Raw genomic sequence first — 140,505 nt, 5'->3', positions numbered from 1 at the left:
AGCCGCTGGCAGAAAGGGGTTTATGGCTCAAACTCTGTGTATGTGCACGCATGGGAGTGTGTGTGTGTGAGAGAGAATGTGTGTGAGTGTGTGTGTGTGTGTGTGTGTGTGTGCCTGTGTGTGTAAAACAGCCCTGTCTAGGTCTGAGGAATTAAAGACCAATAATTAATGGGAGAAGGGAAGTTTAGCACCTGTTTCTGCCTATTGTTAATGGAAATCTCACTGGAGATCCACTGTGCAGGGCCAGTGGGTGAGTTTAAGATAAACAAGAGGTCTGGATGTTAAGCTCTGTCATTTTTTGTTTATAACTGTGCTCCGACGTTTTATTTATAACCCCCGAAACATGCCAGAAAAAAAAAAAAAAAAAAAAAAAGTTGAGTTGAATCAATTCAACTGTCCAAAAATACGAATAAATCAAATTTAAATTCAGTAGGAAATAAACAAAAAGTGGGAAATATATCCTAAGTGTATGCATAAAAAAGGTCATCATAAAAAGATATATTGCCAAGCACCCAGTCTTTTTTTTTTTTTTTCCAAAAGATGAAAAACTACATTTTACTTTATTGTCACATGGCTAGTAATATTTAAAAAACATAGAACCAACATATTGCAGACAACTGGCCTTCAGTTAATTTATTAAACTTCATCTTCATTCAAGTGTCACACACACACACACAAAACTCCTCTCATACAGCCAAGTCAAACTGTTATGTCAGTGTGCTGTATTCACTTTAATCAGTCCAGTTCAAATATTTTCCATATTTCGAAATTTATGCAGATTCATACAACTTCACACTTATTTAAATGCTACACAGAAATGTCTTGTGAATACTGCAAAAGCACAAAACCAGATGCTGTGATGGTGCATTCAGCTTTTTTAATTCCTAATTGCTAGTATCAAAACAGTGAACCTAAAATGCTGTGTGTCTGTACTGTCCATGACAACAGGCGACCCACTGCTCCATCCGGACTCCGGACAAAAGTCACAGGGGGCGTTTTCAAACTATTTCATGTTCACGACCCCAAAACTGACTTTGATTAGACCTCAAACCCTAAATTAAATTGATTTGCCTAAAGAATCCTGATCTGAAAAATATTTTGGTTTGTGTGTTGCGTAGCCGAGCTTTCCTCAAATCCGCAGAACTTTATTTTAAATTCTAGTGGAGATCCCTCGATACCGAATGCATTCTGTGGAATTACTGGGAAATATAAGCATGATGTAGCTTCTGTAAAGCATTTATTTTTTTTCTAACTGTGGACATGCTTAAAAGGAGGAGGTTAAATTGTTTAGATAAAGTTCAACACTGAAATAGATTCACCATTAAAACATAAAACAAGCACTCACTTTTTTAAAATGACAATTTCTAGTGAATTAAATTCTAGTAAGCACAGTAAGTATAGTTTAAACTATTCCTCAATTTGCTGAAGACCCCCTGGAAGCCCCTCAAGGACCCCTGGGGTTCCCTGGACCCCACTTTGAAAACCTTGTTGCTGAGCCCACATTCACTCTGTGAAGCCATGGTGTGCTCCAAGACAGAAAACAGCAAAATGCAACAATTTAATGAGGCAAATTAGGCAGCATATGCAGTGGAAATCTGTGAACACACTGCAGAGCCGATCTATTCATGTCAATCTGTGTCTGTACATAAAGACATTCCTCTCTCTCTCTCTCTCTCTCTCTCTCTCTCTCTCTCTCTCTCTCTCTCTCTTTCTTTCTCTGCCTCTCTGTTGCTTTCCCCCTCACTTTCTCTCCCCTTTCTTTCACTTGTATGTGTGTATGTGAGCATGTGTTGTACTGTATCTGTGTGCATGTGCATGTGCATGTGTGTGTGTGTGTGTGTGTGTGTGCACATGAGGAGAGGGCCCCAGAGGTTTGATTATGAGCCGGTGACCATAGTGCCTAGAAGTGTCGGTGGAAGAGGAAACACACAGAGGCGCTGGTCCATTGACACAGTAACACAGCCCCTGGGACTCAAGCTTATACAGGCTGTGTGATGTGGCTGGCTGAGGCTGGAGAGGGACACACACCGGATAATGACAAGGTCTCACTGCAGCCGGCACACACTGCTCTCTCACCGGGAACACACACAACTTGGAAGTGGTTGACAGTACTGAGGACTTCACCACTTCAGGGGCTGTGAAGTATTTTCCTCCCCTCGAATGAAAAAAGAAAATATGTAGATTGTATCCACTGAGGCAACTTATCTATGTGTGTGTGTGTGTGTGTGTGTGTTTCTGTATCTGCGTGTGTGTGTGTGTTTGTGTATAGTATTTCCTCAGTGTAGTGGCTCTTTAAGGAGATGCACCATTGTACTCTCCATTAGCTGCTGACAGCTTCTGTAATATCCTCCTTTCAGAGGCGGTTGCCTACTGTCTTGAACCAAACAACACACACACACACACACATACACATATGCACACAGAGACTAAAAAAACACAAAAACCTCTTTACTATAGTTTACAATACTAGGTGGGAGGAGAGCAGTAAGCGAGAAAATCAGAAAAAAGAAAGAGGGGGAAAAAATACAGCGTCAGAAAATAGAACAGTGGGAAAGTGACAGTGAGACAGAGTAGCCTATGCTGCCTCTCCTTATTAGTAACATGTTTCTTGGCTGTGTCATTTAATCTGGCTAATTGAATGCTCCAATAATTCTAAGGAGATTATACTCCGGCAAAGTGTCATTTTAGGTCCAGGGTTAAAGCAGGGCAATGATCTATTTGTCAAATATATAAAGCTCTTATCTAATTTCCTTTGATTGAAATTGATCATTTTGTAAAAGCACCGTCCAGATGGCTGATAAGATTTATTGTCTTTGTGTTGGGGGAGGTTGTGCTAATATTATCCAAAGGAAGTGCGGATAATTCTGGATTAACTGAAGATCCACATGAAGAAAGCTGGTTTTAAGGCTGTATCTGCCACAAGCTGGCGATTCCAAGTAAACCTATCATAGTCTTATTCAAGCCTGCCTCTCACTGCTAAATTACTTACAGGGTGTAAGCTCTATCTTACTTTGGTATAATGTAATTAGGGATTTCTTGTTTTGTTTTGTTTTCTGACGCATTGGTCGCCTAAGTTAATCAAATCCGCTCTTTAATGGTACAATATTTAGCTTTTTTTTTGGAAATGGGGAACACTCCATGTGTTGGCTGACAGATTTGGGATTTGAGACGTTTAGTGTTCGTTTGTCCATACATGAAGCGTTCAGCATGCCGGGCGATTTAGTCACACACACTCAAAGCCACACGTAAACACACAGGGCGAGCAAGTGTGCAGGAAAGTGACACAGGGAGACAGTGAGAGAGAGACACAGAGAGACACAGAGAGAGAGATGACATTTTGAACTGCAGAAATTTCAAGATTGACCTGTCATTTCAGACAGTTGCGTAGCGCGCTCCCTCTATAGTGCAACTATGAACTGCTGAAGTGCATTTCTCTTTTGACATTCCACAATATGATGAGGAGCATCCAGATCATTCCAAAGTCATTCCAAGTTTACCAAAGCAGGTTGTTTCCCCCCTAAAAAGTCACAGTCTATGTTTCTCAACATGATCCCAACTCAGCATTTTGGAGAGTTTTCTGTCAGCCTTGCAAAATAAACAGCTCTCTCTAATGCCCCCCTCTTCTTCCGCTCCCTCCCCTCCTCTCTTTCTGTCTCCCTCTGTCTCTCTCTCCCTGTCACAGTTGCTCATTCGCAGGTTGATAGGAGGCATCAGAAGGGATGAGTAAGAGGCATTTGAGACAAGCGTGTGAGACACAGCGAGATATCGGTGGAGAGGGACGTGTCTCTCAGAGCCTGTCTCTGGTCATATCCGCAACCGGGAGACAACAGATGATGCAGAAGAAAGGATAACCCGGGCAAACACCCAGGGGCAGGATGTTAGGGCGGCATGAGCGAGGGAGTGTGGGGGGCAGCGGGGTCAGAAGGCCGAGCGTGAGCTGGTCTTCCAGCTCACATCCCATCATGCCTAATTTGAACTGTGTTTTTTGTCTGCATGATGCACCCCCTCCCCTCCTCCCCCTCCCTCCCATTCTCTTCCTCTTCAGTCATTCTCTACATGTAGAGCCTCGTCATCTAGATGTGTACTGACAGGCCCTAGCTGCGTGCGGACCCTCTGACTGACTGCTCTTTTTGACTTTGTGTATCGTGCTATGTGTTTGTGTGTGCATGTGTGTATCTGTCTGTGTGTGTACGTGTGCACACAGAGGCGGGGGAGTAAGTCTCTTTTCCTGGCGTCTGAAGGGTCTGATTTTTGTGGCAGGGCTGTCAGATCTCCGTTCCCTCCATGCCAGATCAATGCCAGTGCCAACCAAGTGGCAGCGCCTGATGAGGGCCACCCGCCCCCCCTGACGGGTGCCCGCTACGACAGGGAATATGTTCTTCCAAATAGCAAGCTGGTAGCAACTGAGTGACGCACACACAGAGTGGCACTACAGAGGGAAATCAGCCCCTTCGCTGCACAGGAACACATTTCTCTTTTTTCTTCCTTTTTTTTTTCTTATTAAACTAAAGCCGGCAGGTACACAGGCCTTGAGGTCTATATATCTCAACGTCAACACACAAATTCTTATATTATTAATTTGTTGATTATTAATTTAGTGTGTGCACAGTATGGTTGGAGGATGCTACTGATCACTGACTACTTTAATTAAAACTGTAACCAAAAACTGTGATAAAATTATGATTTTCAGTACTTTTTGATTTGCATGATCTCTTCTGTTGTGTGCGAACCAATACAATTCAGTCCCGTTTATTTAAAATCTAAAACTGTGTCTGAATGATTGTCCTCCTTAACTGTTTCTCTGTAAGGTAACAAGGAATCCCATGTTTTGATTGGTTTATTTTTTTTAATCTCATTTTTATGGATCACCGTTAGATTTTTTATTTTTTTTATTTTTTTATTTACTGCTGAACTCCATTTGCAATTAATCTGTTGCTCTCCAACACTTCCAGTACACAATGTCAGTATAACATATGCTGTTAGTGATTTAGTAATGTATAATTTAGTGCTATCAGACTTGTTCTTCAATATGTTAGAATTAGCATATTCAGTTCTAATTTCCAGCTTCAATAATAAATGTTTTTCCACATCTTATGCATTGCACCGTGTCTGGTGGGCCTAATCTTTCCACTGTCAGGGCTGCGGTTCCTGTAATACACTCCAAGCCTAAAAGTCTGTTGATGGATTGGTCTAATGCATGGCATGCCGCTGCTGTTGTCGTCCTCATGGAGAGGCAAAAGGTGACCCAACACTTAAGCCTCATAAAGAGGATTAAAGACCCTCAGACACAATGAACATGCATACAGTGTTTACTGCATTCACACATATTGCACACTTATGTCCCCTTCTCTCCTGTTATAACGTCTAATTTTGACCAAAAACTGAGCTACATTTCCTAAGGTTTCATGAAATAAAAAAATGATTATTATGTTGATTACTAGTCATTATTATGTAGTTAAAACATGATAAATGATTATACCGCTGAACATTTTCCAGATTCTAGTGTGAATAGTGTATATATTTTGTTCCTTAAAAATAGTTCACTCCATTAGAATGAAATCAGCACAATAAATTTTACGTTAAAAAAAATTAAAAAAGGAGAAAGAGACAGTGAATGAGTGAGGCATTTTAATGCACGGCACCAAAGCTATAACACTAAGTAGGCACTACCCACTTAAATCTTTACATTCTTCATTCACTTTAGCTCACCAAACACGACAGTCCCCATAGGCGGGTAATGAATAATCATTAGCAAAAGGTCCACAAATTATTGATGTAAAATAAGCAATGATTTTTTTTTTGTTTCGCAATTTATTGCCATTAACAAGTAACTTGCAATCCAATAAATGTCAGCATGGCTTTCAGTTAATTAAAGGGAAAGATATTATACAGTAATGCAGGGTGGCGTTTATATCTCGATTTCCACAGACTGCAATTTACTGCCGAGCCTTTATTTGAAGGGACCCACAAATAATGGCTATTAAGCCGTCAGGGATGGACAGGAGATCACATTAATGAAATTAGATAAGGTGGAATGGTGATATACACAGGCCTGACTGTGGAGACACAGTCGTAGACACACACAGACACACAAACCCGCACAGACATGCATGCATGCAACACGGAGGCATAACGCATTAGGACTCTTCAGTTTCCCCTCCTTTTTCTCCCTCTTTTTGTTTCCCTGACCTGCTTGGCTTGTGTTTTCAATTCTCCTCTCTTGCCTGCACCTTCACTACACTTTATCCCTGCCTCTACTGGAGCCCAGTTAGGTGTTCAACATGAGGGCCTGTCAGCTCATCAGGGAAACTTTCCCTGTCTGTCCTGAGCACTGTAGGCAGTCAGTCAGTCCATCAACCCCACCATCAACACTCCCAACACACACTCACTCGCACACACACATACACACACACACGTGTCCACATCTCCCCCACTAACAGGGAGGTGTCACTCGGGGAGGCAGCTGCAGTCGCTGGTGTGACGGCTCTCCTCAAATCAGAGACCCTCGTCCCTGTCAACAGCAACCTGGCCCCGAGGCTACCACTGTCACACTGCGTACACCCCCCAACACACACACATACACACACAAAACGACTGGGGGGGAGCAAGAGGAGGAGGAGGAGGTGGTGGAGGAGGTGGTTGTATTCTATCTGGAGAACGGATTCCTACTGTATTAGGGGAGCAGGGTGATGGAGGAGAGAAAAGAGAGAGAGAGAGATAGAGAAAGAGAGAGGGGAAAGGGGCAAGAGAAGGATAAAGGGAGGGGTGAGGGATGTGTGTTTTAGTTAGAACAGCGAGCCTGATTTCCTTCCTGACAGAGAGGCCCAATTATTAGCTGTGACAGTTTAGGGAAATTGGGCGTGAGTGTGATGGGACAGATAGGAGCTGAACGGATAGGGGGAACTGATAATTGTTCGACAGACGCACAAGTCAGGTAGAAATCCAGCTGTAGTCCTCGCCTCCCTCTGTTTCACATACGCAAATGAAAAGAGAAATTACCTATAAGACATCAGACAATAATTTTTATCGGCTAACTAACTGTTTGGCGCCTTTACATTTCCTTTTGTCTACCTTTGTTCACATCCTCTGCACTCTCTCTCTCTCTCTATGTCTCTCTCTGTCTTTGTGTGTGTGTGTGTGTGTGTGTGTGTGTGTATGAATGACTTAGCCTGTATTTGCACTGGCAGCAAACATAAGAGGCCCTCTGTGCAATTGGACAAGGTGCCGATATCTCAGTCATGTGACAGTGACTTCCTGTCTGTGTGTCAGACAGCAACTGAAGGCTTGTCAATACAAGCTTGTGCTCACATCCTTTCCCATCTTCTCAAACACACACTCACACAGCCGATACAGAGCTGATAAAACCACTTTCTTCTCTTGTTCACCGTATGTCAGTCTTGTGCAGGCGCCCACAAAAGGAACGCTGTATTCCCAGGGGGAGAAACTTCAGATTATGACAATTACTATTTTTGCACATTGGTGCTGTGATCACTCATTTGATAGCAATATGATTGGAGGACCAAAGGCTGAAACTGAATTTTGATATAGAATGATTTTTTTTTTTTTTTTTTTTTTTTTTGCATCAGACTAGTTGCATTTAATGTGACAGATTATCTCATCCCAAAATAGTATGACTGATTTTAGGAGAAAAAAATACATTTATTCTGTGGATGTTTTACAGCAAATGGCTGCGATACAATTTCCAATTCCTCACAGAGCGCATTCGTGTCCCCTGTGCCGCGGTCCAGGAGCTGTACCACGCTCTGCCTTTTGGCTCCGTGGTCTGCCAAATTCAGAGTGAGCACAGAGGCTATTTCACAGGACAACACTGCCCTCCTATGGATAACAGATGCTACAATTAAAATGAGGTAGCTATGTGAGGTACATGAGTTATAGACACGGAGAATCCCAACCAGCAGTTTTAGTCAGAGCTGAAAGTGTTGGGCAAATTATTTACAGCAGGCACAGATCCTTACACTAACCTTAACCTGAGCAAACCCATTTCTACACTTAACCATCTCCAGCCATTTTCAAACAGTTACAGCCATGGTTGGTCCAGAAATATTGGCCTAAAAGTGTGGGGGCGGATGTTTCCATGCTTGGAGATTCATGATATTGAGCTTTTCTGGCTGATTTACTTAAAAGTGACCGTGTTACATGACATGGCTTAATTGAAATCAGTCAAATATGGCGAGAAATGCACCTCAGGGTAAATGTCAGACCCCAAAGTTTGCCCTGTAACTGTCTCTGTTTATCAATACACAACTTGTAAGAAAAGTTATATAACTCTAAATGATCATCTGACCAATGAAAGCATCCCCACCTCGCTTACACACAGGTACAGGTTGATCTGTAATCCATTCCGTGCCAGATCATGAGAGATTATGCTTGTTTGGACTGACAGGTGCCCGTTGCTTTGACTACAGCCAATCCAGGCTCTGCTTAACATTTGCCATTGATCGCTGCCAAAGCCCCCACTGGCAGGTCTAATTCATTTACGAACTTGTCATTCCACATCATTGATTAAGTTGTCCTTCATCCCAGCTTTAATTATATGCAAAAATAAAAGATTTTCTCATTATTGTGTTTAATCTAATGAAAGGCCTTGTGCTATAACAGGGGCCAGTTCAGAGGTTCAGACTATTGGCCTTGGAGGTCACAACTAGTGGATGAATGTTTTTAATTAGACCGAGCAAGAGGCATTGGGAGGGAGGGTATTAGCCGCGCGTTAGACAGGAGGGGGGACAGGTTGGCATGGAGCAGTTTAATAGATCCCAGCAGGTCACCATTGCTCACCTCTATTGACTACAGCTCAAGGCTTATCACTGTTTAGCACACTGAAAAAATATCTATCTTAACAAGTCATTTAATTGAGCAATCAGTCTTGTCATTTTCCTTATGCTAGAACAGTGATCCGCCTCATTCTGCTTTGTTTTAAGATATTTATAGACACTTATTTTTGGAAAATTCCTCATGTGAAGATATGTGCAATTATTTCATCCCACTCATAGGATCTTTCACTTGCTTAAAGAAAAGTACGATTTTAAGACTGGATATGAGACTAAATGGCATGTTGCAATGAACACACCAGCATCTAAAACTGCATTGGCCCTAAGAGAAAAAATGAATTGAGAGACTAGTTTTTGTTGTTGTTAAATAATTGAGTGTTTTGGAGATCTTGTTGATCTGACTGACAGACGAGAAGAGGATGCACATCTTGAAGTTTCTGCAGTCACTAAAATGAAACGGCTCCTTGATCCACAGAGTCGCTTCACCTCGATGTTGCCCCGGCGCTTCTGAATGTTTGAATGTGTGGGTGTTTGCACATCGTTTTGCTTTCAGACAGACGAGCAGCTGCACAATACCATGTATATTCTGTTAGCTGAAGTGCCTTTTTAACCACCAGATAATGCATACTTTTATCTTTGCATTCAATCTACACCAAGGTGTTTTACGTTTTCCATTGCAGATGCTTAATCCTGCCATGAGCAACATGGTGTTGTTGATGCTGACAGTCAGAAGACTATTGAAAGCATTAAAAAACACACACACCTTACAGCACAGTTCATTCGTAATTAAAACTTGCTGCAGACCTGAGGATGAATGGTTCTTTCTGTGGGTCTTTAACCTCAGGCAAGACAAAGCTCATATAGAGGTTTATAACTTCACCTAACCCTGCTAAACTCTGAATGAATGTCGGATTTTACCCATGGATCAGCAGGCCGCTATTTGTGATCAGGCAACTCCAGTGACGCCTCAGGTGATTTGAGCTGTGAAATACATATTTTCTCTCCTGCAGAGGTACAAGTGAAACATTTTTCACTCTAAGCACTGCATTCCAGTGATTAATACAAAGCGACCGGTACAACTGCTTTTTCGGCTTGTGGTATCGCACAGGGCGACACCCTCACTTACACAAGAAGTAGGACAATTTATGACCATGCAAAATAAAAGATGGCATAAAATCACTCTGCTGTACAGACCATGTCAGTGGTGCCCTCTTTGAAATGCCCAATGATCTAAACGCTCACAAGCTTGATTTGATTGGTTAATTAACCCGCTGACCTTTTAGAAAAAGCTTTTGTTTTCATTTGCCATTCCCATTTCATTTTTATCATCCAAGCGGAGAATTCTCCAGTTGAACTGTTAGTCGTCCAACTAAATTTGATGAGAAGGAGGTTGGTGCACAGGGACCAGCAGGACATGGTTGTGTGAGACCGAGGCCTCACATCTTCATGGCAGCTGAAGAAGAGAAAAGGGTAGTGTTGTTGTAGCGGTTGTAGAACTACCAATAGCAGCAGCAGGGATAATATATAATAGCAGTACATGTATTATAAAGCTTAATTATGAGGAAACTGGAACCAAACAAATGGTTTCACAAGTAAAAATTATGTTAACATGAAGCTGTATTATTGAATCCTCATATTAAATAACTGAAAAATACAAAGCTGACTTTCCTTAAACGATGGACCCCCATTTGAAGTGATTTTGCCCTAGGTTCTCTGATATGAGAATAATATTTTGGCTTGTATTAAGTATTAAATTGTGATGTCACATTCTAATAGTAACAAAAAGATTCAAAGTGTTGAGGTTAAAACATATATTATTGAAATATTCACTCATACTTAAAAAAAAAAAAAAAACAATTTCTAGTGAATTATAGGGAAATTAAACTGTTCCTCATTTTCTTGAGGACCCTCTGCAAGTCCATCAGGGATGCAAGAGGGATTTTACTCCACCAGAGGGCAGCACTGCTCCACACACACTAAAGTGACAACTATTACGGAAAGTGTCAATTTGAGAGTTTAAAATTATAAGGTCCTGTCATGGTGGAGTGCATTTCTGAGATATTTAGCGACAAAGTTTTGACAACCAACCCGCTAAAACTGTCATGTGAAATCTATATTCATCACCCAGCCCAGCCTGTACCCCCACTGTGCTGTAGATGCATCATATCAAAATCCAAGGAATGTTAGAGTTTGATTTTTGATAAAACACGATGAATCTTTATTGTCAGTCTGTGGACTTATTTTAAGAAACCTTGGTTTTAATGGGAAACTCGAGGAATATAGTTTCAAATGGTAAAATGTAATTGTCAAGGCAGATTCGGAATAATATATATATATATTTTTAAGTATTTTTCAGAACCCAGTAAAGTACTGTCACATAAAACTGCATTCCTATTCATTTAAATGCCTTTTATCTTTTATTAACCAAATATACATGTTTCATATAGAGTTCATTCTATATCGCCTCAGTTAGATCGAAGAGGCACAGTCTTTCTTGGCACTTCAACAGGAGTGGGGCACCAAAGTTATTTTATGCAGGTTTTTTTTCTCTCGTTACACCCTCTTTCCTTTGCTCTGCTTCACTAGAAGTAATAATTAACCAATTTTAGATCATCTGGAGCAGAGAAGAAAACAACTGAGGAGAGGTGATGTAAGATTAGATACCTGCAAAATCTATTGTGTAATAATGCCCATCATGTAGTTGGAACCACATTAATATAACAAATAAGATCTTTGAAACATGCCCAGAATATTACTTTACCAGACAGAGCATACACTGGTCATCACATAGAGCACAAACCACCACCAAACTGTTGAAGGTATAATCAAGACCACAAAACATAAAGACAAATACTTGATAATGGCACTTTACAGTTGCTCCTTCATCTGAGGTGTCCCAGTTAACACAAATTAACTAAGAAAAGAATGTCAGTACAGATAATTCAGACTCAACCTAATGTAACCTTAAAAAAAAAAGAAAAAGAAAAAAGAAACAACATAAATGCAAACACTTTGGTCCTTGTGGTAAACCATACACACGGGCAGTAAGGAGTTTTGCACATTTCCCAGTTCAGGTTTATGTCACAGCACAGTCTATTTTCCTCTGGCAGCATTAAACTCATGAGTCCAGTCCAGCAAACTTTAGAAAGAAAGCCATTTTCTTCCTCATTCATCAACAATCCCAAAATAAAATGAGCACAGGACGATGATGAAAAACGATGAAGGATCGTAGACATTACTTTTCTTTAATTCCAACTCCTTTTTAAAAAAAAAAAAAAATCTGGCTACTATTAAAGCCAGATCCCTCTGTGATCCATGCCTTTCCACACTCACTCACACCTGCATTTTCAGACACAATTTGTTATATTAACCATTTATTTGATGTTTTTTTGTATGATCTGAGACTTGGTCATTATTAGACATGTTTTCCTACCCTCATATAAGTTGTACATATATGTATTGTTTTGTTGTTGTTGTTGTTGTTGTTGTTTTGACAGTAGCAGTAGAGAGAAACAGGAAAGGCAGGGGAAAGGGGGGGTGACATGCAGCAAAGGGATCAGGCTGGACTCGTACCCAGGGCCCATATGTGGTACGTGCTCTACCGTGTGAACCAGTATAGGTGGTGCCCCTATCCTTATATTTTAAAAGAGAATCACATTTAAAAATAAGTTTTGAAAACTTTATGCGTTATCCTTGATGATTTTAATGAATATACGGCTATTGCCTGTGCATTATTTTTGATTATTGAATAGACAAACTATTTTCTAACTGCAATATCTGTTGTGTAACTGTTTCATATTAACTGGGGGAATGTAGCGTACGAGACGGCAAAAAGCTCTTCATTTTTCCCTCTCCATCGATGAAGACCATTTTGTGGGAACCATCCTAGTATTTTCACTGTTTGCCAGCCAAACTTACTCTCAGATTTACATCCATTTTCCACATCTGTTTACAAGTAAAACACAGTTTTATTCAGCGTATACTAAGTAGCAGTCCATTCCAGCATCTGATTCATGACTCATGGCACTGTAAACACAAACAACCCGTTGCCTCTGTCCATCATCACGATTCATCAAACCACCAGGTGGCGATATGCATTCAGCAGGTCGTCTGCTTCGTCTGTTTCACTCATACATGGACTGAGCCAGACCTGTCTGCTTGAAAGTCTCAGCCACCTGTCGGGAGTGCTGGATCTTCGCTGACAGCGCCTCCAGAACGTCGTTCTGGTCCACAGCAGTGGCTGTCCTGTAGATGAATGTCCCAAGGGATTCCAGACCCCGCATGCCCAGATTTACCCCACAACCTGGAGGAGAGGAGAGGAAAGGAGAGGAGGGTGACCAATCATAAATCACAGACATTAAAAATCAAACAAACTCTATCTCAGTGATGTACAAAACATATTTATGATAAAGGGATGCGGCAGACCCTTCTTGCAGACAAACACTGAACTGTAGCCTTGAAGTCAGAGTAATACCCTCACTTTAAAAAACATAGCAAGGTACATAAATAAACATTGGCCCGCATGGAGACAAACCCAGATAAGCACTGGCTGAAAGGCCATTGAGTGTAATAATGAGTCACACACCCATACACACGCACACACACACACATACACACACATAAACACACACACATACACAAAATAATTTATCCTCTCCTTGCATCTCTCGCTTTTCGTTACTCTCCGTCTCATTCTACCTCATCCTCTGAAGTGGCTCGCTGTCCTATAAATAGGGACCTTTGATGTCCACGAAAAAATCTTTTGCCTCACCTTCAGCGTCACTGGGTAGTGACAGAAACGTCATTGTTCTGTATGTTCTCCAGGGAAAAAGACAACTCATCTCAGCATTGACATGTATATCTGTTGTTCAGCAATATCACTTCAGAAATTACCTACTTTATTAGTCATCTCTTATTAAGTAACACCATTGTCTCAGCTAGAAATTACTTGATATTCAAAACATATAAAACACAACTACATCAGTTGGTGAATGGGTAATATGAAGGAAATAGGAATAGCAAGAAGGTGAAGAGGAAATGATGCTTGAAAAAATAGTCTTTAAATTACAAGGATACTTCATGATGAAGCTGATTGGTTGCCTGGTTTTGTTTGTTTTGTGTCATTATTGTGTGTAATGTATATACTTGTGTAACTCTGTATACCTGTGTCAAAGTTGAGGACGCGCGCCGCCTCCCCCTCCACAGTGACTGCCACGTTGTCCCCCTCTATGTACGCAGCGCTGATGCGTCTGTGTGACAGCTGGATCTCAAAGAGCCGCCGGCTGCACTGCATGTGGTGGAGCGTCAGGTCGTTCAGACGGGGCTCGATGTCCGTCTTATAGGCGTTGAAGGACTGGTGGAAGATGTTCTTCATGATCTGAGCGGAAGCAGGAATATAAGAATATAAGTTGTAAGATCATTTCACAGTGTCGCCGTCAAACACTGCGTGTGGATCGCAAAAAAAGGATGTCAAAAAAGGCTTTAATGTGGTGACGACGTACTGTTTGCTGTTTTCATTCATCATCTATGTATGCATGTATATAGTTATTTATTTATATATTTATTTATTTTCTTCTTTATAATACTTTACTCGTTTTAGTACTACTTCTATTTTTCTATTTTGAGTTTTCTCTGTTTCTTATTGGTCTTGGGCAGGATTTTTACTTTGTTGTTTGATTGTGTAAAGCACTTATTATATGTATGAGCATGAAAAGGGCTACATAAATAAATTCTGATTGATTGATAGATTGATTGCCTGATGAGTGCAGTCACCTTACAGCATATCAATGTGATGGATGTCTCTTGTTTTAGAGAAAGCACATTTACAGCTGATGATGTGGCAAAACTTCACAGTGCATGGATTAGACAGGAACAAAAGGATTCCAGTCACACTTGTAGAAAAAAGAGGACGGAGAAATGTATTTATTAAAGCGAGTGCATGTCAATATGTGGCCTTCATTATGATTATCAAAACAACCCTGATGAAGGATGCATGTTAATAAATAAATGTCCTCCTCCTTATTATGATTCATTGTTAAACAGTCCTCATGTCTCGGTCAAGACACACACCAACAAATGCTTTGCTTTTATCTTTTTGTAAACCTCTACCAACGACGGAAAACCAGTGACCACATGAGGCGACTCTAGACAGAACATTTTGTGCTTGTTTGCCACTAAAAACCTGAAAAGCAGACACACCAGGGCTCAAAATCTCTCTGTGATGACTTCATCTCATCGATTCTGCGGCAATTGTAGGTATTGAGTGACGAGCCTTTTCTCCCGCTCTTGCTCTCTTGCTCTTCCGCTCCGCTTCAACTCTGCTCTCCTCCGACCCATACTAGCACAGTCATCTGTTACCAAGTAACAGTGCGTATGAATGGCCACCCACATAGCAACAGGCGCTCCAAGAATGGCCTTGCTGTGTACCTGCGTGTGTATCTACAGGAGGGCTGAAGGCTATATGTGATCAGCGCAGCACTTGACATGAAAACCTGGAGAGCTTAAAAGAAATACCAACTGCTCGGTGGTTGTATTGGCGTCTACTGGGCGTTGTTGGGCACAGGAGTCAGGCAACAGTGGATGAGGTGATTCTGTTCTCCATTTATTCACTGATGTGTAACAGCAGGGTACAGATGGCCTCTACACACACACACACACACACACACACACACATACACTCATGCTCACATGCACACTGATGATGTCTACTTAGTCCCTCCTTCCCTTTCTCCATTTCATCCACACATGCATACAGGCATAGAGACACTAATGGATGCACTCACACAATAGCACAGTCAAAGGCCATTTGCTGAACAAGAGGTGAGGAATAAGTGGGTAGGGAAGGCAACGCTGCTCTGTGGCTGTAGTTATTATTAACCATGTTTTCGCTATATTAAGATGGAAACGCTGCATAATAGCCTGGCCAAGCAGTCAGCAAGGGCTCATATCTGCATAAAAAAAGCAGAAAATGCCCTGATCTCCATGTTAATTTTTATTAAATTCTATTCATATTCAGCCGCTGCTTTCTCCCTGTGCACTGGGTGGGCAGACACTGGCAGGCAGGCGACAAAACTCACAAATGATTTCAGCAAAAGGGCCCTTACTGAGGAGTTGGCAGTGTGCCTGAGGAAGCGAACCATCTTCGTGTCAGTGGCAGGGCAGACGAGGGCCATGTAGCGATTTCTGAAGGTGCCATAGATCTTCAGGTGGAAGCCAGGCTTCGCTGTGGGGTTACGATGCTCTCTGAGAGCCTCCACTCCGTAAGCAGACAGGTCAAAGTAGAGGCTGTGGGCGCGGATCTCTGGAGTGGGCACCTGAGGAGTTGAGAGAGAACAAGAGAGGGAGAAGGAGAGAGGAGGGCGAGTCAACAGATGCTATTCACACTAGATTGAATCAGTTCAGATATAATAGAATTTCAAGGGCCCAGAGATGAGATTAATGTCATGCATACTATCATCTTTGAAATAATAAGATATCTGCTTAGTAAGCTCTGACACAAAGTCTTTGAAGATCAAGCAGCAAATTCACACTATGCTTGCTTGGTTCTCATTTTTCTTTTAATCAACCACTGTGAAACATTAGTCAAACTTCTGTGTAGGACATGAAGACAGATAATATTTTTTATACCTCTAATTCTCAACATGTGCCCTCATATGGGGTGACACACCACAATACCTACAGCTTACACCATCCCTGCCCATGGGGCTATTCACTCTCTTTTCACAGGAATTCTCAATTTTTATTCAGCGGTACAACTGCCCAGAAGAAACGCCAGCGACAGCTTTGAATCATACTCCCTATTTTTCCTCAAGCCAGAATCGATCCGTTTTCCCATCAGTGACATATAGCAGGCCAGTGGGATCAAACAGCGGTTAGTGCTGTCAAGGGAGCTAGCAAGGGAAGAGAGCAGTGGATAGGACGGGATGGAAGGGATGGTAAGGCTAACCGGGTCACATGCTGGGAGGTAAATTCAATCACAACAGGAAACAGCAAGGGAGGAAGCGGGCCAGTAAAAGCTAGCCACATGGCCCCAGAAGACAGTGTGATACGAATGACACACAAGGAGGCTATGGCGGCAACAGCAGACCATGTGTGTGTCTGCTATTGCCTGGAAACTGTTCTCGACCTGTCAATCTATTTCTGCAACCTCGTAGTCTCTGTGGCGTGTCACTGTACATACCCAAATGTCTAAATCTCTCTTCACTTTTTCTCTCATTGCACAGACAACAACAAAGAGCCTCCTGTCTAGGGTGAGAGCAACTACTGCTGAAAATATCACCTGTCAGCAGGGATGCGATGTTTATTTGACCATCTGTCTGTATGTCTGTTTGACTAAAAGCCAGAGAAACTGGTCATTGTGTGAGTGTGTATCACCTCACTGCACATGTTACAGCATTTTCTCCTTGTCTTTTCTTTGTCTGTATTTCTATATTTGCATAGTGCACAAAAAAATCTCCATTTTAAATGTAATTTAGCCTTATATCCCATGTTGAAATCTTGTTTTTCTTTAGACAAGTGTAAAATCTGCCAGTGGGATGATCCCAGTTGTTTCCACTGTTAATCACCTATTTACAGACTTTTTCTAGAAGACTCATTTACTTTAAGAGAAACAAGATTTTAAATCTTTTTAATCTTGAAAACAAGATTAAATTTTTTTTTTCAGTGCAGGTCATATTCAAAATGCAGCCAATGTAATATATTTTGAGTGTTTTGGGGCATTTTCTATGATAACTGTGAATCTGTTGCATATCCATCCATTACGTATTCAGCCTCTCTGGGTTTCTTGGTAACATCACTGAGTCATCATTTAAGGAACCATCTGCTTATATAATGACAAGTGACCTTTAGCGCAGAATGTGAAAAACATTACAGCTGATGTTTTTATATCTGCATTCATATTCACCCAACAGGGAACAGATTAGGTGCTCGGCCAGGGGGCATGATGAAACGGTTGCTTTATCATCGCTATCGCCTCCATCAGCACAACAGCTGTTCCTATCAAGTTCAACATGTAAATCAAAATAAGGCCAATGTTGATGCTGACAGTCTGCTGAAATCTATCTGTTTATATTAGAGGTAGATATTGTGCTCAGCTGCTGTTGGCAGGTTCACATCTCTGTTTGCTCAGATCAGCTCGATGAGGCCAAGCAAAGTTGTCCTCTCCCACACTGCAATATCCTGTTTGTACTATCTTCACTGTTTATACACCAACCAGTTGGTTATTACCTCAGTGTGTGTGTGGATGAGTGAATGCATCCATTTGTGTGTGTGTGTCTGTGTGTGTGTGTGTGTCCAGACCTGTCTCTGGTCCAGTCTCTCTATAGTTGCATTAGCTCCGTAGGCATGGCAGGACTCCACAGTGTAGTCGGAGCTGATGCCCAGCACAGAGCAGGAGTCGCCACATGACCCATCAGCCACCACGATCACACGAGGCCAATCATTGTGCGGGATCCTGCGCAGGTAGTCCTCTGTGAACTAAAACAACAGGAGAAAAACAAAGAATGAAAACGTGATTACTGCATGAATATCATAGTTTAGTTTATAGTTTATTGTTTCTTCAATATATCCATACGAGCCACTAAAAACGTTCTCCCAAGGCCGTGGTTGTGTCGGCTATATATTTAGTGCCAACAGCGCAGCTCTAAAAGAGATTTATTATTATGCCTGTGTATGCATCATTGCCCCTCAGTAAAACACCAGCTCCTTGCCTGTGCAGGGGACGAGAAAGGCAAGACAAAGCGAGTTAGGGAGCGACTGACAGGCTGAGTGGGAGAATAAAGGGGCCCTATGGGGGCTGTAATGGCTCAGAGCCTAAGAGATCTATGTTTAATCCGTTTAGACTGCACAGCACAGGTGCTTTTAAAAAAAAAACCTCCTGCATTCACAGACCTTTGAAACACTGACAAGCTAGATGGGGGAAAAATCAGTCATCCAGCACAATGACCGGTCCAATCAAAGGGAAATGGGAAACTTGGCAGTGACTCTAAATGAGGCGGAAGTTTGTCGTGATCAAAGGCACCCTTGACCTTGTCTTCCATCTTCCAAAGGAGGAACGGTGAGTCACTGGAGAGCGAGAAGGACAACAGCAACAAACAGGAATAACACTGGGGCTGCAGGAGAAAGGAAAGCTACGAGCCAAGCAGCAGAGGAAGAGCAAAACAGACAGATGCAGCATAAGATAACACATACCTACCACACAGTGGCAGATAATGATTGCTGCTGGTTGTAAAAATATTGAGTAGCAGAATGAAGAATGAAACATTTATCACTGTGATTTTTGTAATTTACAAAGGGTTCAGCTAACAATGTGCGCACAGCAGCAGAAAGCTATATTGCAAGCACAATAAATACAATAGCCTAAAAGTTTTCAGTTAAGGAGCATGATCATTATCTTGCTGTAAAATGTCATAAATGTGATAATCTAAGTGCTCAGTTCACTGCCATCCAAGGGTGGCACCTAGTTAATATAGGTAAGGCAGGGTGAATTATGGTTATAGGCAGAAAATCAGGCAGGAAACAAGTTTATTTCAAATGACTGTAAATGATGGGTAAATTACACATCTGTCATCTGTCTTTCATTTGTTTTCCTAATAAACTTTTCATGGGGGGGTTTAATTGTTCTTATTTCATTTCTCAGGTGTTTTATTTATTGGTCTGATAATGTGAGGGTGCTGTGAAGACCTTTAAGACTGCAATAGTGGAAAAACCTTGACTGGGCTAAAGGGTTCGATATAATGAGGACTTTCATCAGACTACTGGAAAAAAACAAAATTAATTGGCTCTTAACTTGTGAAAATGCCAGGAATCACTGCATCTTTCTATTTGATGTACCTTTGGCTGAGCTTGAGGATACCCTCAAAAAGTCTTCATAGAAATCAATACTAAAATCATTTGAAAATCCAGTTGGGATTAAATTTGCAGTCAATCTTCTCTGGATTTGGGCATGTCAGAAAATGTTTGGATTGATATTGTTTACTATGTGTTTTTTACTTTTCACTGGCATAAAAACTGCAGCTAGGATTCTCTTCAGGTTTGAGGTCAGCTTACATAACAGGTTATCCCGACTGAAGAGCCGGCTTTCAGTCTGACATTACACAATGTTGTGTGAGGAGAGGCTTTGGACATTTGTAGAATAATAAGTCTTAATCTACGGCGAGCCTTGTGTAAGTGGTTAAATGGGTCTATGAGTCAAAAGTAAAGCTGATTTCTCCCACTACACAATTTTACAGCTGACCATAAACAAAATCCTGCGTGATGATTAAGAGTCATTCCCACTGTTTTAGGTTGCTCTAAAGCACAAAATGGTCCATGTTGAGTGACAGACTGTGATATCATGAGGCTCTTAAAATGATAGTTTATACTTTAACACATATAGTGGTATTTGTTGGTCTGTGCAGAACTATTTTATGGCAGAAAATAGTCAAGCCATTTTGGAAACTGGCTGAAACTGGCTGAAAGAGAAACCAAAACAAACATGTGTTATTGTGCATCCTTCAAAACAATTTTTAACCTCTGTGCCACCTCTCAAAATTGTGTTGTCTTCCGGTCTCTTTATTCATTTTGAAGCAGTACACTTCCAGTGAAGCTCTCATTCTCATGACAGGGAAGGAGTTAATGAACCACACTTGGTGGATGTATTTCCCTCGCATAGACCAACAAATGTCACCATATGTGCGAAAATCTGAACTATCACTTTAAAATGTCAGAGTGCGCTCTTGGGCTGCTGGCCTCTCTGGTTGGATTGTCTCAGCAGGATCCAGGCAGCAGCAGACATTTCTGTCACCATCACTGCTGATGACTATCAGACCCCTGCCTGAGTTGAAGCACACAGAAGCCTCCAAGCTTTGACTGCTGCCACTTGGGGAGGATCAGGTTTTAACAGACTCTGAAACACCAACTGCCCCTGTCACTGAAAGGTGAGGTAACTGAGACTTTGAGTCTCTCTGTGTCCTTCTCTCTCTCTCTCTCTCTCTCTCTCTCTCTCTCTCTCTCTCTCTCTCTCTCTCACACACACACACACACACACACACACACACACACATCATCCTATGTTATAAGTCACAGAAGAGGTGGTCTATGTAATGTTACGTTTGGGCAAGAGGATTATCAATTTTGAGGGAGAATATAAACTGTATGGCATAAGATTAGCCTGTTAGTAATTATGGCTCCTTAATTATGGCCTCTGCAGTATGTTGGTATTTAAAGGGACTGAAAAGCTGTAGGCTAAAAAGACTTAAGGGAGCAGACAGGGATGCTGTATGTTACCTTGGTGCCCAGCCGCACCTTGACCTCCACCTTCTGTTTCTTCTGCTCCAGGATGCTCAGCAGGTACTCCTGAAACACCCCTATCTTGGTGAAGAAGTGCTCGTTGTGCCAGCAGCCCTCCATGTTATCAAAGTCTACCCCGAGTCCCAGCAGAAACTCCACGCTGCGGGGATCCAGGGCGATCTGCTGGGGCCGGCAGAGCAGGGCTGTCCGGTACCTCTCATCCAGCACGGTCAGCTTCAGCACCTTACCGGAGCGGACAGCGACCAGCGCGGCCGTCAGCCCCACGGGTCCCGAGCCCACGATCAGCACAGATATCCTGGCCCGCCACTGCCTTATCCCGTCCAGGCTCACTTTCACCACCACATACACGGCCACTGCCAACAAAGTGCTGAACGCTGTGTCGTACGCTAAAGCGCGATACTTTTCCTCCGCGTTTTCGCCGATGCCGCCAACTCCTGCGTTTTCTGACTCCAATCCGTTCATGCTGCCGGCATAAAAAACGAGTGAGTGGCTATTATGTGCCAAGCGTGGTTTTGGCAGGAGCGACCCTATCCCATCAATTAACGTCGGCTCATCATCTGTGCATCCTCTAACGGAGAGGGAGGCAGGAAATCCAGGCACCGGGCAGGCTCTCTAGACCAGTGCGGCCGAACACATGCGTCCTCTCCGCTGCAAGTTGAGTTGTGGCCGCTCGCTAGATGTGAATCCTCCTCTGGTCCTGCTCTGTCTCCAGCCTAGCAGAGGCTACGCTGCATGATCAGAGAGAGTCAGACAAAAAGACACAGCCAAATAGTTCTCAGTAGCGTAAATGCTGAAATCAGTCAGTTGTGAATTTGCCAGGACTTCAAAACTTGGCGAAATTACCCCCTGGGCCTGTGTGCAGTGATTCTCACATCCTGTCTATTACAATAAATGTAACTGCAGGGGGTGAACGATGAGCTTTAGTTTTACTCTGAGAAACTATTGATTGGTCATGCTCTCTCTCTCTCTCTCTCTCTCTCTCTCTCTCTCTCTCTCTCTCTCTCTCTCTCTGGTCAGCACCGCATCAAAATCAAGCCTACTGTCTCCCCAGGGGACTAATTACTGACGAAGGAGACATGCACTGTTATTTCCCAACATAATCATGTGTTTTGGCGTTTTCCTTCATGGGAGTTAATTTAATTGTCAAAGGGGAAGCTGCCATATCCAATTGGATGATCAGAGTCAGTACAGGCTGTCTATATATTTGCTGGTGTAGGACTGGAAGACAGCATGAGATTGCTCTGCCCCAGATGTTTGCCCACAGGAAAGTAAACAAAGAAACCCAGTGACTATTCATGCAAAATAGGAAGCGGGCCCCTTTCCTTATCTGTCCTGTGCCCCCTGTTGCCACACATTTCAGTTTCAGTTTTGTGTTATGTTACAGCGTCCATGCTGATCACTGTTTTGATCTAATGTTATGTGTGCTGCTGACATGGCAGTTAATTTTCACCTCAACTTACCTTTCCATATCTTCCTTATTTCTTCTCCTTTGTTCTCCTCTTTTCTCCCTGAGCTCATATAAAAGGAAGCTGTGTCCATGTACACTATTCACCATGGTGATGGCTCCTTCAAGGGCAAAGACAATTTGTATGGAAAGGCTTTATGCATTGCTGCAGTGTTGCTGCTGAAACTGTAATGAAATGGTGAAGTGAAAGCAGAACAGAGATGATTACACAGAGTTGCACTCCTCTTTCCTTTTCATTTCATACAACTGATTTCTGCCCTCTGATGGCCTGGCAACCTGTCCAGACGTCCTGTACAGGATGTTTTATGCTGCAGCCATCTGTGGCCCCAAGGAGAAATAAGCTATTAAAAAATGAATGGAAAATAGTTTTCTAATTTACACATTATTACAGTGCCTACAAACAGTATTTAGTGCCAGATCCTTTCACTGAAATTTGCTATAATTTTTCCCTTCTCTCTTGCATTGCTGCTGCAGGGATGACCCACCCCTAAATGGCCCTAATACATCACACCTGTCACATGGTTTAGCATTTTAACTAATGCTCTGACCTTTAAGCCCCATTTGAGTCAAGCCAATAAAATTAGAATTTTGAGAGCGGTGGTGACATCAATTTGCCTCTGCAGCTGCTGATATTAGCCTTCACAGGAGAGTGACAGGAGGGTTTATATGCTGCCTAAATACTCTGAGCTACAGAGTCATCTAATACTTTTCCAGAGGTGCCACTGCATATTACAGAAAACACGTGAAGTGATCCAGAGAGAGCAAGAGAGACAAACACCCAGAGAGAGAGAGAGTGAGAGAGAGAGAGAGAGAGAGAGAGTGAGGGAGAGAGAACAAGACAGACAAGAGAGACAAGCTATGCCTCAACAGGTAATTACTTTCCACCTCTGCTCAGGCGCCTGGCAACGATCATAATGGCCAGCCAGTTCAGAACCCACATCAAAAGAGAACTGAAGCTCTAATTAAAGATAGGCAAGCTGGCGGATGACCGCAGACAAGGCATTTCCAGGAAAAATGAATGAAGACTGGTTACCTGGAAACGAAAAGATGGTCTGAAATGTCTCACAATGGTGCACTGATGACCACCTTATAGAAACTAACAATTGTTGTGTTGCTATTCATGCTCGAGGCAGAGTCAGCTGACACAACAGCATATGGTTTCCCAGAAAAGAAACGCTTCAGTTTAAACGCGATGTTAAATAATTAAATGCTTGTTAAATGGATGTGTACACATGCACATGCATATTATATTTAATGATTACATAATGTTTCCATGCATTTGTGGCTACTTTTTCATGGAAAGTGGGATGATTTGAATATGCCACCTAACCCTAACCCAATTATTCCCCCACATAATAAACCATGAAACAATACTCAAGATAACAATCAAGCATCTAAACAACACTTTTGCTTTGATTTCCACATTGGCATGCAAATATATGCAATTACACAGGGCTATGTAGCTAATCCTTCCATGAGGCCTGGGGATTTGAATGTGTTAATGACATTGAGTAGATCCTTCACACGTCCTACTCTCACACAATGCTACCCAGAAACAAAGGGGCACAGAGAGAAGTCTTTTATCAGTTTGGCTAGATCTTATGGCCAGTAATGGGGCTCTGCATAGATCTCAGGTCATTAGAGAAAAATAGGTTGGGCCCTCACAGAAAGAATACAAACACTCATTGTTGTCAGGGAATTCAGACGGTATTAGATCAGCATATCCCAGATACATGGTCACTGCCCAGAGAATGGGATGAGGCCATGTGTTGGTGTGCAGTCCTTACAAAATTACAAAAACAAGCGCACCAAACTTGAGTGAAAGGAGCAGGACCATAGAGAGGAACAGCCAGAGATAACCAGGGCGAGACCCGGGCTTGACATGAATCAGACAGCACACAGTGTGTTAGACTCAAAACACACAGAGGTACTCAGCCTTGTCAGAACAGGTAGAACGCACCAGTGACACAGAACAGCTTGTACTCTGGTGCAGAATTTTTAACTGGTAGAGGCAATGAAAGTGAAAAATGCTTTATTCTCAAAAACTGGATCTTATAGGAGGAGCTGTTGAGAATTTTACAGTTTACTGAGTTCCCTTTGATGTTTAACTTCAGTATTCTCTAGTGTCCAAGTGCACTTTTTCTTGAGTTGCGGGTTAGCATTACAATTAACTCAGTACCCCTTCTGTGCTCATATTGATCACAAAATGGCCTTGAAATAAACTAAGAAAACAGCAAATATGAAAAAAATGGTAAATGAGAACGTAAACCTTCAGTCATCATGCAAGCCCAATCCCTGCACTGTCAATAATATTCAAAGTGCAGTGCTTTAATTTTCTTCTCTTCTCTTCACCTATTCATTTGTTCACCCTTGTTTCATCCTTTTCTCATCCAACACCTCCATTTCCTGCATCTTTTCTTTCCCACTCAGATTGGCTCACGACCCTGCTGTGTCATGCTTAATGCTCACTGCATCAGCATGTGAGGCATGGGGACAATGTGCCAGGCCTAATATATGGGTCATATGGCACACATGGGTCAATACTGTTCACAGATTAATTAAATTAACATAAAAAGTGACCTTTTGGTCTAATCTGAGTCTGAAGTCTGCTTTAATGTGCACAATGTATTTCTCATTCAGTGTTAGACCACACATCTTGTCTTGTGTCCCATTTCTCAAAATGAATGAGTTCTGTTGTGCACTGGTGTTATTGTAATAACCTGGAAGTATTTCTTGTGGATTTGGTATAGTTAGAAAATGAAGCGTTTCAGTCCACGTAGGTTATTTCTAACTCTGGCCTGTTCACCTGGAATAAACTCTCTCCTTTCAGTTTAGGCACAGCTCTGGCCTTGGGAGATAACAGAACTAGCACAGACCTCCAGATAGCACACAAGGAAGACCATTGTTAATTTGAAATGAACTGCAAATACTTTCCATGGGACCATCATTCCAAGGCCTTGGATAAGTAAGAGTCACAGTGGACAGTAGGACAAATTATTAAACTGAACAAATGCCAAAATGGTTAGCTTTCTTTATCTCAAGGATAGGCAGATTAATGCTGCGACTGTGTGCGCAGTTGCTGGTATTTTTTTTTAACAGGCATTTCATGCTCTTGACTTATACTTATAATATACTTCTGTTGTCTCTGTGCTGTAATTACTGCAGTAAAATTATGTTACATCTGATGCCTACAATTAGACTTTAAGCTGGTATGTATTCAGAGGCACAGCTGCAGATGATAGAGTTATGTGTGTGGGTGCTGATAATTGCATATTTCAGAGAAAAATCCATCAGTACTTTGTGAAGGACTTGTATTTGCAGTGCCACCTGTCAGCCTGTGCTCTCCAGCTGAGCCTCTAGTGGTGACGTGCGTTCACAACTGACAGGCACAAACTGTGGTGACGTGGGCTGAGGCAGCTGAGAACACACTAATAACAACAAGGAACAGATCAAGTCACCATGGTTACTCAGCGTAATAAGGTCACAGTTTTCTGTCTCTGTTATCAAACTATTGGAAGAGGTTTCCATCAGCGACCAGGATTTACAGGTTGGATTTATCTATAAATGTATCTCACACAGGCGTCACCTTCTAAGAGGACTCTATTGCCACTCATCTAGTTGCATCAGTGCACTGAAAATGTGCATGTGAAGCGTTGCCATCTCTTTTTCCCAAGAATGAAACTACTGGCCATTAAAAAAGTAGCTAGAAGGCACAAAATGCATAGATTTGAATAATTATGACATCACACTTTCATTTGCATATCTGGAGGGTGATGTTCTGAAAAGAAAGCCATATCAAAAGTGAAGTCTGTTCATATAGACAAATCACAAGCAAAATATTTACATATGTACATGGTTCTATCTTGTAAATATTTATTTATGTATAAGATAGAATCATACTATGTACACATTTATAACAGTCTATCAGACAAATTCACACAGGCATCGCCCTCTAATGGGCTCTATTGTCTCTCATCTCATTGTGTCGGAGCACTGAAAATGTGCATGTGAAGTATGCATCTAATATGCAAGCTATATATGTATATGTGTACACACACACATGCACATACACAGTCCAGGGGGACCTGGACCGAATGGGGGGGGCCTGCAGACATGGACAATATGAGGACACCATTAGGGAGATATTCTCATGGCAAATAAGGCAGGGCATGCCACAAACCACGAAATCTGCAGAGTCTCTGCTCTCTCAAAACACAGCATATTCCAGGCCTGGAGGTCACAGGGGTCAAGATGTGGGACCATGGTGGATGAGAAGAGATTGCAACCAAAGATTGTGTGATCTGGATCCTATTTGTGACACCAGAAATGGACCTTTTTGCCATGAGGGAAAACATCAGTTTACAGTAAAATCCACCCTTTGGAGTTTATATGCTTTAGTGAGTGTCCCAGCCATCAAAGCTTGAGCAGTAATGGGGTATATTAGATGTATTCTTTCAAGACGACAGACTTCCTCTCTTTTCCTGAGTTTATTTAGACTTTTAGCAACTTTTATCAAAGATGTAAAGAGGAAAACACTTTAGGCAAGTTTTGTAACAAGAGCCTGAACTGACGCATCCGTCTAGTCTGTTTACCAGTCAACACTAAAATGTTTAGATTTACATTCAGATGATAACTGACACTGACGTATTTGCAAATTAATTTATAAGAGGACACATTGAAAGTGTCTAAAACTGAATGAATAATAAACATCTAACGGCATATAATCTTTTTCAAGCACTTAAAGATATCATGAGGTACAGCTAATCAGTTCAAAACAGAAAAGATACAGGTTAACTCAAGCAGAGCTAAATGAGTGCATCTAAAGCATATCTCAGCAAATAGTCTGATCATTCTCACAGTTTATTCTATTTCAAGCTGTCAAAGTCCTGTAAAGGGAGTAATTTCTGTTGGGATTTCCATAAATGCCCCATAAATGCTCAACAAGTAGCAGTCTTTGGAATTTGTAACATCACTTTTCTGAAAAACAGATGGTGGCTAAAAATAGGCCTGCTCTGCAGTGCAGCTGCAGCTGCAAAACAAGAGAACAAATTAATCTTGGGAAAGGGAATCTCACTTTCATACTGCATGAAAACTAAAAACAACCATGACACTTGGTATTTTAAAACAGTACTTTTTATTCCAATAATATGCACTGATATAAGTCAGCTGTACTTTTTATTGGTTTTAGCTGCTGTCACCTGAAAAAATATGCATTTCGAATCAAACCCCTGTATGAATTTGAACATGTTCATTTAAATAAAAATGTCTTAGATGTAATACAACTTACACCGTTTGACCTTCCTAGGCAACATCTTGCTTTAGACATAATGAAAAGTGAACTTTCAAAGGGTTATTTACAATGCTTGTCACTATCACAGAGAAGTGCTCCTTTTACAGCCTAGAAAAAGAGCAGTAAATAAGAATTCAGTCCTAATCAGCACCCACAAATGCACATATGACCAAAGTGGATAACTGGATTCACTCAAATTAATGGGTGTAGGAAGGCATCCATCCACTTTGTGCATACACACATCTGTCAGTTTCCCATGTGTTTGTCAAAGGTGGGTCCAGGTGTCTTTGAGGAAGCTCTCTAGCCAATATAAAAATGTTATTACCATTAAACTCAGGAGTTTGGTACTCTGACTATACAATAGATTTCACTCCCCCACAATTCTATTTCCAACCAAATTAGGCATTTACTCAGCAGGGAAAGTCCAGCCTTGGTCCTTGGTCGAAAATGTTTTGAGAAATACATGCCACAGCCACACTTGCCCTTTAGCATCTGATCTTGCCAGAACAAAATAACTGGACTGGTGGGAACATTCCCAAATTGGACTTATCCTGTATTGTGACACAATGGGTTTAACCACTATAGGACAGGAGTTGCACTGAAAAGACAAGAATAACTATGGCAAATGATTTATACATGTGTACTGACATTACTTCAACTTATAGAGCATTGTACTCCACACACTTTGAGGGATCAGTTGAGAAGTGTTTCTGGCAGATGGTCATTAGCCTCTTCAGCCCCTATGGAAAGAAACACAAAACAAAGGTAAGACAATGAGGATGAGGTAACTGAAAATGCAATGCGGGGTCTATTACATAGCACTGTTGTTTGTGTGAAAACCTTGTAAAGTTTGGTATTTTCATGTTTTAGCTGCTACTTAAGGATTTTAGGGGTTGAGAAAATTGTATGACCCTTTGGGCTTTCAGAACTCATTAGATTAACTCAAAAAACGTGTGTCAATCTGAAAATAAGGTTGTTTTTCTTAGTTCCTAAAAAGTTGGGATTCAAGGTTTTCGCCTGACAGTGATGATAGGTTACTGAATTCCATTCTTAATCCCTATTTGGAGGGATTTGTTTTACGGGCGGGGGTGGGGGGTAAAGTAATCATTACTGGAGCAGTTGGTAATTTTAGTTCTATCTCCATGTCATGTCTAATATTTACTGAGTCTGCTCAGGCAAGTAATAACTGAAGCCTCTTTAACCTCCTGAAAAATTCTCAGTAATAAACAAACAAACAAACTCCAAGAAATCTAGTTCCAGCTGAACTGAGATGACATTTTTGTCAATCCCATTCTAGCGACAGCTAGAATAGGGATTTTTTAGGACTCTGGCATTTCTCTAAAACAATTAATAAAGATGTTGATAGCCATGGTAGATTTTTGTTGCGATGACAACATGTACTGCAAATGAAGTAGACAGTCCAATCCACTGTTGCCAAGTGATAAATTTAGCATTTCTTCAGACCCCCCAGCGACTTCACTTCTCTAAAGCACCTCGCAAACAAATCTAGCTGCTTTTTCAAACCATGGGGACAATGTCAAAATGTTGATTCCTTAAGGATTTGACAATGCATACATCTATGCCACTTGCTTGCAAAATCAAAGGCAATGTGATGATCACAACATTTCCCCTACAGAGTGTAGCCTCTCTCTTGGCTGAAAGGGGGCTTTTTTAGTGAATACTGACATTAAAATCTGCGTATGAAAAGAGTTTATCAACTTTTTGAACAGTCAGTAGTTGCTTTTCTTGGAAGACAGTTGTCAAAACTGCTTTCATCTCTGTTGAAACTGATTACTGCGACTAAGATCTCTTAGTGCATGCAAATTGTTCATTGACTGTCCTGAAAATTAATCCTGTCCCAAAGGGCTAGAAAAGCTATCCACAGGTTAGAAATTTCAGGATCTCACCTGGATGTATTTTCTTTGTGTCTCATCGTTGAGGACGTGGGCCACATGTTTGGAAAAGATCTTCTCTCGTCCTGTACGGGCGTGGATACCCACCATGGTCACACCAATAGGCCAGGGAGCATTACCAATGGCCATCTGTAGATATGCATCATTTGCCTGGAAAGAAATACACAGCCACACAAAATATCTTAATGTCACGACCCCAAAATTACGACACAGTTGTAACTAGATAAAAAACAAATTAAAGTTAAGGCACACACCCATGTTATGATGACATTAGGAGATATTTGGAGATGTGGGGGGAAAATATGTATTCATGTTTTACAATAATATCTGTTTATGATTATCATTAAAATCATGTAACCATTTTAAATGCATATTCTAGATTCAAGAACAGTGTGCGGTCACTTTTGTCTCAAATTAACTGTTTTATGATCAGCACCTCAAAGTAGACTAACAGTGTGTGTCTCTATCCTCCTGTGTAGACAGATATTAACGCACCTTGACATATTCTCTCTCCAACATGAATTTGATGATGTCAGTGATCGACTCTTTGATGTCAGCTGGTAAACTCTGAAAGAGATAATAATACAATTAAAAAACTGTAAAAAAAATAACACACCAAATATCGATCAACACATGATTGCATCAACATGCATATTACTGTGGCTTGTTTGTCGCTCTCCATGAGGTTTTACCTTCTTCCTCAGCTTCCTGAAAAGAGGCTTCAGGTAAGACTCAGTCTGTGAGTGGGTGGCACTTGCCAGCTTGCCCTGGACGCTGCGCTTCACATGGTCCTCTCGGCTGTTCAGATCTTTGGCCCAAACACCAAGAAGAAACTGCAACACCATAACAAGAGTGGAATATTAGCAGTTACGTCCTAAATGCATGCATATATCATAAAATTAAATGTATAACCAACACACAATTATTTGCAAACTATTTAAGAATAAAATAAGATAAAATAAAAGATAAGATAAAATAAGAATAAAATCCATTGCATTAACAATAATACAAACATTTATTATCCAACAGCTCCCTCTAGATCCAAAGTCAGAGCATGGCATTCTCAGTCTTACCCTCAAAACTTTGTCAATAACATCCTGGTCTCTGTTATCATCTCCTGTGCCCAGGGTTTTGCCGAGAGCCTGTGGTTGCAGCATCAGAGATAAGCTGAATTAGATCGTTTATTAGTCATACTCGCACTAGGGATCATTATTTTAATTGTCAAACTAGTTGATAAACATTGCACTGGTCAGCATGATTCCTTAAACAAACAACAACAACATTCAAGTGAGTCTGGGTACAAAACCAGGGACTGCCCCAAACGTCATCGGGGGGAAGTGCTGGTCAAACAGTGTGAGATCATCAGAATTCTGTCCGCACCATAAGATGCAGATGCTTTCTTCTTTTAAACATGTTTAAAGAGGATTAAGTAATAAAACATTAATTACTTACTGCATTACAGTATACAGAATGAAAATCATTTATAGACCGTAAAAAAATAATTACTCATTTGATTTATGCTGGCACTTGTGCTATTTTTTATAGTCAGTACTCCTGTGAGGCTATCTTAATCCTGCCCCACTCAAGCAGGGTCTTCACTCATCACTTCTTTCATGTTGTTAAGAAATAAATCAATTACAACATAAATACCGACGACATCAGCTCCTAACATCTGACCATCTCTAAAACAGAACACAGATACTTTGCCCATTTTCTTGGTGGCACCTTGTTTTGGCTGATAACTGTGGCTTGTAACATCAATAACTGCTTGGTAGGGAGAAAAGGAGAGAAGAAAGAAAGAGAGAGAAAGGGCGAGGGAGTGGGTGACAGTGGGCGTTGAAGAGCCGATAAGAGGTTTTTATTAAGAAGCAAAACACAAGTTTATAAAATGTAGAAGTAAAAAAAAACAAGGTCATTCAAAAAGCCCCCACACACAAAAGAATAAATCACAACACACAACTACCAATGTACTGAAAACCTCAGGAAAAATGCACCGCCCTCCTTAGAGCCCAATTAAAAATTACATCAACCTTTCCCTGCCAGCAAAAAACAGACAGAGAACCCTCACCTAGAAATTTTGGAATAGTCACTTAGTAAGTAGCTATTAACAAAAGGGAAACCGTTCAATGTTCACTAAGCCCCTCACTTATTCAAATCAAACCACCAGAACATGAGCTAATCTGTTCGATTGGTGTGTCCCACTCTGCCTCCATGACTCTGTGCACTGTGTGTACCTCTAGTTCCTCTATCGTTGTGTTCTCCTCATGCACTTTCAGGTCGTGCTGTGTGTCCATTTCTCCGGACTCTGTTCCTCCAACGATCTCATTCAGGTACTGCTGATCAATTTTGTCCATGGCTGCCTTCAGGTCATTCCTCAAGCCCTGGAAATAAACATCACCAGCCAACATCATCATAACCATATCTTAGATGGTATACAAAGAGGAACAAAATCACAGAAATATCACTGTTATTATTATAACTTTTATGTCCTGCCCCAGATTTAGACTTGTACCTTAAACTGTGTCAAATGAATATACTCTGCCTAAAAATGACGACAATTAAATCATACCTAATATTACAGGAGATAAGGATTCAGTTTAAAATGAAACTAAAGCTCCTTTCACACTGGACTAATGATCCTGGAAATATGCAAAATGAATCTTGGAAACTTGGATGCCTTATTTGTCATTGGCACCAATTTATAGTATTGGTGCTAACTGGTACTAATGCATAGTATGTTACATTAAAAAAAAATCACTGGGATAAGATATTACTCCATCAACACAAAAAACATTATACTTATATCCACATTTCAAGAAATATAATCAACCTCATCGGTTCAACAGAGATACTGTATCTGGGGATTTATGTCACCTGCCATGCTGAGCACAGAATGTACACAAGATTCAAGATTCAAGATCAAGATTTCAAGAAGTTTATTTGTCACATGTTTGCTTTTGATGATGCTATAAGACAGGAGGCAATGGAGAAGTCACAATTACTGAAGTATACTTGTGTGTGCTAGTCTGTCACGGATCAGGTGAAAACTGTAAAGACGAGTGATTTTCCTGCGTACAAGGCAGAGTCAGTTGCTTCCTGAACAGGATGGACACGGATCAATCTACACCAATATTCCCAAATGTTGTGTTTGAGAGGGCTATGAATCCACCCCCAAGAGCGGCTCAGTCCTACCTTGTTTACTTCTGGGGCCAGAATCTCAATCTTCCTGAGTCTCTGGAAGGCATCATAGTCTGACTCTCCAAACAGTCGGATTGGTTCCCCTCGTTCTCGAAGACGACGGATAACCTGCACAAACACAACGATGCAAGACATGCATTTAGCCACATGTGATTTAGGAAAAAAATAATTGAGAGGTTGGGGTTAATATTCCAGTTTGACTCACCTCCTGTCGTGACAGTGTCATCGGCAACTTCTCCTCTGTTAGCTCCAGTTCTAACACTGGATTGGTTGAAGTCGATGGCTCATCCTCCTCCTTCTTATCAGTCTTCAGGATGACACAAAGGGAATGGACATATACATAAGTCAGAAATGAACTCTGATTATACAGCATGTGGAGAGCCAGAATGTGATTATAATGAAAGCATATCTCCTTCCTGGACCAATTTAAATAAAACTGGTTGTACAATTGTTTGTGGTGGGTTGTGTAAAAGGTCAAGCGTCTCAGGCTTCATTTTAAAATGAAACCTAGGGATTAAAGACGCTATGTGTCACTCTAAGATTATTTAACTGTAAGAGCTCAAGCTCCTGTCTGACTCACCTGCAGCCCCACAAGTAGCACCGTTTATTTACCCAAACAAGTAAGGATGTTGCATTTTACCATTTATATCATGATTTTTATACTGTGGCATTTCAGTGCTGGCTGAACCACCTACCTAACTGTGGGCAAAATGTGTTCAGACTTTCTGCAGCATAAAGTACTGCAACAAGAAAACTTCAAATGTGCTGCCAAATCATGCTTTCATAGGCACATGCATCTCAGCACTCTTAGATTGTGGTTTGAAAAGCACAATCTAAAAGAACAAACAGAAACTGCTCACAAAAAGCCTTCCAAATGCACAATGGACCTTGTTCACATAAATATACTGCATGTATACAAGGAGCATAGCTTAATAAGTTGGACCTCTTAGGCCTTTTGCTGAAAGTAAAATAGAAATCCAGTTTTCCCAAGAGCAACTGCTACAAGGCAATGAAAAACTAGTGACACAAAACCAGGGAAAACTGAAAGCTGGTATGACTAAAAGAGCTGCTGTCACAGACTGAGATGCAACATAAGAAGCGCAGCTTGACGGCTGAGGTTTTCTTTGTTTGTTTTTGCTTTTTTTTCAGTTCAGTATCTCATGCTGAAATCCACACTGCGGCTGTGTCCCAGTTTGGTTTGGTGGCTTCCTTTCCTTGTCTCCTTTCTTGCTGATATGTGGAAGTTGCTGAGTTGATAAACAGTTTCTAGGATTTGTTTGGTACAGCAACTTGGCATATAAGGCCACCATGTTACAGTGCCAGAGGTTGAAAAAAAATATGAACAGTGGATCACTACAAGTTGTCCTGGGTTGAAGATGAAATATAGGAGGAATGTTGTTCACGACATCCAGATAATTCAGATATATTTGGGTAAACTCATATTTTCAAATACTTTCATGTAATTAGTTAGATTTTTTTTCGCCTAACTTTGATGCACTACTAGAAAGAAAGATAAATATGTATATATATATATATATATTTGGTAAGAAAGCAAATGAAAAAGGCAAATTTACCACCAGACACAGTGATCAACTTATAACTGGTGATAATTTCTGATATACAAAGCCTAATTATCATTTTAGTCTATAACCTAGAGATGTCTAAGTATCATGGCCTCAGCTGGAATACAAAAAGGTGTCTCCACCAAGATTTTGGGCCTTAATCCTCACCAGTCTTTGGGGACTGGTGAACTTTGAGAAAAGGTGCCAAGGAAGGGAAGGTTTTTGGAACACAGTATATTTGATCCTTCCATCATGCATCCTGCCAGCTACCTTCACAATCCCATACCTGGCTCTCAGGAGTCTCTCTCTGAACCTACAGATGCAGGCAGCAGAGGCAGGTTGGGGGAAAAACAGCACAGTAAACACAGACAAGTACTGATTTACACCTGAGTAATGCCTGAACGTTTTTGAATCTAAAAAATACCAAGCTGAAGTACAGTATTAGGCACAGAATGATGGGTTAGGGCTAGGAAGACCGGCTCCCTGAGATAAATTTAGAAAAATTACCTGTGTGTGAGACTGTGACAGAGAGATCACGAGGACAACAAAATTTACCTTGTATCCGCATCTCTTGTAATAATCCTCTTCTTCCTTGCGTGCAAGTTCAGCTCTTTTGAAGAATTTTTTTGAATCCTGGAAACAAATAGCTTGTTAGTTTGTAGTCAACTTCAAACACAATGAAACACAACACAATGTCCAACACAGTGGAAGATCATTCCCAAATAAATGGGCATGATGTACAACCTCATGATTTTGGATAAATAGTTGAGGTCCAGTCCATGGTGGCATGCAATGATAACATTTTTACAATAAATACACTAACTCAGCGTGCTTATTTTTGAGAAGTGTGGGAAAATATTCACTTAAGCATTGTGATTCTTTTTTTTTTTTTTTTTTTTATGTTTTTAAATATATTTTTAAGCAAAGGCAAAGACAGCTAAAATGGTGTAGGCTATGTCTGCATACTTGGGCCTAAACAGTCAGACTCTTGTGGATTCAGTGAACCCAATTTTCTTCATATGTGATGATGTCAGTTCTATAATAGCCATTTCACAAGAGTGACTTAACATCACTGTATAACCCTATTGTGACTTTTAAGATAATAAAAGCTTAATGAAACTTTACATCCACAAATTAGAGGATAATTAAAAAAAAAAAAAAAAAAAAAAAAAAAAAAAACTAAAATAGCAGAAAATCATAACATCAAATCAGAATACTTGTTAAACTGGCACCCAAATATCATGACAGTACTGAATCTTGAGATAAACATAAAAATATTGTTCTAGCCCTTTTTGCATGTGTCATTATAATACTGTAGGATCACTAATAATACAAAAAGTTACTCATTAGTAATGCACCAATTCTGAAATTTAAGATTTAGTATTTCATCGTGAGGACAGGTTAGAAGTAGACTCTAACCATCTGAAAAAGTCAGTTCCCACACAGGAAACCACGTGTGACTGTGCGTGGACTGAAATATGTAAGTGTGTTAATGTTTCCTTTATTCTCACATGAGTTTTTAAGTGAGTATATGGAAACAAATGGCCAACAGTGGTATCTCATCCCGATTAACACTGAACACAGCACTCCAACAACATTTTCTACTGATATTAAACTTTTTAGGCATGGTGGTGAAGGAAGTTTTTAGTTTACGTCCCACTGCTGAAGCTCTGGAGGAGTACCACAGCTGACTGAATATTTCTTTACAAGAAACAGCGGTAATTATTTAAGCTGTTTCGTTTAGTTTAGGGTGATATGGCGATTGTGTAACGTTATGCTAATGGTGGCACAGCTGTGTTTTAATCTACATTGCTGTCAGATAGCTTTAAATTTGCGTTTAGTGTATTCACACGTGTTATTTCCATTATGTCAGGTCCGCTATTGTCTGTATAAGTAATCAATACGTGTGAAAACATGATTGATTCTAAGACCACAAGGCTTTTCTGTTTATTCTGCTACAGCAACAAAGCTAACGTTAGCTAGCTAACAACAACAAGCAAGTTTAACAGTCACTCACAGCGACAAGTCCTTTCTCTTCGACAATTTTTCGTTTCCTTGCGATCTCAGCTTTGAGTATATCCATTTCAGTCCAACAATACTGACAGTTACTGTTTAATTTCTATAAAGTAACCAGCCAACTACACATAAAAACGCTACAACGCAGAGACGAAAATGTTCGACTCGGAAGTCGCGTCACTACGACGCAATATGGAATTTCAAAATAAAAGTTCCTGTCCTGAACGTAGACTGTGCTGACAAATTTATTTTGAAAGGCATAGTAATGGTGGTGTTTTAAAATGTTTTTAAATATTTCAAAATGTGTAAATGGGTGTATTATTTTGTCTGCCTTATGCTAACAGGCTACGACTCGCTCATGGCACTGAATGCTGGTGTGTGTGTGTGTGTGTGTGTGTGTGTGTGTGTGTGTGTGTGTGTGTGTGTGTGTGTGTGTGTGTGTGCGTGTGTGTGTGTGTGTGTGTGCGCGCGCGCGCGCGCGCGTGTATAAGGCTTCTGCAGCAGTGAGCGTTTCTTGTGGTTTTGCGTGTGTGTAGGCCTACAACATGATGCGAATTCAAGAAACAACAAAACTGAGCTCTCTGTCTTAAATTTGTGCTACTATTTTAACCCAAAGACGTCTCTCTTTTTGTCCAAAACAAATCCATTTCCAGAACAAACCACCAGGATTTATTCCCCGAGCCATTAATAAAGAGACTACAAGTCCGAAGTGAAAACACGTATAAATGAAAATTATTCTCTTCGCTTGTGTTCCTATATGAGGTATGAATATAGATGACAACTGAGCAGCAAACTGGGCATTCACACTCCTACAGAGGCGGGTTGTGGAAAAGAGAAAATGCTCTATTCCAAAGTGAAATATTAATAGTGGACGTATTGGAGTGTTTAGAAGAATAGCCTAAATTTATTTCTCAACAATATCGTGTTGGTTAAAAAAAAAAGCAATAAAAATGCCTGTTGAGTAGCCTACGTATTTACCTATTTCAACTGAATAATAATAATAATAAAATCTTTTATTGCATCTGAGCTGAACATTTAGCTGTCACATTGCTGGATTGGCTGCACCCTGAAAAATACAAACTAAAAAAAAAAAAAGCAGTAGCTAAAGTGTCGCTTTTAAAATTTTAACACATGGGTAAAATCAATTTAACAACCCAAAAGTCCTTCTTATCATCCTATTATAATTACCACAACATCTTTCCATTCTGCAGCAACTGTCAGGTTTGGGGAGAAAAAGGCAGATAAGCAGAGTAACAATGAGTTCCAACTTAGTCTTAAATCTGTGTGCACAAGGACAAAGTTACTAATCTGAGCTTTTTATTTGAATTTTATGCCTGAGGATGACGGGTTGATGGGGAAATGACATTATTAAACTCAGTTCTTCAGCACTGATTTGCTCCTGTCATTACTGAGCCCCAAAAAAAAGGGTTCTCCTTTTTTGAGGGTGGCAGTCTGCACTGTGATTCACTGTATCAGGTTCAAACGCACAGACCTGGATTAACAGCTGCCAGAAAAGCTATAAAATAAAAGCTACAGCTCAGTTTATAAGATTAAATAAGGGATCTGAGCACCGGTAATCAAGTTAAGATCAGTGCTTCAAGGCACCTGTCACAATGAAATCTGCATGTCTGCTCTGCAAAACTGCAGGCTACAAATTCAAATCATTTGTAACTGAAAGCAACAAAAATAACACGAGTAAAATCATGGCAATCTGGGAATTTAAGGGGGGAAAAGTTTCTCTGCAGCCGACCAAATGATAAAGTGGTCTCATTACACCTCTTGTTCAGATTCCAGTCCATTGTTTGGACACTGGTGGCAAATGTCTGACTCGACCTTTCAGATGAGAACATACCATCAGGTGGCGCAAAGGGATGTGACGAATTTTTAATATTAAAGTCATTAATTTATTTACATAGCGAAAAAGGACCAGCCTCACGATGGAAACAGGAATACCTTACACACTGATGTGTAACAGTAACCTGGCGATCTTCAGCTCCATTAAAGCTTAACCCAGTGAAAGAAATCTGCCGATGTCAGAATCTGTAGACCAGCCTAAGCAGAAATTTAACTGATTAATAAGGCGGACGGACAGTGATCCCGGTGAGTGTATGCCTTTTCACTGATTTCGTCTTCTGAAGAGCGATCTCGACTCTACGACTTACTGTACATACATCCGTAAGATGGAGTTTGGGGAAAGGAAGAGGAGAAGGAAGTCACAGAGCTTTAAACTGGTCACGGATGAAGGTAGGCTTCTGAATGCAAGACCTTGCAAGATGCGCGTCTGTGTCTGGGTATTTGTCTGGCGCTGTGTGCCAGCAGTGACGACTCTGTAAACAAAAGAGATGGCCACGACAATAGCTAGGTAGTCTGCATCGTTTTCCCTTATAACTCTGACGATATAGACTAAGTCTGAAATGAAAAAAAATATTATTAGGCACCGGTCTCAACAAATGTTATTTCAGATTTGATTTTAAGAAGCAGTCAACTAAGCGAACAGACCAGAGTATAAAAACATTTTGCGCATTTTGAATGCACCACATCGGCTCAAATTGTTCACTTTTTGCTGAAGCTATGCAAAGCTATAGACCACCTATCTAGACTACACTACTTCATACCACCTACAGGTGGTGGAATCTGCATGGGATGGGAGGGGGGCTGTGTATTGGTTGACATCACAGCTTTCATCAGCCTGCATGATCCTCCTCACAAGAATGCAACAAAACAATTTTACTTGTGGAGCTCTCTCAACCATCACTCCGACTGTTTTTTTTTTTTTTTTTTTATTGTGAAAAATTGCTAAACTCTAACTGCATTTGCTACAGTTTTTGATCCATCATATATGGTGAACACCAGTTGCAAAGATGCCAATGGAGAGCCTAAAGATGCTGCTGTGCCTGATGGTATGCACCATTTATACAAGGGTTTGTCACCATGATGTACAATGGAAGTAACGTGGCAGATCTCACTAAACACCCTGTTCTCTGTTTAGTTTGGTTAGGGGATGAGGGCATGGAGATCAAGAGGCAGATCACTGGGATGATGAGGCTTCTGAGTGACAAGGCCGGCAGGGTGTATCAGCGTGTTGGAGCGGAGCGGGACAGCTTACAGAAGGAGCCCCAAGATGAGCACCTGAGCTGGGCACACCAACCAGCTACCTTGTCTCTCGCCCTGGAGGACCAACAAACCAACAGCTGGAGCCCTGCAGGGGATCCAGGGCCTTCACCTTCATCCATATCCACCCCTGTCCCCAATGGTCCGGGCTGCAGCCAGTACAGCACCCGCTCCAAAGCCCTCCGGATCCTCAACAACACCAAGGATCTGATCAAAGTGAATGAAGCTAACGGTAGGGCTGCACAGCATACGTGGGAAGGGAAAAACCAGCAGACACAGGTTCAGTTTCTGAAAGAACAAAAGTTTCTAATGATTATTAAAACATGAAAGAGAGATAGTGTATAGAGTACAGCACCTGACAAGTGTTTTTTCTTGTAGGAGAGAATACGTCACACTCAGACAGTGTGTGTTGTGTGTGGTAGTCGATACCAGGCTGACACTGAGTCATGTTAGTAATTTAAATTGTACGAGAGAGACAAACCTTCACCAGGCAGACTGATTGGACTTGTGTTATCTAACACACACAAACACACTCACAAAAACGTCTTTTCAGAGAAATTGCATGTAAACACATTGCAGTCCTGTGGGTGCCAGATGTTTGAGCAGATGATCGCTAACCACTGCACTACTGTCCCGCAGACATCGTCCCTCCTGCTGCATCAGAAAGCCCCTGCTGTATGTGTAACTGTAAGGGGACGTTGCAGGCTATTTTGCAGGAACTACGTACCATGAGGAGGCTAATGCAGACTCAAAAAGGTCAGTACGCAAACACTCATGCTGACAGAGAAAGAGAGAGACAAATTCAAATACAAAACAATCCCTTATGCTACCGTCTTTACAGCCTCCCTGGAAAAGCAGGAGCAGGCAGCCCCACAATGCCAACCTCGCCTCGGGCCTGGCCCCGCTCCACGTCGCAGGCCCCGCAAGAGGAGGCCCATCTATAAGGTGACACCACTGACGGCGTCCAACAGAAGAGCCGCTGTCTCCCCTCCGGCACCTTCGTCACTTACAGCTGCACCGGTCGAATCTGAAAAGAGGGAGGACCACAAGATGGAGAAAGACTCATCCACACCCAGCACCCAACACGTCTCTCCCGAGATTTCTGCACTGCCAGCTCAGAAGAATCCAGTAGCCATCACTGATACACACAATCCCTTCAGCCAACAGAGGGGCCCTCAGTCCATAGAGGTACCGGTAGTGTGTGTATGTGTGCGCGTGTTTGTGGGTCCATGCATGTGTTTTCTTCCTGTGATTTAAAGAGTACTAAATTTCTGGCTCTGGTTTATTAATTCAGTATCCACTCCATTCTGATCACCCTCTCTCAAAAGACAACATTTCTTCATTTGAAATTAATCATCTGGGTGAGCCCCTTCTCAACAGTTGTTTGAATCCATGTACATTTGTTTAAAGCTGTCGCCTGCACATTTAGGGACACTGAATTAAAATCTCACGCTGCAGTCTGTCGGACTTTGTTTATTTTAATCAAATCTGACTTGACTGTGACAAATCATATTTTACAGAAATTAAATATGTGGGAATACACATTTACAAGATGCTCAACTCCAGTGAAGCATCTCTCTTCAAAGTAGTATGTAAATCAATATTTATGACTTCATTTAAGCACTTGAAAGTCTACTGCCAACATGTGTATTCATTAGATGCCGCTGCCAAATGCAGGCGTCCTTTGATGCAATCGCGAACCCGCATTTCACTTCAGATCACACACTCAAATCAAAGTTGTAAGAAAGTCACAGACAGTAAACACGACGTGTTTTGCAAAGCCACCTTCATGCTTGCATTTGCAATAACTCACACAATGATTTTATGAGTAAGGGGAGATTATGGCAGCTGTTAGGTGTTACTTTAACACTTTCCCCTTTCATGATCCTTCACAATTAACTGATCCACTCTGATTCCCTTTGAGTCCGAGGTGCGGCTGGCGGAGGATTATGATGTGTTTATCTCCAAGGCCCAGCTAGACTCCATCCTGGTCAACTATACACGCTCCGGCAGCCTGCTGTTCCGCAAACTGGTGGGCATCTAGAATCTCTTAACAGTCATTTCATTGGCTCCTTTTAATGTGACTGATTTTACAGTTACATAATACCACTGGTTATTTATGTTTTATTATCAACACTTATGTAATCATTTACATTTTTTTGTATTAAAAGCATAGTGAGTTGAGTGTTTGAGAGGTAGGACTGCGTTTCTGTGGCGATGTGTAAAGTGTGTGGCTTGGTGAATATCCTCTGTGTTCAGGTGTGTGCCTTCTTTGATGATGCTACCCTGGCTAACTCTTTGCCCAATGGCAAGAGGAAGAGAGGGCTCAACGATAACCGCAAGGGCCTGGACCAGAACATTGTGGGAGCCATTAAAGGTAGGAGGGTGCAGGCTCTAGTCAGGCATTACAACAGATTTCATCAGTCTGTTAGTCTGTACCAGGGCATAGCAAACATATGAGATGCACATGACTAACATAAATGACATTTTTCAGGCTATATTAATTATATTAATGCAGTCTTGTGTGCTGTGTCCAGTGTTTACAGAGAAGTACTGCACTGCACATAGGATAGAGAAGCTTCCCGGTCCTCGAGACTGGGTTCAGATCCTTCAAGATCAGATCAAACTAGCCAGAAGGAGGCTGAAAAGAGGTACTTCATAGACATCTATGTGAATGAGTAAATTACAGAATTACAGGGCAAAGAGCGGGTTTGCAGTATTTGGGTCTATAGGTCAATCTCATTTTTCTTTTGGCTTTACAGATGCTGCAGATGCGGAGGATGTCTTGAACGGACCTTGCACAAGTATGAACTGCACAACCACATATGCAGCACACACATGGGGAATTTACCGGCATATCGTGCCCCTTTATTCAGTAATCGAGATCTGTGCCTCTGTACTCCGGCATCCTAGTGTCTGCTCCCTTGTCATAACCCTTTCCCACATGTCAGTGCTCTCAGAACACCCACACCCCCCTTTTCGCCTACTATCCCTTTCCCCCAGCCCACACACACCAACGCAAACTGGTGTTGCTAGCTAGCGTAGCTCATTGGCTCATATGTCTTAGTCACGCTATCCCCCTGACATTTGACATTCTCATGCAGCTTCCCAAAATGTCAGCTAATTATCTTCACGCCAGGCACTGTCTCCTCTCTGTCAGCTCTTCATTTCAGCCTCACTGTCACACTAGTCTTTCTTGCGTCACAGCAAAGTTTGTTTTCATTGTGACATGCGTGCAAATGCACATGTGGCGTGGCACATCTGAACACGCACACACACACACACACACACACACACACACACACACACGCACCACATTTAATGTGTTTTAAAATATAAACTGTAATACTTCATGCATTTTGTTCCCTCTTCTCTAGGCTGTGATTATAACAAGACTGCCAGTGTGGTCGAGACGGTGGAGAACATGACCGGCTGATTTCGAGGGCTGCCACCATGGCCTTGCAACAAATATGTTGCTTTTGCTGTCTTCATTATTCCTCTGACTTGACGCATTGTACCACTTTAGATATTCTATGTTGCAGCTGTTAATGCTCTGTTTTGTGGTTGTAAAGAAAAAAATACTGGACCAAATCAAGTAGGTTGCTGATATATATATATATTTTTTTGCCTCTTTCTTGACCTCTCTGTCTCTCTGTCTCTGTATCTTTCTTTCATGCACACACACACACACACACACACACACACACACACACACACTGCCTTTTGTGTCTCAATGATTCCTTCTTTGGAAACAGATGTTAAATATACAAAGAAAACTTAAACTTCACAAGCAAGATGAACAGGAGATTGCAGCAGGTGTAGAAGTCACTGTGATCTGTTGTTACATGCTAATGAATCATACAATGGCTGACAAATGAGTTATTCTCATGATCACAACTGACTTACTGTTTACATTACAGCATTAAAGGCATATTCCCCACCGTCTTACACCATGGCTAGCAGGGCTACGGGTCTGAAACTAAACAGAATCAGTAGGCTACTGTATTTTGCACAAATTAAATTTTAAGGGAAAATGTCCCATGTGAGTTGTGCCTTTCAGTGATCAGTTCTGCAATGGGTGTTATATGTAGTGCACCATCCACATCTCCTCCATAAACTACACACAATCGAGACATATATTTGATATAGTTTTGGCCACCTCTGCAAATGTGGATGCATCAGATCTGGCTGAAAATGTATATAAATATATAGTATATGCAGCATTTGGAAAATAGGTCTGTTTCTTTTTCAGTGCAATTGTTGTAAATACTGTGATAGTTATAGCTTTTTTTCCATTTCTGCCCACTGTGCAATTAATATGAACACAATTTGACTGTTTCCATCATTAAATATGAACTTTTAACGCCTAAACCGTGTCCCTACTTTCTTCTCTTTGTTGTTGCACGTTGAAAACAATAATCAGCCTATAAAGAGGTTATATAGCTGGCTGAACTTTCCTCAAGCACCATAGGTTTAGCCTGCATGATTGTAGATAAAGTGTGTTTTAGCCTGATGGGGCAAACACGCTGCAGGGGAAAGACAATTAAAACGATCAGTGCAGGTAAAACACCGCAGCTCGACCCTCCTGTGCGCTCAAGAGTTGGCCAATCTCAATTGTTTTTGTACTGGGCTAATTGGAGGGAAAATACTTAATTAAAGGTACACTCCATTGTAGAGTTTTTATTGCCAGACTTCGCAGCTCATTAAAGGGGATGTCAAAGCCGCCACAGTGCTGGCAGAGGACCCTTTGCGAGCTTGTGCATTTTCCGATTTGTATTATAAATCCTATTTTGTTTACTAAACCCGTGAAGCGATCATATTTGTATACGTATCTTAATGTGTTTATTAAAGTATTTTAGGTTGAATATCGGTGGTGCAATTGTAAGATTAGAGGCAAACATGTCTGATTTTTGATCAGGCTTTCTTGCAGGACTCCCGATTCCTCCCCAATGCATTCTGGTACTGTCCCCGCTCTTCTGTCGGGATCCACCGCTAACGTGAAACTGGTAAGGATGAACTGGTCAGAGCAATTAAAGGGGAAATGTTGCAAGAATATAACTCCGCTTTGGTCCTAAAACCGCATCTAGGTCCACTGTAAACACTGCTAATGCAACATATCATCATAATCTTTGCACAAAGCGCACGTGTGGCGTTGTTTTATTGATACGAACTGTGATGTTGCACACATCGCATGGCGTGGGACAGCAAAGGGTTAATTTTTTCCGCCGCCGACATTTTTGTTCAGTGCTCTCCGGCAACTTTTTAACTTAGAAATATGCAGCGGGCCGGCGCGGCGTTCACTATCCGTGCGTTAAAGTCAGCGTGCGCGCCGTGCACGGTGTGTTGTTTTTGTTTGTTTGGCTCCGCAGAGGCGGGCGCTCTCGCCTCTTTGTTGCGCACGGCTGCTGGACGTTATGCTCATCACCTCATGCATGGATCAGCGCTGGCTGCCGAGAGCCAGCACGGAAACTAAAACTGCATTTTCAGCAAAACAAAAACTGAACATGCACGGCTGTCAGGGTCTCTGCCTGCACGCTGAGTGGGAACCGGCTACAGATTCAGTGCGTGTCGGTGTGAAGGGCTCACTTTACCGCTGCTGTGCACAAGTGTTGTTGTTAGCCCCGAGCCGAGGCGCTGAATGAACTTGGCAGCGTTTTGTCTCTTGAATGCTCCCGAAATCCACTGACGTTCAGCAAAGCGAGGCCCGTCAAGTTCATTATTTAAACAGCCAGCAGCATCATGCTTTCGTAAGACCGGCACCTCTGTCAGGTGGCAAGCGTGTCATCCACGTCTGTTTTTTTTTTTTTCCCCCAAAACTCGTAAATCTGAACTCACCAAGGTTCATGTCAGTGGTGTGTATGAGTGTGTGTGTGTGCGTGTGTGTGATGTCACTGCATGAATCTCTCCAGGGAAATTTGTGCAAAAGCGCCATAAATCTACATTTTACAGCCAACAACCTCACCAGTGTATCCACTCCAGACTTTTTTTGTTTCTTCCATTGAAAAGATGTTGCAGCTGCACCTGCAGCAGAATTTTATCAATCATCTACCGGACAGTGAAACTTTGATTTGACCAGTTGACCAGCCATGCAATTTTTTTTTTTCGTGATGTTATTTGGACTGCTGCAAGGAGCAGCACATTTGTTTACAAAGCTGCTGTTTTGAACAACAGTTTGATTTATTTGATAGGGACTAATTCAGTGTACATAGACTCAAAACAGCTATCCAATGCAAGTATAATACTGTTTATGGCGGATGCAGTTCTTACACCATTGCATCAGTGTGGTAAAAGGATTTTAATGTTGGTATTTTACACTGTGGATTTGAAACTCTCTTTGCTCTTTCTGACATTTCTCATCATCCCTGTCTTCCCTTTGTATTTTTGTTTTGTCATTGGATCTAGTGGTGAGGGCCCAAAGTTTCTCCAGACATGTCGGTGAGGGAGTCCTTTAACCCAGAAAGCTATGAGCTGGACAAGAATTTCAGGCTCACACGCTTTGCTGAGCTCAAGGGCACAGGCTGCAAGGTTGGAAATCCTTATGAACTCGTGCTTTAGATGGAGTGTTGACCATGAAAATGAACATAAATTCCTGCTACAAAAAAAGGTTTTATGCTGTGTTTGAAAATAGATATTACTGTCTTGACCACAGGTACCCCAAGAGGTGTTACAGAAGCTACTAGAAAGTCTACAGGAGAACCACTATCAAGAGGATGAACAGTTCCTTGGGGCAGTCATGCCTCGGCTAGGTATGTCCGGTTTCACTTGATGGACATAAAGCCACTGATTCTTTGACCTGCAAAATACTGATTAGAGTGAAAATTCATTGTTTGTTGCAGGCATAGGTATGGACACGTGTGTGATCCCCCTCAGACATGGAGGCCTTTCACTGGTCCAGACAACAGACTACATCTACCCCATTGTGGATGACCCTTACATGATGGTAAGGATCATACCGTGTTCACCGAAATGTGGTCCTGGTCCTCGTTTGACACATTACACCAATGCTTTGCTGCCCCTCTGCATTACTGCGTCTGAAGACTTTACACATCAGTCCTTTGTTTGATTTAAATTTTAAGTGTTTTGTTCTTGCAGGGTCGAATTGCTTGTGCCAATGTTCTAAGTGACCTGTATGCCATGGGAGTGACAGAGTGTGACAACATGTTGATGCTTCTGGGAGTCAGCAACAAAATGTCAGAGAAGGTAAGAGGCCTGAGGGACCGAAACAAAGAAAGCACATAACGACAACTGTTTGTCTGGGTCTTTTAAAGTGAGCAATATTATTGAAATGACATAGCAATTCCACTGTTTGACTTTGTAACCTCTAAGGGCATTTTATTGGGTCTCTAGTTTATGGTAAAATTCAAAAGAAGTGGAAAAATGTGTAATTTTAGGCATTTGTAGGAGAAACTGAATTGCCTGTAAACAGGTGCAGATATGTTGAAATACTCAGATAAACAGAATGGCTTGTGCTACACTCTGCTTCCACATTTTTGGGTTTCCATCTTGTTTTAGGGTGAACTTTCACTTCAACAATTGTGAAAAAGGAGGGTGTTAAGAATCACTCTGAGTGTTTGTTTCTGCTTCTCCAACTTGCCCGGCTCTCATTGCAGGAGAGAGACAAAGTCATGCCACTGATCATCCAGGGGTTCAAGGATGCATCGGAGGAGGCAGGCACATCTGTAACAGGGGGACAGACGGTGCTCAACCCCTGGGTTGTTATGGGTGGAGTTGCTACCACAGTCTGCCAGCCCAACGAATTCATCATGTAGGAATCTTTTCTTATCAAATACATTCTCATGTATCTTGTCCCACTCACAAGTGCCTCAGTAAAACTTGTCATTCTGTTGTAGAGATGATAATCATACCGATGTTTGTTGTTTCTCAGGCCAGACAATGCAGTGCCAGGAGACGTGTTGGTGTTAACCAAGCCGCTGGGGACGCAGGTGGCTGTTGCAGTCCACCAGTGGCTAGATATTGTAAGTCTGCCTACTTTCCAATAAATCACTTGGTCTGAAGACAGTTCTTGTTTATTAAGAGACCCTGTTAAGCCACATGCCATATGTTTTTTCTCAGCCTGAGAAGTGGAACAAGATTAAGCTGGTGGTAACCCAGGAGGATGTAGAGCTGGCCTACCATGAGGCCATGATGAACATGGCTCGGCTCAACAGGACAGGTATGGACACACATGCACACACACACACACACACACACACACACACACACACACACACATACACACACACTCACATTCATTCATTCCCAAATAGTCAAGCCAGCATATTATTAAAGCACCTTTAAAAATAACTAACATTGACCAAAGTGCTGGTTGGAGCAACAGAATGTTTTTTTTTTTTTAGTGGAGTGCTAAACCTAATATGCAGTATTCAAAAAGTGTAAAAAGAACATCATGTGAGCTAATAAACCGGTGAAATGTGAGAATCTTGTCCTCCTTCACTTGAGGAATTGGGATTTGCTAGCTTCTTACACTTATCGACCAAAGTGCTGAAAAAAAAAAACTGTGACGACAACAGACAAACAACAACAACAGTGCAAAACAGCAGCAGCATACTCCAGTACACCACCAAATATTCAGTTTGTCACATTGAAATGCCAACTCTGAGTCAACTCTGGAAACTGTGAGTCGAGTACAGCCCTAGATGTCAGCGGTGAGGAAGGATCTGATGGAGTCGATAAGGCTTTTCCACAGGGTGCATGAACCCCCTCAAGCCTCAACCACAGAACTGCCAGTAGTTTTTGGTGAGATGAGCTAAATCTTGACTGTGGATGCAGGGGATGAGAGGTGATCCCTGTGGAAGGAGCAAAGCCAATCAGAGCTTTAAAGACAAACATTAAAACCAACTCTAAATCACACTGGGAGCTAATGAAGAGAGGCCAGGGAAGGGGAGACTAGATTTTATCACTGCATTGATTTGTATGTCAAATTTAAAGGCTGAATAAGAAATTACAAAAAGATGTTGGCCTATTTTCTATTGCTCCTATTAAACTGGTGGAATTAGGTGGACATCAGCAGGTTAAAAGAATTCGTGTAGGTTATACAGATTGTTTAAAAGAGCGACCCCTCTAATGTTCTCACTCCTCCATTGTAGCGGCTGGTCTCATGCACACCTTCAACGCCCACGCGGCCACCGACATCACAGGCTTTGGAATCCTTGGCCACGCTCAGACATTGGCACGGCAACAGCGAAGTGAGGTGTCATTTGTCATCCACAACCTCCCAGTCCTCGCCAAGATGGCTGCCGTGTCCAAGGCCTGCGGGAACATGTTTGGACTCATGCACGGCACCTGCCCTGAAACATCAGGTGAGTGTGTGACACAGTATTGGTTTCACTATATTCTGCTGTCATCTGACTTCCTTCTAGGGCTGGGCGACATGGACAAAATCAATTATCACCGTATCTTTGACAAACACCTTGCTATCAATACTGTGACAGTATTGATGGAATGACTGTTGGTGCTTTCGTAAGATATTTCCACATGAGATTTTTGCTAAATAATCATCAATAATGTGGATATAATGACCAAGCAGGGAGAGACAAATAATAAAATGGCTTGAACAGCCTAATGACTTCAGAGAACTGTATTTCTACTGTAATACAGCTTTTAAAAATGATATTACACGATACACGATATTACAATATTTGAAGTCACAGATGATATCTATATCATGATAACAATATATCGCCCAGCCCTATTTCCTTCCCTTAAACATTTATCTTCTATCACTGACCCTTCACTCCTTGCGTTCCACCTTTAGGAGGCTTGCTCATCTGTCTGCCTCGGGAGCAAGCTGCCCGCTTCTGCGCCGAGATCAAATCCCCCAAATACGGCGAGGGCCACCAGGCATGGATTATCGGCATTGTAGAGAAAGGAAACCGCACGGCTCGCATCATTGACAAACCTCGGATCATAGAGGTAGCACCGCAAGCCGCCACCCAGAATGTCAACCCAACCCCCGGTGCAACTTCTTAATCCTCCTTCACCACATCATAGACCGGAAACCCCAGAGCTCTGCTGAGTGTTTTTAGACACATAAACTACAAAACCATCCTAGAGTGTTAAAATATACACATATAGTATGTATACAGAAAAGACTGGGTTGGTGTGTATCCACATGAAAAGCTGCCCCACACAGTGGCCAAAGGGGCATGTCATCACCCAATGGACTCAATCTATACACACGATAACAATTGGTGAGAAATAGAGCATAACTAAAAATACATTTTGCCTTTTGTGTCTGTTGTATTCTGTCATGTTAACTGAAAATGCGCTTGATTGGCAGGCAGCTTCTGGTAAGAGTATGATGATGAAGACAATAATCTGATACTGTTGATTCATTTTGAATCTTAAGAAGTCTGGTGTCTGTTGCCTCTTTGGCTCTTTTTAAAAAAAAATTGCTCTCATCAAGCAAGTGGAATATGTGATGGTGTTTTTGTTTGTCCGTTCACTTTGTACAGTTATAAAGACTAGTTTTAGTTCATTGCCGTAACTGATGCCTTGAAAGAAAGTTGAGAAGTGTGACCAGAGTTGGTTCTTTTTTTATTACTTTGACTTTTTGTATTGTCCCCGCCTAAACCAATAAATATACAGTCAAATAGAAGATTGTTTTTTTTTTTTTTTCCTGCCCACTGTTTGGGAGCTGCACTGATCTTAAAGAATCAAAAAATGTGATATTACCCGCATATGTCATGATTAACAAATTGATTCTATGTAATCAACCTCAGATCCAGGCCTATTGTATATTGGTATTTTGACATAGTTAGAGGTCATCAATGTCAGGAATCCCTATCCATTTGAGATAAACATGTTCTCATCTCCAATCATCTGTTGTATTTAAGGTCATATGATGTGAGGATTTTTGGATTTTAAAACAATGTAATGGTGCTTCTATAATTATCTTGGGTTTGACCGCCAACTAGCAACAAGCCCAGTGAGCCTCCCAGTTCTCTTCGCTCAAGTTCAGTTAGTTCTGCCTTCCTTAAAGTTACCAGAGGATGTACAAGCAGCGATGTGACTGACTGTAATGAAGCTTCCAACTGATGAGTCCACGTGGGTTTTGCTTACCCTAGTGGTTGGGATGAATCTGTTGTTCAGGCACCTCGTGCAAGGCCTTTGTGAATGTTCACATGGATATCAGAAACAAGATGGACCCCCCTCATCTCCTCAACTAAAATAATAAAAAAGTAATCTTACAATGAAGTGTCTCCCTGTGTATGTTTGATGTTTTTGGGAAGAGTTCCTACCATTGTTTATGAGCTATGAGCTACATATTTGTAAGGATTCATATGTGCACTGTTTGTTGGTTAGCAAAGGTGACTTGTGCATTGGGTGTAAGGTGTTTTTGTATATCAGAATACAAAAAAAAAAAAAAAAAAGACAAATGCACTTATTCATATTGACATGAAACATTCAGATTTCCAAACATATAGTCGTGAATGTTTACGGTAGATATATTTACAAGTTTACATATGCACATATTAACAGATCCCCCAAAAGATTTATGTCTTCCCTTATATATAAGCAAACCGAAACACTATCAACTGTTGAAAGAAAAAAAAAAATCCCATCATTCAACAATATGTCCATCCCTCAGCACCATATCAAATGCAGCTCTGAAAAGTACAGTATAAATATTTGACATAATTCAGAGGAATAACAAGAATGTCTTTCATCAAACAGATTTGACAGTAAACCCAGCTCCTACGGTTTTCACATGATCCTCCAAAAAACAAACAACAACAGCAAAAAAAAAAAAAAAAAACAAAAAAAACATGTACATCAAAAGTGCAATCTGTCACCAGAAGATAATTTGAGACGTCAACATCTGCTGATCTTTGTTTTTATGAATGAAAAACATGGCAAGGAAACATGCGCAGGATGTATGTGCCACTGATCCGGCCTTCCATCCTGCAGTATCCATTCACATCTGCTTTTTCCCATTTTCCAGGCATGTGTGCTTTGCCTGCTCTTCCGTTTTCACGTCATTTTGAAGTTTGAAAAGTGCTCGGATATCCAGCATCGCCTTCTTGATGTTCTGACCAAAACGGAATGAGTCCTGCAGGCGAGAGAGAAAAATGGCTAAATGTTTAATGATGCTCTGAAAGGTATGGCTCCATAAAAATAAAAACCTTTCTTTTTATGCTCTTACTGTCTCAGGGCTGGAGAATTTGCTGGAGATGTGGAATGTGATGAGGTTCTCTCCAACAATGATGTAAGACACGCCATAACCATCATCGGCCACCTGGGGGCACAGGAGCAGTGCCATTATTGCACTACACAAAACCTTCCCAACTGAAGAAAGGAGCAACATGAAACTAAAGCTGAGGCTGTAATTTTGTCTGTTCCTATAAAATTTAGCTGGTGAACTCACTGGGCCAAATCCCCCACCAGCGCCAACATATTTAGGGAACTTGTTGATGTCGACTAGGTTGAGCTGCTGCTGAGGAGTCTGACTGGTGGACAACTTCCAGGGCTCCGAAAGAACCTAGAAACAATCAGTCATTAGAGTATGGCAAAGAGCAGAGTTAGAAACTGACATTTTCAACATATAAATCCAATGCTTGCTTCAGATATATGACTGTGGGGCTGAAACACAATTCTTAAAACCAAGATAGTAACAAGCCACTCATCAAGATATGCAAAGCGGTGAGTGTCAGTGTTAAGAATAAATTGGAAATGAACTTCCATGCAGTATCCTGCCAGTGGAATGGGACCAAATGTGCAAAAATAGACATGAAACAGCTAACTCAAGCTTCTGGAGGAATTACTCATGTCAGGCCATTCTCTGATATAGTGATCATAACAAGCTGATGAAAACAATAAGACTTATTGTGCATACATCCATGCAGCTGCAATCTTAGCACTAACCTGCTTTAGGAAAGGAGATTCAACACCCAGGTATTTGGACATGATGTAGAGACAAAAGAGGTGACGGTCAATACCGGAACCAGTCATCGCCAGACGGTACATGTTCTGATGCTTATCTGCCGCCTTACGAAACAGGGCAAGTCTCTGGGCATTCTGGTCACAAAAACAACAAGAAAATATTCATAGTAACAGCAAATCCCTGAATCCAGCATTGCATCTTCGTATTGTGCGTATGAGGCAGAGGCAAACCTTTGCATATCATATTAGCGTCATGACATCTGAAATGGATTTTGTCTGCGTCAAAGTGGGTGGCCAGCTAACTCTCTGTGCCAGAATGTCAGGGGGGTTCAAAGTCCAGAAGCTGACAAACTGTTTCTAGGTCTTGGTCACCAAGTCCTAATAGGGACTTGGTGACAAAGACCTTGGTGACCTCTTACACCAGCAGAGTACACTGTGTTACTCATATAATTTGGCACCACACAAATCTGACAGCAAATATGTTGAAAGTCGGATGATTCAGGATGAAATCTTAATTGTTTACTGTGAGAGAACGACTGAAAGAGCATGTGTGTTTGTCAGTTGTGACGCTCGTGGTGTTCCTTTACTGTGGTCGGTTTCTGAGTACTCGTCTGATGGTGTGTGTGCACATGTGTGTGCAAGTGTGTGCATATGTGTGTTCATGTCTGTTGCTCACTGTTGCACCCGGGTCCTCCATGGCTCTAACAAAGGCAACAGCCTCAGAAGTACAGGAGCGCACCGTCTCTGTCCGTCCATCTCTGAACATACGTGTCATTGACGACTCGTACGTCAGACAGAACACTCCCTGGTCCTATAATACAGATAGATTATGACTCATATAGTGACTATAGGACATAAGATTAAGGCAAAAAAGTGAGCAATATTTCAAGTGATGCTTGTTGATTACAATGTGAATGTGATTCCAGTAAAAGGACAGTGGATGACGGAGCCCTACCCTGAATTGTGCCAGCTGCAGGGCCAGCTGAATGAAGGCATCAGGACTGGTCTTGCTTTTCTTGATCAGGCCTTTTCCAAACTCATTAAATAGACAACCGTGGAAGTCCACGTCATCAGCTATCTGCTTGGCAAACTGGTATGACCTGTCAATTACCTCATGGCACTAAGAGGGGGGAAAACCAGTACATTTTTAATTAATTTGGCACCGCCCGAATTCAACCATAAAGCTACAATGAAACAAATAGTTAAGTGGTTGTAAAGAATGTTACGCCTCACCTCCTTCGGTATCTGCCATTGTAGTCGAGTGGGGTATGGCAGGCCCTTGTTGACATCACCCTTACAGTGTCCCTCTTCTGTGTAACCAAGGTGGAAACAGTCTGTTGCAAGGACATACTGCGTAAAGACAGAGAAAAGAATGTCATTTTAAAATACTGCAATATAATTTACATAACACTTGGAATTACAGCTTTGACTTATATCAGTATTTGTAGTACCTCCCACATGTGTCCTACAATTGGTGCATCTGCCCAAGAATGTTCAGCGTTCACACCCATTTTTCCATTTGGGTAGGAGATCAAGGTGAAAGACTTGTCAAACCACCTGTGAAATTAGTGTGAAGTTAACAAAGCAAATTAACCACCAAAAGTTTTGCCAAACCCACACCCAACAGCTGACTCCTCCCTGTTACTTCTGTACATACCTGTCGTAACATTTCCCATGCAGCAGGGATTTGGCATAGCTGTCAAGTGAATTAGTCTTAGCGGGGTCATAACCTTGCACCTCATCATCCAACGTCAGGAAGAAGGCGGCTGACTCAATGGCGTCCAGAGATACTTTGTTTGCTCCCTGGCCGAAATACTTTGCACGAGCCCGAGCCCAGGGAACTCTAGAAGAGGATTTCACCATGAGATATACAGTATTTCCACTTTTTCACCCATGTATGTGTTTGTGTTTGTGAGCATGTTTGGATGTATACCTATTTCCTGCAGTCAAGGCAGCCAGTTTCAGTTCTCCAGGCTGGGGTTCTGATGTATCATTGAGGATTCTCTGAAACTGTGTCTCTAGTTCACTGGGTAAGAGGTGGCGACCTCCAGTGTACAGCCACACTTTGAAGAAGCGGCCTTTGTGGTAGACAACCAAGTGCTTACGGTCATTCAGGTGCTGCACAATGTCTGTGGTAGAGGTCGAAGAAGACAGAATTGATGTGTGAACAAAGGGGAATATAGGCTGTAAAAAAAACCTCAACAGCTACAAGGAAATTACAAGGAAATAATCAATTAGGAAGCAGAACACAGTTGCACTTACTGACCAGGAGTATGTCCTCAAACCCAAACACACAATGAAGTTGTTAAACTATGAAACCTGTTCATTTCTTTACCACTGCTCACCTGTTTCAACACCAGGGATGCGGGTGGTGTTAAACATCCTCTCCATCTGGGTGGAACACATAGGAACGATCCCTAAAGCCCTCAACTGAGACGAAGGAAGAAAATTAAATCACACATGAGTTAAAATGAGAACACAGGAAAGAAAATTGTTTAAGGAGACAGAGTGATAAAAAGAAGAAGAGCAACTTGTGGTCAAACAACCACTCTCACTTTTTGTTGTCAGACACAAGAGATAACAAAGAATGACAGCAGCCCTTAGCCAATACTGCCCAGGCCAGGAAAAAAAAGTCCACCAGCTGCCTTTTCAACTCCTGTAGGAGGTTCTGAGGAGGGACCAGCACAGCCAAGGGGAGATGATGTGACTGGCTTATTAATTACCATCACCCATCCCTGATATAACAACTTGGAAAGCAGCCACTTCCACATAGCAAACTAGGAGTCCATTAACTGTAGCATTCCTCAATCTAAGCCCAGGAATATTTCAAACATCTTCACCCCACTGGGGCTCTCCTGCCAACTGTGGCATGGTGTCCTGCCTGCAGGTCCCAGATAACAAGGCATCGCTTTTCCCCCAGTTTACTTTGGCTAAGGAAGCTTGTTCATATACATCTGCAAGCTCTCTAATGTTTACACCTGAAAGCGCTCTAATGTTTACACTTGAAAGCGCTCTAATGTTTACACCTGAAGGCGCTCCAATGTTTACAACTTTCCTGTCTCTGACTATGACTTGGATGTCATCAGCATACGTAAAAACTATAATAGGGTTATCAAGCCCTCACTGTGCCACTCTCACACTTTGCCACCTCCTGCCATAGGTACTAACAACAACTAAATTAGAATGGGTCATATTTCATTTTCAAGCTAAACAGGAGAAAAGGGGAGAATAGAAAAAGAAGAAGCAGAAGAAAAAGAACAAGAGCACGAAGAGACTGAAGAGAAGAAGAAGATGAAGCAGAAGAAGAAGAAGAAGAAGAAGAAGAAGAAGAAGAATTGGGAGGAACTATGGTGTGTTTTTTTTTTTATAATAGGTAAGTTAAAACATGAAACCTTGAGAGAAAGGGATCAGGAGAAGATGGAAGACCAATGGAAAGGGAAAGAAAGACTTACAGGGGCATGTTCTCCTCTTTCTAGCTTGCGCCTGTACTGCAGCATGGCATGGACCACATTTCCCGCTCGCGCGGCTTGCCGATGTGTTGGGGTCACATACAAGAGGTCCTTCACACAAATAAACACAACACATGGACAAACCCAGCAGACACATGAATTCATAATACAAGTAAACAGAAATAAAAATGAAAAAGGCATCATCTAGAATTATAATGTTGGTTGCAGGGATTCATTCATCTTCTAAACCACTTATCCTCACAAGGGTCGCGGATGGTTGCAGGCATTATGAAAAAAAATTAAAGTGACATTAAATCCTCCCAGACTACATTCAAGCAAAGCACTTTTTTTGTGAATAACCTTCTCTTTAACTTTATATATTTTGCTATTATTTTTTAATTGCATTTATTTTGTTTTCCTCAGCAGTCCCCATGAACAATATCGAATGTAGTTTGTACTTTTTTTTTTTTTTTTTAAATCTGCATAATTTCTAAGCAACTGAAATAAGAACATATTCCACCATTGGTATACTTCAACAGTATAGACAATAAATGTGGTGACAGTCTGTCTTACCATAACATAGAAGTTACTGTTGACCATGATAGGACTCCTGCCTCTGAGGTAGATGTACTCCTCCCACCAGTCACTTACCTAGGATAGGTAACATATTGTCAAACATTCAAATTCAGTCGGATTATAGCCCCAAGTATGAACCAATAATGCCTGTAAAGACTACTTACATAATTTGTTGCCCACCAGGATTTTAGGATGAGGTATCTCTGGAGTTGTGGCGCAAGGGACTCTTTAAAGTCATTGGCCAAAGTTTCCATTTGATTGTACTGTTTGTTATCGAGCAGAGGACGGACAGACTCAAGATACTGTGGGAAGATATGGTGTTTACTGTCAGGAAAAAATGGCTAGCATTATGTGGAAACACAACAGATAAAGTAATGTGGTTTAAGAAGAATTAATCTATCTAATTGAATTCAACCCAGCCTCACTCTGCAAATGGTGTCATCCACTGAAGGAACAGGAAGCCTGGGTAAGGAGGCCTGGAAGCTGTAGAGGAGCGGTCTGCGTCCAGAGAACATCTTCACCAAGCTCTGACAAAAAAACACCAAAAGCCTCTATAAAACTTTCCTTATTTCAACATATAAGCACAATTTTATTTGTATAATTAGAAAGATACAGACAGAGAGAGACAAGAACAGAAGAGACACACACCAGCCACAATTTGGTGGATGAACTCATCTTTCCATGGGATTCAAAAATCCATCCGTGGTAGGAGAGCAGGGCTTTGAGAGTGTATCTCAAGAGGTAGATGAGGAACAGCCACAGACCAGTGGCAAACAGGATGGCACTCAGCACTGTGCGGGTTTGCACTGACATACAGTCTCTGCTCAGAGAGGGCACAACATTGGTCTTGTTATATTGTCATTCACAGGACAAGGAAAATGAATAATTATTAGAATGTCAGTAGATGCTGAATAAGCACATTGTGTAAGTAGAAAGCTGACTTAGTGCCTAAACTACATCGACATAAGCCACAGTTTCAGAGATTTAAAAACTGAACCATGATGGTGCATGATATGGCATGAAGATACTGGCTGCAGGGACTTTCTAACCTCCATGGTAGGTTTTCCTTGATGCTGTCAATCATTCCTAGTGAGGGATCTATCCGGGTATACAATGTGCTCATTATGGCAATCACAACTATCAGCCAACTGGATGGACTGGCAGGGTAGACTCCAGCTAACACACCATTCTGAGGGGGGAAAACCACACAGCAGTGTTTGGGTTAGCCTCAACATAAGCCTGAATTTTAATTATGTATATTCAGCTGTTGAAAATATCTTAGCATATTGTTTTCCCAGGTAATGCCGCCTTATTAAAGCACATGTTCATCATCTCTATGCTTATTGAGACTTCACGTTGGTAATAAAATCGTGGTAACCAGAGTTAGATGCTAAAGTGCCGGCTATTGTACCTTGAATTGTATCACTCGCTTTTTCCATGCTGTCACTCCTGACAGGTAGATGTTTTTGATGACCTCTTGACTCAATTTGTAGTCCAAACCATCAGGGCGCACGGTGAACTGGAAGCCCACCGCCTGATGTGCCTCTGCCATCTCTGCAGAGTCCTAAGATAGAAGGCAAAGGCAGGGTTTTTGAGTCATCAGCCCTCTGAGTGGAAATAACAGCTCACTGTGAAGAGCCATAACAAACATCAGTGGCAGACCTGAGCCCCAGTATGGATTGAACAGTTTACAATATTAAAGCAGCAGAACTATTCAATCCACTATTATTATGTCTCTGTAAGAGGAGGGAATGTTTGGTGACTGGGCTGATTCTCCAACTGCAACAAAACGTGATGTGCATCACAGCATTTTTACAAAGAGTGAACAATAAAACACAGAAGACTTTGACTGTGCCGTCTCACTGTAGGCATTGTGTCAGCAGGAGAGTTGCACTGTATGTCTCTAGTGTGTATCCTTAATGTGATAGAGAAAACTCACTGATAAGGGATTAAAAGAAGAAGGCAAGGAACAAAAACATTTTATTGTGTCGTGTGAATGATTGCTTAGTCCCATGAAAGCAATGTCCTCGTAAAATTCCAAAAAGAAATATTTGTTTGGTTTGGGTGACGAGTCTTGGATTTCTTTTTCCATGTCATATGACTTGGACAGTGACCAAGTGGGACAAAGTTCAACGGCCAGAATTAGCAGTCTACTGGCTAAGCATGTGCTGAGACCTCAGACGGGCATGAAAATATAAACACACAGGACAGCCCACATTTGAATGTAGGTCTGTATTTCAAAATACGGTGAGACAAATTTATCAGACAAGTATGCAGTTAAGTGTGAAGACAGACATGCATCCTTACTTGGCAAAAAAAAAAAACTTAATGTGTATAAGAAATAATTCATCAGCCCTGTACACATACACACACACACACACACACAAACTGAAACAACATATTAGTAATGCCATTTTCATTGTAACTTCTCCAAGCCTTATATAGGCATGAAGCAAAAGATTGAGTATTAAAGACCTCAGCCATAAGCCACCAAAACTAGGTCAGATAATAAAAATATCAACACAACTGCATATGACTTACATATAAATAATAGTGCCATACTTTACCTTTTTCCAACCAGGTGCGGTGTAATCCTCTCAAGTAGAGAAAGCTGTGACTTTGGTTCCTGTGACTGTGGCAGTGGAATTCCTCTGGACTCAGGCTTGTGTGCTGTGTGACTCCAGTGCCCTTGAAGTGGCTTTCCTCAGGTAGTGAGATCAGAGCCGGCTCCTAACCCTCCCTCTCCCCTCAGCTCTACCCCCACGCCCACCCCCCTCTCCCCACCTCTCTCCCATGCCATGGGCCTACTTCTGTTTGTAACAGGACACCATGCACAGACACAGTTTAACCTCATGTGCCTACAGGGCTCCCTGGTCGAGCAATGCAAACCATGTCAGTCTTCCATTCAGGGGTCATTGAGAACAATCTCAACTTTATTTTTCCACCAACTGAGCATGCAAACCAGATTAATAATGATTAAAAAAAAAAAAACTGTACAAAATTACAATGTAAGAAAATGTAAGCTAATGGGAGAGACTGCAAGAGTGGAAAGGAAACAATGGAGAGGAAGTCCACATTTACAATTGCATCCTTTTTTCTGATTTGTATGGCATTTTTGGAAATCACTGATAAATGCTTGTTTAGGACGGACCTTCACAACTTTCAGATTCCCATATATTTTAAAATACATGTTACTACAGTATTCACAAGCAGTACACTGCTCACAAGTGCATGTAAACTCAGTTCATTATCTGCTTATGGAGTATATGACAATGTGCTTGAAAAAAGGACAACCGTACAATTACATTTAGCTTGACTTTGCCCCAAATCAACCACAACATGTCAGACTATCAGAAAATATGCATAGCAAAGAACTATTATATTAAAAGTAAATATGAAAGATGGACTCGTAGCGGGTGGAGATGGGAAGAGGTGGGAGGACACTCAGGGAGAGAGTTTGGAGATCCAGCCTTGCAACACTATTGTGCTCTATACTTGGCATGAAGAGCTGGTCACTTGAAACTGTCCCCTGCCCTGCCAATGCCACCTTTTCTGCACCATGCACCTGGAGGAAGGGAAAAAGGGAAATATAGATTTCAGTTATAATTAAAAATATATGCAACACGTATGGAAAGAACATTGACGCTTTAGGGACAAATAACTCAACTATTTGTAAATTATTGATGAACTTTTCTTCATCTCAGTCTCATTCCGCTCTTACTTGTCCCCATTTCTTTGACTGCACACAGAACGATGTCACAACATTCTCAGAGTTGTTTCCTCCAATCACAAACAGCCTGTCAGTGGCACCCAGGAAGTAAAGGGTGGGGATGTCTGCATCAGCTCTGGTCAGGGTGGGAAGCAGCTCAGACCATGAGTCTGGAGGAGAGAGAGAATACAGGAGTGACACTTAACTACTTTGAACTCAAGAACTTAAGCAGTTGTTGCACTTGCTATAAACAGGTATACCCAGATATGAGTTAAAGGCATACACTACAAAAACATACTCAAGCTCATGAGACACACTGTTTTAACAAAGTTTGGAAGGCCAAAACACTGACCGATTTAACCAGACTTGGAAAAGGGACTACTTAACTCTTGAGCACCACAACAAAAACTACATTTTGGACTGTGCTGATTTCTCTTTCTTCTACACTGTAGGTTTAAAATGTGTGCATTGAGTCTAAGGCAATGGAGATCAGAAGGATGAGGCTGGAACGCATGCAATTAAACAGCGAAGTAAACGATATCACGTTCCTCTGTTCAAACAGCGACTGTGCTGTTCGTCCCTACCCAGTCTTGTGTTGTACTGCAGCACCAGTTTCTCCCCAGTCCTCTGAATGTTTCCCAGCACATAGAGACAGTATCCAAGGCTAGTGGCTAACGGCACATCATGGGATAAGGACATGGTGAACTGGAAGTCAGTGAGCGGCAATGAGGAGACAAACCTAAGGCATAGATTATACTCGGTCATTGATAAACAAATAAAAGTGTGACTAAGTTATTTTCTAAATGGAAAACCAGGGAAGTTACAGGAGCATAGAGAGCCAGTTCTACAAAATTTCCAAACTTCATCCCCAAAACCTATTGGCAGTATTAAGCTGACAGACGGACCTCCATGTGTCCTCCCATGGATCATAGCACTCTACAGCAGTATATAGAGCTGTGCTGGAGTCAGGAGTCACCAGGGAGTCCAAGTACCAGCCTCCCACAGCATAAATACGGCCTTCACAAGCCACTGCACTGAAATGCCTTCTGTGCTGTAGACGTAACAGATTGTGACAGTTTTCATTAGTGTTGTATAATATATTACCTCAGTGGGTGAGTGGACAAGAGAATTTTCATGCTGTGTCACACAGACACACTGATTATCAGCTGCAGTCAAAAATGTGTCTCTGGTGTAAACTTTGTTTCGGTGTATTACCACAGATATCTGTCATCCACAAGTTAGGAGACTCATCCATCTTACCTTGATTAGAGGAGTTGTGGCAACCCATGAATTAGTAAAGGGATTGTACCTAAAGGAAGCCATTTTGAACTCCCAGCCTTTCTTCAAACGCTGCCTGTAACCTCCAATGATGTACAGGTAGTTATACAGGACAACTGTAGTGAAACACCACTTATCAGCCTTGAAAGGGAGCTCTGCAATTGGGTGCCAATCCCCATTGTCCTCTGACACTTCCAGGGTGAAGAGGTGTCGGGCACGTTCTGTTTCTGGGTCTTTCCAAGAAGTCAGGTTCTCTTTTCTGAAACTGCAGAGGCGTGGGATGCCTTGTATCCTCAGGTGGACAAGCTCCTCCCTCTCCTCATTACTTAGACGCCTGAGGCATAAACCGGTCTCAGTGAGAATATGTGTAAACACCAAACAAGCAGCAAACCCAACAGCTGGAAAATCCTGATTGTGGTCAAGTCTACACCAAGATAGCATTGCTTCAACTTGAACTACTCAGCCATGTCATGGAAAAAATATGCGTCAAACTTAACACACCTGGTGAGGTGAGGCAGCTCCAGCAGGTTTCTACTCAGGAAGGTGAACACTGTCATCCTCAGCTCAGCACAGCAGATCTCATGAGCCAATCTCAGGTAAGACAAGCAGTTGTCTGGGCTGAGTTCATCTGCCAGGACTGACAAGCACTTTGAGAGGAAGGCCTCAGCCAGGAGGTAGCTGCTGACCTCCAAAGTCACAAAGACAAGATAGGTTTGTGTGGGAGTCACTTACAGGGCTGTATTTGCAGAGGAAAGGGTGTGGATACATCTGATTAGATGATAAATAGCCAGGAGGTTCAAATCCCCACTTGCTTACCTGGATGTGTGTGCCCAGCTCCTCCTTAGGGACATTAAATATGTTATGGAAAGAGAACTGAAGGAGATTGTAGAAGATGGAGGAGGACACGTGGTCCAGCTGGATGAGGCTCTCTGAGGTCTCTCTCATTCTGGAGTGGGACAAGGCCCTGAAGTACTCACTGCACTCTGAAAGCCTTTCCAGGTCCACCTTAAAAACACATTATTTAACACAGTGAACAGCTCGTAATTTGTGGCCTGCTGTGAACAATTCTTGGAAAAAAAATCTATCTGTAATCATGGTTTCTGATTGATTTCTGTAATAGTTATGCAACAGGTATGACTACAGGGTTTTTTTTTACTTACATGAAATGCATGTGTGCTGGTTTGGACTGTAACCTTGGTGGCGCTTCCATCTCCACGGTGATATGTGCGGAGTGCCTCATTGGTTTCCCACTCCTCTGACTCTGTTTTGCATGACCCTGGACCTCTGATACCTGCTGATGCCTTCCACGTACTGACTTTTGGAAAAACTCCCCAAAGTCTCGTAAGACCATATTTCAACCACGAATGTACCCACTTTAATAGTATAATCATGTACTGTATGAGAGGATTCATCTCACAGACTAGCTAATGTTCATCTGTCACGGTACAGTTCTTGTTAAGAATCACTTACATTTTCGATAATTTACATTTTAAGTCAGATGCAAATGTTTAGCCCATGATGCCTCTTTAAGTGAATGTAAATATGCTGCTAATATGCTTTTTGAGCCAAAGGTTTGACTAGTAATTGTGAAACTGTAAATATCTAAAATCAATCAATATGGCAGGCTACTTGCACAACTTCTGTTCTAAGTATACATTGAGTATTTCGCAGTAAATCCATATAAGGCAAAGATGACCCCTAAAGAATTCCACACAACCACTGTAATGGAAAAGCCGAGGACCGAACAGTCATTCCAGTCCACGCAATACCCGCTCGTCTCCCTTTCCCTGCCAAATCTCAGTCACGTGCCCCGTGACAGGTCACATAAACAGTCGAGAAAGCAGCTGTGACTAATACTTTAAGACGCCATGCAGCAGAATCTCAAAAGCACAAGCCAAATAAAAAAGGGCAACGTGCTGTGATCCTAAATCTTCCTCTGAAGAATTCCGGTTTGTTCTGAGGCAGATCCACTCGGCTATGAAGGCTTTTCCTCTCACAAGCTAGCGGATGGTATGTTCACATGGATTTCTAAATGACATAGTTCTTCTGGACTGGTCTATTCTTGGCACATGGAGGTGGGACAAGACAGTCAGCCCCCCTGGGATGGCACGTGGGCTTCTTTACCCTGCTCTCAACGTCATCATGGTGTACTCAAGTTACTTCCCTTATCCATGAAAGTGAAACATGAGAGCAACAAATTGTATGCATCACTGAATTCATCTAATATATGTTTTTATAGTATCTTGTCTAATAGGAGATAAGCATTCCCCATTTCCACCTAGCCTCTGGAAAGAAAGAAGGGGCCTCTGATACAGTTTCACAGGATGTATGTTTATTAGCTATTAAATTACAATACGTTCCAAGTAGTGCAAAAAGGATGAACAAAATAGAGAGCATGGTGCAAAAAGTTTTAAAAGAATGAAAATGTAATGGGAAAAACAGTCTTTTAGAAACAGTTGCAGCTATTTATGAGGCACAGTCAAGCATCTAACAATTTTGATGAGATAACCGATGCTGCTTCGTGTAAATAAACATAACAAGACGTTAATAATGGCAGTGCATTTCATCTAACACAGAATAAAGATAGTCTCAGTAAACACACAAAACAACACCAAAGAAACAAACACAAAACACAAAGACTCTGGGAAAAGCAGCTAAAGTCCACTTCTTGTTCAAATGACTGCCAACAGGTCATTTTGTCATTTTCAGTCATTGTTAGATCTTCAAGGCATGCAGTTTAGGTTGATGTTTTGTTGTTGTCTTGTGCTAAACATGCATGTGCCAAATGGACATTTCAGTTAGACTAATACATGTAAATATGTTATGTTCACATAGACCAAGTTACCGTTATTGGTATAAAATGAAAGAACAGGAAAAGCTCTCAAAATTTTCAAATGAGATCAAGAAAGACAACAGAAGACAAAAGATAAGAAAACAACACAGAGTATGAGTAATTAATGGTACAGTAGAAAAAATGTTTTAACAGAAAATACATCTATAGTGCTGAAAAGATCCAGTAGCACTAATCTAAAACCACCTTACATTTTGCTATGGTTCTAATGGTTAGATAAACAGCTTTGTTGTGTACAGTGATACTGTATAAAATAGCCCTCATAGAAGAATTTGCTAAATTAAGGGAACCCTTCAAGTTAACTTTACTGGACTTTTAAATGACAATTTGCGAGAAACATTTTCACAAGCTCTAAAAAAATGCAAGTACATACCTATGCTGTAAGTTAAGGAGTTAAGGTATGGAGTAGTTATGCAAGAATGTTCACAGTTCACTTCTTCCCGACAGAACACCGTTAAAAGTCAGTGACGCTGCCATCAATGCACCCGACTGCACACTGAACATTAGAGCAGAGAAATGAGGTAGTATGACTAAAAAATCACTAATGCAAAGATCGACTTGTGCAAAGATTTACACGCTGCACTCAAGTCTGGGTTACGTATACTGAAGCAATGATTATTACAGGAAGAGGTATGATGTGAGATGCTAACAGACATAACTCTCTGGCAAGCTGCGTTAGACTCCTATCACTGATCTCGTGCACAGAGAACACACTCAAGAGTAAACACTACCAAGTACAAGGACGTTTCTTTGGCCCCTTGATTTGAAGTGGTCCGAAGGAAAGTGTACATACCATATAAATAATATGGTGGCTATAAAATAAAAAATGTTGGTGACATCATGAAGTCGGTAACTCCTAAAAACTGTGTTAAAATGCGTTAAATGAAGCGTTATCATTGTTATTAGTGATTCTAACCTAGAGAAAATGGAAGGAATCTCTGTCTGTCTGTATGTCTGTCAGTCCTTCAATTATCTTGACAACTGTTCATCCAATCAGCTCCACACATGATATTGCTGAGGACCCAAAGAAGTGCAGTGTCGACTGTGAAGCTGTTTGGATGAGCGGTTGTCATCGGCCCATTCTGGACAGGCCCCTTTTGAACGGGCACTGCACTGGTTTCTCAAAATGGGGGTTAAGTGCTCTACATTACCTATGCACTAGGTTTGTACTCGTGCATTACATTCGTAAGTGGATGAATGCCTTTCATTAGTTGTCATTCTGTTTCTTGTCAAAAGCAGGGGTGCATAGTATTGGTGTTTTTCAGTACTACAAGCTGAAAATGTCAAAGTTGAACTCAAACTAAAAAGAAATGTACTTGAAGAATGATGAGGATTGTTTAAAACGACAGGACATTCTCAGAGACAAGAGGTGGAATTTAGGAGAAGAGTTTTTTTTGCTTGAAGTAGGCATCAAAGCGACACTGGGCATAGTCCTGCAAAACAAATACCACATTTCACTTTGGAGACAAGAGAAACTGAAATTCGGCATTTATACACAAAAATCTGGTCCCTGCAAATGACACTTAATATCAAACTTTCAAAGAAGGCTTCACCAAAGTTTCCCCTTACCATGTATCCAAACTCAATCTTTGAGATCTTGGCTTGGATGATGGACCAGAGCCCCCAGAGGAAGTGCGACGCTAATGCATACCTGCACATCAAGCCAAGAAATGACTACATGACAACCAAATCATGTTTTCTATCAGCAGGAGCGGGAGAACTACAATTTCTCAGTATGTAGATCCTTTACAGATTTTGTTCCTTCATTTTGTAAATGTTCGGTATGTTGCTGAGTATTAATACCTGTTTGCTTCAATTATCATCTCCTCTTCCACCTGCGTCTGGTCCTCCTGCGTGGAATTCTCCGAGTCTTTTCTTTGTTCCATCAAATAACTGCGGATAAAATGGAGCTGCAAAACAGAGCAAAAAGATGTGTGGTTACTGTATGTAGTAAAACGATGACTTACTTTTATTACATATTTTTAATGAATCTTTTCTGCCATTTTTCATCGTATCTTGGGTTTAGCAAAACACCAATCTTTAAAAAACAAGGAAAAAAGCCTGGGCATGGTAAAATTCCCTAAAAGGACAATTAAATACTATATATAGACAGAACAAAATCCTATGGTTATTCTCAATTTAATTTCAGAGATACCATATCTAACATTTTTGTTTCTTTCATTTTGTAATTTATTTAGTTATCTTTACAGGCAGTAATTCAACTGTCAGCTGAGAGAGAAAAATATTTCAGTGAACTTTATTGAAATATTTTTTTTACTGTTTTCCTGTGCTAAGGGAGCTACAATAATCTTGATTCTTATTACTGAATCTCTGAGCCAAAATCTCAAGTGACACCAGGCAAAGAATAGTGAGATTTTGTAATAAAGTTCTAGCATGTATTATAATTTGATATGAACAAATTTGGTTCCTGCGCTGTGATTAAGTAGTTAAAAAAAAGACCATTATTTCAGTCATGAGCACAGGTTTGCAAGTTTCAGAATCTGAATCAGGATCTGAAATACTTTATTGAATACTTTATTAAAGGAAATGAAGTATTTAATATATACTTTATTAAAGAAAACTGGCTTTAAATGCTGATCTACAGTAGGCGCTGAGTAGATAACCTTTTCAGCATGGGCTTGTAACAGGATCTTAAAGCGAGGACACTGTGGACAACGTCCAACCACAGGAGTCCTCTGAGGATCACGTCCTCAAATCTCTCTGATGTTATGTTTGCTGATGAAGCAATAAAATGTTTTTCACTATTGTGGCTGCTCTTGACAACTATATCAAACCTCTTGCCAGCAATTTGGCTGTTACCTCTGATTCTGGCCTGAATTTCAAGAATCAAGTCCAATAGATTGTTCAGCCTTAATGTTATCAGTCCAGAAAAAAAAAAAAAAAAATCACACAATTTCTCTGGTTTCTCTGGTTTGTAGACTACTAAAACAGTATACTTCCTTAAACAGTGAAGCTCTTTCTTATCTGGAACTATTTCTGAAATGAGGTACAGAATATGCTAACTTCCATTTTTGCCACTGTGCACTGACTGGTTGATTCTATAATTCATCTTAAGATTTTACTGATGCCTTTTAAAGCAAGAAAGGGCTTGGCTCCATCATATATTGCTCCCTATTCAGAGAAATGTAGGGCAGCATCCGCAGACTCTTCCTAAACTCTAGGTTAAACTGCAGATTCTGTGCAGTTCCACTAAATATTTGTGGCACAGATATGCAGGCAGGAGTAAACAGTGACATAGTTTCTCTGAATCTTATCTAAGTTCTCTGACGCCTATTTGACAGGGCTGATAGGAGCGGACGGATGCCTTCACCCGGATGAGGTGATATTGTGGTACTTGGCTTGACAGTAAATTAGCAAATGAACATATGACAGTGCAACATTTTTGCTATAATACACAGAGAAAACATATACATACATAAACACAACTGGTCCGGCTGCATTGCAGTGCCACTCGTCTTTCTAAACTTTAGATGAGTGGTTCTTAAACCTTATCCTCGAGAGCCAGAGCCCTGCTGGTTCTCTGTTTTTCCTGCTGGTTAATTACATTCATCTGGTGTAATCAGGACTGACAAATGTATTTATACTTTGAGTAATCACATTTTCAAATCTTAGTGTGCAGAGGTGTATTAACAGGTCAGTGTTTTTCACTCACTAACTTTTTGATCAATAACAAAAAAACCCAATGAACCAAATTCAGTGCCTGAAATACCATCTGGGCCAAATATGCATTGAGATAGCAGCTGATACACAGGTGCACATAATGCTCTGTAAGAACTGTGAAAAAATTTGCAGCTAATCAGTAAAGATTCATAGAAGATTTAAGATTGAGATATGGATCTGTTAATTAAAAATTTCACGCAAATGCTTAACTTATTAGATGCTGCTTAGCAAAAAACAAATATGATTTGTTGAAAATTAAGCACCACATGCATTAAGATGCAGGAGTACACCACAGGAGTATTTATCATAATTTTCATTTCCTTGTCACTGCGTACTTGCGTAACTCACCACTCAACTCTGCCCTAACTGGCTGCAGTTTTTGGAACCATCAGACTTTGTGAGGTAAGCGATCAAAACTTTTTTCGTCGGGCACTGAAGACACGTCAGGGTGAGTCAGTTATACAACAAATATATAATTCTAGGGTGAAGTAGTTATTTAAAAAACAAAGTTCGCAAGTGATATAAGTTGTGCATTTTCATTATCTCTCACTCTCAAAAAGTCAACACGTCTGGACATGTAATGCTGCTTGTTTGTAGAAGTGAAAGCGGCATTGAAGGTTTGCACTGTAGCTTTCAGTGCCATTCAACGTGAAATTTAGACACTGGTCAGCAGAGTTTCAGTGATTCAATTTCCTGCAGGAGCGATGCTACTTTCAACCCTCAGCTGAAAACAAAGGTGTATGAATGACTTTTGTCCACTAGATGGCATCGTGTGGGTAGAAATTTTGTCAACCACACCACTCTTAGTCCTGACTCGAAACTGCAGGACAGGAGGGCCTGTATCTGAGAATCTCAGGCTAAACATAATCAGCAAAATGTTACAATCCCCTATAAACTGAACTAGCTGAGAAATGCTAAAATTCAGCTGATTTCAGCTGCTTTCTGTTGCTACTTAAAATCCCTGCTGCCGCATGACTCAAACTGCAAGACTGAAGGTGATCAGGGATTTGCCGTCAGGACCGATTTAATGTCAACTATGAAGGACAAATTTCTGCAGCATCATTGTCTTAAGCATCAAGTGCCTTTGAAAGTGCTGTAAATGCAGGCGCCGTCTTTCTTCATCTCACCTTGGCTACTGCGCGACTGCCAACTGCCCTTGCAGTACCAATATGTTTGGTTACTACTTTAATTCCCTGTTTTTTCACTTTAAATGTTTTTATTATAATACTTCACTTGTTGCTTAACGTTTAATGCTGAATTTCAGTCTTGTTTTCTTTAGAAATAATATTAATTAATTTTGGGATTCACATTGTCCTGTAACAATTCCAAGCATAGTAGTAAATAACAGAGCACAGAGATTTAAATTTAATTTTGAGTCTTGTGATGTTCCATAAAAGACAGATTTCACTGTGTGAGTGTTGTCAACTGTCAGTTTAACAGAGATGGAAGATGGGTAAGAAGAACAACGGAGACACACGTTATTTGGCTGTAAGGCGTTTAGACTGACCTGCTGCTCTCTGGTGGGGTAGTCCCCTGGTGTGGCCTTGTAGAAGGGCCACTGGTTGTAGGTGTAATCATACATCCACTCACAGAAGTGGTTCCCAAAATCAAAGCCCCTAAAGGAAAGATCAGGCAGCATGTATCAATACATACATTTACATTTTTTTATTCTCATGTCACCTCCACCCATGATTGAGAAGTCATTGTTTACCTGTAGTTGTAACTGCTGTACTCAAAGTCGATGAGCATGAGTCTCTCTGGTGAGGTGTCCTCTCTGTCTTCCAGCATAAGTATGTTGCCTGCAATCCAAAAGCAAGTGGTGAGAGTTGCCTCTCATGTTGCCAAGACACATTCTGTAATCAACTGGGCTACTGATACCTGAAATTAAATTAAGAACCTGATTAGTGATGCTCCAATTGTTTGATGACTGTTCTATTTTGGCAAAATACAAATATCCTATCCAATTACTGCAACTTAACTTTAACTCTCTCCTTGAAATGAAGCGACATAAAGATATTTATTCCTCGTAGTCTCACAAACTTACGTTTCTCCAAAATAAATTTTGGACATAAATTTTAAAAACTGTTGTTTTTAAAAGAGAACTCAGGTTCTCTGTTTTGTGCAGCATCATGCAATGAAGCCCTAAGGTCATCACACAAGGTCTAGAAAAATATAAAATGACCTATCCCCTCTGTTTAGATATACACTCAGTGGCCACTTTGTTAGGTCCGCCTGTGCAATCTAATACAAACCAATCCAAATGTTCTGCCATAAAGTATATGATACTATGATGATATGATATGATAAGATAAGATGATTTTATAATGCGCAGCTTTTCTTTTTGTCACAGTAACAGAGGTGGTGATTCTATTCTGTGTTTGGCATTGAGCTCATAGTTAGTGGTGCTGTTGTCCTGGACTGCATTTTACTGAGAGGTGTTTCTCCTATTCCGTCCCCTTCATGTATATAAATGGGGAGGACAAAAAATTAGAAACACCTCTCAATATAATGTAGTCCAGCACAAGACCTTTGCAAACTACAACCTCAATAATAACTTTGACATTCTTCACAATGTCAAAACTGAACATTATAAACTTTCTAGAAAGGTAGACTTTATGGCAGAGCTGTTGCACTGAACTGCATTACACTGTACAGGAGGACCTAATAAAGTGGCCACTGAGTGTAATGTTACATAAGGTTCAACGCATTGCTTTCTTCACCTGCATATAAGTTGAGCTTTATTTTATCAAGTAAAATCCCACTGAGATCAAAGATCTTTTTTACAAGGGTGACGTGATCACGTTAAGTTGCAACTCAACACAGATTAAAGAATTACATATAAAAAGTGCAAATTAAACAATCAAGGATCTCGATAACAATTTTGAATAGGATCGTATGATCTTCCATACCCTTTACTATAGCTTGAAGTGTGGACAGTTCCCTCAGTTTTAAGTCCAGACATTCCCAACAAAATGAAACCTGTATCTGTGACTGACACCTCACCTACATCAGTGACTTGTTTTCACTGATAGAATGATTCATATGAATATTAGCTGTCCCTATAAATAACCACGACCCCACCTTCCTCTGACTTATGTAACACTGTTCTTCTAGGAAATGTGACCGTGAAGCCAGAGGGTGGAATCAATCAGCCCAAATTAGGGGCTGAGGGGTGCAGTGACAGGATGGGAAACATTCTTACCTTCCTGGACATCATTGTGACAGAAAACCACCGGCGAGGGAGTCGCTGCCAGCAACGCACTACAGCACAGACACAAGCCAGAGGACCAGCGAGGATGTGCAAAAATTAGAAAATGAGGAGGAGAAAATCAACATCGCATTTGCAGATGACTTACCCATTATTCAGTATGAAATATATAAAACATAGATAAAACATAGATATGAAGTATAAAACTACATTGACTCCATTAGAGAAAAGTATTTAGGATTATCAGGATTATCAACAGGTCCTACTGTTCTGCTCTACTGAGGCAGAAACAGGCCACATTGCATAACACTAATTCAATGTGAATTCTCATGGCATTTGTGGTTGAACTCCCACGTGTGAAGAAATAAATGAGAAAAATACAATAACTATTAACTCATAACTTTCCATATCTTAGCCTGATTATCAGTGCAGTGAGTATAAAGGTTCAGAGCAGCTGTGCTCCCAATGAGGTTGTGCAACATGCTATTCATGTTTATCGATGAGTCACCTCCTGTACAGCTCATTCAAAACGTGGCAAAAGCAATTTACAATTCATTTTCAATGATAACTGGTGTAACAATTATCCAAATTGAATTTATGAGACCAGGCCAGCTTCCAGGTCATGGGCCACAGGCAAGGGCTCACATGATTCAAACATAGCAGATAAGCTGAAAGTTAACGAAGATAATTAACACATTATACTGCTGTGTTTTAATCCGGCAACCATGACAGTCTTTCTAGCTGAATATGGCTATAATTTATTCTGCGTTTATATGCTGTGGGAGTAATTGTTGGAAAAAGGCAATGACATGGATATGATCCTGCATTTAAACTCATTTGGAGCCCTTTAACTATTAAAATTAGTCCTCATAATATTTAAATTTCAAATTCTAATTTAAATTTCTCTCTTTAAGCTTGATAGCATTTTGCCTAAATCTAGGCAACAAAAAAAGAGCTCTCACTCTAACTGGCTGAGTGACTTAGAGCATGTTGAGAGTGTAGCAGGCTATCTTGTAGACCTTGAGTAAATCTGTGCTGCTGACAGACACACAATCGGCTCAGATTACTCTGAGTACCTCAAATGACCACAGTAGATAGCCAGGAAATAAGCAAGTAGTGGTTGTAATCATCTTGCATGACCCACTGTGAGACTGATCGACATCATCAACATAACTGTTTTGCCAACAGAGATTAACAAAGACAGTGAGCAGTAAATTGTTGTTTGACAAGGTCAGTGTGCTGGGAAGTCTCAGGGCTGAAGCTGTGGAGCCACTGGGACAAAGGTCAGCTATTACAGTGGAAGCAAAAAATACACGCAATTTATTCTCTACGCATGTAAACTGTAAGCATAACAGGACTTCAACCACATCACATGCAGTAACGGTCATATAAATGCAACATAAATCCTTTTCACATGGATCTTCCTTTGCATGCCACTATTAGCATAACCTTGCTCCCAGCTATTTCTATTTGTGTTGATGATGCAGTGCTCTTGTCTCATTATTTGTACTTTTTGTCGTCCCTAAAGTCATTGATTATTTAATTCCAAAATGTATCATTAACCTCAACTTCTATTTGAATTCTGCACAGGTAAGCCCGGTGTTTGATGAACGTATGAATAAGATAATACGTCACAGTCTGGGCAATCAAATTGATTGCGCCACTATTTGCTTTCAAAGAAAATTCTGTGGCTTAGGAATATGAGGTGAACTCTGGAGCAGGAGGGCTGAGCTTCCACGTTGTCGATCACCTGTCGCTCACTGCCACACAGGGGGGTAGTGGTGGGAGGGGAGAGGGGTAGGAGGGGGCAGTCATCTTGTTTTTTTTTTGTTTTTTTTTTGTTTTGTTTTTTTGTGCACTAAGGCCTAGCTATTCCTTTTCCTGAACAACACAGTATCTGGATGACCGAATTCTGTCCACAAACTCACCGCAGGCTCTCCAGTTCAGCAGGCAGGTCCAACTTCATAAGGTTGTTGTACTTTTTCACATGTGTTTCCCGTGTAAATTTAAGCTTCATCACTTGATCCATGTATCTGAGAGAAAACCATAAATGAGACAGGACAATGTCATGCTAGAGTAATAACTGTTACTTATAGAGGTAATGATCTAATTCTTCTATTGAGTCTGCAGTACTGTAACACGGGGTGTAAGAAAGGCAAGAATACGTAGAGAGAGAGAGAGAGAAATACCAAGGTGTCCTCACTTGTCAATGGTCCCAAACAGCCACTTGGGCTCTTTGTTAAAGGGCATCACCATTGTGTGAAAACGAGCCAGCTTGACAGCTATCTCAGCTGAGATGGATGCATCCGAAAGTTGATCTGTGCGCATTCGTGTATTCTGGAAAAACAGGTTGAAAGCTTCACAAATATGGAAATATTTGAATATTAAAACTGTTACAGAATATTACAGAATGGTGTTTTTAAAGCAAACCAAGGGCTTCTTTTTAATGAAAGCACTTAACTGAGGAGAGAAAGTTTTCCTTAGGACATAAATGTTAGTGTCTTGTTTGACACAGACAGCTTTGTATTAATGTAACACAGATGATAGGTATTTTATCTAATGAAAATCAAGGGCACACTAGCAGGCTACGTTTCATGACAGTCATGTGATGCAAGAGAGATGGAACACATGCATGTATGTGTGTGTGTGTGTGTGTGTGTGTGCGTGTGTGTAAAAAGGCACGTTTCTTACCGGAAGGTACTGTTCTAAGCGTCCCTCGGGAAAGATGCCATACAGCTTTGGCCCTAAAGTTCGTTCTGCCAGGATTGCAAACATCACACTCTCCAACACCAGAGAGTCCACTCCCTGTGTCACAGAAACAGACAAAAGCACACACACATAGTCTGTTGATGTTCTCAGTTTCTCAGACACAGTAACTGAGGAGAGCTGCTACTTGACGCTGCTAGTTTACTTAATATATGCCAGCATCTCATTATTACTTTCTCTTGTTACTGATGCATGTGCACATGGGCATGCATGAATGGACAAACAGGCCTTATGTAATGACTTTATCTATGAGACAGACAGACCTGTAGGATGGCCCCATAGACTCGGAGCAGCACCATGCGAGGTTCCTCCCCCATGGAGTGGACATGGTCAGGCAAACTGCACATGAACAGCAGATTACTCAGCCCACCACTGAAAAAAAAACAAACAAAAAAAAACATTGGCGTTACCACATCTGAGCAAAGGCAACATCCAGCCATAAAGATATGCCATCATTACTCAGAATATCAGGATGTCAGTGTGTTCAGGTTGTCTTGTCTGTCTATGACATTGTGTCAAAATGGTTTGGAGAAACCATGAGCCAAACATGAATACACACACAAACACAGATATTCTGCCAGGGTGTTACCCTACACCATGCTCAACTTGTCTGGTAAGTGGCTTCATTTCTTTATACAAACATGCTCAGTCATTATGAAAGTAATCCTTCAGTTGTGTTCACTTTTTGCCACTTGAACCCAGGCTGCTGTGGTAAGGACTTAGCCTTGATTGGTGGCACAAACTATACCACATGAGGAACCTGGTGACCCCCTGAAATGTCATTCCCAATTTTAATCTTTATTGTATATTCAAATAACCATACAGGCTAAGAGGAGTTCTCGGTGTTTGAAATGTTGCAGCAGGTAGGCTATCTGTGTGTTTTGCATGTGTGAGTGCATGTGTGCATGTGGATGTGTATGTTGTTATGTCTTAACATAAAAGACTCCTTCATCAGCCACCAGCCAAAAGAAATGCTCTTGCTCCATCTCTAGCCACATTTGTTCACAACATCAGAGTAGAAAATGTGGACAAATTCCCTTATCTTGGCAGCCTCCATTTCTCCAAAATAGACACTGGCAGAAAAATTTACCACCGTCTTCACTGTGCCAGCAGATTTCTCTCCAGACTCCAGACTTGAGAAAACGAGTCTCAAAAAATGTAAGTGTATGTGACACTCACTGTGGGACTAGAAGATGGACTAAGACGTGTATGGGGCTGAGGGTTATGGCGGTGGTGAAGTTGGTGGAAAAAGCCTGGGACAAGATTTGGTGGGCAGGTGGGGATGACAGCAAATTACAGATAAAGGTTGTGTGACAATGAGTAGTCACCTTTGCACCCTTTCAGATCACACTCACACAAACACCGGATAAAGAATATAAATGTGTAGAGATTTTACCCCAACGTCTTTGAATTTCAGGGAGGAAAAAATATTAATTGTATAATTTTAAAACTACAGCCTAATTATATCATGTATAAATTTTGAAACGTGCTTCTGTTATAAATCAACAAATTGATTAAGTCTATTCACCTGACAAAAAAACATATACTAATACCATACCATGGATAATCCCATAGATAAACAGGCCTATTAGAGGAAGGCCTGCTATTAGCTCATAATTGAGTATCAACGACAAAAGCTAAGTAAGCAAAATATTATTACAGGATTATTAGGGTCTTTGAGTATCAGGGTGGGAAAACTATTAGCTGCACAATTTTAAAACTACAGCCAACTACAGAAACCACATAAAAACTTTAAGATGTGCAGCCACTCTGGATCAGCAAGGAACTGTGGGGGACTGTCCCGGTTAGTATTACCACAGTGGATAAACAGGCCTATTAAAAGAAGAGTCGCTATTCACTCATTATTGAGTATCAAGGACAAAAGCTAAGTAGGCGACAGATTATTATCAAACTATTAAAGTGTAAACAACAAAGCACGATAGCTCTTAACTCTGGTGATTTAAACCACAGATAGCACAGTGACATCGATTATCACTAAGAGTAAAGTTAAATACCTGACGATGCTAATCTGGAAATCAGCCTCTGGGATGGTCTTCCACGACCCGGACAGAAAGTCTCGACACCAGGCGAACGCCCTGGCCTTGGTGTCCCGGTCGACCACCTCGGTCCGCCCGTCCCGGTACGACTCTGCCTCGGAGTCGTCCCCGCTGTTGCTGCCCGCATGGGGGCTCGGGGCCCGTAAGTTGCACGCGTTGACGGGAACAAGAGTGTCCGCTATCCTTTTCTTTTCCAGCGGAGGACCGGTGTCTTCTGTCCTAAGAGTGGGGATGTTGCTGAGCCCCCCCGGTGGGTTTGTTTTGCCCGGACCCCCCACGCCGTGACTCACATTTTGACCGCTCTGCATGCTGAGTTTCCTGGCGAACAGCGAAGGATGGCCGGACCGAAACCTCGCCTGTAAACGACCGGAACTTGCTGTCAAATGCGGGTCGTTGGTAAAGCTAGCTAACCGGAATAGCCTGACATAGCTGGAAGGTCTGAATCGCATTGAAGGGGTATAGTAATACCGGCACTTATAATAACGCAATCACTGGACAGGTCCTCCTCTTCCTTGCTTGCACGGTCAGCGGCTGTTGTGTCATCCGATTTGGACTCGACAAAACTGACATGTCTGCGATCCAGTCATTGTTCAGTTCCGTGTTCATGCGGTGCAGCCATTGGTCTATTTTTGTACAAGGTCACGCCCACTGATTCAGAGCTAATCACACAGTGAAGGTTGCTGGGAAATACAATGGCTCAGCGATTGATCGGAACTGTGCTTTGTCAGACAGTAACATATGTTTATATTTAAATATAGACCAGTGTTTTCAGCACCAGCCTGTCAGAATATAAGAAGTATAATGAGGCGTGTTTTGTTTATGGTGATTTTACAGAGATAGGTAGTAGGCTATTGTCAAAGCCCAGTAAGTGGAACAACATGTAGGCTACCAGTTTTTCTCTAATTACATTATGATGCATTATCAAATGTTTCTCATCTGTTACTGTAAGCAGGGCAGTGGCATGAGCAATAGACTGTGAGTAGGATGAGTCGGGAAGGACTTTTTAAAAATTGAGTATAATTCAATATGAAGAGTTTTTAATTTGAAGATATGATGTTAATTTTTTTCCTCCATTGTTTCATTCGAGTTAATAAGGACAGAAGGGAAGAAGGGAGTCATGGTGAAATTTATTTATGAACTATGGATTAAAAATGTTCAGGTTTGCCATGTTCGAGCTTCCATAAACAGACTGTCAAAGTTTTAATCTTGTCATGTTTTTTTTTTTGTAATCTGTTTAATTGAAATTGAACTCATCAGGTTAATTGCAGGACACTTAAATTTGTGTAATCAAAATAAAGTTTTTGTCTTAAGGAAAGGTGTCTCTTGTTCTTCTAATGTGTCCTGTCAACTGTGTTACATGTGGGTTTTGTGTCATAAATCTTTTAAATGTAGACTAAGCTGTAACAAAAAAGATGGGGGATATCTCTAGAGAGAGAGGTCTTACGAGGGTGGTGAAATCAGTGTAATGTGGATTTATGTTGAAGAAATATTCATCTTAAATGACAACATCCCACAGAATGTCCAACATGAAGCTCAAAATTCATATTTTCAAATCACTTACATAGATAACCTCAAAACCCCTGGTGAATAGACCCAAAACATGTGTAGTATCTCATTCATGTTTTATATGACACGTTTGTCAATAACGCAGGTGACAAAATCATGAATCAGAAGTTTACTTTCATTAAAATATTTAAAAAAGTCATTAGAGCTTAAGCTGGGCAATTATGAATTGAGCACATATAGAAGGTATATTATAAAAATAATGTTTATTGATTAAAAAAAAAAAAAAAAAAAAACTGATTTCATCACATTTTGCTTGATATGACCCCAATTATTGTTAAGGAGAATTTGTTTTTAATTCCTCTTGCCTGTGTGTGGTGGGTTATGGGATGTTGAGCATTGAGTTAGGCTTTACATACAGCCTACCACACAAAATATCATGATAAAAGCAGACCCTGTTTATCCCACAAAAAAATCTCAGTGGAAGTACAATCAATAAGCAGCTGTACATTGATCACAAATTCGCAGTAATCTGCATGCCTGCCTTATCAACCTGGCACCTCAGTCCCTAAACCTACAGTTTCATGTGTGGATGAATTTGCAATAGCCTATCTCATTAATTTCACAAAGTGCGCCCATGCATGTGCCAAGGCATTACTACGTGGTCTATAAAAAAAAAGTCAACCATCAGATTCCTGAAAATAAAGTTGGTTGGTTCAAAATTGTTTGTGTGTAATACACCAGACAATACATTCAAAGATTTTAGAATTAATTTTTATTTTATATGAATTTTCCTCTTCAGTGTTGTGTTGTTTTTTTTCCTCCAATAAGTATGGTGCATAGAGATTTCATAGTGACAAGACTGGTTGGATATTGTTGTTACTGAATTAGGACCTCTCAGTCTGAGTTGGGTCAATCATAATAACTTCCCCACTGCTAACCATGGTAGTCTCGGATCTTGTAGTCTTCTGGACAGCAGCAGCAATATCTCTCCCTGTGTAAAGTATAAGGGGACTGGTCAGTCAGCCATTTTTAATCTTTTACCAAGACTGCAGCTTTCCTAAAAAACACTCAACAGTCAACTCAACACATCAGTCCAGCTACATGTACTTCAATCAGTACAGTCCAAACTAACAAATACCCTACTGGGGCTTTATATCATAATACTGAATAAAGTCCAACTTACTCTGTCTGAAGCACCTAGGTTCACAGTTGTTTCCGGCAGAGGGCTGGCACACTGCTGTGTTGCAGTGGATATACACCTAGACAAAACAAAATAAATGATTTATAAAAATGCTTATAGTCTGATTAAAAAACAAAATAAAAAGTTTTTTCTTTTCCCTCAATCAGTTGGATCTAATACCTTTTCCCTCAGGGGTACTAAGGTTGTCTGATCCACAAACGTGAACATCTTGAAAATAAAACGTCTGTGGTGGGTTGGATACGCGAGTCCTGATGAGGAGTCAACAGGAACCAAGCTTGTTAGGTAACGGTCGTCACTGTAGGGGCATCTGGGGAGAAAAACGATAGAGGAGAAGAGGGAAGTGAAAATGAGTCGGCATGACTCTTGCCGTTGTGTGGCATTAAAAATTTATATTGTAGCTCGCTGTCAGACCAGTGCTTACTCTTACCCATCAATCAACAAGTCCCACTGGGGAAGACTGTAGGGGTTTGAGTCACAGGTTGCCCAGCAGCGCCCAAGAGTCAAAACAAGATTAGGATCGGTCCTTTCCAACATTCGTACCTCCACGTAGACAGGGTCCCTCAGGACCTTTGTGACAGGGTAATCAGCATCGGTGTAGAACGAGCTATAGGCAACATCCTCTGCAAGAGCATAGCAACTGATTAGTTACAAAGCCACTGCCAAAGGGACAAAAAAAAAAAAAAAAAACAACCAAAAATTCACACTGACCTTCGACACATCCTTTGATAGTACACTGTCCGTTGGCCAACCTGAGCTCCACACGCAGGGGTCCAGGAGCCGCCACGGGGGGTGGTGGAGGAACCAAGTTGACCTCAATGACCAGAGCCTCAATTGATGTGCCAATGTATCTGCACTGGAAAAGCAGCCTGAGAAAAACAACATGCTCCAGTATCAGTCGGTGGGTCAGTCAAGTGTTGTAACATTTTGCAAATGTGACATGGATAAACAATATAATTTATATGTTTTCCTGAGCAGTTTTTGTGAAAAGACTTGAGTGCCAGCAGAAGTCAACCTCATAGAACAATACAATGAGTGTTAAAGAGTTCATAGTATTGAATTTCAATTCAGTATACATTTCTGAAATTGACAACTTCCCTGGTTCTCTCTGACCTGTCCTGATAAAGTAAAAGCTATCCATCAGGCAATCCTTAAAATATCAGGCACTGGGCTAAAATATTAGCAGTTTGTACTATTTGAACCAGGTCTAGTAGGACATATATCACAATACTGAGCTCATGAACCATAGTCTTAATTTATGGTGACTAATCAGTGTTCAATAGATAGATAGATAAATACATACATACATACATACATACATAAATACAAAATACTAACTCATAGGTGCTGTCCCTGGTAATGGCTCCAAGAGGTCCAACTCCTACCTCATATGAAGAGGACATCCTGTTCTCATAGATTATAACACCAGGCTCTTCCTGCAGTAATTGACATTGTTTCATTTATTGTTTGGCTTTATTGCTTTCCCATATTAAAAAATAATGCAAGCCTGATCAAAGAGTGATTTAAGTAAGACCCTACCATCATGACAGTACCACAGGCAGTGACAGGGAACTGGTAGATAGCAAATGCTGAAGTGGTGCCGACAGGTGTACAGCCTTGACCCTCTCCGAGAAGAGCAACCGACTCCAAGTCAATGTTGGGCAAAGTGGCATCCCTGGCCACCACCAAAATAAACTGGGCGTCCTTGGTGCACTGGAGAGTTACTGGGAACAGCAAAACAAAAACGCATTGATTAGTGCTCCACTCTTTCAACATATGCACTGAAAGCATCACAGTAAAATATCAATCAACCAATCAACCTATGATTCATGCTGCAGCATTAAAGTTTTGCAACAGCCCAAAGCAGGTTTATGAAGATCAAAGATAAATACTTACCAGCTTTGCCATAATAGCACATCTGTCCGTCAAAGCAGCAGTTGATAGCATCACACTCTGAGGCAGAGATGCCTGCTGGTCCGCACTGTATCTTGTAGTGGTTGTCTACCTCACAGGTATGAAATGATTCTGAAGGAGGCGTTTGAGGCTTTTTTGGAGGAGGTTGAGGCTGCTGTGGCAGCTGTGGCTGCTGTGGCTGCTGTGGCTGCTGTGGCAGCTGTGGCTGCTGTGGCTGCTGTGGCAGCTGTGGCTGCTGTGGCTGCTGTGGCAGTTCTGGCTGCTGTGGCTGCTGAGGCTGCTGAGGCTGTGGCGGCGTGTACTTTGGGGGTGGAGGCTGTGGCCTCTGAGGCTGCTTCGGTGGAGCTGGTGGTGTGTATTTCGGGGGCTGATGCTGCTGCGGCGTGTACTTTGGTGGTGGAGGAGGCTGAGGCTGATGCGGCTGCTTGTAATATTGTGCATCAGACAAGCCAAGCACGGCCACTGCCACAAGGCAAACAGAAATCCACTTCATCGCCATGGTGTCACAGCAAAAACTGATTCACAGTGTTCACCAGATGCTGCGAAAAATACAGTGATAGTGGGCTGACTTTTATAAAGGGTGGCTCATGTTGACTCACTGATAGCCCACACCCCATTTGCTGGCCACAGCTGCCAATCAAATGTTTTTGTTATTGGCTGGGCTCTGGTGGAGTGCCAGAACAGATAAAAGACAGCAGCAAAAAAGTAACTTTACACCAAACATCTACTCATACTCAGTAATTTGACAGATACTGAATTATCTGTAGACACTAAACAGATTAATATCTACATGAACAATTAATTGTAGCTATGCTGCAGTGCAGTCTGTGATTCTTATTGACACAGAATGAACTAATTCCCAGCTTGTTTGAACAAGTTCAAAACCTTCAAAAGGTTTTGATGACCTACATTGTGCAGGTCACACTGGACTTCAGCAGGGTGCAGATCATACAGCAAGGCCAATCAAAACACCCCCCCCCACACACACACATACGCTATTGTATTGTGTGTATACAAAATAAACACACTAGAGGAGTGCACACAGTAGAATACGGATCTCCACCAATTGTATCTTTCCTTTTCCAGGCTATAGGCTACTTTATGTGCTGAGCAAAACTTGGCAAAAACAAAGTCAGTGAGTCTGTTCTGTGTTCTGATGACTTTCTTATCGGCAGTGTGTAAACTTGCCAAAAAACACAATATACGTCTGGGAATATTTTTTCACCAACACTCAGACTGAGCACAGCCACAATAGGATAAAAACACAAGTGAGCTAGACAGTGAATGTAGTGATGGACTGGCATACAGTGACCCTGTAGACTATGTGAAGAGAGAGACAGCAGCTGGGGTGAAGCAAGCTAAACAGTGAATGAAGAGAGAAGTAGCAAAAACAAACATTTTGAATCACTGCAAAGGTTCTCAATTATACAGTTCATAACTGGACAAAAATGTTTTAGGTTGGTGGGCCCAGTAGTTGGCGAGCTTTGCTGCAGACAAACAGACAGACAGTCAGTCAGACAGACAGACAAACTGACATACAAACTGACAGAGAGACAGACAGGCACACACACACACACACACACACACATACACGCAGGACCAAACATTTCATCATTTCTAGACTGCTGGCTTGCGGAGATAAAAAAAAAAAAAAAAAAAAAAAAAAAAAAATCAAATCAGAGTACATTTAGACTGCAACTAATGTGTGATAGCCAGTCAGCATATTTCCTTCTGGTATTTACCACAATCAGCATAATACAAATGAGGTGACTGTTTTACTCAAAAACAAAATGATGTGTTATGATTACTTCCTAAGCAATTATAACTAGTCAGTCAAGGAAGTCAGAAATGAAAGCCAACTTTGGGGGTGAACACCTGGAGAAAATAGCCTTTACAATGCTAGAGCAGGCAAAATCTTAGTGCTAACATGTTGATTTTGTCAAGATATCACCAGTCGAAGCATTTTGGTAAGCTGATGATACTCAACAAACACTGTTTGCTGCTACTTCCACTTCACAAAATGCACTTTGGTAAAACACATAGTCTGACATGTCACATTTAGAGCACATAGACCCTAACTTAGGGTCAAGATAACTTTTTTCACTTGTGAGTATTTGTTGGCCAACTGTTTAGACAATGTTCTTTGCCCAGCTTAAATAACTTTAAGCAAACAATCTTATATAAATGTCGTTGTTTCCTCACGTACACTCCCTGAAATGAATGCTGACTTTTTTCATTTAATTTCATACCATGTCCTCACATGAATCTGCATGTCATCACAAGTTCCTTGGAGTTTAAATCTACTTTTATTCCAACACAGTGCACACATGATTTATGCATTTTAAAACATGTATCTATTTTAACAAGTTTAATAAATATGAACATGTACGCAGATATCTTCTCAGTGCTGCAGGTAATTTGAAGCCATACCTTCTGCAGCTACAACCATTTCACTGGCTAAGGTCTATGCTCCTCAAATCTGGTGGTGAATGGCTAACAAAAGGGGCGGGAATATCATGCAAGTAAACAGGCTCGCTTCATTATAAAAGTAGGTGCACATTTTCCGCATTTCTCACAGCATCTGGTGAGCTTTGCAGATCACTTGTTGTTGTGAAGCCATGGTGATGAAGTGGACTGCGTTGTGCCTTGTGGCAGTGGCCATACTTGGCGGTATCTGTGATGCTCAGTTAGGTGGTTTCTACAGGGGACCTGATAAAGTATCTAAAGCCTACCCGAAGCCAGCACCGCAACCACCTGTAAGACAGGAGCCCAAGGTGCCTCACCAGCCCTCCCAGTCCAAGCAGACATTTGAGACACCACTCACCTGGACTTACCCTGAAGATCCCAGGCCTGAGCCTCAACCTGAGGTGCCATTTGAACTGAGGTATCCTGTCCCTGCTGTCACCGTGGCTGTTGAGTGCAGGGAGAAAGATGCTCATGTGGAAGTCAAGAAGGACATGTTTGGGATTGGCCAACTCATCAATGCTGCTGACCTTACTCTGGGAACCTGCGGTGCTGTCGGGGAGGACAATGCTGCTCAAGTGTTGATTTATGAAGCTGAACTGCAAGACTGTGGCAGCACATTAATGGTATGCATAACAATTATGCTACCGACTACAAAAACCTGAATGTGGACAAACATGTTCAAGTGTAATGCCATTTTTTTTTTTACTTAAATTGTTTTCTTTTCCAGATGACTGAGGAAGCCCTCATCTACTCCTTCATGCTTAACTATAATCCCCAACCTGTGGGGAGTGTCCCTGTAGTGAGGACCAGCAGTGCTGCTGTAATAGTGGAATGCCACTATCCCAGGTGTGTAGATCAGCAGTGAAAAGCATATCCAAATAGGCTAAAATATTTCCTACAGTCCATGTTGGCAGAGCAGAACATCTAAACATTGATTACCAAATCTAGATGATATCACAAACTGCAGACTTTTTACTCTGAGGATAAAAGTATTTGTGCATTTTAAGGAAATATGTTTAATCATATACAGGAAGCACAATGTGAGCAGCCTTCCCCTTGACCCCCTCTGGATTCCATTCTCTGCAACCAAGGTAGCAGAGGAGCTCTTGTACTTCACTCTGAAACTCATGACTGGTGAGTAAAAAGATTCCATATGCTAATTTTTAGATAAGCTAAATTTAAAATTAAAATGTCTTAAAATATGTCAGTATTTTCAGGTTTGTTATGATACAAAGTATGTATTTCCCAGCATTACTAACATTTCAGTGTTTTTGCCACAGATGATTGGCAGTATGAGAGGCCAGTCAATCAGTATTTCCTGGGAGACATGATTAATATTGAAGCTGTCGTGAAGCAGTACTTCCACGTCCCCCTGCGTGTCTATGTGGACAGCTGTGTGGCCACCCTATCTCATGATATCAACTCCAACCCCAGATATAAATTCATTGAAAACTATGGGTAAGATAGTTTATTTGGGCAAGAGTTAATTGTTCTCCGGAGTGAACTGCTCATTCAGGTTATTTCACCAAAACACCAATACCAAAACATTTTGGTCCATCTGATGTGATTTTCCAATTAATATGTTCTTACATACAGATGTTTGGTTGATGCAAAGATCACAGGTTCTGCCTCCAAGTTCATGCCTCGCACTGCTGAGAACAAACTGCAATTCCAGTTGGAGGCCTTTAGATTCCAGGGTGCAAACAGTGGAATGGTAAGGATCTTCAATACTCTTTTCACATTTTCTGCTCAACATACAGCAAATACAACATCAGCTCGAACAATGCTCCAAATTCTGGCTCATTCTGGCCCAACAGCTCTACATTACCTGCCACTTGAAAGCATCCTCTGCTGCCTACACCATTGATAGTGAACATAGAGCTTGCTCCTTCATAAATGGGTGAGTGTGTATGTGTGCCTGTGTCTTAAGAAACTAGTTTGATTGGAGGACTTATGTGGCATTTATGGCTCTGTGACTGTCTTCTTCCCAAGATGGAAGGAGGCAAGTGGAGCTGATGGAGCTTGTGGCTCCTGTGACTCTGGTGCATATGGATCATCTGGCTCAGTGGCGGCTGAAATTGGTGCCAGCAGCTCTACTGGTGTTTGGCCTGGATTTGGATCTGGCACTGGCACTGGCACTGGCATCTCTCTGTCTAATCCTGGAAGGAAGAGCCGTGATGTGTCCCAGGTTCAAACCCAGGTTCAAAATGAAGGTACGTTAAACCATTTGAAATCTGAATTTTCTATACATAGATGGAAATTGAAATTGCATGGTTGCCGCACTACAGCTTGAAGATTTTCAACAACAGCAATAATAATAATTTCACTTAAAAGTGTAGGAGTGCCTATGTTGTAAGACAATCAGAATTGTGCATAGATGTACTAAAAGAATGCTTATCGTCTTCTCTCAGTTTTTGAATGGGAAGGAGATGTCACTCTGGGACCCATCCCCATTGGAGAAAGGGTGATTGCATAAAGTGATATCCTGCTGGTGCCACACCATCAAAATAAACAGTCTAAAATTCCATAACTGTCTGTATCCTATTTAATGCTCTTGCTAATGCTTCACTTTAGGCAAGAAAAGAAAGGCATTCCACTCAATTCAAATTTACTCAGAATTTGAATTTGAATTAAAAATAAAAGCATTGCTGGATTTATTCAGCTCCATCCTATGTAAAGATGTGCCACATACTGTCCATGTTTCACTTTGCCGAGTTTAAAGACTGTTCCAAAATAACAATAATGAAAATTAAAAAGCAGTTGTGTAAAAAAGCTGTGTTGACTTATCTGTGAAGGAACATAATAAAAAAGAACAACTATTTTACATTTTTGTCCTTTACTTTTACCTCACAGTGAAGTACTAATATGATATTGATATCAGGGATGAGAAAGCAAATGATGGTTTAACTACGATCTTCAGTGAGAGATCATCCTGACGCAACAACTATGAACATCAATAAAATTACACTTTGGGAAACAAAACATCTTTATTTTTATTTTTTAATGTCTCATTGTATAAGACACAACAGTTCGCTCCTATAAATACCATTAAGTTACAAAAATGGGTCAGACTTCTGCAAATAGATCAGCGGGTAAATTGAATTCAGGTCCTGCATTCCAACACTAGTTGTTAAGCATATTTGATTATATTTTATTTGATGAATGCAATTTGGTGGGAGGGTTAGAGTTAACGCTGTCGGGCAACTTGCACGACTGGGTTGTTCTGAAGGTTATTGCGTGACATTTCCACGCCTGGTGTAAGCGTTTGCCGCCCCCGTGTGACGATACTGCAGCCTTGCAAGGTGCACAGTTTCAGCACCACGGGCGGTGGACAGCTGCTCCGGGCCGCGCGGTGAATGGGATGGCCTACTGATAATGTAAAGCACTTACTGCATGCAACATGTGACTTTATGGTGGGCCTACATGTATGTTTGGAATCCCATTTCGATCACGGCCTGGCTATGATTCACTCTGTGACAATTCATTTGCAATCAGTAGGCCTGTTTAGTGCTAAATGCACAGTGAATTGTAACCTTGAGCCGATGATGGTCATAGAGCAATGGACAAGAAATATAAACAAGAAAATATAGTAAATATTATATGTCTTTCCCCCTAAAAGACCCTACATGCTGTCATCAGTTTGGGACATAATGTACTGTAACTTTATACAATTTAGGTTCGTGTCGGCTTAAATAGAAAAGGTGGATGAATACATTTTAGGTGTTTTTAGGAGACACGAAATCCATTAGGCCTACACTGAGCAGTGAGGACAGTAAAACACAACCTCATCCCTGCATGGAGTGACATATTCAAATTAAACACCTACTTTGTTGGGAAACCCCTGGATTTCATTGATGACCATTGGTGGCCACTTTTGGTAACTATTGCGTTTTATTCAGGAGCTGTAAGTTTTCCTGCCAAATGATTTCTAACAATCAAAGCAGATTTTCTTTCGCCACTACCATTTTCTAGCCTGTAGAGCTCTGCCTCCATCCACTCAGGGCAGACTGTAACGGCACTGACGTTACATCTTCTCTGCTCCACAGCCCCTCCTCTATCTCACTGTGTCCGCACTGCTGGCCCGTATCCGTTGTGTGTCATAGGCAGCATCACAGCAGCAGACATTTGGCGAGGAAAAACACGGACTGCGGCTGCATATGCTCACGCTTAGTCTGGACGTATCGGGGGAGTACAGGATTGTGTTTTAATATCGGCGGCGTCGTTCTCTGAAAATAAAATCTGCCTTGACAGCCCTCCCTCCCTCCCCCTGTGTGGATAGGTGACTGCAGATTTGATGGTGCTGAGCAGGCTCGTCTGATTCGGCTAAGGGTTGCGGCCAGGGGGCATCCGTGCGGCCGCAGAGAGAGAAACCGCTGTCCGCGATTGCGTCCGTCCTCTGCCCTCCGTTTGTGAATGGACTGCGCTCCCTCCGTGATTTTCTGCAGTCGCTCTGAGTCATTTGTGGAAGAAGATGGCGGACAGAGCTGAGATGTTTTCCCTCTCCACCTTCCATTCCCTCTCTCCTCCCGGCTGCAGGTAAGAGCTTATGGATGCTGCGCGACAGGGCAAAGATGGGGGATGATACGCACCACTGATGAGTGGAGGGAAGGGCACTGGCAGAGGTGATAAAGACCTAGCCCACATCAGTGTTTTGATGACTGCAGTAAAACGCAAAACCATGTGAAGTACCGATATTTTGAATAACCTGCTAGGCCTGCTACTGCCTCCTTGCGCACAGTGCCCAGCCGCCTGTAGGTGCCAAAGCTGAAGAATGGTTGTTGTTTGTGTTTCGTCAATAACGCCTTATAGAAGTGGTGCGCGTGTTTAAGATAAGCATCCTCAGAATGCGCTCTTTTACGAAAAGTGAGAGGTGAGGTTCATGGTAAAGGGGAGGCCAAGTGATTGATTTTTAGCTGTCACGCCAGTCACCCGCCTTGCGCATTCTCTGTGAGTGAGGCCCACGCCCTGATGAGACCAGCCCAAGCACAGGCATGTTGCTGAACCGTGACGATTAACAACGCTTTCTAAAACTGTGCAGGCCCTATATTGTTCAAAACGCGTGTGACCTCTGCGACACACAATGTTCATGTGTTGTGTTGTGTTTATTGCTTAGCTTTAAGTAATCTCTATTGTAGTCACCAGACATCAATAAGTTTTTTTTTTTTTTTTTCTCCCAGCAGAGGACTCCAATGCAGTACCAGTGATAGCCTATACATAATTACCCCCAAGGTTGTTGCTATAACGATGTGGATTTCCTCAGCCCAATCGATTCAATGTATGCATTAGGCCGCGGGCTGCCTTATGCTGCAGCAATAAGATGTTATTTGAATGAAGGGTAAATTCTAGGGAGGCTCATGAGGCAATATGCAGATCTGTGTTTTCCTGGAGGCATTGCAGCTTCTTTATGGCAGATAAAATATACTGGAATTCACTGTAGCCTAACTGAGTGGGCTTAGTTGTCATTTCTGTGCCCTGCATTCATCTGCTATTCGCTTATACCGCTACTGTTAGCCTACTTGTACTGCCAACTACCAGGCCTACTTAATACAGAATACTACATACTGGTAATAATTATGAGAAGAATGTTTGTATTTTTCTTTTTCTTACACTACAGCATACATGTAAAGCGCTCAGACATTAGTGCCTCTGTTTGAGTATGATGATTTCTTTACAGGAAAGACAGACAGACAGACAGACAGACAGACAGACAGACAGACAGAGACAGACAGGCAGACAGAGATAAGCTTACTGGTGTGCTAGTGAGATGAAATACAGGACAACGGACAGCGCCATAGTATCCGACTCACATCACTGTTCCGTCTACTTCTGTGTGTCCTGTGTTACAGCAGCAAGCCATCTAGAATGCAATCATATTAGCCAGCTAGGCCCAGGCAGATTTTATATGCACAACATGCATTTTATAAACCCAGTTCCAAAAGCACTTATCTGGGATTTAGTTACAGTACATAGCTTCATCTCATGGCTAGATGAGATCAGTTACTTTTTTTTTTTTTTTTTTTTTTGCATGACTACCCTTTACCTCACTGCAGAGCACATTACCACAGTTTGGCCATAGTATCATCCCTCTTGGGAGTTCATAGCACTGGCAAATAGAGCCCTGCTGTCAATAATTTCTTTATACACTCTTTTGACCTATGCATGCTGTTAGTGATCTCAAATGCAGCTCATGTTTTTAAGTTTACTATTTGGATTTTAGAGTAAGCACAGCAAGAGAAACGTTAAAGCAAGAGGAGAAATGTAGACCATTAAGACATAATAATAATCAGCCAGTATTCCTTGAATTTATGTTTCCTGTGGCCTTCAACAAGTGACATCCAAAGAATCCAAGTAGGATTTGTATCGTGTATCGTGTATTTGTAGAAGTGTCCAAAATACTGCACACACATGAAGGTAGATGAAGGCATGAGCACAGTTTTGTAAGATATAAATACACACGTGAATTGTAGCTATCGCTGGTAATGTAGGGATTTCAGAGCAATGCTTTGGAACCATGTGTGCATGTGTGTGCTTGTGTGTGCACAAACACAAACACATCCTTTATGTGTATCTTAAGTCAGCTGTGGATCTATTTCAGTATTTGAAATACCAATAAATCATATAAATGAAAGATAGGAAACATACAGGTTTGTCTTTCTGTAAAGTGCAGTTGTTGCTCACTTACTGGTTTGGCTGTAGTCTGTCTTTGTATGTGTGTGTGTTTATGTGTGGGTCTTCCTCTGTGTACACATGTTTGTCTCTTTGTGTGTGACTGATTGATGTTTAAGCTACCAGTGGTGTGGTGGTGGTGTGTCTGTACAGTAAGCTGCCTTACATAACCTCAAAACTGTTTCCAGTGGGCAATGTAATCTGTCAGAGAGCCTGCATTTCTCTTGTCACATGATTCACGTAAGACAAGACCTTAATTCATTTAAGTAATTCAAAATTCTTTTGTTAAATGTAAATATGGGATTATATTCTCATGCAAGGCAAATGGTAACATGTTACCATGAATGTTAGTATAGACACAATGAAATGAATCAGTATAAGCTGTAGCTCATACTGCTACATTTGCAGAGTGTTATTCTATCAAGGTTTTTATCATCTGCAATGCATATTAATGAATGCTAAATGTGGGCCACGATTTTTCAGCATAAGTAATCCCTACTGTGCTACTGAAGCCTAAATGAGACATGCTGAAACGTCAAAATTTAGGAGTCAAAGCAGCAACAGCTCATACTATAGACTTCAATTATAACATTTTATGAAAGGGTTTGTTTTTGCTGTCTGTTGTAGATTTACTCCAGCAGTGGTCTTAATGCAATCTGGTCTGAGGTCATTATTTTGCCTGGTAGGCTGGTAGGCAGTAGTGGTACACGATATTTTCAACATCGGGTAGAAGGAAATTTACAGAATGAATCCTTGTGAATTTCTCTTCCCGTCTCCCAATTTTCTGGCTTCTCATTTGATTAGCAGTTAATGTTCCACTTTTGCTGTCTGACTCTTTGAAGCCAGTTGGAGTAAGGCAGAGGCAGGGAAGTGGGAGACCACCATGGAGTAAGAGGCTTAAATCAAATACACAGATTCATTTTAGCTTAAGCGTTCCAGCTCTCCCTCCCCCCTGCTGTCTCCCTAACCTTCTTTTTTTTTATCTTTCTCCCTCTATCTCTTTGTGTTTCTGTTTTCCTCTCTCTCTCTCTCTCTCTCTCTCTCTCTCTCAGTGCTTTTGAGTGACCATCTTATGGCTTCAGCATTAAATGGGTCATATTTATGCAAGAGAGATTCATTTTCCAGTTGTATGATGGTAATCCTTCTCATTTATCAAAACCATTTTCTTTTGCCTCTGATGATTTCATGAAGCCAAATCCACATCATATCTTATGCTGTCAGCAAACACATGCATCATCACTGCCTTTGTTTAAAAAAAAAAATGCTACATATTCATGTTTCGATCTGACACAGACAACAAAGGGTGCGTAATTAGGTTAAATGTATGACTCATTCCCATGTGTGTGTGTGTGTGTGTGTGTGTGTGTGTGCGCGCGCGCTTGGGTGTTGTATGTGTTTGTGTGTGGGTGGGTGTGTGTCTGCATTACTGGAGGCTGATGATGGGTGAAAGGCATTGGACAGTGATCTTATAAATGAGTCAGTAACCACACCAAATGCCCTTGGCCATTAAAGATGATGTCATCATGACACAGGTGCTGATGGTTAAAAGGAAGCAGTTAGTTTAATTGGATGAGGAGTTTTGCATGCTTATATTTTCAGACCAAAAAAAAAAGTCTTTTGTGTGAGTGAGTGTGTGTGTGTATGTGTGTGTGTGACTGTGTGCATGTGCATACACTGTACACAGATTGTATGAGAGGAGGAGACACAGATGGCAGTATGCGGGTGTGACGAGTTCTGATCTGGACCTGACAGGATCTGAAATGACAGGGAGTGACTGGCAGGACAGATGTGGGGTAGAGAGACGGACCGATACATACATACATACATATATATGGAGACAGTGAGAGAGAGAGAGAGAGAGAGAGAGAGAGAGAGAGAGAGAGAGAGAAGGAGGGATGGTTGTGTTCTGGTGATGGTAGCCCGATGTGGGGAGTGATAATGAATCTGGATGCACCATTGCAGTATCCAGGGAGTGGTACACAGTACGGTGTGAAAGGCATTGCCTGCTCCCTTTGACTGAGCACTGATGATGGACTTGCAGTGTCAACAGAGGAGCTGTTGCTGCATCTAAGCAGTTTAACATGGAATCCACCTGTTTTCTAGTCTAGGTAACAAACTATACTAGACAAAGAAGAAAAATAGGAGTCTCACACAGGAAAAAAAGTTTAAATGTCAAGTGGTGTATGTGCATGCATGTGTAGCATTAGTGTGCAGTGTGTTTGAGAAAGAGATGGGTGGGGTTGCTTTTTTTTTTGGCCTGGACATAACATGATATGTGGTCGGTCAGCATTTTCGCGTTTTTAAGAGAAGGGAAAGAGTCTGGATATTGCTCAGAGTGTGCAACTTTTCACTGACACATATTTCTTAGGCCTCGCAGTTTAGGGAAAATGGGGACACAATCTGTTTTGACACACATTGCTGAGCTGCAGGAGAGCTTCAACACTTAGCAGATGAACAGAGAACAAAATGGAGTCTATAAACACAGCAGAAAAAGGGAACAGTGGAAGAGGTCAAACCCAATGAAAGAGGACAACAAACAGTTGAAAATATTAAAGCTTGTGCAAGTAACATTTTAACATTGATAGATTACTGCCACATTGATTTTATGACAGTGTAATTATTGTAAACAAGCAAAAATACTGCTGAGACTGTCACCCTCAACCGGCCTCCACATTGCATATTACATTATTTGCCGCAGGGTTTAAATTACATGGAAACTCCACCGGTTTGCTTTATGGCACAAACTCTGCTTTAAGACACAGAACAGGAGCCATTTTCACTTTCAAAATAATACACATTTTTATTCTGGCATCATTGTTACAGAATATGTTATATGAAAAGGGTCTCTGTCTATATGCCCAAGAATTTCAACCAGGCGTCAAGCTTACGTGAAGTTGCACACTCTGCTTGATTGATCATATGGGGATATCCAGGGGATGTTGTTTACATTTACATTTTACATTTGACGTATGTTGACATTCGACTAGAAAATGCTTTTTATCTTTCTGCTCGTTCTTCAAACCAAACACTTTGAAAGAGTCACCAGAGAAGAAGGCAGGCAGCGTGGAAGCACTTGCAACAAGAAGCAATGGGTTTATGAGAAATGTGGTCTTAATTTTAAAAACCATGAAAGGCTATGTGGCACCCAGGTAATCGATAGTAGAGTTTATTGCTGTTGTAGCACCAAAACATGGCTGATATTGGCATTGCTGTCCTTATCTGACCCTATCAGATGAAAAAAAAAGTGATTTTTACACTGACAGTTCTTATTTGATGCATATTTGCTGATACACATACATTACACAGATTTTATCTCTCCAAAAGCATACATCCTTGCTAAGTTTTAGGCAGAATTTTCTGTTGGCCAAAGATAACTACAGGCTTCTTATCTGATTACCTCTTTGTTTCCCCTCCGTCTCTCTGTCCCTCCATTTCTCCGCCTCTCTGCATCCCTTGATATAACAAAACAACCATGGAACTACATTTCACTTGTGTGTTGTACTCTGCCATGGAGACAGCTGCACCCATGTGGTATTTTTCCATAGTGAGAGATACACATATGCACGCGCGCGCACACACACACACACACATGCACAGAATTTGACGGATTGGTAAGGAGCTCATTTGTGACCTCATTTCTTCATGACTGGCTTAGACAATAAATTCAGCCACTGTAATAATTTTGACAGACATAAATGTGATCTTGTGTGGTTCTGGTGTGTGTCCACATGAAGAAGCCTGCACACAGGGGCTTACACTAATTTAATGTGGTGGGGGAAAACACTGCATGTCACCGCTGAATCCCAAACATTTCTTTAATGAGCTTTTGGCTTAATCAGACAGAGCCTCTTAAACACACAGTTACACACAGATAACGCACCTACCATGTGCATGCATGTGCATACACATAAATACACATGGCATGCAAGGACATATTTGTTAGACCTTCTGCATTTTTGAGTTATTATGCCGGTACATCCCAGGAGAGTAAGCAATTTAAAATGGTTTCTTCTTTCTACTGGTTGAGGAAAGTAATTAGACACACACACACACACATACACACACTCCCTTAATTATAAAGAGAGAAATCCCTTTGATGTCCCTCTATCCAGAACCTGTGCTGTTATGATAACAAGGGCTCATTTGAAGGTATGAATCATTAAAACATTTATTGTTGACACTTTCATCATTACTGGTCTTAACAATCATGACATTTATTGGCCATATTGTTGCGCCAGTTAGGTTATATACAAAGCCAACTACCTTTATTAAGATTTTCTATGTAAGACTTGCAGGACAGTCATAGGCAGCCAAGTCAGAATAAACCAACAAGTGTTTACATCTCACCTAACATACCTAAGACACCGCTCCAACACAGCACAGGTGGTATGAAAGGCCAGGAGGTCCTCTGCCCACAAAGCCTCCACCAATGAAGGGTGAATACCTGTGTAGTGACTGCTGTAAGATCTTGCATTTTCATTAGCTAAATTATCTGGCACATTAGTTAGACAGTGTTTGGGGAGACGGAAACTCATTCATCATTATCCAAGCAGGTTTAGGTTCATGGTCAGGTTACACCGGTAACGCTCAGACAGCTGTGGCAAAGCCGACACGGTTGTTGGTGCGGTCGTAGACGGAGTAGTACTCCCTGAGGAAAACGTCTCCAAAGATCCAGAGGGGCTGGCCGTTACGAGAGGGCAGGTAGGTGGGGGTGATGCCCACGGTGCAGAACTGGTATCCATTCTGGTAGTGCTGCAGATGGAAACAGAGGATGTGAAAGGTGCAAACTATTGTGTGCTTGCTTATCATAGCATGGAACATAGAAGGTGCACACAAACACAAATACACAGTGACAGAGGCAAAAATACATGCTCTAGCAATAAATATACATATCTTACCTGCATGATGTAAGCAGAGGGAGGCAGGGGGAAGGAAACACCACTGATGACGAAGGTAAGAGTTGGCATGTTGTATATCTGGTTGCAGTTCACCATGTACTAGGGAATAACACAACAACAACAAATCAGATGGATAGAAAGAGAAATACTGTGCGCATGAGGACTTTTGTTTGTCCAGGTTGTGCTTTGGTCTTTCACATTTTAAGTATACAAGTGTACTCGCTTAATGGCTTATGTTGGATCAATATGAAGACACAATTGAATCATTGTTCATAAGGAAGAATAGTGCCAAAGCTTCCCTTTCTACTACCTCCACTGCAAGTGTGTTCATGTGTGTGTGTGTGTGTGTGTGTGTGTATACCTAATTATACTTTCCTTATCAAGCCAAGAGTGGAAGCCATTTTAAATGCTTACAACACTGGGACATACACTAAAAATAACTGCTCTGAAATTAAGGGGCTTCAAAGAGTGTCTCCTTGTGTGTGTGTGTGTGTGTGTGTCTGTGTGTGTGTTTGTATGTGTGTATGTGTCGTACCATTCCATACTGGCTTCTCTGGGCTCCAATAGCTTGCATGAGGTATCCCAGCACCTGCTGTGGGGCGGTCAGCATGGAGGTTCCAGTGTCCACAATGGACTGGCAGCCCTGGGAGCACCAGCCTGTCTCCCGACCATTGATCTGGAATCTGTAGGGCACCACGCATGCAGCATCAGTTATCATATCAAATATATAGATTCTGTTTCTCATTCTTTATGTCCTCATTCACATTAGGACATAAAGTTATCAATTATCTGATGATGTTTCAGTCAACCAGGCAAGGCACTAAAAAAATAGAGTCTCAATCTAAAAGTAGTAAGTCAAAGTTATCAATCTCGGGGATCTTCCTACTAGGGGTGGAATAATAGATTGATAATACATTATATTGCAATACTTCCTTGTGTAAAAGTTTACTGATATCCTTATGCCAAGTATAGATTTTTCTGTTTTTTACATTTTAACTTTACATAAAGAATTCTAAGTTTTGTTTTAAGTTAAATAATTTCTCATAGTAATTAGCTTTTTTATAGTAATATATTTGATATTTTGAGTTTTCAACTTTATTTGCACAGATGGCGCATTTGAGTTAATATGAGGTGTATTTTTTTCCCTGCCTTTAGATATTAACATATTAAAACACTGAAAAACATGATTGATTCCTGATCAGTGAAAAAAATACTTTGAATTTTCCAGGGCATTTTTTCCTTCAGTTGCAGATATTGTGATGTTTCAGAGCTGATTATCTCGCAATATTGTGAATTGATCAAACATTCCTTCTGTACAATGTGGTACTCTGTACCACATTGGAGCTGAAAGCTTTCTGGACGAGTAGGGAAACTCGTCCAATTCAAGATTACAAAGCAAATCCAGTTGTCTTTGCCTTTCTAGTAAATCAGTACAACTCAATCCTCTGCAATGGTAATAAAGCAGACATTACTTGATTAAAAAGTTATTCAGTGTTTAATTTAGACAGAATCCTTCTGCACAAATGTGTGAGGTTTAAAAGGCACAGACCCATCAACGCCAATCTGCCAGTAGGTCTCGGAGGTGACGGGGGTCCAGTAGATCTGGCCCTGGTACTTGCTGTTGTCCACTCCACCAAAGGACAGCTCACTGCCCTGCTGTTCATTCCTAGTCGAAACAACACATCACAACTAAGCTCTCACCTCACCTTGTTGCTGTATTTACAAGCACTGTGGAAAATATACGGTATATAGCATATGCTTGAGGCTACTCGATGATTGCCTTGGAGCACCTGGAGAGGTAGAAAGAGAAGATGTTGGCCTGCAGCAGGTTCTGACTGATCATGTTGTCCATGACGGGGGTCTCTCCTCCGGCTGAGATGCTTGGGTAGGACAGGCCGAGGATTCCATCAAACTTGGCGACCACAAAGTTCTGGCCTGGCTCGTTTGTGCTAAGACCGATCTCCTGGTTCTGGATTACAATACCGCCAACCTACAGGGGGCATACCACAAAGGGATTTGATGAATGAGACGCAACTCATATGATCCTCTATTATGCTGGTATACAATAAATACACTAAATTGCAGCAGTGCTATAGAAATAAACTGTAATTATGATCGTAACATATTCATGGCTTGAGAAGATGGGTGTGAGTGCTGCCCAGTTTACAGACATTCATATTGTCCATTTATATATGACCAGGAGAGGCTTCTGCTGCTGCATGCCCGTTAGACTGCGTGACTTTTTTTTTAAATACCACCACCACAATACAATTACATTAAAATGGATATACTTCTTCAGCATTGTAGTACTGAAAGTCCTTAAGTCCTTAAGACCTTGTATGTTTTCCAATTTCTGCCAGTGGCCCATTTCAGTATCTGTACACTCATCCACTAATAAAAATAAATAAACACGGTGATGAGGCTTGGGTTAGCTTGTGGTTAGACTCACGTTGACAGTGTCATATCCAAAGACTCCATAGAGACTTCCAGCTCCATAGGGCAGGTAGAAAGACCTTCCATTGGCAGAGTAGGTGGAGGACTGCTGGGGGTTGAACTTCTTGTGCGTGTCTGGAAATGTCATAGATCGGGATTATTTCTGGAGCCACTGCCATATGAACATGTCCTTATGCCAGCAGAGCCTTTCTACATTCTGATAATTTCATTTGATTATCAGAACTCAAGCACTCGAGTCTACATGGTAGCCAAAGACCAGAAAGCTCAGTGGCATGCCTGTAATTACATTTAGAAATCTAAATCCTGTGTATGTACAGCATGTCGTCTTGTAAACCTGATCACAAGCTGCAAGCCCTACAAGCTCAGCCTATGGCAGCAGTACGTCCTCTTAAAGTGCCTCACATATGCTCTGAAGAAGGTGACAGATGAAGTGGCAATTAATAGCATGAAGCCTGCTGGTCCCTACCACTGCCATATAGACTATAGGCTGGTTTGTACTCACTGCAGGCCTGAGTGTTGCAGTAGACGGAGTCCACCCACAGATTGGCAGATCCGGTGTCAAACAGCACCTGGAAGGACTGTGGGGGGGTTCCAATGCTGATGGCTCCATAGTAGGTGGTCTGTGCAACACATTCAGTAGAGGCACAGATAGTTACATGCAAAGAATAAAGCACCACACCTTATATATCCATTTAGTCAACTGCAATTCACCCTGCTAGGTCCTACTATGTCATGTTCAATGCACTGAAATACCTTTTTGGACATAACACATTCTATATTTCCCCCCAAAAGGATAAAAATAGTTTGTCAAACCCAGTGAATTTATTATCTTTGCCTTCTTCCTCTGTGTAATTAGTAGATTTAAAGACAACCGATGGATTGTAATTTCAGTCATCATTTTTGTCGGTCAAATGCTAAACATTTGCTGATTACAGCTTCATTAAGATGCAAGGATTTGCATTTGCATTCATATCAGTATAAAATTAATACTTTGTTTTTGTTTGGTTGTTTTTTTGACTGCCGCTCTGACAGAGAAAGCAGTTTACCTTGCCATGAGTATTTGTCACTATCTTTCACACTTTATAGACAAAAAGATAAATGACGAGTTGAAAAAAAAAACATGAGCAATAGATTAATCAACGATGAAAATAATCATTAGTGGCAGCAGGAGCGGCGTAGTGGCTTTAAACTATAATTTCTTACATCAGCGTAGTTATTGATGTACATGTTGGCGGAGCCGGCGAACTCATCTGGCTGGTATTTGAGAGCTGGGTCCTGGTACGGCAGGTTGATGCCTTTCTCTCTCAGGGCCTCACGCATAGACTTGTTCTTCACCAGAGGGATCCTAGATGTGGAGGAAACAGGCACACAAACAATTGTTATTTCCCATGCTCTCCCCTGCCATTGGCATTAGTTATTAGGAGACTTTGAAAAGGTCAGAAGTTAATTTTTGCTTTCAGGAAGAAAGAATGCATTTGAGGCAAAGGAAAGAGGTTCCCTACTTGACGATTCCCTCGGCAAGCACCACACAGACCAGAACAGCAACAAGACACTTCATCATGCCTCCTGTACACACAGAACGGGTACGACTCACGCTGGAGCGGAGCAGGTCTTATATACAGGGTTTCAGGCACCTATCAGCCAGATCCTTATCAAAAAGTCATTCCTATCAGTCAAGACGGGGTGACCCTCACTGCCCTTTCTTCAGACTACACACACTCCATTTGTCCTAGCGTTATACAGTATCCACCCACTGTTCCTGTGATAGCAGCACTCAGCAAACACACTCCAAACCTCTTATAAAAAAAAACACAGTATATAATGATAATATGATAAGATTTTATTCAGCAAGAGGAAAGTTTGGTCCTTGTTTTGTTCTGCTCCTATTTAAAAACAAAACGAAATGAAACGAAACAAAACAAAACAAAACAAAACTATACTTTGCAGGTTAAAATGCATTTTATAGAGGTTGTGTTTATTGTTGTTTTTTCTCTTTTTAACATCTTTTTTTGTTGTTTAATTGTAAGGCACATGCATTGCATGTGTTTACATGTTTTTTAAGGTTTTGTTTTGTCATTTCTGCTTTATTCATGATATTGATATTAGCGAAAGTAGACAGAGAGAGAGAGAGGAAAAGCTGGGAGAGATAGGGGGAAGTGTACATATGTAAATATATACATTTTGGAAAGAAAAAACTACCACCTGGAAGTCATTAGGCAAAATAATAAAAAGAAAATCCTTTAAAAAACAGGACTAATTTGTTAGCATATGGCTGTAGATACTTAACTGTAATGTCAGCAGGCCAAAAACAAAAAACAAAAAACAAGCAAAAAACAAAAGCTATGAAGAAATTAAAAAAAAAGATAAATATATAGTGAAGAATTTGAGTTTGGGATTTGAATTCATATTCAGTAATTATTATTTTGTTGTTTCTCCACAGTCTTTATCATATCGGAAGCAGCTTGAGCACTCTTTTATCTAGTTAGATATACATATCATTACCAAGGTCATGCCTAGCAGTGTGTTTATTCATGTAATTTTCCACAAATGGAAAATGATTGTGTTATATTGTGGTCCAAGTATCAGCAACTCTTTGAACACACAGTTTTATCAAAATATTTTGTACTGCTCAGCAATCATAACCTTTAATAGTGTTTATATTAGATGGTTATGTTTGAAATGCTATTTGTGCTCTATTAGAATTGAATTTGATGTTTGGAGTCCTTGTGTCTGGTAACTCATACTATTAAACAGAATTACATTTAAATGACATGCAGCTGGAATGAAATATTGATCACGCCCATTAATTGATTTTATTATCTGTTTTCACCACAGACAACAAGAGTAACAGGCCCAAGGCTTATTGCACTCGATGACATACAGTTGATATTACATTATATAGCATCAGTTACATCCTATCTCCTGTAGAATTATCAGGTTTCCTTTTCCTAGTTTTGTATGTCTGTGAGTAACTCCCTATCACACATTAAAGCAGATCAACATCACAGGGAGGTTGGGGGAGGGTCTTAAAGTATATTTGGAATACATTATGACTATAAAATTATGACTTTATCATAGCCCACTTATCTCTGCTTTTAGCTGCATCAGCATGTCCTGATTTGCTCCATGTGACCAATGACATTGCATGGACAGAGCCCTGTAAGACACAGTCCACTGTGTGATGTAAGCTGTGAACATCCATAGGAAATGTGTGGAGTGTCCTCTTCTCAGTAAGAGAGCTGCAATGCAGCATTTCCTCCTGGGTTCCACACATTGCAAAGTGACTGCTGGTGAACTGAAGGCCTGCTGAAACTAATGGGGCAAAGATGAGATAGAATCTAATCAAGACAACTTGGACTGCCATTGCTCATTTCAGAGCAATATCCTTCCCTACTGTAGGGTGCTGGTGTTGTTAAAAAAAAAAAAAAAAAAAAAAAAAAAAAAAAAAAAAGGCCAGAAATTCTTGATCAATAATAATTCACTTCCAACCCTGTGTATGATATCAACAGTGTCTTATGTAACTAAAACTGTTAAGTTAAAACTTTGCTTGAAATAATATTTTGATCATATTCTTTCTGTGTAGACATTATTCATCAGGACTGAAGTCATACGGTCATCAAAGAAGGCCTATACGTCAGAGCCTGTCACCATGAATGCATCGTAGGGAACAGAAGATAGAGGATGTGGGTGTTTGTAGCTGCTGGTGTTTAGTACATGTGGCCCAGATAGACAGTGACAGGCCATAAGTTACTGCAGCAGGCTTCCCCATGGCTGGGGCTCGCTGTGTGGGCGTGAATCAATGCGAAATTCCCCTCTGGATGGTCCATTGATGAAACAGCCATCGATATCAATGGATGTTCTTGTGTCCACTATGCAGCAAATACAGTGTCTATGTCTGCTGTGTTTCCAGGCCAGCCCATGATATCAGCCTGGAGGAGTTCGATGATGAGGATCTCTCTGAAATCACAGATGACTGCGGGATTGGACTCAACTATGATTCTGATCCATATGAGAAGGTGAGACTGTCTTTTTTTAATCTCTTTAACTCGTTCTTTCACCCTCTTTTGCTTTGTGTCTTGTGTGAGCAAACACACAAATGTATGCATACTGTTCACACACACACAAACACAAACACAGACCCATTACTCAATATTAATTCAGGTGAGTGAATATGCACGGATTTAAGCAGTACAAGTTGTTTCACTGTTTGCAAACTCGTACTATATGTACAGCTTCAGATTTTTCTTTTCAGTCGTGCCTGCCTCTCTGGTTAATTGCTGTGCCTAATGATTCCTCTCCCCGAGCGCTGACATTTATATTCAGGCACACAGCTTGTCTGTCTGTTGTTGCTTCTCTGCAGTTGCTATGGACCACTGCTCATCATAGCGAGCTAATAGCAATTTGCAGGTGAGCAAGGCTGGCACAGAGATGCCAAGTGCAATGAAGAAAGAAACACTGAGCTTCAAGCAAGCTAGAGTGAAGATGAGAAGACAGATTTATTTTGTAGCCTGTCCAGATGCGAAATTTCCATTAACACACTTATATTTCTACAGCCTCTGGTGTGTATTTACATCCGGCTTATCGGAGCTGCAGTGATTACACAAGTGGCCATCAGCTTAGAACCTATTATAATTAACGTGAGCTGAATGCAGGGACAAAACAACAACAAATCTGAGTCCATGGATTCAGGTGGATCCTCCCCGAAAGTCCCAAATAGCCAAGGATCATACACACCTGTGGAAACAAAATAGGATCTCTAAATAACTTATTTGCCTGGCAGCATGAAATATAAAACCTTTGCAGCCACATCCTATTAAAGGGACTGTGCTGTGAAGTATTATGCAAATATTTGAGTCATTAGCTGCATTATCCCACTATCTTAGAGCTAAATTACACTATTTCTAAAAACTATTATCTCATATCCTCTCTTTTTCTCACCCTCTCTCTCTCTCTCTCTCTCTCTCTCTCTCTCTCTCTCTCTCTCTCTCTCTCCATCCTGTGGGATGTAAATGTTTTATGCTTGTGGCTTGGAGCCACGGCTGCAGCAGAGGGTGGGTGACCCAGTGCAGTTTGCTGCTATGCAGAGACAACCTCCTTCCATTTCTCTCTCTCTCTCTTTCCCTCCCTCTTTATCTTCTTCCTCCCTCCCTCCATCTCTCTCTCTCTCTCTCTCTCTCTCTCTCTCTCTCTCTCTCTGTGTCCTCCTATCCCTCCCTGCTATGCAGAACGTTGCTTGGAGACAGAGCTCAGATTCCCACCTCTTTCCTCCCCATCCCCCCTCAAGCTTTCCCCATCTCTCTCTCTCTCTCCTCCTATCTCACTCACTTCTCTGCCGAGTTGACTAGAAACTAGGGATTTAGTTGGGGCAGGGCTGGTTGCAAGGGTTAAGCTCATGACATGAATCAGAGCTTGATATTTTGCATTTTCCACATTAATCCACCAACAAAAGAGAGAGGATCCCAGCTATAATTACATGATGGGCTCGAGCAGAGCTTTTCCAACAAAGATGTTTTGCAAGAGCGGGGCCTTCTCCAAAACTTCAGACCAATTTTTTATATGCTAAAGAGGCCATAGTAAAACATACATCAATGTGCTCTCTCTTTTTCTCTTTCACCCCCCTGCCTCCACGCACACACACACACACACACACACACACACACACACACACACACACACACACACAGAGAGACCCTGACTGCTCACTTCACAGCCAAAGAAGCAAAGAGCAGAGACAGTGTCAGTCCTTGTTATGTTACATCACTGCCACAGAGGAAGTAATCCTGCTGACACTGGATGGATGGATACACACACACACACACACACACACACACACACACACACAGTGGATTACAGAGTGCGGGCAAAGGTTGCCCTGTGCGTCTGTCTGTCTGAATATGCATCATGTGTGTATTCATCTGACTAAGGGAGACAGAAAGACCAGATAGAGGCTTCTCTGTGCGATATATTTCGAATGCATTTGATCATGCATGTGTCAGAGGGGTGGATGACACTTCGCCAGATCATCATCAACCGTTATCCCTCCCTCACGCGGCGCACTGCAGCCTCTTTCTGCGCGATAACAGAGATGATGAGAGAGCCTTTGGATTTTTATGTCAGTATGATTCGGTCATATTAGACGGCATGTCTTTGATGTTTAGGAGGAACAGCCAATCCAAACAGTGAGATTATCCTCTGGCCCAAATCCCCGGCTCTGATTAATTCCCATTTGTTATGGGGTTCAGGTCTTAATCTGCATAACCCTTTTAGATCAGTATTTAACCTTCGTGACATGCCCACACAGATACATACGAACAGCACATGAACACACACACACACACACACACATACACACACATCAAAAGTGAATGTCTGTATACATAGTAGCCCCCCTGCACCACCACATACCCACACAGCCTTAAACTGGCTTATTATGTCATGCATTAGATTTTAAATCAGTTTATTTGCCTGAACTTAAGACAGGCAATTAGAAATTCACACAGAGTTGATATCAGTGTCATTTCTTCATTGCTGAGGGGATCTAATTCTGGCTAAATGTCAAGCTGCTATGGCATTATTGACTCAGGCTGTCCTTTCATACTATCTGACATGTCATTGGTGGTTAAGTTTGATAATGTGCTTTCAAGTGTGTGGGTTTTCAGTTTTGTTTTTGTTCCCTTGACCTTTATGGTTTTTTCAAGCCGGCATATCAACATAACGTCAGAGGGCGCCCCTCCCGTCTCTGTTTCTGTATTTCTCCTCTGACACGCTCACATAGACACATACCCTGCTGCCTCCTGCCTCCTCTTTACTGCCTCTGATTCTCCTCTTCCTGTCTTTCTAACATCCATCTCTGTCTCCCCGTGAGCCCTGATTGAACGCCGTGCACGCATGCATTATTCAGGAGGTGGCAGAGCGATGGTGTCTGTGCCTCAGCTGTGGCACTACTTTGGTTTCAAAATGTGGAGATTTACAGAGGCAAAATTACCTCAGTGATAGATGGAGGCTATTCACTGAGGCCATCAGTCACTAGGTGGTCACGATCAATAGTAAGCTAATCAACATTTCTCACATACAACACTGTAAATCTCACACAGGCCTTGTGCTACATTTGCTAAATGGACAATTAAACCTTAGTATACTGTAAATGTAATAATAATAATAATAATAATAATAATAATAATAATATTAAACATTTAAAAAACAAACATGAATGTAAAAGAATACAGGTAATCCCTCCTGAGCACCTACTTGAGCATTTTACATTTTGCATGTGTACCTTGGGATTAATGTGCGAAAGGTTTCCCGCTGCAAAACACAGCAGTTGGCCAAACAACTGACTTCCGCGTGATCTCTTACTAAATCCAGAAAGCCAAGATGTAGCTAACAGCTAAAACTGTCACTTCTTCCATATGTAGGCAGTATTAATACATTTATGGTTGTTAAACAAGTGTATATTACACAGTGTTTGTGCGAGAATGCTTATCAGCTCTTTTTATGTTTGTAACACTTGCAGCACATTCTCTTCTCTCTGCTGACCTGCTCCCTGTTAGATTGTAAAAGAAAACTTCATTCTCAGCCTCCGCTTCCTTTAGATTTATGAGTCCCTGCTGTCCTCTTCACTCTCAGCAGTCTTCAGCCATGCAAAACCCCGCAGCCACTGCTGAATCGATGTCTATGTCCGTATTTCTCTCTCATCTGTCCAGAACTTTCCTCTGTCAGCCGCACAGCTCAGTGAGCAGGACGGCCCTGTGTTTTACTCTCTCGCCTTTTCTACTTTACCGATCTCTCCCTGCTGCTATTGTTGACGAGCTGCAGTCTCTCTGTTGTCTCATCTGCAGCAGCACAGTTAATAGCTGTAGCATTAGCCATGCTGAACAGGCCTTCAGTTTGCTAATTAGAGAACAAAAGTCTGGTCTACTTTCACCTCTTCCAGTGTTTCCTGACAAAGTGGTCAGTGTTCGGGGTCACTGAGCTAGTGAGCCGGCGTTGTAGGCCAGAATCAGACGCATAAGTTAATACTTGTAAGTAGAGCTTTTTGAGAGAATATGTGAATAATGCATGAGCACGTGTGTGTATAATACGATGAATACCAGTTGGATTTCAGAGTAATTTCTTTCCCATAGAGCCCAGTTATGCTCTTCTACCCTTGTTCAAGTGTGAAAGGGATAAAACCATTGACAACACCTTCCCTGTCAGCAGAGGAGAGTGCTTGCGTAAGCCCGTTGGGTGAGAGAGGAGGGACAGTCACGGGGCTGGATGGGGTGTCCTTGGGAACTGGAGACCGTGGAGATTGATTCTAACCAGGAGACAACACTCTTAGTTGTAGTCGCTCCCACTTCCTTTCTCACCCTGCCTTCCTGCTGGTCAGGTGGCCCAGCTAAAAGTTGTCTTTAAATTATTCTCTCAGGGAGATCTGACTTTTTCATGACCTTGCCTCGGATTTCTCCATGTTTACACTGCCGAGGGATTATAGGTCATCAATCCCAAATTATGTATTATAGCAGGCCACTTTGAGATTAGAGAGCTGGAAATGCTGCAACAGTAGACGCCGAACTGTCAATGCTTATCTACTTACAGATAATGATAGATTACACAGCATATCACACAATGCATGACTCATTATGGTAAATTAGAAAACATCTCCTCACACATCGACAGCAAAATCACAGGGAGGTAGATGCGGTGCGTTCACGTGTACTCTGGTTGATGTGCACATGTCTGTAGATTGAGTGTTGATTTTTGTTGCTATGGCATTAAGAGGCTTTACCAGGCATCAGCAGTATTGTGTCAGGTGGGTGAGAGGGTCGGCTTTGATGCCTCCATTAAAAGGCTGGGTTGGAGAGACAGAGAAAGTGCTGTGCTGTTCAAAATGCAAAGCAGAGAATCCAATCCCTGTGCTCTCACACTGTCGAATTCAATGGTGGCTGCATGAGGCAGAGATGGAGCTGTTGCTTTTTTTTTGCTCATATTGTAGCCTTCATTGATTTGAATAATGATAAAAGAATCTCTGGACTACTGGAGCAATTTTAATGAATATCCGCTAAAGAAACATTGTCATAAACTGCAGCTAATCTGTTACATTTCTCAGTATGAATGACTGTGCTTCGTAGCAGTCAGTCATAAACACAGTAGTCAAATTTATTTCTTTTCTTCCATGCTTAGCTAGCAGTTCTAGGTGTGTGCTCAAGAGTACAAAGGGTTTTTTCAGGCTCAAATAGAGCTGAGCTATTAATCAAAATATGAAAATCGCAATATGGCCAAGTGCAATATCCAAATTGCAGGAACTGCAATTTTTTATGCGGTGGCAGCTGTGGCAGGGGGAATTATGTTTTTGGGTGGCATATGTCCCATTCTAATGAACGTGATAGGACCGCCTTGGAGGAATTTCTCCAAATTTGTTACAAGCGTCCACTTGGACTCAACAATGAACTGATACAAATTTGGTGGTCAAGGTCAAAGGTCAAGGTCACTATGACCTCACAAAGCATGTTTTTGGCCTCTAATTATGACAGTTTCACACAATTGCCTAATAGGATAAAATGATGAAGTGATCACATTTTATGTGTAAAAGGCCAAAGGTCAGCTTCACTGGGACATCATAATATTCTGCAAAGACACATATATGGTCATTATTTAACATCATAACTCAGCATTTTCACTGTTCTGGTGACAACCAGGACATGGGGGCTCCTGTTCCTCTGGTAGTCCACCTCAAGTTCATTGGTTTTGCTGATATTTAGCTTATTGAGACAAAACTCTCTATCAGTCCTCTGTAAACCTCTGTAACAATAGTGAAGACATGTTTTTCACTGGAAATTATTCACTGGAATCATACATGTCAATATAGTGATAACTTCCAATCATGCAAACAGAATTTTTCAATGAAAAATGAAAATTATGATGTAAAAATTATCATTCCTACTAAAATTGTGATCACAATCACATTATCTGTAATTTAATTGCAGTGAAACTTTTTTTTTTAACCATATCGTTCAGCCGTAGCCTCAAGAGAACCACTTCATCATCTTGTATCGGGCTGATGGACATGGAGGCTTCACACAGTCACACACACACACCCACACAGATGCAGATGTGGTCTGTAAGACATCCAAATCATTTAGTGCACCTCTTTCCTGTAAACCAGCTGAAATATGAGAGGTCTTATTGATCCACTCCCATTTCTCTGCCCACCCTACCTTTGTCTTTCATCCTCATCTTTCACATGCTCATTCCTTCTCTCTCCATGTTAGGTCTTCTTTCTCCTCTGAGCAGTCCACCCTCAAAGCGACTCCATTCTTCCTCTCTCTGCATGGTTCCTCTCTGGGTTAGTTGGTATTAAGTGCCTTTACTGATTCCTACTTTTCACCTTTATCCTTTCACAGTGAGGTGTCTAAAACAGTGCTGAAGGCTATACTTAGCTTCATGGTCTTTTGCGGGCGTGCGCACACACGCACACACACACACACACACACACACACACACACACATGCAAATCTTTAGCCTGCAGAAAGTAAGACATCAGCAGAATCTACTCTGACTGTTTATATGCACTCAGTTGCAGAGTGGGTAATACACCTGAGCCCTACCCTACTGCAGTGATTTGATTTTCGCACACATGTGCGTATGTGTGTGTGTGTGCTTCCTTGGTTTACAACCCACCACTGTATAATTAAAGTGAGAGTTAACGCTTAACATTTGACCTATAAAAACATCTTGATCTTAAGGGTCACATAGTTTTTAACCACAAAGGTCCATGTGAAAGATGGAGTCGGACTTTTCAGAATGTATTCCAGGAAGTGTTTTGGGTGAAAATGCATCTTGCACTTTCTGACAGAACATGTCCTCATTCAGCGGTCAGCCCCCAGAGGCAGAGATGGATGGACTTGACCGAGGCGTGTCGTGTGAGGCATTATGATTTTTTGAGTGTTTACAACTCTGTGACCTTAAAACCTGAATATACGACTGAAATCTTTTAAATTCATGAAATAATGTTTAATTTTTTAAAAAAAATTATGAAAATTAAACATATTTTGAGGTTACAAAGCCATAGGGTTACCATACACTGTGCTGTGTTGCATGCTGTCCATCTGAGCTCTCCTGGTATTCTTCTATCAGAAAGAATACATCTGGTACATCAGGTTTTAAATAACAACAGTGGTACACAATGGATGAAAGAGTGCTTGTTCACTCTTTCCTCAGTAGATTCTCCTCTGCTGTCAGAGCCAAAGATGCTTCAGTAATATGGCTATCCTTTGAAATCTGCTGACCGTGTGCGAAACAGAGAGCATCCCTTTATATCTCTGCCCTACACTGATTCCCACTTCTCTCTCTCTCTCTCTCTCTCTCTCTCTCTCTCTCTCTCTCTCTCTCTATATATATATATATATATATATATATATATCTTTTTATATATATATATATTTTTTTTTTCTCTCTCCCCTCATTAGGACTCTCTCATCCTGGAGAAGAATGAGATGCACCACCCAGTCTGCTCCTTCCAGGATGACTTCCAGGAGTTTGAGATGATTGATGATGAGGATGAGGATGATGATGAGGAGGAGGAGGAAGAGGAGGTTGACCCTGATGCACCCCCCTCACCCTCAGCTTCCCCTCCCCCCTCCCCGACCCTTGGCACTCTAAAGAGCAGACCCACTACACTTAACCTCACCACTGCTGTGTCACAGGTACGCAGCCTAGAAGAAACCCTAAAATACAGTGTCTCCACTATCTAATGGTCCCATACATGCTTGTTTAATTCCACCCTCTCTCTCCTCACCAGGATTCATTGAACAACAACAGTAGTCTATCTCCAAAGAAAGGAAGCTGGCAGGACTCTTTACGCAATCCTGCTTCACAAGGTGAGGACAAGTTAAGCGATTATCAGCCACAATAAAATTGGGTGAGGAACCCATTATTATTCAATTATTCTTTTGTTATTACACATGATAACTGAGACGCAAATTTCACAGTGCTGTTCCAGCATTGTGAAAATTATACTGATTGGTTCAAGGGGCGCTGTATAATTAATTCAGTTCAAAGATCCTTGATTGGCATGACCATGGTCATAATTACATGAATACAGTTCAATTCTGATTGGTTGAAAGAGATTCACCTGAACAATGTCTGTATAAATGTGTGTAGCCCCTAACTGTATTGGTGAAAAAGTCATGAGTAGAACTGGAACAAAAACCTGTAGGAAAGGGGACTCAGCGGGACTGGGTTTGAGATAACTACAGGACATCATTCTGGATTTTACCACATTTTGAGTGTCTTTAAAAAAAAAAACAAAAAAAAAAAAAACAAGTTTTCTTTGTGACATTGTGAACACAATATAAAACTACAGTAAATATCTGCTCTGTTTTCAGGTCGTCTGTCTCCAACTCACTCATGTCTTGAGGATGGCAGCCATGTGACAGGCCAATGCCCAGCCTCTCCACTGTCCCAAGCACCTGGGTCCCAGAGCAAAGGTACTCCCCCAAAACAGACAGGGGAGGGTGGGCGCCCCCAGTCCCCTCACAGGCCCCTCCTCTGCGACATGGAGGGCAACAGGCGGGAGAGGCCCGAATACGGTAACAAAATGGCCGACCCTCCCAAGATCAGAGCTCATCCCATTAACATAAGTGTTGTGTAGTGTTGTGATGTGAAATGAAGTGATGTGATGTGAACTAGGCTAATTAAATGATATATAAGTTCAGCAAAACATTGTGTTGACTCTCAAAAAAACAAGTTGAACAATATATTTACGGGAAGCAACTGAATGTATTTCTAATTGTGGATAGTTTGCTGAACTCTATATCTATAGAATGTTACTTGTTCATCATCCATACTTTCGTCGCTGACAATGAACTTAGGTGAACCTATTTTTTATTGCCTGCTGAATGTCTTCTCGTTTCCTGCATCCTAATCTGATATTTTCTTTGTTTTTATGTTAAAACACGCATTCCCTCTTGACTCTTCTTACATGTCTTCTTTCTCGTTTTGCATTTTCTGCATCTTTGTCTCCCTCATCCATGTTCTTGTTCCTTCACCTCCATCCTGTTTCTCTACGCAGGTTCATTTGGTCAACACAAGTCCCACCCGTGCTCTGCTGATGTCACTGATTCCAAGGGTGACCCTCCAATCCAAACATCAAGAGTACCCTCTGTAGATGAGCACTCCCAGTGTTCAGACACAGAGGTGGACCATGACCTTAACAGTGACCACAACCGCAAACACTCAAACCGGCGTGCCAATGACACCTACACAGTCACCAGCGAGTCAGGTATGGATCCAGAGAACGACCTAGACCCAGATGGAACCAGTCGCTGCTTGTCGTCCACTGCACCCATTGGAGCCAATGACGGTGCTGACACACCTTTGTCTGACGAAGAGCTGGAGAAAGACTTTGAGGTGGAGTTCATGTGTAAGGAGACCTATGATATGGTGTGTAAGGAGAATCAGGGCTCATCATATGTGGAGTTCCCCTCCATTGAGCCTTCAGAGCCTGCCTCCTTTTCCAGCTATGTGTCCTCCAGTCGCTCTGATGCTCCAGACCACTCCAATTGTTCAGATGTCCTGGCAGCTTCAGCCATTGAAGCACCAGGACATGACTCCAACTCTCCCTCCTCAGACCCAGGGATAGCAGATATGAATGCCAAACGAGGATATGAGACTTCAGACCAGGACCAGGACCTGAGCTCTCCAGGGTCTGACTCTGACATTGAAGGGGAACTGGAGGCAGCATTTGCTTGCGGAGGACCTCTGGTCTCCAACATGATCTCCTCCATCTCAGAGACGGAGCTAGACCTCACTAGTGATGACAGTAGCAGTGGACGCTCTTCTCATCTCACCAACTCCATTGAGGAGGCCAGTTCTCCTACATCAGACCAGGAACTGGATCCAGACACAGAGTTAGAGCAGGACAGTGGCATTGTCGGACTGAAAGCTTCTCTGCTCCTGGGCCAGCCTGACCCAATCAAAGAAGGGTCTCCTCTCCCATCTCCCTCACCTTTGCCATCGCCCACTCTAGCAACCCCATCGCCTGTTGACTCGCCCATCCTGCCCCCAGAGCCCTATGATGACGGTCAGGCTCTGATGGGGCTGCAGAATGTGGATGATGAGATGTCCTATGAGCACCAGGCTGACCCAGATGAAACTCTGCCTCCAGCCCAGCGCTGTGAGGACAGCCTGTCCAGACAGATGGTGCTGCAGATAGAACCAGACCACAGCCTGGAGAGCTTCAAACGTTCTTTCTATCTGCCAGTGGGACCTAGGCTAATGCCCAGTTCTGATGATTATGATGGAACCAGTGAGGGAGACTCAGAGTCAGAGAGTGAAGATGAGCTGAGTGAGAACTCAGATTCACCCTGGCTGCTTAGCAACTTAGTCAATAAGATGATCTCAGAGGGCTCTTACCCAATCAGCTGTCCTGAAGAGTGCTTCAAGAGGAAGCTGTCTGTGTCTGATACCATCTCACCATCCTCAGACATTGAGGGAGATGGGTTCATTGATGAGGATCAATTGAAGAGATCAGGGATAGAGGGATCGGATGAGGATGACAAGGAAAATAAAGGTTTAAGAAGGGATAGGATGGAAACAGGAGAGAGGGGCAAGAATACAGAGCCACCAAAAGAAGAATCTGTTGAATGCAATGAAAGGTTTGGCCCCTGTCTGTATATGAGCAACCCAACTGGTGACACCATAACTCCAGTGATTGTGGAGCGCTGTGTAAACAATGGAAGGGGAACCACAGATTGCAACCACTCCTATACTACAAAAGACTCCGAGAAGAACTTTACAAACAAACCATCCAAAAACTCCAGAAGAAAGGAGGAAGACGAAGACGAGGATGCCATAGAGCCTAATAACGACTTGATGATGCTGGAGGGAAGAAAGGAACTGGACTCACCCAGCCTGAGTGAGAGTGTGGTCAGCGACAAGGACGAAGGACGAGAGACAGAGCCCAGGCCGACAAGTCGCTCCTCAGCCTCTCTTGAGCGCATCACCGAGGTCAAACACAGCCTGACACTGGACATCCCCACCACCCAGACCAACCGCTGCTTCAGCCTCACTTACTCCACAGACAATGATGAAGAGGAGGAAGAGGAGGACTCTTCTCCATTTGTGGGCAGCTTGAGGAAACAGTCGTCCTACAGGAGTAGTGACTATCTTGATAGTTCACCACCTATTGATGAGAGTGTGCATAACCATCCCCTGTCTGACCAGGACCTCCCACTGTGTGAGAAAGACCTCGCTCTGAGGCAGCAGAATGACGATGAAGGATTGGCCTATGACTCCATGAAGTACACATTGGTGGTGGATGAAAATACCACTCTAGAATTGGTCAGCCTCAGAAGGTATGCCCTGGAATGGACAGCATAACCACTGTCATAAGTGTATATGCTGAAATAATCGTGTTATAATTGTAAACATAAGTACTTCTTCCATTGGTCCTTAAAATATGCAGAAATAATCCTCTCTATTGGTTTAGCACCCATTTTATGAAACTTTTAAAGAATGAATGAAAGAATGAATGAATAAATAAGACATTTTATGAGCGCTTACATTTGAGTGAGACTTAGAAAATCACACTAGGGGTACTCTAGCTTTAAGTTTAGATGTATAACTGACAAGATTATACAATTTTTCTCTTAAGGTGCACCTCTGTTTTGAGTGATGACAGCGAGCTCTCCACGCTCTGTGATGAGGAACCTTTAGAGACGGGAGAGGCGGACTACGACCACGGTGATGAGGGGGTGAGGCCAGAACTCCTCAGCTCCTCTGAGGACTCCTCCCCTGAGGCTGACTTGCCTTTCTCAAAGAAGTTCCTCAATGTCTTTGTCAACAGCACCTCCCGTTCCTCCAGTAAGTGAAACACTAGGAACACTCCGACATTGGAAAACTTAGAAAGTCACTCAAGCAGCCATTTTAGACACAAGACATCACATCAGCTTGCATAATGAGAGGTGGCTCTATAGGTTTAAGCCAAGAGGCATCATTTTCCTTTATATTACCAATACAGAACGGGAATTAGCTCAGCAGTGTCAGCATGATGCATGAAAACGTGAGCTAAATCTGGTAGGGAGCCCACACAAGACCCATGGGAGGGCTCTGCTTCATCAATCAGTGTACTCACTTAGAGATTCACATCTCTAATGAATGGTGATTTGCATAATTAAAGGCTTATTATCTGGGCTTTCATAGCCATGTCTTTTTTGACAAATCAATTTTAGCCATTATTTTGACTGTCCCAGAGAAAGTTTCCCCAACAGGTTAAAAAAAAAAAAAACAGAAATAAAGCAACACCTGGGAATTAATGACTTATTTTTATGTTTATGTAGGATGTTTAACTTTTGACTTGATTTGAAAAAGGAAGTTTTCAGGGCACTGAGTCAGCCTTGTTGGTGTTAGTCACCTCACAGTCTATGTCCCTCTCCTGTGTAGGCACAGAGTCCTTCGGACTTTTCTCCTGTACCATCAATGGAGAGGAAAGGGACCAGACACATAGGGCAGTCTACAGGTAAGATGTTGCTATCAATAATACATTGTATTATGGGAGCTGTGTCACATAATTACAGCAAAACACAGTAATGATAAAAATGATTAAAGATAACAAATGCAAAAAGTAATACTGGCACTTTTGTAATTGACATTTGGTGATATCATGACAGAGTTTTTAACCAGGTCCATGTGTAGATAAACACAGCATGCCTTGAAGCTATCATTGTTTTCAGTGTGCTGTGGTGACCATGCAGCCATGGTGAATGACTAATAATGTTAGAGAGAAGGGAAGGTGTCCCAGGTACCGTTGTGCTCTTAGAGCTGTGGCAGAGTGGCAGTGACACAGCCACCACCTGTGTCTGTCTGTGGGTGAGTTATGTGTGTGGCTGTGAGTGAGATCTACATTTGTATGAGATCCACACATGATTCATTTGTAACCAGGTACATGCTGGGTATGTATGAGTTTGTTATCCCTCTGGCATTGCCCTCTTTCAGTAACTGAATCACCCATGACATCATTTATATTCCTGTGTCCACTCTCTCCCCACACATCCACTATATTTCTCTGGATCGCTGCCTGCTGTTTGATTAGCTTTTATTATATTTGATTATATTAACACAGGCCTGCAGGATTCTTACACTACTTATCCACCAAGAGTAGTCCACTGGTTCAACTCAGTGCTCAAACCGCTTCAGCTGTAAGGATATCATGGAAGGATGTGGTATGATTTGTAATGGAGATGGCTTTCATTGATTTTATTTCCCTACTCTCTTTGCTGCCCTCTGCAGGTTCATTCCCAGACATGCAGATGAGCTTGAGCTTGACGTGGATGATCCTTTGTATGTAGAGGAGGAGGAGGATGACTACTGGTACAGAGGTTACAACATGCGGACGGGAGAGAGGGGCATTTTCCCTGCCTTCTATGCGCACGAGGTCATAGGCCAGTCGAAAGAGCTGATGGGTGAGTGCAAGGAGGCTTGCTTGTTTTTCTCTTGATTGAAACTGCAAATTTTAGGTGGCTTTTCAGATTATCTGTGAGAGACAAATCTCATATGGCATGCTCACATATACTGCATCTTGTAGGGGTGAAGAGGAACCCAGCATGGATTGAGACTTTCAGTGTTCAGTTCTTGGGTTCTGTAGAGGTACCTTATCACCAAGGCAATGGCATTCTCTGTGCTGCCATGCAGAAGGTAAGCGAAGTGGAAAACAGCAAATCGTACTGATAGTCACACATGCAAAGATACAAATGCACTGTGAAACATGCATGTTTTAACAAAAACACATTTTCTGTGTGTTAGATTGCAATATCGAGGAAACGGACGGTACATGTGCGACCGCCTTCTCTGTGTGAGTTGGAGATAAGCTTGCAAGGAGTTAAACTGATCATGAGCCTGGAGGATGAATATGATACTCTTGATGAGGTGAGGGCCAATGAATGAATGAATGAATGAATCAAATGGTGCATTATTCCACATAAGTATCTTCAGCCCTGTAAGTCCCTTTGTCACCTTTGTCATTACAGATGCTGGCTGCATAGTGGTGAAGCTTTCTAAATTACAGGAAAATTTGTTTAGAAAATGATACATAAGACATCTAGTTATTTTCTATTTGATGTAATGAAGCAGCCATAACACTATGGCATCTTTGGATTGAATATTTCACCCAAAATAAACATGATATAGCTGTAGTGAAGTGCTGCAACCTGCAGAATAAGAATATGCGTGCCATTGCACAACTTGGATATTTTTTGGATATATTCTTTTTTTCCAAAATTTTGAAGCCACTTAAGGGGAAATTTAAGGAAAAATCAGAGTTCAAGGGGTTAATGATCTGCTTCTGTGTGGGTTTATTCTTTTTCATTGTCCTGCCATTTGTGCAAAGCAGGTTTTTGGATGCACAATGCCTCCCTGCTCCCTGTCAGAAAATCTATTTTGAACAGTCATTATGCAGGCATAGTTGAAAAGTGAACAGTCAGCACAATGCAACTCACTGTATACCAAAACACAACAGAAGGGCATGAATACAGTATTAAGACTTCTTTGCCAAGCAGTCCTGTTCTTGCAGGCTGAATGAAAAGGATGTGTGGATGTAGGGAATGGGGTTTAACATAAACAGTCGATGTAGCTGTTGCAGGCAGACCTAGTCGGAGCAGACTCCATTACAAATATTAACCTGTCTCCCTTCTTCCCTGCCTCTACAATTTCCAGTATGACAGATGTAGTCACTTCTTCCAGATGAAGAACATCTCATTCTGTGGATGCCATCCAAGGAACAACTGGTAAACGAACACACAGGTTTTCTCTGTTGCTGCTGTTCAGTGTGGAGGGAGCAACAACTGACTGGTTGCATCATGCTGTTTTCTTCTTTCTGCAGCTACTTTGGCTTCATTACTAAGCACCCCATGCTGAACAGATTTGCCTGCCATGTGTTTGTATCCCAGGAGTCAATGCGGCGTGTAGCAGAGTGCGTTGGGTGAGTCACCATTACGCTATATTAGTTACACTGTATTCATATACACACAGAGCAGTAATTTGTGAAGCAAGTTTTAAATTATATTTTGAGCTTCTGTTAGTCAGTGATGTCAGTTTTTACATATTAAGCTAAGTTATGCTATCAGCAAACTCTAATAACTTTGAAATGCTAACAGGCCTTTAGAGAAAATAGAAACAACATTTGACAATTTGCTGTACCTCACAGTTACATGGAGGGTCCAAGTGTTGTATTATGGCTTCCTATCTTAGTCTGCTGATAAGAAAATTGATCCAAGTGGACCTAAGTACATCTTCTGTGCCAAAGCACTTTTAAGTGTAGCTGGAGGAGAGAGTGGTGAGAAAAGAGAGAGGAAGGTATCACAAAGTATTGAGCTGGTTAGTGCTGAGACAGTCTTTTGCACATGAATCTCATTGTGTGTGTGTGTGTGTGTGTTTCAGAGGTTAAATAATGATTACAGACTCGGTCTTGTTAATCTTGGTCTGAGTCAGGCATATTGGGTCTGAATAATTAAAGATGCTGATAGTTCACTGTCTCTGGACAGAGCGAGGCTGTGAGCAGAGCTTTAGACGGACAGAACAGTATCATTTGTCAGTTTCTCGTGGTGCTCTGTCTGTGGATTAGGCATTATCCCAATGACAAAGACAGACCCTTTGGAAAGCAATTATCCTCCTTTGATACTGTTGTCTCTTTTTCAGTGGCTGTGATTTTGTATTTGAACTTTAATTGTGTTTACTATATGCTCTGTCCATTTGCGCTAAGCAGACTTCCCCTGAGACAGAGCATGACTGTTAAATCTGTCATTACCACAAGATTAGATACGGAAGGCTGTTTTCTCATGTTTTCCCCCCCTTGCCTACAGACGAGCTTTCCAGGAGTACTACCAGGAGCACCTGGAGTATGCCTGCCCCACCGAGGACATCTACCTGGAGTAAGAAGTGTTGCCATGACAACCACCTTCTTCCTCTTCACCCTCCTCCACAGCTTGTGTATGTTCATCAACTTTGCCACCAGAGGGCACTGGCGGTGGGGATTTTCTCTCCATTGTAAAATACCCTTGTGTATCCCTCAAAAACTGGGATCTTCATTTAATTTCTACAGTATGCTAGGCATTTGACTGATTTCATTCATCTATTTATCTGTTTATTTCCATCCATCGTGATGGATTGATTGCCTGTTTCTTTTCAATTTTTCTATGATATAAAAGCAAGAGGCTGAGCACTTGTTAATTTAAGGGTTCCTCCTTTGAAACAAAAACAACAATATACCTACTACTGCTGTTTCACTTTTCAATGCATGGCTAGTAGGGTTAATGCACACAGACACCAAGAAATACACACATCCAAGGGAATGGCAAAGAGCTCAACAATCAATAAGGGAATGGTGTAGAATTGCTAAGTTGGCAGTTAGGGAATTGTAAATATGTATTTGTCCGATACTGACAAACTGCTAATTTGATTTATACTGATAGTGGCATTGGAGCAAAGTAGAGAGAGTACAGTGAACTGTCCTTGGTCTGAGCTTACCCCCATGTCGCGTACAAGCTGTAGTGTGTGTTGTAAATACATGTATAGAAAGTAGAAACATACAGGCACCTCATACAAACTATGTAAGAAACACTCACAGCTAAGAGACAAAGATGACAGAGGGGATCTTACTCTCAGTTTTAATGTGGTTGTGACAGCAGTAGCTGAAGGCGTGAGATATTGTAGGAAAGTTGCGATGGAATGTAAAAAAAAAAAAAAAAGAAAGAAGGAAAAAAAATACAATAGTCACCAGAGTGATGGTCCGTCACCTCACATCAGTGGCGGTAAGACAAAGCTTTGCATTTGCTAAGAGAGGGAGTGGAAATGTTTGGACAGGATGGATAATAAGCAGAATTAGCATTGCTGAATCTCATCAGCCCCACAGATATTCCTCTCAAAGTCTGGCTTCTCATACCAAGCTCTGGATTAGTAAAGTAACTGTTATGACAGCGCCGTTCCTCTTTTGTCTCGCCACCAGGAGAGCTTCGATCAGATACAAATCCACTGTTAAGACTTCCATAAACTCATAAATGTTTCACTCTGCTCAGTGTGACTTTCAGGGTCAAACAAAGCAAAGCAAAGATCCTCTGAAAAGCCATATTCTCACACCTCTGACTGTTGAATTTCTCTAGTTTTCACTGACGTCCATGGTCTCCATTTTCTTTTGACTTGGCAGTTTCAATGAGGGAAAAGGGGCGACTGGATTAGCATGAGAAAAAAGCTGTAGCTGTAGTGTCTTACTGTACAATGAGTGCTGTACTAATAATACTTTGGTATCAAACAGGAATCAAACCCATAATAAAGCATTAAAAGGAAGGTGGTTTTATTGGTGTGTTATAGGCTTGGTTAGACTTCGAACTTATTTTTCAAAGATGATGCCTCAACGGGATAGGAGGGATGGCTACATGTTCCCAGATGAATTTATTGCTTTCAGCCTGGTCCATGGTTACATCATTTGCTTACATTACACAACAACCTCTTCTCTGGGGTTGTTTTAGCATACTATGCCTAACATGGGAGGAGGGGGTAGATTGAATTACAGTGTAGTCAATACAGCCAACTGATGCTTCAAATGGCAGACGGGCTTTGAGGCTCCCCCAGCACCCTCTATTGTTTATTTAGACCCAGTTTCACATCTTGCTCTACTGCTTTCAATCACCAGTCCCAGAACAAACACCTCAGATCTGCAGGATTTCAATGGTGAAAAATTCAGATGGACAGTGGAATTGGTGGAGGGTAGGTAGGGTGTTTTCTACATGTGTGTCGCTGTCAGTTAGATCATGTATATATACAATAGCAAATCTAAAAGATAGTGCTGTGTCCTTTATGTTGAGTATGTTATCGAAATGAATATGTACATGAGTTAAAAAGACAACTTTAAAAAGGTCACAACCAAACAAAACCCCTGAAAGACAAGAAAAAATTTAACTTTTGTGATCTGCAATAATTTTATTTCTGCATCTTGTTTCCACACAAGGTGTTATCTCAGCATCCGTCACACCGATGGCATTTTGAGTTCTTGCCAACTCCATTTCACTCCAGACAGGCTTCAGCAGCACATTTAGGGCACATTTGTGAGATGTGACATCATTAGTGTGTGACACACCCACCAGAGTACTGACCAATCTGCTGTTAGAGCTGAATAGTGACTGAGTCGGCTGCCATACGAAAACTATTATTGCATCTTGCCAATTATAGTTATCGCCTTTGAGCTCCAGCAGTGTGACCCATCTCTGATCTGTATCTATTTGCTCTTGATTATGTTTTTCTATCTTGTTACAGCCTAGTTAAATCCCTTCGTTTCAGCTACACAAGCCAACCTCTGAGGATGATCTAGTCCTGTATAGCCGCTGAGACATACATTAACAGTTAAACCAAACTTTTGACTTTATTACATAAACAAGATTCTTCACTGTATACCTAGAACAAATCAGTATGTGACAGAACAAACATATCCTATCTTGTATCTTTAAAAACAAGGACTTGTAAAATTCAAAGGAAAAACCAAGAAAAAAAAATGACAAAAAAATCACTCTGCCTTGTCATGGGTTTGGTCTTATGAATAAAATATATGCTTGATGTCCAAAAACATTATTTCTGTCTTTATTGTTCATGACTGTTTGTTTATTGTTTCTGTTGTCGACGTGGGTTCTAAAAACATTTTCATATGTGGATACAAAAAAAATGAATGTATATTCAAATGGATATGATTATCAAAATCACTGAAGAGAAAATCAACAGATGTAGGCAAGCCAGGATTAGGATCATTCAGTATTTAAGTACTAAAAGGCACAATCACAAACATTAGCTCTCAATATTAATATATAGAAAAAAATATTCAAAACACACACCCTCCTCCTCCTCACTGAGGAAACAGTTAATTGCAACACAGATTCAGTTTCACTATGAACATCAAGTCAATTAATGCATAAATGCCCACAAACTACTTCATCTTTGACAGTCATCACTCAACAATCATCAAAAGCAGCAGCAATATCTGTCATTACATTTTGTTCTCGGTAGTTTTTGGGCCAGATCAGTGCAGTGCAGTACCTCATCTTCACAACAATAGCCGTTATAAGAATCTGTCCCATCAGCAGTGGCAGCAGCTGGGTTTGGGGCTGCAGCTAGGGTTGCAGCAAGGCTCCAGTTCAGGGCTTGTCCCTTTGTTTATCTGGCTCTCTCCAAACACCATGGAGGCTTCAAACTGCGCCTTGACCTTCATGATCCTGTCCAGCAGTTTTTGGAGGTCGGGCCGGCCCACGAGGGGGAGAGGGTAGTTCTCAGAAGGGTCGGCTTCCAGGTCAAAGATAAGCGGGGGGTCGTGGGCCTTGAGGACTGCGAATACTGGACAGTCTTTGTCTGGGGTGGTCCCGCTGTGGGTGGCACCTGGTGCACAAACATGACAAACCAGCAGTCAGAAACACCAGATTGCTATGACTCTGCAATTATGCTTGTTGTTGACATTTCAGCTAACATGACGTGTCATACCACGTGTGTAGAAGTGGGCCTTGTACTTTCCCAGCCTGAGAGCAAACAGACCATACATTTCACTGGGATCGGTGGGGTAGAAGATCATCTCCTCCCTCTGACTCTACAAAAAAAGAGTTAAGCATGAAAATAAATACAACTGGATGATTTTAAAGAAAACTGTGATCTTTACTGAGTATGCACCATGATGCCCCTACCTTTCCACGGTTGACTAGGAGCCCCGTTAAATCCACCCCATCCAGCTGCACCCGGGGTAATGTGGCTCCTGCCAGCTTTGCGAAGGTGGGCAGGATATCTAGAGTGCTGGCCAGCTCATGGGTCACACCTAAAGTAATGCCAGTGCATACAGGAGGGGGGTAAGCCATAACAATAAGGTGAACTGAACTTAACCGAATTCTCAACCCATATCGTTCTACATAAAGTAGGAATACAGATTTAGGTTCTCTGGTGGGGGTCAGCTCCCAATTTGAAGTTGAAATCCATAACTTTTTGCACACTGTTGCTCCAACTACAGCAAAGATGGGGGAGCAGTGAAAATTTCATTGACCAGGTAAAATGAGTGCAAGTATATCAATTCTAGTGTTCAATATGAAAATAAAATAGGATGGGATGATGTAATATGGTGATGTGTCAGTGGGTTCTTGCACACGTTGTAAATTTCAGTCAGGTTGTCCAGAGATTATTTTTTGTATCTGCAGTCTGAGCATCTGTGGTTGATTAATCTGGTTTATAGTGCAATAGCTGTGTTCTGAACAGACTTTATTGGCATGGTCATACAGGACAGGTATGACCTGATAAGTCAATTGATACTTTTGATATTTCATAACAGCAGACTATGGAGAAAATCTCCAGCCACAGCAAATGTGCTTTTTTAAGTTTTACCATTTTCCACCATTCACATGAAAAAAAAAAAAAAAAAAAAAAAAAAAAAAAAAAAATCAGATTGCAAACTACTCATATCAGCTTTTCTAAAAAAGCTTAATGTGTGCAAATTGGGGTTTGTTGTTAGACTTAACATTTACTGCAACACATTATACTTGGGAGCATTAAGTGACGATATCCAGTCTAACCATTGTGTACATTAGATGAATGAGGTGTCACACTGAAAGCCTCCATCCTGACCTGGCTTTATGGTCCCAGGCCAGAAGGCAATGGCTGGCTCTCTCATGCCGCCCTCATAGGTGGTACCCTTCCCACACTTAAGAAGGCCAGAGTTACCTCCACGGGACATGCGCATCAGTTCAGGCCTAGGCATGGAAAGAATTAGTTGCCATTTGATAAAAGGGTAATAAATGCAAGTGTGCCATAAATCCTGTTTTTTGCAGAGGGTAAAGATAAAGCACAACTTGACCTCTGAATAGAAGATAACACAAATGTTTTATCACAATTAATGTAGAGGCAGATTAAATTGTCAACCCATTTAAGAATCAAGAGGTTGACTCAAGAATCTGCACAAGTCTTTTTTATTAAAACCTTACACAGCACTGAGTCATCTAATCAATGAAATGATGAAACTGACTATAAATGAGGGAATTGGTCACACACAAAGCAAAATAAAGCAAAAATCTACCCATTGTCAGAGGTGAAGAAAATGAGTGTGTTGTTGATCACTCCTGTCTGCTCCAAGGTCGCCAGCAGGTTACCCACCGTGGTGTCGAACTCAAACAGAGAGTCTCCAAACGGACCCCTCAGAGAGCGCCCTGCCGCCCCTGGACCCGCATACTGGGGATAGTGGGTGTGCTGGAGGGATTTAGAGGTACATTAAGGACACATTTTTAAATCACATTAAATCACGCTCTACCATTAAATTATGCTGCACCAAACTTAAGCTTTTTCTCACAAGAGCAAAAATGCGAATTTCTCTGCTGAGACTTTTTACTTTGTCAACAGATATAAAAATTAACATTCTAGCAGCGCGCAAGTCAGTCTTTATTCATGCTAAAATGTTAATCTGAATACATGTTTGACTGTGGTTTATTGTTTTTTTAATAAGCAAGCACAACCCTTTTCATTGCGAAACCAGGATTAGTTTTTAATTGTGCTGCAGAGCTCTGTTTAAACTCTGTTTTGTTGTTGCACACCAGCTGAAGTTTAATTTTTATTGTTAAATTGCTGGCTGATGAAAGTTCAGCCAGAGACATGTCAGTCTTGCTGCAAAGTGTTGATTAACAGTGATAAGTTAACAAAAATCCCCCTTTAAAAGAACGCTTGACAGAGGTACTGAACCACTGAGCTAATACTCGGCTGTCTGTGTACAAATTACTTGGACTGTCAATTTTTTCCAAGAAATACACTGAGCAAAGAAGAGCTATGGTTCTGCACTTTAGTCATCACGGGGAGATGTAGATAAAGGAAAGGAGATAAGCTTAAGGAATATTTTCAAATCTTGAGACAATTCCAACAGAGATTGTGCAAAACAGGGTGCAAGCCAAAATTTGGAAAGAGGTCCTAATATTTCAAGAAAGCACATTTGCTATCGTGGCACATTTGTACTGCTTACATGGGAAGGATAGTAGAGGAAGAAAGGTTGTTTCTTCTTGACTGATGTGGTGATGAAATTGGTAGAAAAGTCACTGTACGCCCGCTCCAGATCCAGGAAGTTGACTGGTTGCTGCTTAATGACATCATTGTGCATCAGGGGGACGGTCACAACGCCAACGTCACACAACCCGAAGCACTTAATGTCTGGAGGGAAACAGGTCAGGTTCCGGCAAGGACCCTGAGATGACGGCAGGGGACAGAGAGATTTAAATATAAGGTTGGAAATAACTGTAATTTAGATAATTCCACACAAAAATAAACCATAACTTATATCAGCCCTACAATCCTACAGCAAATGATACATTATGTGAAAGTAATTATGTTTTGTAAACAACAGGATCCACTCTATTAATTTTGTCAACCAAAGCCTTCAGTTACCAACTATCCTTTAACAAGTACCATCCTTCAATTTTTTAGCAGCAGGTAAGTGGAAAACTCATCAAACTGACCATGTCGTGGGAGTAGGGGATACCTAGGTATTGGTCAAACCCCTGATTGGTTGGGAGGTACATCCCCTTGGGCCCGACTCCCAGGTGCCACTTCCCCACGGCGGCAGTGGCATAGCCCATGGGTTTCAACACTTCAGCAATGGTGGTCTCATTCAGTGGAAGACCCCCTATGGAGCCTGGGTACAACACTCCTGGGTAGATACCCGAGCGGGTCTGGTAGCGCCCAGTCAGCAAAGATGCCCTAGGGGAGTGACCATGACAACAAAACAAAGCGGTTAATAAAGTGAAATCTAAAACGTTGGTGTGTTGAAGATGGTATATTTTTCTCGCTAAAGCAGTAGCATCTCTCTTTCACATACGAGCACACACACAACTTATACTGTGGCTCTCACATTAAGTTTTCAGTGGCTTTATCATTGGGGATGCACGATATAAATCGTCACATCGCTCATATCGGCCGATAAATTGAGCCTGAATGCTCGATGTTCCAGTGAACGTGTACATGCCGAAAAAAGTTGCAATTCATGTCTGCATCTGCCACTGGGTCATTATGATGAGAGTAGTTATAATACTACATTGTTTCCATAATGGAAGGAAAAAAAATCCATGCAAATCAGCATCGGTATGGACATCTGCAATCAGCCAACAGCAGAAAAATCACTATCATGCATGCCTATTTATTATGTCATATGGTGTTTCCATCACCTATAACTATAAAATGCCTATAGGGTCTAACAGTTCTGCTGCGATAAAACATACCCAATCATAATAATGTAATACATCCACATGCAGAGGATTTTCATACAGCTTATGTCATCTATGCTCATATTAAATATATGACATCTGTTTGAATTAGGCACATTTTCATATATGACCATAAATATCTGACTTACTTGAGTCACCAGAAGCCACAGATACCGTACACACTGTATGTTTAACAGGTAGCGCTGCGTGTATGTATATGTTTTGCTCATTAAAGCTATATACTCAACATATATGGACCACACATAAGGTCATATCAGCATATCCAGATGGGTTACAGCTAACAGGCTATGCTTTCGGTTTATTTTGGACTATCATGTGACACAGCCTATGTGATAATATTTCTCTGGTATGTTCGCACAGCCAGTGATATTTCCATACAGGATGTGCACCAACATGAGCTGTAACTCACAGCGGGTCCGACAGACAGAGTACCTGGACGGGCTGCACACGGGACTGGTGCAGTAAAAGTCTGTGAAGCGGAGTCCTCCAGACGCCAGGCGGTTCAAGTTTGGAGTGAGTGAGGTGGGGTGGCCGTAACACCCCAGGTCCCCGAAACCCAAATCATCCGCAAAGAGGAGGATGAAATTCGGCGGTGAAGCAAAACAGCCGCAAATAAAGATGTTTACCAGGGCGAGGACGGTGCGATGCATCTTGCAGAGTTGAGCTACTTTCGGCTAACAGGATTTGGCTTCTCCGCTTCAACCCGCCCTCGGCCACTTCCCCTCGGCAACAGGCCTCAGGGGAATCCCCGTCGCCATTATTAGTGTCCTATATTTTGTAGGCACTTTTCTGAAATGCTGAAGTGAACTTGGTGAGGTCGGGAAGCTGACGGGGCGAGTCAACAACAACTGTCACTAGAGGCGTGAATATTAACCACAATGCATTGCAGCTACTCGTGATTTTTCTGATGCGACGTCAAGTTGTGGGCGGGGCGAGTGAGATGACGTGCAGGTAAACAAAAACATCACAATAAAAATCTGCAGAAAACACCGTGGCTTCCTCAATATGAGTTCCTGTCTGACCTTTTTTTTTCTCTCCTCCAAAGTTTTTGAGTAAGTTCAAGTCAATAAACAGGCAGCTTTTCATGATAAAAGTTGATGTAAATTTGCTTCACAGCGCAAAAATAATACAAAAACAAATTACAATGAACAGCGACAAAAATGAAGGGAAAAGAAAGGGGGAAAACCTGCTAAATAATGAGTAAATTTGAAATTTACACAGCATATTGTGGGGAACTGTGAGGAGAAAGTTAGCTAGTCTTACAGGACGTGTTCCAACAGTGTAAGGACATTGCAATAGAAAATCACCAAATTTAAAACTACCAGATTTACCAAATAAATAAATAAAAATCAAACTATTTTTGACATCTCTTCTGCTTTGCTTAACAAATTGTATAACTCTGTAAAGTCTGTAAAACTCTACCATTGTTAAGTTGAACAGTCAATCTTGAACCCAAGTGCAGACTCAACACACACAGACAGGATTAACACAAAAACTGAAGTTTAATTACCAGCCAGGCAAAAAACAGAAAGGCAAAAACTATTAACTCAGGAACAGGCCAAAACTGGGGGCCGTGGATTATGCTGGCTGGGCTGGCAAGGCAAGGCAGGGTCCAGGCATGGAGAACTGTGAACAAAGAGCACACAGGTTACGGCAAGGATCTGACAAGAGTGAGGAGCAGAACTGAGCTTATATAAAGAGTGAGTAACGACTAAACAGTTCCAGCTGGTGTGGCTCTAGACAAACTGGTCCTCACACACCAGTTCCTAGTGAGCCAATTAGTGAGAAGTGGAGGACATGGGGGCAGATGTAACAACCATACTCTACCAAACATGGATAACAGGCAGTTAAATTTCTTTTTGATTGCCCCAGTAACAGGGAGATTGCTATCTATAGTTTACTTGGGATCTGTGGAAATTTTAATTCCTGTCTTAAACAGGAATGTCAAAGATTTCAGTAAGACAAATATTATTTAGGGGTAGAAGTTCACATTTTTTCAAATAAAGGTTTAAACTTTATACTTAAGAGAATAGCAGATAGAAAGTTGGACACCCTTGCCACACACATTTGTTTACACAAAATTTGTGTGTGTGTGTGTGTGTGTGTGTGTGTGTGTGTGTGTGTGTGTGTGTGTGTTTGTCTTTTGCAAAGGTTTTGACTCACAGCAACCACAAGAGGTTCATGGTACTGGCATATGTACACACAAAGGCCCAGTAGTTTGCGAGATCAGATTGTAGAGTTGAAGACAGATAGATAGACAGTCTGTCTATCTGAGTCGTGATTTGCTTTCAGTGTGTGAACCATGAATTATGCACATCAGGCACACGGGACACGTGGTAGTAAAGCTATCAGTTATATAGTATACCAGTCTTAGGTCTTATGCCAGTGTGAGGGCTGAACTAGCTATATTCATTCAAATTCAACATAGGGTACAGTAAAAAATGTCTTATAACAAACAGAAAAGGTAGTTTTAAATGGAAGGTTAAGGTAGAGAATCAGCACTCAAGTCACGACTGCTTTGCTGCCCTTTGACTGACTGGGAAAATTAAGACCAGACTGCTGATAAGGACTCTGCAAGGCTCTAATACATTTATGAGCAAGTGTAGACGTCCTGTGTGGAGACCTTGGCCTCTCCCGCAGAGAGAGATCATCCAGAAGGAGCGCTGCTTTTTGTCTGCCTCTTGATTGCCATAACTGGAGCTGTTAGTGTATGGGCCTGTGGCTGGGATGCTGTCCTCTGTGGTGTCCTTGCATGGTGCCTGCCAGTGATTTGACCTGACACCCAGTCAATTATGTTAACAGGAAGAGAAATAGATCACTGGTGCAGCGCTGGAGGAACCACCGGTTCAAGGAAAAATGGACGTCACAGCTGATTTCATAAAGAATAATTCCAGTACTGGACCGAGCCTTTTATTTATTCTCAGTGCTGTGCTTGGAAGGGAAGGGAGAAGGAAAAGGAAGGCAAAAATGAAAAACATCACCCGCATTTTAATAAGGTGGTTTTGCATGTGTTTGTGTGTGTGAGAGAAAGAGAGAAAAAAAGCAATGTAGAGCAGCTCACAATGAAATCTGAACAGCAGCAGAGCTTTATTTTTAATCACTAACACACTCTGCTTGGCGATTTTATGGACAGCAGTGCTGAAACATAAAACAGTTTCACTGAGAAGTGGCCTATCATTGTGGAATTACGTTAAAGCCTCTGTCATTGTTTGGTCCTGAGGATTTATGGAACAGATCCACAGACGTTACCTTTTCACCGCGCGTGCCTGTGTGTGTGTGTGTGTGTGTGTGTGTGTGGTTGCCAGAAAGCCTGCCCAGTACTACTGTTCTGCCTCAGGGAAGCATTGCGGTGGCATTGGCTGATAGATAGTTTTGATTTACCATTCACTTTAACATCTCTCTGCTGCACTGACCTACATTCAGCACTACAGTACTGTGTGTGTGTGTGTGTGTGTGTGTGTGTGTTGAAAAGGCAAATGCTTCATGACCTTTGATGCAGTTTTGCCGAACGTTTCTCTTTCTCTCTTGTGACTTGTATATTTTATAATATGAAAGGAATTTCATACTCACTCAGAGCAATATGTGGTTAACTCTGGTCACCAATAGTTTGTGAGGGTGTGTGTGTGTTTGTGTGTATGTGTGTATGCACTGAAACATACACAAAGTAATGTTTTTAATATAAACACACAAATAGACATGCACGCACATAAAAGAGGACTAAGAATTTAAATAAATAACGACATAAATAAATAAAAGCAGAAGGGAAGCCGTTTGCATTCTGGAAAGTACCTGCATGCAGTGACAGAAGAACCTGAACACCGACGGCTTCTAAAGGAGCTCTTCACTGCAGGAGACAGGAGCTCCTTTCATCCAATAATGTGAGAAGCAGAGCCCAGGAGCCATCCTTCTCCCCGTGTGGGCACAGCATGGTACCTACAGCATGGAGCCGCTACCCTGGAGGGCGGCCATCGACATTCTTCCATGATGGCACTCTTCAAAGTTATAAACCGTGTTTATTGTTTTTAAATCATATCATGGATTTCATTCATTGCTTTCATGGTCTCAGTGCTCCTTGACCGCGGGTCACATTGTGTGTGTTTCCTGACTGAAGTCCAGTTAACAGCATTGTGGCGTCATGGTGTGCTCTGTACTTCTACTTGGAAGATTTTGCTTTTAGGTCTCAGCAGTTTCCAAATCTTCCCTTAAATTTCCTGTTAAGCGGCTTCAGTGTTTAATTGTATGACAGTGGTACATATACATTCTGTATCTAATGGTTTCAACGCTTGACTGAACATACATCAAACTTGCAGAGAATGACATATTCAAACCCAAGGTGGCATTGTTTGATGGCTGCACCATTACATCAAATTGAAAATCTCTCGATGTCTTGTGCAGTGACAAATTCACCAGTGAGACTGGCAGGGTTGAAGAGGGTTTTAAACTTAGTGCCAAAGCTCTTCTCTTCAATAGTTTGTAGTGGAATGCTTTGGATCATGTCTTTCTTTCTTTCTTTTTTTTGGCATTTCTGCTTTACCCGACAGCTACAGCAGAGAGAGACAGGAAAGGCAGGTGAGAGAGGGGGTGACACGCAGCAAAGGTCCCAGGATGCTGCGATCACGATTCAGTCCTGGTACATGGTACATGGCTCTGTTCTGGTGAGCCACCAGGGCACCCCCTCTTTGGAGCATCTTTTATGACCCAAAACTTTATGGCTAGCTTTTGCTATAGCTTTTGCTATCACTAATGATTGACATCACTTCTAACAGGCAAATCTTTGTAAACACATGTTTAGATGTTTAGATGAGAGTGGGAGACAATCTGTAGGTGAGGGACAAGATTTTGGTGATAAATACAGAAACATTTCCTTTTCTGTTTGTAGCCCGAGTGGTTTTATGAAGGTAAACAGTCTGTGTGGGGAGTGAAAGAGGCAGACAAATTAGCAGAAATGTCATCTGAACCTAAAACACTTCAAAAAGTATCAGTTTTTGTGTATTGTGTGGAGAAATGTTCGACTCATGTAATAAAAGAAACGGGGTTCTGGCTACACCAGGAAACCTAAAAAACTGCCCGTTGTTCCCAGAGGCTAAATCATCGTCATCTGATCAGTTGTGAGATTGTTTACAGGCCAACATGTGTTGGCATATGAAAATATGGGCACCCACTGCAGATAAATGACAGCCTCTGTGCTGCATTTCCGGCCTGAGCTGCGATTCAGAAAAATATGACGGCTTTGACCTTTTGCTGCAAGTAAATGAAAACTGTTGTCAGTGACAAACACTAAATAGAACAAGTAGCTAGAAGCAGCAAAGGTCTTTTCCTACAGAAAGGTCCTCACCCCTGCATGTGTGTGTGTGTGTCTCTGTGTGTGTATGCCTATGTATAAACATCTGCTGTGTCCATGTGTTGCTGTGCTCTGTTGTGGTGTTCACTATTGTTTAGGATGAGGATGTGACAGTTGTTTGGGATCAAAATGTTGGCATCTGTATATATGATGGATTGTTCTGCCAGAAATACTCATCTGATTTAATATCCCACCAGAGGGTGTGTGTGTGTCTGTGTCTATGAGAGTGTGATTTTTTTTCTGTGAGGGCAACTCTCTGCCATGGAACATCTGCTCTCACAGCCTATGGGAGGTGGGTGTGCATGTATGTGTGGGAAAAAGAAAAATACATAGTATTTGTGAGTCTGTGTTTATGTGCGTCTTCGTGCATGCACATGCATATAATGTGATTGCTCCAGGCGGATGGAGGTGTAGTACAAAACAACCCTGCAGAACCGCTGTAGAAAATGAATCCCACCATCGACTCTCCTTCCTCAGGACAGGAATAAGGAGAGAAGAAAGTGGGTCTCATACCTGCAGGAACCCTCTCTCCATTTACCTTTCTCTCTCTTTCTACCTCTGTCTCTGCTTGGTAGATGAGAGGTTGCTACACACACTGTTTGGCTTTCCAAGTAGCACAGCAGGTTATAGCTGGGATGTGAGCCTATAGTAAACTACTACCAGCAAGCTATTATAAAACACACTTTCCTGTCATCTTCATCCCACAGTGTGATGCTTCACAATGTTTATGATGATAAACTTGTGAAGAGTAATCCTGCAGAGCTTGTGGACTAAAGAGTCAGGGTAAATCACTTCCTAATATGCAGGTGATATGCTTTCTCACTAGATGGCACCATTGGATCAAATCTTCTCTGATTTATTCCAATCTACTGTACTTAAATGGCCTATATAGGGGAGCTTCTTTTTAGTCCAGTTTTATTTTACCTGTTGTCCAGGCAAGCTTTCATGCATACTTTATCTCCATGATCGCGTTGTGCTCTGCAAAAGATTAAGAACTGACCGGGCCACTTAGGCCTGAAATGGATGAGCAGTTCCTGTTAATATCCATTTCAGTATTCTGACATTTCCGGTCTGGTGTGAGGCTTTCTTTTCGTATTGATATGGTTTACCTCAGTTTGCCCTCGATCCCTCTGCCTGTTTGGCTGTAGCTCTTGGTCTTGGTGACAAATCTAATCTTGTTGTAGCAGATTGTGGATTGCACGAGAAAGGGTGTAAGGGTGAATAGATAGATAGATAGATAGATAGATAGATAGATAGATAGACAGACATGTTAAAGGAGATACTTTTGTATCTTGTATCACATGAAGAGAGAGACAGAATGGGAGGGAAGGATAAATCAGTGAATATTTCAGAACCACGGACAGCTTCTAATATTTCCATTTAGCTCTGCCTTGACAGCAGGGCGCTCTCTGAATGAGCATGCCAGTTATTATCTAGTTGTCATGCAAACACATTTTCAGCAGCACACATCACAACATCTTTGAAGTTGTTCCAGAGGGATGATATGGTGCTGAATGGGAGTAAGCTGTAAACTGTAAAAAAAAAAAAAAAAAAAAAATCTTATCCTGTGGTTTTTATTACAGATGTTTGAGGTAAATTGGAAGTCACTCTGACAGTTATGAGACGTATTGTCATGTACTTTCAACCGATGTAATAGCAGAGGTTGCATTCTCAACACAAGAGTATGGTGTTTATGCTTGTCCACAGCTAGAGTATAGATAGTAATTTGCTTTCAAAGGCAACTGTGTGTGTACAGCTTGTATTTTCAACACTCTACTGTATGGACATTGTGTAGGAATCAGGCAGTCCTGTCGATGATGAGAAGTAATTGTTATTCTGGCTTGTGAGCTGGGGGAGCAGTGATGGAAAATATCCTGGCAAATAAGCAGAGCTTCATTGGCACAATAGAGGCTGGAACAAAGCGCAGAATTATGCAATGAAATCTAACAGGCCTCTTTGGAGCAACATGAGCTGAAGAACTCATAAATGTTTGAGGACCTGCTGGGGAAACATACACTGTGGTAGACGTACTCAGCTCACATACTGTAGCTCTCAATGTACTAAACACAAAGCTGACCTTACTCTGCATCGTCTATGTAGGCATGCTAAAATTAAGATTACTTGGTACACATGGCTGTGTGTAATCACACTTATTACATAGTGTGGTCATCTCATTTTTCTTCCCTTCACTCTTCACCCCTCATACACACACATGTACACAAACCTCACCCAAACAAACAGCATCAGTAGTGTCTCTTGAGATTCAGCTGGTGTGTCCCTGTGTGGTCCCTGCTGTCTTGTGATGGACTACTGGTGGTAACCGCGACCTGCCCTTGCAACCCTCCATCCACAACTGCCCAGTAATCGTATAAAATAAAGCAGTCTGAGTGGCCCTCAGGCCCAGTGCCGTCCTCCCACCACCCTCCACCTGTCATCTGCTGCCATGGAGCAAAGCTGCTTCCACAAGTGATTTATTCTTTTACAGGCTGACTCCGGCTTCTCTCCTGCTTCCCTCCTACAGACAGACAGGCCTGAGAGACTAACAGAAACATCCAGTGAGGAACAGGCCGGTGGAAGTTCAGCTGACATATATTTGAAAATGAGTGGTGATGAGCTGGTACATTTTCATTGTAAGCTGTGCTTTCATGATACTTTGGCATTTTGGCTGCAGATCCAGATGGTAAACAAGCCATGCAAAGTGGACATAGTGTAATGTAATAACCCCCCCCCCCCCCCCCTTTTTTTTTTTTTTTTTTTTACTAAGGCAGGTGCAAACCAGCTGCATGTGAAAAAAAAATAAAAATAAAAGGTGCAGCTATTACAAATTTAGCCAGTGATTTACTAACAGCTGACATTTAAACAAGCTCCGTTGCAATTAGCCAGTTAGAATACAAGAGTCTCAATTTAAACTGTAGGATTGCACAATGCATGTCTCAATAAAACAAACTGATCTATCTCTTCTGAATAATCCAGTCCAAATAATTCAATATTTCTAGTGCTTACTGTGCCAAGATATAACCTACAATAATACACAGAATATACACAGAGTAATATATTTTATTTTAACTAATCCTTATGGTGAATGGGCAATCCATGAAAAAGTCAGGAGGTAGATTTAGTATTCATCTTCATCTTTCATCTTCATCTTCCTCCTCCTTCCTTCTTCTGTTGGGGATGATGATGCAGAGGAAGAGATGGTGGAGAAGAAAGATGAGGAGCGCAGACCTCCTCCTTTTGCAGTCCTGTCTGTCTTCACTGGGCCACTTGGTCACCTGGCCTGCAGAGCAAACAGGGGATTTCCAGTGGGCCTCTGTTCTGTGAGTTCACACTTCACATGAACAAGCTCAAAGTTCAAAGTTCAAAGTTCAGCTCACACAGATTAAAATGACTAAAACATTCATAGTCCACAATTCATGATTTTTAACTAACTTCACCATCCAAAAAACGAGCTAGTTCATGTTCATTTTTTCTGTTTCTGAATGAATACACCTCAATGACAGGCTGGATAGTATTCTGGCCTCATCTATGCCCAGACACAAATAGGTCTTAAATGAAACTCAGACGCTGGGACTGGCGCTGCTGATGAGAATGGATTTGTAAATTCTATGGAGAATGGTCTGATGTGGGTTTTGACTGATCCACATCATTGGCAATGAGGAATAGTACGTCTGCATCAGTGTCAAGATCCATGGCTAACTCAGAGTAGAAAGCTTACTGTTTGCCTTGGCCTTGAGTGCCATAAAACAGTGCATGAGCGTCGTTAACTCGTGCAGGAGCATTAGTAACTCTCAGGAGATTTAACAGTCATACTAACTCTCACATTCATTAGTTGCAAGAGAGAGAGAGAGAGAGTTTTTTTTTTTTTTTAAGTGTTCATGCATAACACTGCAGGTGACCATAGAGGCACAAAGGTCCAGGCCCAGAGCGCAGGAAACTAGGGCTTAGTTGCTTGGGTGGCTGGCTAGAGCACTTAAAAGACTAGTTAGAGGTCAAAGGAATGAGGAAACAGGATAGACAGGACACCAGGATGCCGGGCAGCCATGGACCAGGATGGAGCGATGACATCTGCGAGGCAACCGTAGGCTGAGCTGTTGGTGTCTTGGCGACAAGGGACAGATCTGGCAGAGTTGGTGGGGAAACAGGAAACAGACCAGGCAGGGCAACATTCAGGCAGGGAAGCAGGTGGCTGAGCCAGGAGACTGACTACTGCAGCAGAGGAACAGGGAACAGGTTGCACAGGTAACGGCAAGGTAACAAGACCAGAACACAAAAAAAAAAAAAAAAAAAAAAAAAAAAAAAAACTGGCTAGGAGCAGCAGGCAAAACCAAAGATGACAACAAACTGGTAAGGACTGAGCTGAAAGTTGGATTAAATAAAAACTTAACTAACGAGGGACTCAAGCACAAGTGAGTGGACAGAGGAATAACCATGAAGCTGGTAGGCTGGGAGAGGGGTAAAGAGCAGGTAACAGAAGGGCAGGGCTAACGGGATAAATTCAGACTAGAACTACAGGAAAACGGGGGACACAGCACACAGAAAACATCAAAACACAGGAAAGACAAAATAACAAATCAAAACAACACAGAAATCTGGCGGCTGTGACATTAAATGGTTAAAAAATGTTAGTGATTTTTTTATTTATTTATTTATTTTTTTTTTTTGGTGGCTTAAAATGTTAGCCATTAGCTGATTGTATTGACTGCTATTCTTTTAGCTACCAGCTCGCTTGGACAATTAACCACAGCTTCGACTACAAGGATTGCCCTCGAAGATCATGCCCATGGATCAATATCACCAGTAGCAAGTAAGTCTCATACCACTTCTGTGTCAGTGAACCTAAACTACCCCTTGTTCTGCCACATTATCCTGTGTCAGATAACATGTTACATGAGATGATTAGGGTAAAGGCTTATAGGTGCTGAGATTTATCATCCCCTCTCCCCCATCTACTGTTTCTTTCACCTTGAGATGTGCTTTGGTTGGGCTCCTCAGGGACAGAAACCTCCCTACTTTGATTGTAAACAGCCCTGTCTGAATTTATTATGATCTGCCACAAGTATAAGCACAAAGACCAGTGCTTCAACATTTCCATATTCATGCAAATTCTGCTGTCAGCTTACTGAAAATGGTAATTTCTTTTATTTTCCAATTTGAATTTTGCATTGTCATCCTTTGTAATTGGAACAGACATAGCTGCCCCCCTAAGCCGCGCCATAGGCCTTCTCAGCCCCCTCAACTTCTTGTAATTTAGTAAGCACAACACAGGATTGCATTAACTCTGACTTACTGTACTCCGGATGACAATTTCTCTATGGCTGCAACATTTTCCTGTAGTTGTCATGTTGCAATAAATTAGCCAAAGTGAAGCACATTAAGGTACAAATTTACATAACCTTGGTGGAAAGCTTTTTTTTTTTTTTTTTTTTTTTTTTTTAAATAAAATCACATATTAGGCTTTACTTATCAGCAAACTGGTGTCAAATGCTAATAAATGCGAGCAGAATTTATTTCAGAGTAGAAGATGTAAACAAAATTGTTAGGGCCTTCATTACCAGCTTCAGTGCCTTCCTCAGTTATGTGACCAGATCACTGCTAATGACTTTGGAGCCACAAGCAGTAATGAATGCAAAACACATGAGCTGACTTAATGATTATTTTCCCATCTGAGAGTTAATCTTGATCAGCAGTTGGTAGAGGTGACTTCCTCTGCATCTTGTCTTAGATACTGGACTGATCTGATAAGGGCAACACAAGATAACGTGCATCCAATGAAAAGTTAAAAGACCTCATCAGGTATTTTGTATGTGTGGCACACAGTGTTCAGAAATGTGCCCAGTGTCTTATATGAACCATTTACTCTACATAATAATTCTCGCCTCTGAAATTAAATATTTCTCAATTGCATAATCTGGCTCAGTGTCTCTCTGCTGACTTAAAACGTAGTGGGGGACCTCTCATCTTCCTTGTGACCATCTCCTGAGGCAGATTGGCTTAATCACAAGGAATTTATTTGGCAAGGAAGTAAGCAAGAACTATAAATGAATCAATGAGTAAAATATAGCAATGCAAAGTGCCTCATTACAGTTCTGACAGTGAATTAGCCAGGCAATCTATTAGCCACCATACTATTTTGAGGACTAAAACTTCACAGGCTTGGATCTTGCACTCAGTCAAACGGGTGTTTAAAGCATCACACTGCATATCAGCTCTCGTACAACAGTGTTCCTGAGGTTAGCCTCCCAACGGACCTGGATCTTGAAATCAATTACCACTCCAATGCCCACAAACCCAGATCCCATTTCTCTGTGTCACGCTCAATAAAAGATATTCCCTGTCTTTCTAGTCCAGATTGTCTGTCTCTCAGTGCTGAAGCTGCTTCTCATTTGTCCCAAAGATCTTTCAAGGGCTACCCGTCACAGGTATAGCGGACTGACTCATGCTGGGCTCAGCCAGAGGGAGGCAACTCCCACAGGTGTGAATGCCACAGTTTCAGCTTGACCTGGCACCATGTTCTTATGCCAAGCCCCCCCACTTCCTCTCAGCAGCAACCCAGGTGATGAATAGTGGTAATACAACCTGGATCAATATAACAATAACCAACATACCAAAACTGAACTTTTCTTGACTGCTGCATTCACTCACACTGTAAACTGATGCAGTCAAAGCCTAATTTTTGCCACAGTGCTTCACCTTAAATGGAGGGAGTTTGACTGTGTTAGTTGTGCTTTGCTTTCTCTCACATTTTAACTATTACATACCCATTCATACAATTACATAGACTCACCCCTTGAGGCTCCCCAGTGCATTCACATCTCTTAAAGGCCCCATGGTATGAAAAATGCAATTTTTGTTGTTTTTGTGTGATAGGGAAGGTCTTGGGGCCACATAAATACTGTCCCATGCATTAAATGTGATAAATGGAGAAGTTCACACAGCCCGTTTTTGAAACGGATTGCACTTCTGTTAATTGATGATGTCATGAGGACGGTGACTCCGCCCACAGCCCGCCTTCCCTCCCCAGGCAACAAGCTTACAAGCTAGTGAACTTAGCCAGTCAGCCTCCGCTCCGTGGCCAACAAGCTCACAACATATTTACAACATATTTAACAAATAGAACTTACCATTCTGAAACATCCTGTAATAAACGGATTTCAGGTGGTTCGGTGTCTCCTGCCGTCTGTGGTTCGGGATTGGAGTCGGGCTCAAACACGTACGGTCGTGTAACATCACGCTCAGCGGTAGCCATGACAATCATACATAGGAGATAGGATGATAATTCCTGTTTACCGGTGAGCTCCGTTGAGCAACGTAGGTTTCAGTTACTTGCTTGTGATTGGCCCAACCATATGTCACTCAGAAAACAGTCAGCCAATCAGTGGAGAGGGGCTGATTCTCTCTTCTGATTGGCTAAATGAACCGTGCTGCCAGAGCTCCAGGAGAAAGGCAAGAGAGAGGAGCTGTGAAACTATATTTAGCGGACCACAGGTACTCAAAACCACAAATACATCATGCTAGGGATATCAACAGTTAAAATAAAACCCTGGAAAAGTGTACAGCATGGGGCCTTTAAAGCAGTCGACCACTGAGCAGCCCCATTTAAGAACAGACTATTGAAGTGATGTATTTTTGTTGGCCAACTCAGAGGTTACTACCACCATGGGTTCCTTCAGCAGCTTGATGATGTTTTTTTCCCACATTCAAATAGCTAGCTATAACCTAGCTGTCAAATTCTTAAATTAATAAAAGTGCAGTTGAAAAACTTGATAGAGGCATGAACAAACAAATGCTGATATCGAGAAGAGCACATGGAGCAGAGCAGGGAAGAATGTGAGTTAATGTGGCTGACGTAATGGCGTGTAACTATGCCACCAGCCTTTGCAGTTTCAGTATAGCAACATGTTAGCAACTTATTTTTTTAAAGCACATAAAAACAAAAATGTGCCGGTGAGATGTCAGCGGTTATAATTTATGTTGTAGAACAAAACTGCGAAACTCTCTTAAGCTTATGTTAATTACAGACTGTATTTTCTGCATAAAATGAAAACCCTATGGGGAAAAAGCATTGGAAATCTGGCCATGGAAAATGTGGATAACTTGCCTAAGATTTTTAGGAGAACAAATTGTAACAGTCTATTGAGGTATCTGTGCTCTGCTGAATGACATGTTCATGGGAGTTAATGAGTATGGGAAGAGCTTTCCTCATCCACTCGCCCCACACATATTTTCACAATGATTTCATGGATTTGAATCAGCTACCTGTAAGTCATAAGGCCTCCCTTTAACCTTTGTGTTCCTGCCAAACTCATCATCCTGCTCAAACCAAACCTAATACATCGCTGCACTACACTCCCATAAATGTTTAATCAACAACTCATTGCTCACTATACCCCTCAGTGAGTGTGCAGACACACATTTGACTCTGTCTGAATGCAGCCTTGCAGCCTGTCTCCATGAAGAAATAAAACTTTTTTTTTTTTTTTTTTTTTTTTTAAATTTATGTCTCTTTCAACATGCTGATGTTCAACAGTCAGGCAGTTTCAAACAAGAACGATCAATCGCTGTCCTCGCCAGAGACCAGTGAGGCTTCATACATACATACATACACTTGCACACACACACACACACGCACACACACACACACTGGTTTCAGTCAACCACTGCTCTCTCTTTTGGGTATAGCGGCTAGTGCCATGTTTTTCTTGATGGAAATACAACATCTCCTTTTGCTGACAACAAAGCCTCATTCAGTCCCCGGTGAAACAGATGGATATCTACATCAAGTCTTTGTTGTCAACAAAATAAAACTGTCAAATAAAATAAATTTGTTAACAAAAAGAAAGCTGTTACACATGGGGGTGAAGTCGTGATAGTATATAGTTGGGCATTACATTCAACCGGATTCAGCGCGAGTGGAGATGCGAGTGATTCTTTGGCACAAAGTGCTTTAAATACAACAACACAGCGACGAGTGCAGAAAGAAAAACACTGATAGCGAGATAAAACCACATGCAGTGGCAAATGGAAAAACCACGCACCTGCATCTGTCTTCCATTTGCACTGAATTTCCAAAATATTCCTCCGGAGGTGGAGCAAATGATACCGCAGGAGGCATGTAATGAGAGGGACTATTATGCGGACCACAAATTGACACCATATTAACTGTTTTTTTCCCCCCTCTCCTCTTCCACCCATATGGACAGCACTTGACACTGATCATCTTGAATCAGCTCCGGCTTTCCTGGAAGGTGACCCTCATCACATTTTGTCAGCATTGTTCTGTTTCACCATGAATATGTAAATTGTCCTTTTTGGCTCAATTTGAGATGAGATCACTTTGAGGCTGAAGAGGATTGACTCACTGACTGTTAAATACCCTGAAATCTCATTGGAATGAGTGACAGACACTGCCCTTCTCAGGTGGGAGAGTGAGAGGAATATTAGAACGTATGTGTGGTGTGTGTGTGCCTGTCTGTGTGTGCGCGTGAGAGACAGAGGATAACAAAAAGCTGTTAATTTGATTGGATTTCGCAATGTGAGTGAGCACCATGCAATATAACTGCACAGATAAAGATGTCATGCCACAGCTTAGAAGTGGTAATGGATCAAAAATAAATCCTGATCCTCCAGATTCACATCCAGTAAATTACCCAACTGAAAAACAGATTTTTGCTGACTTTTAAGGGAGGGGTGGGGTGCAGATAATTACTGCACAGTATGGATAAACAATGGCTGGATTTCTCTCAGGCACACACACACACACACACACAAATGCAGAACATTCTTCAATTATTAATGCAGGTGTGGATAACCTCCGCAGAGAGGGAGAGTTTACACGCATAGGTAAAAACTGATCTCTTTCACTCTATCTGCCCTGACTTCCTGTTCCCACTTTCATCTCCATCAGATCCCCCCTGAACCTTATCATCCCCCTGTGACTCTCAGAGGGGACCTTTGAACCCTCTTATGATGAAACATGCACACACACACACACACACACACACACACACATGGAGGGCTAATGGTTCTTCAGCCGCTGAAAGGGGGCCTCCTTCTTTTTTTACACACAAGGGGTATTCAGCACCCCCACTGTCTGTCTGGTCCGTCCCCGCCTGGCTAAGATCGCCTCAGCGTGACTTAGTTCAGTCTGTCCATGTGCTTTTCAGTGACCAGGTATTGTTTCACTGGCTGGGATCCTCTTACCGTGGACAATAAAGAGAGGTTGCCATACCCTCCTTACACACACACACACACACACACCCACACACACACATGCACACACAGGATCAGACAGAGCAGTGCAGCCAGCAGCCTGAGAGCAGCAGTCAAATGTTTCCCAGGTGCCTACTTACAAAGTTGCAGTGGAATCTATTTATTTCTCTAGGAACCTCAAGGAGCTGATTTCTTCTGGCTGGAGTTCACTGCCATTCCATGACACACAAAACTGTGGGCATTTTTGGTCCTTGTGGAGTTGCCTTGCCTTTGGGACTACACAGTCTTCTCTCTGCTTGGTGTCTAAGATCCGTCTCTTCAGGTAGGACAGAGTGAAGGGTTTCCAGATAGTCCAAAGAAAAGGATGATCATTAACTATCAGTTTGTTTGTTTGTTTGTTTTACATATCTTTTTAATCACAAAGAACAATATGACTTAAAGTCACAATTAAATGAAAAAATAACTTTCAGCTTCTTAGCTGATGTCTCAGACCAGAAT

The 140,505-nt window shown here is 41.6% G+C and overlaps 12 protein-coding genes across 15 annotated transcripts; 4 read left to right on the top strand and 8 right to left on the bottom strand.

Annotated features, from left to right (window-relative positions):
- Window positions 1-12,058: 12,058 nt before the first annotated feature.
- On the bottom strand, window positions 12,059-21,846 carry LOC115360635 (uncharacterized). The gene is made up of 5 exons (XM_030053666.1): window positions 21,054-21,846; window positions 18,087-18,263; window positions 15,893-16,102; window positions 13,953-14,166; window positions 12,059-13,092 (listed from the first exon to the last, which is right to left on the bottom strand). The coding sequence occupies exons 1-5, from the start codon at window positions 21,537-21,539 to the stop codon at window positions 12,914-12,916; spliced, it is 1,266 nt and encodes a 421-aa protein (XP_029909526.1). The 5' UTR covers window positions 21,540-21,846; the 3' UTR covers window positions 12,059-12,913.
- Window positions 21,847-27,657: 5,811 nt separating this feature from the next.
- Window positions 27,658-36,707, bottom strand: prpf18 (PRP18 pre-mRNA processing factor 18 homolog (yeast)). Of its 2 annotated transcripts, XM_030053668.1 has the most exons (11): window positions 36,523-36,707; window positions 35,061-35,138; window positions 34,792-34,818; window positions 33,149-33,250; window positions 32,938-33,051; window positions 31,980-32,126; window positions 30,819-30,887; window positions 30,438-30,578; window positions 30,241-30,312; window positions 29,740-29,895; window positions 27,658-28,572 (listed from the first exon to the last, which is right to left on the bottom strand). In XM_030053668.1, the coding sequence occupies exons 1-11, from the start codon at window positions 36,586-36,588 to the stop codon at window positions 28,492-28,494; spliced, it is 1,053 nt and encodes a 350-aa protein (XP_029909528.1). In that variant the 5' UTR covers window positions 36,589-36,707; the 3' UTR covers window positions 27,658-28,491. The 2 variants fall into 2 exon arrangements, with proteins under 2 accessions (XP_029909528.1, XP_029909527.1); XM_030053667.1 differs by lacking the exon at window positions 34,792-34,818 and having other exon boundaries at window positions 36,523-36,706.
- Window positions 36,708-38,701: 1,994 nt separating this feature from the next.
- Window positions 38,702-43,217, top strand: bend7 (BEN domain containing 7). The gene is made up of 10 exons (XM_030054239.1): window positions 38,702-38,765; window positions 39,344-39,421; window positions 39,511-39,864; window positions 40,272-40,388; window positions 40,474-40,820; window positions 41,557-41,664; window positions 41,892-42,009; window positions 42,170-42,283; window positions 42,395-42,436; window positions 43,010-43,217. Exons 1-10 carry the CDS (start codon window positions 38,702-38,704, stop codon window positions 43,066-43,068), a joined length of 1,401 nt encoding a protein of 466 aa, XP_029910099.1. The 3' UTR covers window positions 43,069-43,217.
- A 1,134-nt stretch (window positions 43,218-44,351) lies between these two features.
- On the top strand, window positions 44,352-50,361 carry sephs1 (selenophosphate synthetase 1). 2 transcript variants are annotated; one of them, XM_030053593.1, is made up of 10 exons: window positions 44,352-44,638; window positions 46,035-46,157; window positions 46,282-46,378; window positions 46,469-46,572; window positions 46,725-46,832; window positions 47,243-47,397; window positions 47,518-47,608; window positions 47,706-47,805; window positions 48,740-48,952; window positions 49,408-50,361. In XM_030053593.1, the coding sequence occupies exons 2-10, from the start codon at window positions 46,062-46,064 to the stop codon at window positions 49,620-49,622; spliced, it is 1,179 nt and encodes a 392-aa protein (XP_029909453.1). In that variant the 5' UTR covers window positions 44,352-44,638; window positions 46,035-46,061; the 3' UTR covers window positions 49,623-50,361. The 2 variants fall into 2 exon arrangements, with proteins under 2 accessions (XP_029909453.1, XP_029909454.1); XM_030053594.1 differs by lacking the exon at window positions 44,352-44,638 and adding an exon at window positions 45,239-45,379.
- Window positions 50,362-51,087: 726 nt separating this feature from the next.
- Window positions 51,088-58,122, bottom strand: cpt1b (carnitine palmitoyltransferase 1B (muscle)). The gene is made up of 18 exons (XM_030053592.1): window positions 57,972-58,122; window positions 57,610-57,749; window positions 57,209-57,380; window positions 56,986-57,087; window positions 56,725-56,862; window positions 56,558-56,635; window positions 55,988-56,095; window positions 54,881-54,965; window positions 54,469-54,664; window positions 54,193-54,378; window positions 53,987-54,092; window positions 53,769-53,885; window positions 53,491-53,655; window positions 53,212-53,346; window positions 52,518-52,670; window positions 52,021-52,134; window positions 51,799-51,891; window positions 51,088-51,705 (listed from the first exon to the last, which is right to left on the bottom strand). The coding sequence occupies exons 1-18, from the start codon at window positions 58,110-58,112 to the stop codon at window positions 51,571-51,573; spliced, it is 2,364 nt and encodes a 787-aa protein (XP_029909452.1). The 5' UTR covers window positions 58,113-58,122; the 3' UTR covers window positions 51,088-51,570.
- Window positions 58,123-59,942: 1,820 nt separating this feature from the next.
- LOC115361002 (kelch-like protein 38) lies at window positions 59,943-62,959 on the bottom strand. The gene is made up of 8 exons (XM_030054238.1): window positions 62,708-62,959; window positions 62,364-62,552; window positions 62,049-62,233; window positions 61,530-61,881; window positions 61,175-61,320; window positions 60,854-61,008; window positions 60,282-60,439; window positions 59,943-60,125 (listed from the first exon to the last, which is right to left on the bottom strand). Exons 1-8 carry the CDS (start codon window positions 62,957-62,959, stop codon window positions 59,943-59,945), a joined length of 1,620 nt encoding a protein of 539 aa, XP_029910098.1.
- An 898-nt stretch (window positions 62,960-63,857) lies between these two features.
- chkb (choline kinase beta) lies at window positions 63,858-76,650 on the bottom strand. Its single transcript, XM_030053977.1, has 11 exons — window positions 76,069-76,650; window positions 74,317-74,425; window positions 73,979-74,092; window positions 73,491-73,624; window positions 73,216-73,320; window positions 71,282-71,340; window positions 69,791-69,878; window positions 69,587-69,695; window positions 66,202-66,308; window positions 65,968-66,049; window positions 63,858-65,831 (listed from the first exon to the last, which is right to left on the bottom strand). The coding sequence occupies exons 1-11, from the start codon at window positions 76,557-76,559 to the stop codon at window positions 65,775-65,777; spliced, it is 1,455 nt and encodes a 484-aa protein (XP_029909837.1). The 5' UTR covers window positions 76,560-76,650; the 3' UTR covers window positions 63,858-65,774.
- A 1,850-nt stretch (window positions 76,651-78,500) lies between these two features.
- Window positions 78,501-81,227, bottom strand: LOC115361000 (zona pellucida sperm-binding protein 4-like). Its single transcript, XM_030054237.1, has 8 exons — window positions 80,711-81,227; window positions 80,354-80,538; window positions 80,153-80,250; window positions 79,526-79,683; window positions 79,245-79,437; window positions 78,977-79,124; window positions 78,800-78,875; window positions 78,501-78,607 (listed from the first exon to the last, which is right to left on the bottom strand). The coding sequence occupies exons 1-8, from the start codon at window positions 81,225-81,227 to the stop codon at window positions 78,501-78,503; spliced, it is 1,482 nt and encodes a 493-aa protein (XP_029910097.1).
- A 2,119-nt stretch (window positions 81,228-83,346) lies between these two features.
- On the top strand, window positions 83,347-85,670 carry LOC115360693 (zona pellucida sperm-binding protein 3-like). Its single transcript, XM_030053773.1, has 8 exons — window positions 83,347-83,817; window positions 83,922-84,040; window positions 84,225-84,328; window positions 84,475-84,652; window positions 84,791-84,908; window positions 85,012-85,094; window positions 85,187-85,392; window positions 85,609-85,670. Exons 1-8 carry the CDS (start codon window positions 83,347-83,349, stop codon window positions 85,668-85,670), a joined length of 1,341 nt encoding a protein of 446 aa, XP_029909633.1.
- Window positions 85,671-87,287: 1,617 nt separating this feature from the next.
- Window positions 87,288-119,800, top strand: mapk8ip2 (mitogen-activated protein kinase 8 interacting protein 2). Of its 2 annotated transcripts, none has more exons than XM_030053305.1 (14): window positions 87,288-87,730; window positions 101,123-101,228; window positions 108,660-108,896; window positions 108,992-109,070; window positions 109,578-109,781; window positions 110,264-112,547; window positions 112,847-113,055; window positions 113,635-113,710; window positions 114,481-114,653; window positions 114,776-114,885; window positions 114,994-115,116; window positions 115,903-115,973; window positions 116,069-116,167; window positions 117,048-119,800. In XM_030053305.1, the coding sequence occupies exons 1-14, from the start codon at window positions 87,666-87,668 to the stop codon at window positions 117,118-117,120; spliced, it is 3,909 nt and encodes a 1,302-aa protein (XP_029909165.1). In that variant the 5' UTR covers window positions 87,288-87,665; the 3' UTR covers window positions 117,121-119,800. The 2 variants fall into 2 exon arrangements, with proteins under 2 accessions (XP_029909165.1, XP_029909166.1); XM_030053306.1 differs by having other exon boundaries at window positions 109,578-109,679; window positions 117,048-117,159.
- Window positions 94,448-98,770, bottom strand: LOC115360397 (gastricsin-like). The gene is made up of 9 exons (XM_030053308.1): window positions 98,715-98,770; window positions 98,416-98,557; window positions 97,715-97,832; window positions 97,208-97,326; window positions 96,549-96,748; window positions 96,308-96,424; window positions 95,294-95,441; window positions 94,759-94,857; window positions 94,448-94,612 (listed from the first exon to the last, which is right to left on the bottom strand). Exons 1-9 carry the CDS (start codon window positions 98,768-98,770, stop codon window positions 94,448-94,450), a joined length of 1,164 nt encoding a protein of 387 aa, XP_029909168.1.
- On the bottom strand, window positions 119,581-125,334 carry arsa (arylsulfatase A). Its single transcript, XM_030053307.1, has 8 exons — window positions 124,890-125,334; window positions 123,693-123,933; window positions 123,203-123,421; window positions 122,273-122,442; window positions 121,825-121,949; window positions 120,900-121,027; window positions 120,703-120,805; window positions 119,581-120,600 (listed from the first exon to the last, which is right to left on the bottom strand). The coding sequence occupies exons 1-8, from the start codon at window positions 125,105-125,107 to the stop codon at window positions 120,305-120,307; spliced, it is 1,500 nt and encodes a 499-aa protein (XP_029909167.1). The 5' UTR covers window positions 125,108-125,334; the 3' UTR covers window positions 119,581-120,304.
- Window positions 125,335-140,505: the final 15,171 nt, after the last annotated feature.

The sequence above is a fragment of the Myripristis murdjan genome, chromosome 6 (genome assembly GCF_902150065.1).
Source record: "Myripristis murdjan chromosome 6, fMyrMur1.1, whole genome shotgun sequence".
NCBI classification, from domain to species: domain Eukaryota; kingdom Metazoa; phylum Chordata; class Actinopteri; order Holocentriformes; family Holocentridae; genus Myripristis; species Myripristis murdjan.
The sequence above is the reverse complement of the archived record's forward strand: the minus strand, read 5'-3'. Positions and strand labels throughout refer to the sequence as shown.

What these genes read in the sequence shown, in the direction of transcription:
- bend7 (XM_030054239.1), top strand. Translation starts at nt 38,702, where the DNA reads ATGGAGTTTGGGGAAAGGAAGAGGAGAAGGAAGTCACAGAGCTTTAAA. An exon ending in CAAAGTGAATGAAGCTAACG is followed by an intron (nt 39,865 to 40,271) that starts GTAGGGCTGCAC and finishes ACTGTCCCGCAG; the next exon opens with ACATCGTCCCTCCTGCTGCA. An exon ending in CATTGTGGGAGCCATTAAAG is followed by an intron (nt 42,010 to 42,169) that starts GTAGGAGGGTGC and finishes TGCTGTGTCCAG; the next exon opens with TGTTTACAGAGAAGTACTGC.
- sephs1 (XM_030053593.1), top strand. Translation starts at nt 46,062, where the DNA reads ATGTCGGTGAGGGAGTCCTTTAACCCAGAAAGCTATGAGCTGGACAAG. An exon ending in TGGATGACCCTTACATGATG is followed by an intron (nt 46,573 to 46,724) that starts GTAAGGATCATA and finishes TTGTTCTTGCAG; the next exon opens with GGTCGAATTGCTTGTGCCAA. An exon ending in GCAACAAAATGTCAGAGAAG is followed by an intron (nt 46,833 to 47,242) that starts GTAAGAGGCCTG and finishes CTCTCATTGCAG; the next exon opens with GAGAGAGACAAAGTCATGCC.
- LOC115360635 (XM_030053666.1), bottom strand. Translation starts at nt 21,539, where the DNA reads ATGAACGGATTGGAGTCAGAAAACGCAGGAGTTGGCGGCATCGGCGAA. An exon ending in AGAGACTGGACCAGAGACAG is followed by an intron (nt 16,103 to 18,086) that starts GTCTGGACACAC and finishes TCAACTCCTCAG; the next exon opens with GTGCCCACTCCAGAGATCCG. An exon ending in CGTCCTCAACTTTGACACAG is followed by an intron (nt 13,093 to 13,952) that starts GTATACAGAGTT and finishes CCTCTCCTCCAG; the next exon opens with GTTGTGGGGTAAATCTGGGC.
- arsa (XM_030053307.1), bottom strand. Translation starts at nt 125,107, where the DNA reads ATGCATCGCACCGTCCTCGCCCTGGTAAACATCTTTATTTGCGGCTGT. An exon ending in CCCGTGTGCAGCCCGTCCAG is followed by an intron (nt 123,934 to 124,889) that starts GTACTCTGTCTG and finishes TCACTCCCCTAG; the next exon opens with GGCATCTTTGCTGACTGGGC. An exon ending in TTCTTCACCTCTGACAATGG is followed by an intron (nt 121,950 to 122,272) that starts GTAGATTTTTGC and finishes TTCCATGCCTAG; the next exon opens with GCCTGAACTGATGCGCATGT.
- cpt1b (XM_030053592.1), bottom strand. Translation starts at nt 58,112, where the DNA reads ATGGCAGAGGCACATCAGGCGGTGGGCTTCCAGTTCACCGTGCGCCCT. An exon ending in AGCGAGTGATACAATTCAAG is followed by an intron (nt 57,750 to 57,971) that starts GTACAATAGCCG and finishes TTCCCCCCTCAG; the next exon opens with AATGGTGTGTTAGCTGGAGT. An exon ending in CTGGTGGGGGATTTGGCCCA is followed by an intron (nt 51,892 to 52,020) that starts GTGAGTTCACCA and finishes CTGTGCCCCCAG; the next exon opens with GTGGCCGATGATGGTTATGG.
- mapk8ip2 (XM_030053305.1), top strand. Translation starts at nt 87,666, where the DNA reads ATGGCGGACAGAGCTGAGATGTTTTCCCTCTCCACCTTCCATTCCCTC. An exon ending in CTCTCTCCTCCCGGCTGCAG is followed by an intron (nt 87,731 to 101,122) that starts GTAAGAGCTTAT and finishes CTGTGTTTCCAG; the next exon opens with GCCAGCCCATGATATCAGCC. An exon ending in TCACCACTGCTGTGTCACAG is followed by an intron (nt 108,897 to 108,991) that starts GTACGCAGCCTA and finishes TCTCCTCACCAG; the next exon opens with GATTCATTGAACAACAACAG.
- LOC115361002 (XM_030054238.1), bottom strand. Translation starts at nt 62,959, where the DNA reads ATGAATCCTCTCATACAGTACATGATTATACTATTAAAGTGGGTACAT. An exon ending in GAGCTGCCTCACCTCACCAG is followed by an intron (nt 61,882 to 62,048) that starts GTGTGTTAAGTT and finishes TTTATGCCTCAG; the next exon opens with GCGTCTAAGTAATGAGGAGA. An exon ending in CCATGGGAGGACACATGGAG is followed by an intron (nt 61,009 to 61,174) that starts GTCCGTCTGTCA and finishes TCTATGCCTTAG; the next exon opens with GTTTGTCTCCTCATTGCCGC.
- LOC115360397 (XM_030053308.1), bottom strand. Translation starts at nt 98,770, where the DNA reads ATGAAGTGTCTTGTTGCTGTTCTGGTCTGTGTGGTGCTTGCCGAGGGA. An exon ending in ACATCAATAACTACGCTGAT is followed by an intron (nt 97,833 to 98,415) that starts GTAAGAAATTAT and finishes TGTGTTGCACAG; the next exon opens with ACCACCTACTATGGAGCCAT. An exon ending in CCTCTGCTTACATCATGCAG is followed by an intron (nt 94,613 to 94,758) that starts GTAAGATATGTA and finishes TTCCATCTGCAG; the next exon opens with CACTACCAGAATGGATACCA.
- prpf18 (XM_030053668.1), bottom strand. Translation starts at nt 36,588, where the DNA reads ATGGATATACTCAAAGCTGAGATCGCAAGGAAACGAAAAATTGTCGAA. An exon ending in GAGAGACTCCTGAGAGCCAG is followed by an intron (nt 33,251 to 34,791) that starts GTATGGGATTGT and finishes GTCATCCTGAAG; the next exon opens with ACTGATAAGAAGGAGGAGGA. An exon ending in TGGCCCCAGAAGTAAACAAG is followed by an intron (nt 32,127 to 32,937) that starts GTAGGACTGAGC and finishes GTTTATTTCCAG; the next exon opens with GGCTTGAGGAATGACCTGAA.
- LOC115361000 (XM_030054237.1), bottom strand. Translation starts at nt 81,227, where the DNA reads ATGGCGATGAAGTGGATTTCTGTTTGCCTTGTGGCAGTGGCCGTGCTT. An exon ending in TGGGACTTGTTGATTGATGG is followed by an intron (nt 79,125 to 79,244) that starts GTAAGAGTAAGC and finishes TTTTCTCCCCAG; the next exon opens with ATGCCCCTACAGTGACGACC. An exon ending in ACCTAGGTGCTTCAGACAGA is followed by an intron (nt 78,608 to 78,799) that starts GTAAGTTGGACT and finishes TACTTTACACAG; the next exon opens with GGAGAGATATTGCTGCTGCT.
- chkb (XM_030053977.1), bottom strand. Translation starts at nt 76,559, where the DNA reads ATGCGATTCAGACCTTCCAGCTATGTCAGGCTATTCCGGTTAGCTAGC. An exon ending in TACAGCAGTTACAACTACAG is followed by an intron (nt 69,696 to 69,790) that starts GTAAACAATGAC and finishes TCTTTCCTTTAG; the next exon opens with GGGCTTTGATTTTGGGAACC. An exon ending in AGATTGAGTTTGGATACATG is followed by an intron (nt 65,832 to 65,967) that starts GTAAGGGGAAAC and finishes TTTGTTTTGCAG; the next exon opens with GACTATGCCCAGTGTCGCTT.
- LOC115360693 (XM_030053773.1), top strand. Translation starts at nt 83,347, where the DNA reads ATGGTGATGAAGTGGACTGCGTTGTGCCTTGTGGCAGTGGCCATACTT. An exon ending in GTGGAATGCCACTATCCCAG is followed by an intron (nt 84,041 to 84,224) that starts GTGTGTAGATCA and finishes AATCATATACAG; the next exon opens with GAAGCACAATGTGAGCAGCC. An exon ending in AGGGTGCAAACAGTGGAATG is followed by an intron (nt 84,909 to 85,011) that starts GTAAGGATCTTC and finishes CTGGCCCAACAG; the next exon opens with CTCTACATTACCTGCCACTT.